A 141,918-nucleotide genomic window follows, 5' to 3' on the forward strand; every position below is an offset into this window, starting at 1 on the left:
CGTCCTTTTAAATCTCCTTGTAAACAAGCATACTTCCAAAAGTCAACTTTCTGCTTTCCTTCACTAACTCTCTCTTACATTCCCTATAACACTGGGTTCTTTACATACCAGTCTTTATTCAAAATAGCACAATTATCTATTCACAGCCTACAATATCCAGTCAATCCTAAAAAATTTCCTCAACTCTTCAGGTGTTACTTCTTTCATTAATTAAATGTCCTAAGTATTTTATCTCTCTTTCTACATATTGTAATTTCTAACTCATCTCTGTGATAATTCCTAAAAATGGCAGCAGTTTATGCTGTTGACAAAGAAACAAACAAATAAACAAACAACAGACAAAGAACAAACATGCCATCTGTTAAGTATGCAAAATGCACGTAGATATAAAAACATTAAGGAGTATTTTGAGTCAATACTCTGAAAAAGAATTGGGTATGAAAGTATTTGAAACGTCAAAAATTTCCAGAAGGAAAAAGAAGGTATTGCATTCTGAGCCATTCAGTGCTCTGCAAAGGCAGGTATCAGATATCACCCTATACCCCGCCCCTCTCTGGCTGGTTCTCTGAGAGAAAAAAAAATGGTTAAAAATACAAAGAAACAGTAGCCCCCCCCCTCTTTCGTGCCTCTCATCTCCCAGGGAAAAAAAGGAGGGGGTGAGGGAAAGGAAAATTTTTTTTAAACAGACCAAGCCTCCCTTCTCCTCGGAGGGCAGGGAGAGAAAAGAAAAAAGGTGCTTATACACAAAATTACATTTCATGCAATCCAATACACACCCATTCACATCTGTACTGCAATCAGACCTTTTGTATAATACATCCTTCATGCGAATCAGTCATTCAAATTATTTCAATGAACTAGTTTATTCCCAAAACAGTGAAAAAATTCAGGCAACAGTCATAATCACAAAAAGTGATATGGGCCCATAACCATTGCCCGGTTTTCCACAGTTTCAAGTTCAAACCCAGTCAATTTTTTGCTGGCCAGCCAAGCATATCAATTCCACACACTATCATTATAGATGTACATCAACAAAATATTTTTAAACAGAAATCACTTCAAGTTGATTAGTTCAAATTATCTGAGTCTTCCCATTTAGACAGGCTCTAATTTTATTTCCTACTAAACCCCGGGTGGGAAGAACAATAAACAATTTATTTATTTATTTATTTATTTATTCAGCCTGAGAAACATACTGAGAGTCAGAGATCAAATTAAAAGCTTGTTGAGAAAAAGTGTGAAAGCTAAGATAGTCGCAGACAATTAGTGTAAGATTCTTTCCAGATGTCGTCATGAGTATCCTTGTAAGCAATGGCTCCTCTGGAGAAAATCATTAAGCAAGTAAACCTAGGATCTTTAGGCAAATGATATGAAATACAGCCTACAAAGTCAGTTAGAGCACACTGAAGAGATGAATTATTCTGAAGATAAAAGTGAAAGTCAGATTTTGAGATAGAAAGAATAATATTTATTAGATCAGTTCCATTTCTTCGACAGTCTGGCATACGCCCCAAGGTTATAATTTCAGCAATAGCTTAAATAAAGGGTAAAACATTTTTAGATGGTAATGAGACAAATAAAGCAATGTACTTTTTGCTGTTCTAAAACAGAATTAAATCTCCTAGCTTTTTCTTTTAGTCAATAACTCAAATAATGGACTAAGTAAATGCATAGGTAAAGAGAAATATGAGCAGTCCCAATTAATAGTACCCAGTAATTGTTGCAAATTTAACTTTGGGTAACTTTAGCCGGAGCAGAAAGAGATTGCACATAGTTTATGCCCTATACAGATAAGAAGCGTACATCTGTATTTTTTCTGGGGTAATGTGCAATTCATTTACACATAAATCATTTTGTATTTTCAAAAAGCCAATTAGGTTGTATTTTTTGTGCTCCAATTAAAATGTCATCTATACGATGATAACCAGGGTTTTGAGGGCTAGATGTTACAGACATGCCCCCACTTTTTGGATTTTTACACTTTTCCTTGAGGTTTTGCTGCCTGGTGATGAGGCAATCTTTCAACAAAGTCTGAAAAGGAACTATTAACAGTGTCCTGAAGGCTTTTTCTTTTTCTTTTTTGCATCATTAAACACTCTATAACTAATCTCCAGAGTGCAAAAAATTTTTTCAGGGCTGGGGAGGTTTGTGGAGGCATGTTCCCATCTGCTTCCATTTTTTCACTTTTAAAGAGCCCTTTTATTGCCAAAAGTATTTTAGAAGGTAAATCAAATTCTTTCACGGGCAGCACTTTCCCGTTATCTTTTTAAAACAATGATTGAGGACTTGGCCAATTCTCTAAGTTCGTGGAGGTGCGTAACCTGAGGCTTAGAGAATTCTGCCCCCATACTCACGATTATGGGAGGGTGCTTCGTTCGCCGACGACCGGCCCTGGTTTGCAGAGGCTCTTCCAGCCGAATGAGTATGAGGGTGCCAAGAGACGTGCTCGATGAATCACGTCGGGGTCACCATATGTTGGAATCATCCTGGCGGGCTTCTCATGAGTCAGATTAGGAAAAACACAAGGACAGGTGTTTCTCGGGATGAGAGAGCCCAGAGCTGACTCCGTCACCCTCTTTTATTAGTTATCAAAATACAGCGTCATCAGAAGGCGTTATTATGGCTACACATCTCATATTACATACAAGAGATAGAAAAACATCCATATATTTTCCAATATAAGTTTCACATTCTTACCTATTACAGTAAATCACGTGATTTCTAGGAAAGCGATACTTAAGGTAAAAACAAAACTTAACTCTGGCTATTTGGTGCCAGTTACTACCAGGCGAGAGGCCCATCTCCTCGTCAGAGATTACCTCAGCCCTCAGGAATGTTTCGCAAAGAGATGTCTCTTATCTTTTCAAATACAGTCTATGTTAAAAACAAAGAGAGAACAAAATAGGGCCCTTCAGAGAGTATCCATATGAACCCGCTTTTCATAGTTTGATTATTTTGGTGCTAAGCTCCATACAAGTGTCCAACCAGTTAAACTGGTCTATACATGTACTATGGCCACTGCATTCCCACAATGGTTGAAAGAACAGGGGTTACTTGGAGGCTTTTCTAGCAGGATGTGGTCACAGGACACCCCCCCTTCCTTAGGATGAGGAGGCCAAAGCAAGGCACCCGTTGTTCAGCACAGGTAGTCCTCAACTTACGACCATGATTCCGTTGCTAAGCGAGAAATTTGTTCTGTGAGTTTTGCCCCGTTGTGTGACTTTCCTCGCCGCATTTGTTAAAGCGAAATCCCTGCCATTCTGCCAAATGAGTTACATGGCCATTAAGCGAATCTGGCTTCCTCCGTTGACTCTGCCGGTTAGCAGGTCACAAAAGGGGATCACGTGACGCCAGAACACTGGGACCGTCATAAATGTGAGTTGGTTGTCAAGCGTCTGGATGTAAATTGCGTGGCCGTGGGGATGTGGCAGAGGTCAAAAGTTTTTTCAGCGCCATTGTAACTTTGGTCACTAAATGAACTGTTATAAATTGAGGACTATATGTACAGTGGTTGGATTTTTATTTTATTTGCCACAATTCACTGGGTTCACAGCTGTTTTTCCCCATGTTCAGCTCAACCAGACATAGTCTGGTTTATGTGGTTTACATGTGGGGGAGGGGGGGCTAGCAAGTGACATCCCCCCCCCTACGATAACACAGCCCCCGCCATGCTGGGAGACGGAGGCCTGGTCCCCGTCCCAGCCTGAGACAGGGAAGGCGGCTTGGCGGGCCGGGGGTTCCCTCTCAACCTAACCCACTGTACCGGGGGGCGGGGGAGAGAGGTATCCTATGGAAAAAAGGCAGAACGGAAGTCAAATGAATAAGTATTCACGCTTAGGGCACAAGATGAGAAACAATGGATGGGAAACTAAGCAAGGAGAGAAGCAACCTGGAATTGAGGAGAGACTTCCTAACAGGGAGGGCAATTGACCAACCGAACAGTTTGTCACCAGAGGTTGTGGTTGCTTCATCACTGGAGGTTTTGAAGAAGAGACTGGACAGCCACTTGTCTCAAATTGTGTACGGTTTCCTGCTTGAGCAGGGGGTTGGATTAGATAGCCTCCAAGGTCCCTTCCAGCTCTATTCCGTTTCTGATTTTGCCTCAAAGCGAAGACATCTGCAAGGACAAAGCCACCGGTGCTCCTGGGGCTGCCAGGAGGGCCAAATCGGGCCAACCCCTAAAGATGGAAGTTATTTGAAGGCCCAAAACCAAAGGCCCAGGTCCAGTGGGTCTCACCAGGTAAGGGCGCCCTGCTGGAAAACTGCTTTCGGAGACTTTGGAGTGTGCAGTTGGGCCACTTTCGCAAAGGGATTAGGGCCCACTGATGGCGGAGAGCTGGCTCAGGCCTCAAGGGGGTCTTGAGGGCTCCACGGACCCCAAAGGGCGGCTGGGGGAAGGCTGTCCCTGCTTCCGAGGACCAAGCAAGGATGTTCCTGCTAGATACTCCTCAAAAGGTACCGGCTGTTGCAACCACTGGATGAGCTTGTGCACGTTTGGGGGCGCCCGGCCCTGTGGGCTGCATCAGAGGCCGATTATGGAGGGAGACCACCCCCCCAAAACCCCCGCAGCCATAGCGCCCAACATGAAAACGCAGATCCTCCTGGAAGCGGCCACTTCCGAAACCGGCCCTTCTCCATACGGAGGGCGAGCTCCCCTTTGCTCCCGGATGGAGCCCTCTTTATTTCAGGAAGAACTACTGGGTGAGGGGAGGCCACAAGGACCACACCAGGAGAGGTCCTCCCCAAGCTCTTCACCCCACTGCTGCCGACTGTAGACTTTTGAGGCCATCGGAGAAAGGGGGAAAAGGGCTGCTCCAACCCAACCCCAGTAGTGGTATTCACTTATTTCACTACCGGTTCAGAAACGTGAGCGTGCGCCACCTCTGCGCATGCGCAGAGCATCCGTGATGACGTCCAGGTGGGTGGACACAGCCTCCCGCCGCTGCTAGATTCACCCAAACCGGGTAGAACCGGTAGAATCCCACCACTGGCCCAACCTCAGCAATTTTTAAGATGGGTGGGCTTCAATTCCCCCATCACCGCCAGCAGCCCTTCCACACCCCCGTTCCTCCCATGGAGAACAAGGGGAACCATATGCCACCGCCCGCCGGGGTAGCCGCAGATCCCCTCACCGAGGAAACGGACCCACCCCGGTGGAAGGACAGACCAAATCTGGACTGCCAAAGCCCCACATTGCCCTGCCTGCCCCCCGCCCCACGCGAAGCAGGCAGAAGCGTGAAGCTTCCCTCTCTTTATTGGCTTCTCAGGCAGGAATGCAATTACACTAATAAATAATCATGAAAAAGAAACGGAGGCTCTGGAGTGGTGGATCTGAAGCAGAAAGCCAGGCTCTTGCGGTCCCTGCCAGGGTTGCAGGCAGCGGCAGGGGGAAGCCGAGGGGAGGCCGGTCACAGCCTGGGGGGGGGGGGGGAAGCCTTGCCCACGTTCCCTCGGGGAGGCTAGCACCAGGGTCCCAGGGGGGAGGAGGACCGGGCTGTCCCTAACTCCCTCCCGGGTGGGGGGGCTGCTCAAACGTCGTGCATCTTCTTGGTGAGCTGAGGCTCTTCATCCACCAGCATCTTGGACTTGAGATGCTCCTTGTAAGAAAGGATGTCGCCAGGCCACTTGGTGATGGTCTTCTTCTCACACACCCAGATCTCCTGGGCCACCTGGGGGAAAGAGGGGAGGAAGCCTCTGTGAGGGATGTGGGGGAGGAAGATGGGAAGGAGGAAGAGGGGGAGGAAAAAGAGGAAGCTGGCAGGAATAGCTAACACCCTAGATGATAGATGGATCGGGACAGACTTGAACACTGGGCCCTATCTAACAAAATGAAATTCAATGTAGAGAAAAGTCCTACACTTAGGTAAGAAAAACTAAAACTACGCATATAAACTGGGGGAAACCAGGCTTAATAGCAGTGACTGTGAGAGGGATCTTGGGAGTCTGAGTGGACAAGCAATGAAATATGAGCCAGCAGGGTGTAGTGGCAGCCAAAAAAGCCAATGCAATCCTAAACTGCATTAACAGAGGGATACAATCAAGATCAAGGGAGGTACTAATACCACTCTATAAAGCCCTAGTAGTACTGCATCCAGTTTTGGTCACCACACTTTAAAAAAGATGTTGAGACTCTAGAAAAAGTGCAGAGGAGAGCAACCAGGATGATGAGGGGACTGGAGGCTAAAACATAGGATGAACGGTTGCAGGAACTGGGCCTGGCTAGTCTAGTGAAGAGAAGGACCAGGAGAGACAGGATAGCTGTCTTCCAATACTTGAGGGGCTGCCACAGAGAGGAGGGGGTCAAGCTGTTTTCCCAAAGTACCTGAAGGCCAGACAAGGAATAATGGGTGGAAACTGACCAAGGAGAGATTCAACCAAGAAATGAGGAGGAATTTTCTGACAGTGAGAACAATCAATCTATGGAACAGAAGTTGCCTTTGGAAGTTGTGGGAGCTTCATCTCTTGAGACTTTCAAGAAAAGATTGGACTGCCATTTGTCAGAAATGGTGTAGGGTCTCCTGCTTCAGTCGGGGTGGGTGGGTGTTGGACTAGATGACCTATGAGGTCCCTTCCAACTCTGTTAATCTGTTAAAGGAGGAAGAGGGAGGGGAAACAGAAAGAGGGGGAGAGGAGGGGGAAAAGAGGAGGCAGAAGAGGAGGGGGGAAAGGGGGAGGAGATGCGGAACATCTCCTTCTGGCTCTGCCTGGCAAGGACGCCTCAAGGGCCCCACACACACACACACACACACACAGGTCTCCGTCCGTCAAAGCTGGACAAGCTGCCACCTCCAGCATGGGAGCGGTATTCACACCGAGGCTAAGCCAAGGTTTCCTTAACCAGGTTCAAACCAGGCTGGATTTGCACAACTGGCTATACAATCATGGTTGGCAAACCCGTTTTGTTGTGCGAAGGAGACACCTGCATTTATTGTCCTTGGCCACCTCCTACATTGGTGGGAAGGTATCCAGGGGCCCTTGGCCTTACCAGAAGCTCCCCAAATTTTCACTTCATGCACCAGGAATTCCAACTCCTTAAACCGTTACGCGGTGGGGGGGTTGGCCCCGCTTGAGCAATCACAAAGGGCAATTTGGTTAAGCGAAGGAGTTGCTAAACACGGTCAGAGTTTCTGATCTTACTTCAGACAGTCATAACTCAAAGGCAGTCACTACATGAGGACTATCCCTATTCTAAGCCGGGGTCCCCAACCTGTGGCGTAGCTACGGGCCAGGAGGGCATTGCAACCGGGCCAAGGCAACGGCTGGCAAACTTGCGCACATTAGCTGAACCATCCACAATTATGCTGATTATTTATTCCTGGAAACAGTTTGCTGGGATTGGCTTCTGGGACCCCCTCCCTGCGTCCCCCCCAAGGGCTGAATTCGCACCCAGGAGACCCCCCCCCCAACAACCCCCCCCCAGAACTGGCTTTGCCAATGACAGCACACCGGGGTGTGTGTGAGATGTGTCGCAGGAGGAGGGTCTCACACAACCACCCCCGCTCCCCGGGCAGTCCCCCCCCCCCCAGGGATGCACCTGCTGGATGAGGCGGAAGTCATGGCTGACCAGCATCATGCCCCCTTCGAAGTCGTTGATGGCGTCGGCCAGGGCGTCGATGGTCTCGATGTCCAGGTGGTTGGTGGGCTCATCCAGGAAGAGCATGTGGGGGTTCTGCCACGCCAGCCACGCGAAGCACACGCGGCACTTCTGACCGTCAGACAGGTTCCGGATGGGGCTGACCTGCCAAGGGGGACAAAGGCCCTGTCTGACCCACGCGGAGAAGACCCAGCTGGCCCCAGGAGGGAAAGGCCACCGATCGGGTTGGTCCGCTGGCCTGCCGGAGCTCACAGCCATCCTTCTCCAGCTGCCCATCAGGAAAAAAACATAAGGCGCTCCCCCCCATCTCCCCTGCTGAGCTTCCTCCCCAAGAACGGCTGCCTGGTGACCCTTAGAGCCCTTCCTCCCCCTTCCAAGATCCAGGCAGGAGAGGCCAAAGGAAAAATCCTGGGTTGGCCGGAGGAGCTTTGCCGAGAACCTGTCACTTCTGGGGGGGGGGAGGGGGGAGGGGGAGTCTTGCTGAGAGGGGCTGGGAAGGAACCCCGGGCTGTGACTTGCGATCCACAGGAACCGAGTTAAGTGGGGGGACCAAAGGGTAGGGGGTGGGGAAGGGGCCTGCCTCCCCCGAGTTGCCTTGTGGGAGAGAGAGGGAGATATAAATTGAATAAACCAACAAAATTGCTTGTTTTGGAGACTGCTATGGCTGCTGCCTCCGTCCCCAGATCCTGCCCCACCCCAAGAGGGTAGGATCTGCGGCTGGGAACCTGCCTGTCACCGATGGAGCCGCGTGGGACGTCCGGGGCTGCCCGGCACCTTCCCTCCAGGCTGAGCGAAAACCTTGCCTGGCATCCCCCCCACCTCCCTCCCTAGACAAAGCGGACGGAGCCCCCCCCCGCACCTGCTGCTTCCCGGTCAGCCCGTAGCGGCCGATGATCTTGCGCATCTCCTCCTTCTCCTTGATCTCGGGGTAACACCTCAGCATGTACTCCAGCGGAGAGAGGTCCAGGTCCAGCTGCTCTTGCAGGTGCTGGGGTGGGGTGGGAGACCTTGTTAGAATAAGAGGCTTCCCTCCCCCACAACCTCTGAATAGCCTATCCTGGCCTCTACATGAGGCCTGGCTACCAGGAACGGGAGTCCCCAACACCACCACCCAGAAGGGCCTCCCGGGAGTGCCCCCACCCAACTTCACCTGGTGGTAGCGGCCTATCTTGACGTGCGAGTGCTTCCGGATCATGCCGTCTGTCGGGAGCAGCTGGAAAGGAAGAGGCGGCTGAGGCGACTGCGGAAAGGAAGAGCTTGGCCACCCACCAGAAACACCACAGGGGTGTGTGTGTGCGCAGTAATTACCTCTCCGGTGAGGAGCTTGAGCAGCGTGGACTTCCCGGCCCCGTTGGGTCCCACCAGAGCCACCCGCGTGTCCAGGTCAATGCCAAATTCCAGGTTGTTGTAGATCCAGTGCTGGAGGGAAGCAATCAAGAGAGGCTCGCCATCCCGTCTTCCCTCCTCTTCCTCCTCCTCCCTCCCTTCCAGCTACTCACCCCATCTTTGCTGTAGCGGAAGCTCACGTTCTGTACCATGATGACGGGAGGCGGGATCTTTCCGCAGGAGGGGAAGTAGAAGGAGAGGGTCTGTGGAGACAGGAAAAGGGGTTAGGGTTAGGGGCCACCCGGGGCCCCATCCCGCCCACTAAATTCTAACCTTATCGTTGATGACGCGTTCGGTCAGCCCGGAGGCCATCATCTTTTGGAGGGTCTTTTCTTTGCTCTGAGCCTGGCGGGCTAACTTGGCGCTGCCGTGTCCGAAGCGGGCGATGTAATTCTACAAGGAGGCAAAAGTTTCTTTGAGGCGCCAGAAGCCACCGAGACAGAGCCCGGAGGAACCCCAAAAGTCCTGCGCCTCGGAAGAAGCCGGCCGGGTTACCTTCATGTGGGCGATCTGATCTTGCTCCCAGTGGAACCGTTTCATCTGGTTCTCCTCCAATTCCACGCGGGTCTTGACGTACTGATCATAGTTGCCCTGCAGGGAGGAAGAGGCAATGGGAGAGGGTGTCCTGCGACCGAAAACAGGCCCCTCCTCCCCACCCTTTCGGGAGGGCAATGCCTGGGATCAGGAAGAGCCAGCTAGGCACGAGTCTGTCCCCTGCCCCCCTTGCTTACCGTGTAGTACTTGAGTTTGCGGTTGTGCAGGTGGATGATGTTAGTGCAGACGCCGTTCAGGAAGTCCTGGGAATGCGAGATCAGGACGAGGATGCGCTTGAACCTGCAACAAAAAGGCCAGAGGTTACTTCCCCCTCCCGACCGAAGGACCCCACCCTCCTCCAAGATGCCAAATCCCACCCACCGGAATTCCCTGACTCACGTTTTCAGCTCCTCCTCCAGCCAGACGCAGGCATCCAGGTCGAGGTGGTTGGTGGGCTCGTCCAGCAGCAGCATGAAGGGCCGGATGAAGAGGGCCCTGTGGAGAAAGTTCTGTCAGGGAAATGGGAAAGAGGGAGAGGAAGGCCGGCAAGGGGTTCCCGGAGTGGAGCCCTGGCACCAAACCCACCTGGCAAGTGCCACCCGCATCCGCCAGCCGCCACTGAAGTCCTTCAGGCTCTTCCTCTGCATGGCGGGGGTGAAGCCCAGGCCGTGCAGGATGCGGGAGGCTCGCGCCTCCGCCTTGTCGGCGTCCAGCTCCTCCAGTCGCTCATACAGCTCCATCAGCTTCTCACATTCGGCTGTGGGGAGAGGAGGAGGAGGAAGGGCACTGTGAGTCAGAGTCCGGGGGTTCTGGCCCCTCCAAAGAGCCTGTCGACTGAGTCCCAAGCCTCACCGTCCTCGTGGGCTAGGCGCTCGGCCTCCCGCTCCAGCATGGCCCGCTCGGTGTCCACCTCCATCACGCACTGCAGCGGCGTCTTCTCACTGGGCGGCATCTCCCGCGTCAGGTGGTAGATGTCAATGTGCTCCGGGATGGGCACCTCCCGCTTCCCGATGGCCGACAGCAGCATGGACTTGCCTGCGGGCGCAGAGAAAGAGAGAGAGAGAGAGAGAGAGAGACGCGGGCACCGTTGCAGCAGCAGCCCGGGCCCCACCGCACCCTCGGTTGCCCGGCCAGGGAGACTCACCTGTGCCGTTGAGGCCGATGAGGCCGTAGCGGCGGCCGGAGTTGAGCTCCAAGCGGGTGTCGCTGAGCAGCTCCTGGCCGTGGAAGGTGAGCGAGAGGCTGATCACGTGGACGTCGGTGCTGTTGGGGTGCGAGGCCAGGGCCCCCGTCACCGCCCGGGCGGCCGCCTTCTTCAGCTCAAAGGCCTCCAGCGCTCGCGAAGCCTCGTCCAGCTCTGTCCGGGGGGGAGGGGGAAAGGGAGAGAGAAGCCACGGCTCAGCCCTCCCGTTGCCCCTCCGTCCCTCCCTCCCCCAATGCCTCCCCCATCCCTCTTCCTCTCCCATCTCCCCTCCTGTCCCTCCATGCCCATCCCAATCCTTCCTTCCTTCCCCCTCCACCCCTCCCTACCGGGCTCTTCCGGGCGTCCGTTGGCCTCCCCTCCTCCGCCTCCCTCGTCCTCCTCGTCGGGCCCCTTGCCGGGCCTCGGCCTGCCCTTGCCGGCCTCCTTCCTGCGGGCCGCCTCCTTCTTCTTGGCCGCCTTCTTCTTGGCCAGGTCGGACGGCATCGCGGCGGCGGCGGCGGCTTCTCCTTCCTCCGATCCAGCTTCCGGCCTGCCCTCCCTCCGCGGAACAGCTGCGGCCGCGTGCGCCAGCCCCGCCCATGCCGCCCCGCCGCCCAATCCCCGCGCGACACGTCACCCGACGCCGGGGGGGGGGGGAAGGGGACCGCTCTCGCGAGAACAAGGGAGAGAACGAGAGGAGGCCCCGGAGCAGGCCGGGAAATAGAGTCCGGGTGGGGCATGAGGGCTGCACGCTAGGGCTGCACGGCGCCTCTAGCCCTGCCCCGAGGGCGCCACCTCGCCGAGAGACACCCCCCCCGCCCGCCCGTCCAGGAAGCTGCTCGGGTAGTTGGGGCGGGTGGGGGGGGCTGGACACCCCCACTCGCCCCCCCCCCCCCCCAGCATCCCCGGCTCCTTCCTTCCCTTTGCTCCGGACTTCGAAGTAACAGTAACCGAGTTGGAAGGGACCTTTTAGGACAGGTCATCTACTCCAACACCCCCCTGCTCACGCAGGAGATTCGAACCTCTCATTCTGATAGACAAGCGCAGCGTCTTAGCCACCTCGGGGTTCTTTTGCAGCCCCCATCCCCGCCCTCCCTCCGTGCCCCTTTCAGCTCCTTTGCACTGGGGAGGGGGGCAGCGTAGGGTGTGTTTTCCTGAGCCCCCCCTCCGGCTGGCCAAAACCCGCCAAGCGTTTGTCCCCAAAACGTGAGGAAAGTGGGTGTAAAGTTTTTCGGGGGGGAGGGTGGGTGCAGAAGACGGCCGGGTCCCCCAATGTGTCCCCCCCCTCCGACTCCCATGGGTCACGGTCAGCCCTATTGGAGCCCCTTAATTCGCCTCCCGGACTGCTGGGGGACTCCGGCGCCCACTCTGCCCTGTGGCTTTGATCACCGGGGTCTCCTCTCCCTTGACAGTGTCTCTGCTGAACGTGGTGGTGGTGGGGCTTCCCTCGGTCACCTGCCTGGATTGCTAGACCCATTCCCAGGTTAATGGCGTGGCTCCTTCGTTGTATCGGTGCCTACATGCTCCCCTCCCAATGTCCAGATGCAGGTTCACAGGTGTATCCCTTCCCCTGCAGCCACAGCAAGAGGAGGCACCTCAGAGGTCATTTAGTCTCTTTGGGGGCAGGGTTCATCAAAGCCTGTCAGGCAGTTGGGGGGGAAGGGGTGGTGGTGTCTCTGTGAAGATCTTTGGGGAAAGGGAGCAAGTTCCCCTGCATTCCCACTCTTGCTATCTGGTCCTAATGTGTCATCTGAAACTGGTTTGGCCCCATCCGTGTTGGGTCAGGTTGAACTCCCTTGGCTTTCTTCTCTTTGCGTGAAAAAGGAGAAGGAGAACTGGGGGGGGGATATGAGAGCAGTCTTCCAGTATTTGAGGAGCTGCCACAAAGAGGAGGGGGTCCACTTCTTTTCCAAAGCACCAGAAGACAAGATAAGAAACAATGGATGGAAACTAACCAGAGAGAAGCAACCTGGAATGAAGGAGAAACTTCCTGACGGTGAAGACAATGAACCAGTGGAACGGCTTGCCACTAGAAGTTGTGGGTGCTCCATCACTGGAGGTTTAAGAGACTGGACAGCCATTTGCCTAAAATTGTATAGGGTGTCCTTGAACGGGGCTGGACTAGAAGGCCTCTAAATTCCCTTCCAGCTTGATTCCAATTCTGACTGAAGGAAGATGGTCCTATATTTTGGGAGCTTAAATCGCCTCCGATTCTTTGGTTGCTCCTCCTTGTCTCTGGTTCCTAATCCCACCATCTTGCTAGCTGCCTTTTAACCTTGCTTTGTTACTGTCCTTTTTAAATTCGTGGGATCCTGGTTCTCCCGATGGGAGCCTGACCAGGGGCCAATGGGGAGGAGGGTGCGCTTCCCAGGGTTGGTCTCAGGGCTCCAGTTCAGGTCCCCCAATCTAATTTTGACTGTCTTTAGCAGTTGTCGTGCTGTTCACCTTGTGGCCAGCAGTGGCACTCCTCTGTGCTCCTCACGTGCTCCTGCCAAGCCAGGTCTTCTCCACGCCTTTCTGTGTTAATTTCTGTCCTGTTTGGAGCAAAAGCACATTGGGCCCCGGGAATTGCCGTGTCACCCCCCCCACCCAAATGGTGCCATCTGTGAAGGGAGCTTGCCCAGCATAGATGGCGCACCGTGGAATGCCAGGTCTTCCCTTTTGAGGATGGGGGCTTCAGCCTCAAGCCCCTCAGCTGGGAATAACCGTCGTGCCAGGATTCCTTGTGGTCAGAGCTGTCACCCATCTGGGTCCGTCTCCTTGGTCCCTTCGGGGTTCCTTTCTCTCTTCCTGGGCCACGTCCTCCAAGCTGTCAGCATGATGGGGAGAGGGGCGAAGGGGGCGAAGGAGGAACGGATGCTTCCCTTGGGTCCCTGAGTAGCCCCTTTGGGCTTGCTCATCCCAGTGAAAGTAGCTGTGGGACTTGCTTCTCCCACCCCGACGGAAACTGCCACCCACAGCCGTGGGAGGGCATGGTGAACCCAGAGCGGGATGGAGCCCATTCGGCAGCTTGTTTGATGTGTTGTCGCGGCAGTGAGGGGCGGGGAGCTATTGTATTTTATTAATTTATTCTTTGATTATTTTATTCATTTTCTTTTTTTTTACATACGATGCTTTTATAGCCCTGTAAGCCGCCTTGAGTTGCCGTGTGCGAATAGAGGCGGCAATATCTAATTTTTTAATAAAAGAATAAATGAGGGGTGTGCCTGGACCAGGTCAGAGGGCAAGGCCAGACGTGCTAAGATGACCTCCCCTTCCCTCTGGGCTTCTCCCCAGACTGGGCGCCCTCTCCCCAGTGGCCTCCATCATCTCCATAGTCTTTGGGACTGGTCTTCTGCACCGCCTCTCTCAAAGGGCCTTCATTTGCCTTTGGGGACATGGGTTTCACTAGTGCCCACCTGGAATATTTCCAGGGCTTGTTCTGCCTAGCCCTGGTGGGCAAAACCTAGCCGAGGGTGAGACCCAACCGGGCATCGGGGAAGAGCGGGTGTCTGCTCATCTGGCAGAAAAGCCCCCGGTTCTTGGAGAATGGATGGCCGGGCAAGGCCTGCTGTCCTCTGCCTGACCCTTGGGGCCCCCATTGAGGTCTCTAGTGCAAGAAGCCTCTTCTGGGGGCCCTGGCCCTCCTTGCTTTGCCAAGGAGACATGGGGCAGTGGTTTGTGGGTGGTGAGGAGCAGGAGGGAGGTGGCATCCTGGCTGTGAAGTTTGAGGCTCAAAGCAGTGTCATCCTTTCTCCTGCCCCCACCTTCCTTACTTCAGTGGCAGCACAATGAACTTGCCAAGAGTACCGACCCAGAAAAGGAAACCGGAGACAAATTTAAGGGGGCAGCGATGGTGCCCCCTGTGGCTGTGGTCACTGGCACTCACGGCCCCACACACACGAATGTTGCGGGCGCTCGTGGTCCCACTCGCCTGAGGCCGCAAGAGTCCATGACGATGCTCGCGTGGCCTGGTGGCCACAGCCCGGTAGTGGGCCACAGCCCACAGGGTGGGAGGGGGAGGGGGGAGAGTAGTAGAGTCCAGAAGGCTTTCAGATCTACCCCTTTGGACCGGCTTCTGCCTGCTGGCGAGCACCTAGATGCTTCCTGGCCTGGTGCCCTTGCCTCCTTCCTAGGGCTGAGAGGATTGACTGTCTTAAGGCCGTACTAGAACTCACAACCTCCTAGATTTTGGCCTGCTGGCTTAATCTCTACTCCAAAGTGGCTCTCGGGGGCTTGGCTAAAAAAAAAAAAGATGGACCAAAGAGATTTTCCTCAATGGTTCTGAATCAGAGTGGAGAGGAGATCACGAGGTGAGTCCCCCAGATCAGTATTTCAATTTCTGGGGTTTTTTTGGGGGGGGGTGAGAACTGAGAATGTTTGCCTGACTGCCTGGTCAGGCAGAATGAGGCGGGACGGCCAATACCTAGGAGACAAAGAAATTATTTTGTTAGGTTAGCGAAATCGGGCTGGATGAAAGGAAACAAAATGGAGCAGTTGCAAATGCAGATTGACAGTAACAGAGTTGGAAGGGACCTTGGAGGACATCTAGTCCAACCCCCTGCTCACGCAGGAGACCTGTACTAGGGATTCGAACCGCCGACCTTTCTGATCAGTGTCTTAGCCACTGAGATACAAGGGCCAGAGTTCCCCACTTGGCTCGAGAATCATAACGCTTGTGAAATGGGTTTTGGGACAGATTGCCAAACTGAGCTAGCAACCTTGCGCGTCTGCGAAAGTAATTTTTAGAAAGTAATTCTAGCTTCATCCACAGAGTTATACATTTCAGATCAGAGTTACTGAGTTTTCCCTTTATATCCTGGTTTGGTCAGAGTCCACCTGGTGCCCCCCCAACCCCCCCTTCTCCTGAGTTTGAAAAGGACTGGGGGGGAGGGGCGCAGCTGAGATTGCCCAAGAATGGCTGGAGGGGCTGAATTCCTTCAGCCTTGGAGAAGACGACCGGGTTGGGATGGTGGGTGGTGAGACAGGATAACATTCTTAAACCTGGCATCCTTTGTGGCATCAAGAAAACCTGGCATCATGTGGTTTCAAAAATCGAAGCATAGGAGGGCAAGGCACCAGAATGGATTCTCTGGCTGGGTAGGGGCTGGGCCCTTCTTATAGGTGCCCGCTGCTAGGGGAGGCCAAGCCCAGATCTTTTCTGTTGGCATTCAGCCTCAAGATAGGGAAGGGGTCTCTTACTTCCCCTTCCCCCCTCTCTTCTCCTCTTTCTCGTTCAGCGCTGGCTTGTCAGGAGGGCCCTGGGCACCAGCCTCAAAGTGGGCTCTCTGCTTATTTCAGTGGGGTTGTTTGGGTTGCCCTCCGTGCATTCCCCAGCCAAGTGTGTGCCTGGTTTCCACACCCTCAGTGCCCTTACACGCTCGTCCCCGCCCCCCCACTCCACGCAAGGTCCCATTTGCTTCCTTCATCCCGGCTGGCCCTGGGGGAGGCGGATGCCAAGAGCGGCCGTCTTTCCAGCGCATCCTTTGCCACAGGGGCGCAGTGAGAATGACGGGCAGGCGTTTGTCTGTCGCTGTGTGTTTGTGTGTGTGCGGGCAGCTAGAGCTTGCAATGCCTCTCCCTCACTGCCCCCCTCCTCCTCCTGGGTTTTTGCGGGATCCTCCAAATTCAGAAGGCTCCGGCGGGCCGTGCGAGGCTGCATCTCCCTAGCAACAGGGATGGCATTATACGGTTCCCATGGAAACTCCGGCGGCGGCGGCGCAGCAACAGCAGCAGCAGCAGCATTGGGGAAGGCGGGCAAGGAGCGGTGGCGCTTGGCAGCCTGGCGGAACTGCGGAGCTCTTTGTCTGCCTGAACGGCCGGGGGAACCCGCCGCTGGCTGAAGGGCTCCAGCTTCCGGGGAGGCGCGTTGGCAACCTGGCGGCGGAGCCCACCTTCCCAGCGCCCGAGGACCGGTTGGCGGAATCGGGCGGGCGGCTGGCACTTCCGTGCCCTGCCTGAGAGGCACTCAAGAGCCGGAGGAGCGCTGGGCTGAGGCCGGGAGGGGGCTGCAGCAGCCCCGCCGCAGCCACAACAGCAGCAGCAACAGCCGCGGCAGGGTAAGTGAAGGGATGCTCCTTCCTGGGAAACCCCCGGAGTCGGCCGGGGGAGGGCGGGTGCCTCGCCCCCCGGGAGCTGGTGTCAGCCGAAGGGCCCGGAGAAGCCGGCACCGAGGGATGGGGCAGCCCCGGGCAGCGAGCGGCACCCTCGGGGTGAAAGCGCCGCCGCTCCCAGAGAGCCGCCTGGCGCTGCCCTGGGGCGCCCGGGAAGCCCTCCTGGCCAGCGCTACGGAACCCAGAGGGGACGGGGAGGTTCAAAGCCGGGGACCCTCCCAGGAGGAGAGCTCCGCCTTAGCCGTTTGGACCCCGCCTAGCTCGGGCCACAGCCAGAATCGCGCTTCCCTCCCGCCGAAACAAAAGGCCACGCACCTTTCCTCTTAGTTTAGCCCCGAAGCGGCCCCCCCCCCCCGCGAGACCTGAGACTGGGTGGGTGCACTGTGTGGGGACGGTTCACGGGGCTGCCTGGCCCTTTTCTGCCCGCTGCTCACGGGTGGGAGCGGGGCAAGGATGCTCTTGGTCAGAATCTGCAGCTGACCTGCCCCCCCCCCCCCCCGAAAAGGGCTGCGGCTGGGCCAGGTGGTCACGGGCTCTTCCACGCGGGGGTGGGGGGGGCGTGGTCCTGGCCTCCTCGACGGCAGCAGCAACAGGACCGGAGGACAGCCTTAGCCCACTGGCTGGCCTGGGGTGGGGGGCGACCTTGAAGGTGGCATCGAGCAGTCATTAATCCCCCTGGGTCATCAGTCCAGACACGGGAGGCTTCCATCTTCACATCTCATTATCATTTTCTGCTGATGTGAAAAAGGTCCTCCTTCTGTAAGGCCCGCGTTACCCACACCGGTGGGCTCTCTGCCGCTCATCAGAACTGCCCGGAGTCAGCTGGCCTCTTCCACAGGAGGAGCACCATCTCCCAAGACACACACACCCTCATCGGGTTTTCAGAGATTTCAGTGGGGCTCCTCTATCTCTGCCAGCCCCCAATGTTGCCTGGGTTTGGAAGAAAGAAGGACTCCAGCAGGCAGAGGGGCTGGGTGGGGGTGGGGTCTCCAAAGGGCATTGCCTGAGACTTTGCTAGAATGGACCGAAGCCCTCTGGGTTGGTGATCGGGTCCAGCTCTCAGCTTTGGTGTCCTTGGCAGCCGTCTGTGGGGCGGAGGGGGAGGGAGGGCGAACCAGTCCCCACAGATACTCTTGAGTCTATAAACTGGTCAGCCACTTTTAAAATCCTTGGTCCTCCCAACACAATTGACGGGGTAAAACGATGCAATTTAAGGTGGTAGCACAGCATGTGGTAGCGCACGTGGTATATCAAGTGCTGTGTCCACACTGGTCAGGGGCCTTTCTGAGACAGGAAGGCCCAGATGGACGGATGTCTGGCCACGTTATGCCTCAGGTCCCGAAGGGGTTAAACGCCGTGGGGAGGGGGCTTCTGCTGGCTTGTCCTCTGCAAATGGCCTCTTTAAAGCAGAGCTGTGTGTGTGTTGGGGGGGAGGGAAATGGCCCCTGCCTTCTCCCCCCCCCCCCTAAGGTTTACTCATCTAGCATTTCCTCCCCCTTCTCGACTCCCATCTTCCCCACCTGAACAGGATGGCACCTTTGAGGGACGGCCGGTGCAGCAGCTGCCCGATCCCTTCCTCCCCTCGAGAGTTTGTATGGCCTTTGCTGCCCCCTATTCAAAAGCCCCCCCCCCCTAGGCACAGGAAGAGGTGCGGTGGCATTCCCGGGTCTTCCCAGCAGCTGGGACAGGCGTGAGCACCCGAGGGACAATGCCTCCGAAGAGGAGGCTGGATGGGGGAAGAGAGGGATCCATGGCACTTGGGAGGAAAGCCGGAGCTCCGGGCTCCCTCCCCTCCCCCAGAGCTGGAGGCCAAGAAGGGACCCAGGGGGTTACCAAGGGTGAGGAGGGAGCCCTTGGCCATGCCTCCTGCTGGCCCTTTGTGTGGTGCCATCAGTAGCGAATGACCAGTCCTTTTGCGGTGGGCCCGGGTTTTTTTTTTTTAATCTTTATTGAAAAGTTTTACAAAAAGTTTACATATTTCCCCCCCCTTCCCTACCCCTACCCCAACCTCCCCCCTCCCCCCCCTCCTCTTCCCAGAACAAATTACAGGGTATAACCTTCAACAATCATAATCCTAGTCTAAATAATTATAACATTCCACATCTCTTGTTCCTTCAATTCCTTAATTACCCACCTAGCTTAATTACTTAAAGACACACCAAATATCTATATAATCATTCATAACCTATCTGCAATTTCTTATTCCGATATTTATTTTGAATATAATCTATCCATCTTCTCCAGTCTCTTAAATATCTTTCATTTGAATGATCCTTCAAGTTCCGCTAGGTTTGTAACTTTCATTGTCCACTCTTGGATTGTAGGTAAATCTTGCTTCTTCCAATATTGTGCCACCAACAGTCTTGCTGCAGTTATTAAGTTCAAAATCAATTTAGTCTCTATAACTGTACAATCCGTAACTATACCCAGCAGAAACAGCTGTGGTGTAAATTTCAACCTCTTTTTAAGAATATTAATTAATATTAATATGGTCTTTTCTCCATCTGGCTTGTAATTGTTCATATTGAAACCAAGTTTGAATTATTTTCTCCTCTTTCAATACATTCACAGGTTTTAATTTTAATATACCTCCCTCCATAATGAGAAAATCTTTATATGTAATTACATCCTGTCTACTTTCTATACTCGTATTCTCTATTGCGTGCCTGGGTGCTGTCCATATAGGTATCTTTTCATTTAACTTATATTGATATTTCTTCCAGACACGCAATAAAGCATTTCTCAATATATGACTCTTAAATGCTCTATCCACCCTTTTTTCATACACTAAATAAGCATGCCAACCATAGACCAGATCATGCCCTTCAATATTAAATATCCTTCCATTTGTTAGATTAATCCAATCACTAATTGCTGATAAAACAGCTGCTTCATAGTACAATTTTAAATTTGGCATTTTCAATCCTCCTCTTTCTCGTATGTCCTGCATTATTTTCAGTTTTATCCTTGGTTTCTTACCTTGCCATACGAACTTATTAATACCTTTCTGCCATTCTTCCAGGTTGGCATCCTTTTTTTAGTATTGGTATCATTTGAAAGAGGAATAAAAACCTAGGTAAAACATTCATTTTTATAACTGCTATTCTACCCAACAAGGACAGTTGTAATTTTTTCCATTTGTCCATTTCAACTTGTATTTTATGCCATATCAATTCATAATTATGCTTATACAATTTACCATTAGAAGATGCAATATAAACTCCTAAGTATTTAACTTTTTTAACTATTTCACATCCCGTTACCCACATCCCGTTACCCGTTACCTCGGGCCTCTGCCAGGGCCGGTCCTGCCTGCTTGGGGTATCCTCTTTTTGATTTGTTTTAATGACCGGTGCTGAGAGGGTCTGGGGGCTTTTGCTGTGGGGCCAAAATAAAAGGTTGGGGAACCTGGATCCCCTGCATGGGGGGGGGGGGGCGCGTCTCATGCTCTACTTGTTGTCTATTAGACGGCTGAAGCAATAGAGGGGGGCGGCTTGTTCAGGGACAGCATTTGCCTTACTTTCTCCCTTTCCTCTGAAATCTCCCTTAGAAAAGGGAGGGAGGTCCAATCTGGCTGGGGGAGTGAGGGGCAGAAGCCTGTCCATCCTTGGAACAGAGCCCCCTGGGCTCTCTGGGACTCGGTGGAGGGCTGGTTCTCCCCTCTTAACGTTTTCCTCCCCCCACCCGGCCTTTTGGAGGGTGGGTGGGTGGGCTGGGGGTAAAGGCCCTGTTGTAGGAGCTGGCGAAATTTCCTGCTAGGAGGCAGTTTGGGGTCAACCCAGCCGGCCTTCGCTCTGGGCAGCCTTTGCTTCTCTCCAGCAGAGAGAAAGGGAGGCTTGTCAGGAGGGGGCCTTCCCTTCCTTAAGCCCATCACCTGGGTGGGCTGGGGTGGGGGGGGGTCTGCATCTGGCCCCATTCTGCTCGCTCCCACTTTCAGGGTATAGCTCAGGAAAGCAGTGTGTGTGTGTGTGTGTGTGTGTGTGTGTGTGTGTGTGCGCGCGTGCGTGCGTGGGGAGGGGAGCTTCCAGGGTTCAAGGAAATCTATTTCTCCCCAACCCATCGGATTCTGCGCTGGTTCATTCTTGTGACACCTCCAAAGGCCCCTTTTCTGTTCCAGGACAAGCGAGGCAGAGTTCCTAATCCTGGGCCGACATGCCCCGCTCCTCCCCTCCCCCGAAATGTGAGGATAGACCCCATGATGGGAGACCGGCGTCTCCCCCTCCCACCACAAAGCAGGCCTGGGGTGGGGTGGGGCAGAGGGGTCCCTGATCCAGGGTCCCCTAAGCCCACAGTTCTCCAAGTGTGGTGGTCTCCCGGGGGTGGGTGGGTCCTAAGAACCTTTCAATGTGTCCACAAACAAAGTCAATTCAATATTTTAACCACGTTCACTTTTTAATGTGTAATACACATGAATAGAGGTGACCCCCCCCACCAACCAAAGACCCTCTGTCTTTTTTTTTTTAAAGAATGTGGGGGTCCTGAGACCCTAACCCCAATTGCTGCTCCAGGCCAAGCCCCCCTCCCCACTAGAGATGGAGGCGGGACTGGGTCAGCTCTTCCCCCTGTGCTGGGCTCGCAAACCTCTGGCCTCTGCCAGGGCCGGTCCTGCCTGCTTGGGGTATCAATCGGTGTGTGTGTGTGTGTGTGTGTAGGCACATGCTGAGAGTTTAACCCAGTTCCTGAGGGTGCTGGGGGGGGTTTCTGACCTGCCAAGGGTGGCATTTGGTCTTCACAGCTGGGGCCCACAGGCCAAAGTCCCTGACCTCCCCCTGCCCTTCCACCAGTTGGCTGACCCCCTGGACAAGTAATTTAGCCAGCCTTGTCCAGGTGTGTGTGTGTGTGTCCCAAGGAGCTCTCAAGCTGACCTTAGCAGCAATAGGTGTTCCCTCTGGACGGCTCCTCGGAAGCGGTGGGGTCAAGCCCCAACTGAGCCCCAAGGCATTCCTCCGCCTTTGAAGGGTCTTGCTCCTTGGTGCCAGGCTGCCCCCTTCCAAGGTTAAGGGTCTGGGCATAGGATCCCTGCTTCTCTTGGCCTTCAGAATGGGAGGCCCTCCTAAGCTCTGCTTTTGCAGTGTGGAGGACTTTCTGCCCCACAGCTGGAGGCCTTCTGTTGCTGTCCCGGGGCAACTGGCCGGCCCTAGACAAGACAGCAATCTCACCTAAGCTTTCCTTAGGAGGGATGGGCTTGATGACCTTTGCCTCTCCAGAGGTTGCTGTATTATAGCACCCAGATCCACAGGAAGCATGGCAAACTCTTGGCTGTTCGTCATTCCCTGCCCCCCCCCCCACACACCCCCTTTCAGGTGCCTGTCTTTTGTGACTCAGCATGGAAAGCAGGATTTGGGGCTCCCTTGCAGGACATCTCCTTGGTCTTCTGCATAGACCAGGATGCCTAGGTGGGTCTTTCTGGCTTTGGGGCTCTGCTCCGGCCACTGAGGACCCCGGGGGGGGGGGGGAGGAGTGGGCATCCATCGGTCCCATTCAACAGGTTTGTCCTGTCACCTGTTGAATTTCTGACCTTGCCCTTCGGTTCCAGGGTTCTCTAGGGGCCCTGAGAAACCGAGGCTCATGGGGCTTAAGCCTTGGGCCAGAACTGTAGTAACATCCATTCCCGAATTGGGTTGGTCTTGTCAAATTGGCTGGCATGAAAGCTTCTCTGACAGGGTTGTCCTTGGCAGATGGCAGGAGTTCTTGCTTGGCCAGGCCTGCCAGCCTGCCACTGGCTCAGCCGTTTGAAAGAGGCCCCTTGTCTTCGGCTGGGGTTGGTGGGTGGGGGTGGCCAGATGCTCCAACGGGCACCTCCCTGGCAGGAGGAAATCCCACCCACCCCTTTCTCTGCTCCCCTTTGCTGTTTAACTGCAGGTTGGAGCCTCCTGGGTTAAGCCCAGAGAGAGGGTAGGGGCTGCCCCACCCCCAAGCAAAGACTGCCATATATGCAGAAAGCAGGAGCTGTGGCCCACTTGGTCACCAATGTCTATGACATGAGATTCTCAGTCCTCCAGGTCATGGTTGTCCCAAAGGTGCTTTTTCAAGAGGCAACTAGACTTTCTGGTTTTTCTTTGAAGACTCATCCAAGCTCTGACTTGATGGGGAGGGAGTAGGAATGGAAGAGCTGAAGATGCTTCTTGGATGAGAAGCAAAACGTCTTCAAAGAAAAACCAGAAAGTCCAGTTGCCTCTTGAAAAAGCACCTTTGGGACAATTTGTCACCGATGCCACCCCCCCCTCCAACAGCCTTGGCATGGCTGGGCCCCAGAGCAACCCTAAGTGGGAATCCACCCGTCCTGTGGCCCCTGGACCCTAGATATTTTGGGGCTGCCCCACTGGAAAGGCCACCAGGGCTGGGAGCAAAATCCCTACTTCTCCGTTGGATTGAGTGGGTTACGCTTTCGGAGGGGAGGGCTACGGGAGGGGGGAGCCCCCACTAGAGAACACAGGCTTCCTCCTTCTCCACTGAAGACTCTTAACTAGGCGGGTGTGTGTGTGTGTGTGTGTGATTTTCTTGACCCAGGACACTTGGTGGAACCGGAACCTCTTTGACAGAGAGCCTTGCCCGAACGGACGGACGTCTTCGTCACATCTGGCGAAGACTTGGAAGCCCTCCGTTTTCTGCTCCTGCGGGCCGGCGGTGGGTGTGGGTGAGTTCTATGGGTCTATGCCAGGAGCATCTCTTCCCTTCCTTTCGGCTCTGCTCAGATGGGTGGCGGGGCGCGAGGGGCCACCTTTCCTGGCTTCCGTCTTCTAAGCGGCAACGCAGAACCGGAGGCGTCCGTGGACGGCGGAGGGAGCCAAAGGTGGCCCGCCATTTGGGGGGTTGAGGAGAGATGCCGCCTTCTCGGCGCATCCAGACCAACCGGCCGGCCCCCCAATAAGCGGGGACTGGCGCCGGGTGGCGCCGGTTCTTACGGAGACGGGAAGAGTGCGGTGGCGATACGTCCCACGAGTCTCGACCAGGACGGCCCCGAGGGTGGGCACCCACAGTGGCTGCAGCGGGCAGCGGAGGAGAGCGCTGGGGGGTGGTGGAACCGACGCCACGCTTCCATCAGTGGGAGTGGGCCGCCCTCCCCGCCCAGAGATGCGGCGATCGGGAACCGGGCAGTTGCCCCCCGGAGAGTCAGAGGGAGTGAGGGGGCGGGCTTGGGCAGAGCCCGCGGGGCTGGCATCGCCCCGCAGGGCAAAGTCGCGACAGGCAGCCCTGGTTGCCCGGAGGATGGGATGCCAATGGCCGCGCCTGGGCGAAGAGGAAGGGGCAAATTAAAACCAGCGCCGGCTACGAAAGAGTTACCGCCCGCCCCCTTTTCCCTTAGTCCTCTCTGCTGACCTTCAGAACAGTGGGGGGAAAGGGGGGGGGGGAGAAAGCGTCGGCGCTGCGCATGCGCTTGCTTCGCTCCCTCTCCACCGCGGGAGCCCGGTAACGGGGCGGGCCAATCAGAGGGGCGATGTCGGAAGAAGCCCAGTGGGTGGGGGTCAGCCCCCCCGCTCCCTCCCTCCGCTTGGTCCCTCCCCAACTGAGCTTGAGCCGGACGGGGGGGCGCGAGGGGGATTCCCTCCCTGGCCTCGGCCCTCCTGGGGTCCGTCCGCCCCGGCGGGAGAGGCCGCCCATCCCCATCCCCCACGCCGTCCGGCAAGAGGTAGCTCCCCGCCCGCTGTCCCGGGAGCTGATGGCGCCGAGAGTTCGCTGGCCTTGGGTACCCCGCCTGCCCGTTACCTGGCAACGCTGCTTCTGTTGCCAGGGCGATGCGCGCTGCGAGATGCCGGCGTACGTTGCCGCGCTCCGGCCACCGGCGGCAGGGCAGGTCCGGGAGCGGACGCAGAGGGCGCCTCCTCCTCCTCTTCCTCTCCCTCCTCTTCTTCCTCCTGGCTCCCGCAGGGCCACTGCCTGGGCTAGGGCGGGCGGGGGGGCGCGGGAGCCGCTGTTTCCTCCTCCCGCGGGACAGCGGGCTCTTCAGCGCCTCGCCTTCCGGGGATCATCGTCCCAGGACGCAGAGTGGAAGCTGCCCGGCCTCGCCGGGAGTCCGGGCGGCCAGCCAGTGTGCTGAAGGATGAGGCCCGGAAGCGGCGGAGGGAGGGGCGCGACTGCGGGCGGGCAGTCCTTGCGTGTCCGGGGAAGGACGGGCAGACGGAGTGGCCGGCGAGGCGGCGGCCAGGCGCGCGGTCGCCGTCTCCTCGTCTTCCTCGGGCCTCGCCCGCCCGCCGGACGGCCGCCCACCCTCCCTCCGCCCGCCGGACCCGCCTTAGTCCGCGGAGGAAGGCACTGGGCCGCCGCCGTGGGCCGTCGTGCCCGCCCTGCCGGGGCCCCTTTTCCCCGCTCGGCCGGCGGCGCTGTTAGAAGTGCGAGCGGAGCGCCCAGCTAGGGCTCGGCTGGAGCGAGAGGGGGAGAAACAGCTGAGGAGGAAACGGGGAAGAAAGGAAGGCGGCCCGGGGACGGCCGGGCGGGGAGAGGCGGAGCGGAGCGACCCCCATGGCCGCCGAGGAAGTCACCGGGGGCGCGCGGAAGGCCACCAAAAGCAAACTTTTCGAGTTTCTAGTCCATGGGGTGGTGAGTAGCGAAAGTTAAGGGACTCGGGCGGCGGGAAGCGGCCTGGGGAGGGGCGGGCGACCCGGCCGGAGGGGGGGCGGGGGGGAGGGTCACCGCCCCTCTGCCCCCCAGCATGGGCTTGGGGAGCAGGTGCCTAGCCTGGGGGGCGGCGTCCCGGGAAGGTTCTGCCCCCCTCCCCCCGCCGTCTGACTCCTTCCCGGATGGTGGGGAGGATGGTCGAGGTTTCCCACCCCACCGTTTCCCTGGGGGTCACCAGGTGCCAGTCGGGCACTTTCCCGCTGGAGTGGAGGGGAGGCCGGGTGGAAGGGAGACCATAGAGCGGAATTGTCCCAGGAGCCTTAAGCGAGAAGTCCAGCTGCACCCCGGGGAGCCCTTCCAAGGGTGGCCCTCCAGGCGACCCCTGCCTTCTGCCCAGTGCCTCAGCCCATGTGGCCCTGCCAAAACCTTCCCTCTCTTTGCCAAGCACCTGGTTCTTCTTGTCTGTGCCACTGTGGGGCCCCGGGTTCCGCTGCAGCTGCCAAAGGGGCAAATAGATGGGCACTCTGGAATCCAGGGTGCAGAGGACCCCAATGCAGCATGGATTGGCACCCGGAGGTGGGCATTAGTCTTGTCTTGGTGGCTGCCCAGTAGTCTGGCCACCAGCTGGTCCAGCAGCTGGTCAGTGCTGAAGGCTGGCTGACGTCCTGAAGGGTTTGTGGAGGCTCATGCCTGCTGCCCATGGCGTGGGGCCCTCCTCTGGGCAGGAAGGGGGCAGTTCTGATCACAAGGAGCAACTTAACAGAAGTGGGATGCGCAGGCCTGGCGCCTGGAGTAGGGTTTGCCCTGGGGCGGGGAGCAGAGGGGTGCTCTTTGCCCACCCCACTCCAACCCTCTCCTTCCCCCGCTGTAACCCCGGCTGGTGGACCCGGCTGGCAGCGGCTTCTTTAGGGCTTGGTGGTGCCGTTCCCTGAAGCCCTTCTGGGGCCAGGAGGGCCTGCAGAGCTGTATCTCTTAGCACAGAGTTCCCCAAGCAGCCCGGAGGGGAGTGGGAGGGGGGGAAAGAGGGGATGATTTTGTGGGAGAGGCAGGTGTGTGCGTGAGCCCCGTGCGAGAGTGGCCGCGAGCGTTCATGGGGTCCCGAGTGCCTGTGATACTCATGTGAGGCCCTGAACACCCATGACACTTGCACGAGGGGGGCTGTGCGTGTGAGCATTTGCCTGCGCCCCAGCTGGTCACTCAGGTGGCCCAGTTGTGAAAAGGCCGCGGCCCAGTAGTGGGCTCCGGATCACAGGTTGTAGGCCCCTGTGTTACATGGTATCCAGATGGGGAGACCTCCTGAGGCATTGAATCAAACCAAAGGGAGCCCTTTAACCTTGCAGGGCCTGGCTGGAACCTGTCTACCGGGTTCCAGCCTCCAAGTTGCTGCTTGGGCCAGGTGGCCGCTGGGAGCGACTGGGGCCCCCGTCCGCCCAGGCTGCTCTTACGTGATCTCCCATCTACCTTTAGCCAGGTGATTTCTAAAGATGCCGGTGTGGCCAGAGGGAAAGGTTGCCTGCCACCGCTCTCCCCGTGGATGAGTCAGTCGAGTGTCCTTTCATCAACCAGGGTGAACGTCCAGGGACTGCAGCCTCCTGTAGTCCGTGTTTTGCCTTCTGGCCAATCAAAGGATCATGGCTGGCCTTGGTGAAGCCGCGCTGAGATCACAGCATGTGCCACTTCCAGCCTTCCTCTGACCGGCCTGTAAAAAGGAGGAAGTTTAGGGCTGCTCTGGCCTATCGCAGGCTTTGTTTCCATGCATTACACCAGGGTCCCCAAGCCCCACCCCCCCGGGCTGTGGACAGACTCCGGTCCGCAGTGTGCCAGAAACCAGCCGGCGTAAACAAGCGAAGCCCCATCCAAGCACGCATGGGATGCAGGCAGCGCTCAAAACCACATCCCCTCTGGTCTGTGGGAAAAACCTCTTGTCACGGAACGGTTCCCCGGCCCCCAAAAGATTGGGGTCCGCTGACTTGAGACCCTTGTTCGCATCAATGATTTCTTTCAAACTGACAGGGAGGTCGGTAGGTTGCCTGCTTCGTCCCACTTCATGAAGCATCATTTGGTCTCCTGGAGCCCAGCCGGAGGGCAGAAAAGAGCCCCCCCCAAACACACACCCCCCGTGCAAACAGCATCCTAGGGGCTAAGGGTTTTTTCTGGTGAGACCGGTCTATCATAATTGGTCTACCCAATTATGGGACGGAGCGTCCTGCTTCTTCCGTTTTCCCCTTTCACCCCCAATCCAGGAGCCTTCACAGGCAGTTGCTTTCGCCACAAACTGTTTTGTGTGTTGAACATCCAGGAGCTGTTCCTTTTGCCCACTCAAGAGGAGCATCTCTTCAGGTAGCAGGTTCCCCGTCTGTCTCCTTGGTCACCCCACTTGCTGATTGCTTTTCTTGCTTACAATGCTGCCCCCACCCCCTCACCCATGCCCCAAGGAAGGGAAGAGCCAATCTGACGCTCTCGGAGATGCCTTGGCTTGGCCATTGCGTCCAGCGGCTCACCTGACCACTCAGGCCATGGATCCAGGTATCACCTCAGTCTGGTGAGGGATGATCATCCAGGCTTTGCTTGATCCCCATCCAGGCAGGAGAGCCACCAGACCGGCTGCCAGTGTGGGAATTTATCCTGGTGTCTGATACCGCAACTTAACCCGTCCTGCATGCTGGAATGATGGCCAAGAAGCGAAAAGGCCAGAGTGGAAAGTGGTTCGGCCAGTTCCTCCACTCTGCCTGGCATCCCATCTGTCGGAGGTCTGGTGCCCCCTGAAGGGGTTGCCCTCCTTTCCAGCTGGGGCCCATCTTCCTTCCCAGGGGGGGGGGGTGGGGGGGCAGTGGGAGGCGTTCCCTTTCCTCTCAGCTCACCAGCACCCCGATTCCCTCTCCTCCTTGTGGGCTTGGACCGCCCACCCTTGGGCAGCTCTTATTCCCAGGGACCCACAGAGCAGGGCAGAAACCAAGAGGCCATGTTTTGATCAGGCTCTGTCTGGCTGTGATTGATGGGAAGCAGCTGAGCTTCCTGGGAGGGAACAACAACAGGCAGCAACAGGCGGCCCCAAGTCGGCTGCATGCATGGCACCAGGGATGCTGCCAGGGACGTCCTGGGCCAGTTGGATGGGACATGTGGTCCCATTGCTAGCGGATGGGGAGGGGGGAAAGGGTTGGTAACAGCAGCAGGTGTGTGCTCTGGGAATAGGGTTGTGTTGGCTCCCCCAATGCTGTCTCCCCCCGCTCCTGGTCCGGTGGCCTCCTGCACAGCTGCCACCCAGCCATGGGGGTGGGGATGGGGGTGAAGTCCCGAGAGCACAGCCCAGCTTGGTTACCACCCCCACAGCTGCAGGCAGGGAGAGTGTGTGGGCAGGGGAGAGAAGGGGGGTAAAGGCTGCCTGTCACCTGCGTGACACCCACTTGGGCCCCAGAACGAGTTGGGGGTAGGGAAGAGGCTGGCCAAACCAAGTGGAGCTATGGGGCCCTTGGGGGGAGGGGCCCAGCCAGAGGCCCAAACGGGCTCTGGAATGGAACATGTGGGGTGGCTGGACCTGCTTCTTTGTTTGGGGTCTGGCCGCGGGGTTGTCCTGCCAGCTACCCATTGGGAGGGCAGGGGGCACTCTGCCTGCCCTCTGGGGGGGGGGTCCAGAGGCTTTTGTTCTCAGCATCCTGACAGCGAGGACAATTAACCAGTGGAACAGCTTGCCACCAGACGTTGTGGGTGCTCCATCACTGGTGGTTTTTAAGAAGAGACTGGATGGCCACTTGTCTGAAATGGTACAGGGTCTCCTCTTTGAGCAAGGGGCTGGACTAGAAGACCTCCAAGGTCCCTTCCAGCTCTATTCTGATTCATCAATTCATCAAAGGCCCCGTTCGCTGCTCTTTCCTCAGACAAAAGAGAAAAGCAAATCGGAGGATGACCGGGAGGTGGGGGGCTGAGGGACCCTTTTCAAAAGAAACCTTCTCCAAGAGGACTCAAAATATCCACCTCTGGTTTTGTGCGGTGCGTCTCGCCATCGGGAAGGAGCCATGAGGCTGTCCTGCTCCTTTGTTGTCACAGCTCCGTCTCGTGCTTGAACAAACTGTGGCCAAGTTCACAGTGAATTTTCAGGTGGTCAGCCATGCCTAAATACCTCACAACTGGACTGTGGCAATAGGCTGTCCCTGGGGCATCCCTGGAAGGGCTCCCGGCAGTTACGACTGGTACAAAATGTGCTTGAGAGCCGACACGGGGGTTTCTCGTGACGCCCTTGTGTCATCACTGCCACACAATCCACACTGGGATTCTAGTCGGCTTCGAGGGGTTGTTTCTGCCCCCTTCATGGCCTAAGGCCTGGTCATTGCGGGGACCAACTCTTTCTGGTCATTTTGGCTTGTTGGGGGCGTTCCTGGCCCGTTCCGTTAAACACCAAGTCTTGTTCTCTGACAGTTGGGGGATGCTGTTTTAGTCGAGGGTATCTGTGTTGTTTCCGTTGTGTGTTTTTCATTTAATGCATTGGATGCGTTGCAAGCCAGCCAGAATCTTTTTGATGTGGGGCACTATAAGCCCTCTGATAGATAAAGGCAGAAGAGCTGGGCCTTCTCCCGAGTGGCCTTCTTCAGGCATCCAAGGAACGCCAGGCTCCTATTCCTCCACCTATCTGTTTTCCTGTTTTCCACTTCATCCCTTCTTTTCTTCTCCTCCTCCTCCTTCCTCTTTTCTCCTCCTCCTCCTCCTCCTCCTCCTCCTCCTCCTCCTCCACCACCACCACCACAAACCCCAATCCTTTCTTGCACTGATGGTGTTACCTAGTTTGGTAATGAAACGTCTGCCAGGAAACCACCCAGCTCAGAAAGCACCCAGAACCCCACAGCCCTACCTCCTCCTCCTCCTCCTCCTCTTTCTTCTTTCTTTCTTCTTCTTCCTGTCTTGAAATGCAACTCCACAGAGATAATTCAGAGTTATGCTTCCCTCCTGGATGTCTCTTTGGCAGCCCCAGACGCTGCTGGGTCCTGCCCCGTTTTCATTCCCCTTCCAAACGCTGCCGTGGGATTTTTCAGAGCTGTGGGGCCGGCCCACTTGTCTGGCCCCTGTGCCCGTGTTTTCTCCGCTTCCTCAGCCAATATTTGTCTCTGTTAAAGTTCAAACAGGTGAAAGTGGGGAAGTGACGTTGGGCGAGGTGTGAAGAGATTTTTGCGCCATCCGTGCCCGAGGGCGAGAAAGGCGGTTCACATTCATGGATTTGAAAGCCCAGAGGTGCATAGGTGAGCCTTAACTCGGGAATCTTTTGTCCAGATGGGAAGGTGGGGCTGGCTGCTCAGGATAGCAAAGCCCCGACTGAGGAATGCATGGAGCCCCCCCCCGATTATTTAATGCATTTAGGGAGGGGGGCTTAAGGAATGCTCTGTAGAAAAGGAGAAAGTGTGGGGCTGAATGAGTGCCTTGTGTGCAGACAGAGCTCTGCAGTGCTGTTGCAGGGGTGAGCATCAGCGTGATGGGAAATCCATGAAGGAGAATATTTGTAAGAGTTGTGAAAAAGATGTGTGGGGGGAGGGGGGGCGAAAGAGAGGAGCAAGTAGGAGGCCTCTGTATGAACCACTGGGTGATGGATGGAGGAGAGCTAATAGGCACAGAGGCTCATGGGATCCTGGGCAATTTTGTGGCCTGTTGGGACGAAGGAGCAAAAAATGGTTGCACTTAAAAATACTGTACATTTTGGAGTATAAGACGCCCAGGGCCGGATTTAGATTGAAAGAGGCCCTAGGCTATTCCACTTATGAGGCCCTTTCACCAGTGGTGGGATTCAATTTTTTAACAACAGGTTCTGTGGGCGTGGCTTAGTTGTGTGGTGTGGCTTGGCAATCATGTGACTGGGTGGGCGTGGCTAGCTGGTCACGTGACTGTGTAGGCATGGGTAGCTCGTCATGTGACCGGGGTGGGCGTGGCTATGTGCATAGACTTTTTTCAGAGGGCTGAAAAAAGTCATTTCTGACTGGGCCTCGCACTTTTGACCGGTCCTCACACTTATGACCATCCTCACATTTATGCCCGTGCAGCTTTCTTAACAACCATGTCACTCATTTCACAACTGCTTCTCTTCACCATGGTGACAAGATAGGGCAAAAACGTAAAATGTGAGGACAGTCGTAAGTTCGAGGACTGATCAAAAGTGTGAGGACCAGTCAGAAATAACTTTTTCAGCCCTCTGAGTAGTCCATATGCATAAAAGGATACAGCAATAGAGAGGGATGAAGGAAGGGAAGGGAAATTAGAGTAGGAGAGAGAGGGAGGAAGAGAGGAGGAGAAGGAGAAAGGAAGAGGAAGTACGGAGGAGAAGAAGAGGGGGAGGAAGAGAAAGTAAGAAGGAAAGAAAAGAGAAGTGGTAGGTTTGAGGAGAAAGATTGCTGTACAATAAAAAAGATGAAAGGGAAGAAAGCCAACCCCAAACAAATATAAAGATATTAAGATAAAGAATGAATTGTTAAACTTTAAAGAATAAAAGAGAACAAATATGAATAAATAACAATAATTAGAAACACACATACAAACATACAATGTATTTTCTTGAACAGAGTATTTGGCCGGTTCACAAATTTAAACAGTGTTTAGTCATTTCAATTAAATTTACAATTTCTATATTTCCTTTTTGCCATATTTATTCCTCATCTATTTTTGTAAAAAACCAATATTACCCTCATCCTCATCTCTAATCTTAATCAAATTCAATTTTTCCCTTCTATTCTATATTATACCCCTTCCCATTGTCATCTATTTTTATATCCATCCTCACATTGGTTAATTATGTAATATTACAGTTGTTTAATATGAATTCAACATTTTAATATAAATCAATTAGTTATATAACTACCTTTTTTGTATATTAATCAATATGAACATGAATATTCCAATTATTTCCATGCATTCCAATTTCTTACAAATCCATTAATTATATTTACCAATAATAATAAACCAAATAATTTCCCCCATATATTCCTCCAAACCACAACTTAACCATTTCTGCTTTCAACACAATATACAATTAATAGTATCTCAATTATTACAATTCCCTAGTTAAATAGAGCTTTTTTTTCTTTTGTGTTTTAAAATCCTGAACTCTCCTCTTTTTCCCTAAATTTTCCATTGTTTGCACCTACCTTTTTTGGTGAGGAAAAAGAAAAGAATTCTGCCTGCCTAATTTTCCAACCTTGCAGCAACAGCAAAGCAGTTTCACTTTCGTTTCTCAGCATAGTTAGGGGGGAAAAAATCAACACTCTTTGCAAGGAAGCAGCTCCGTGGGCCAATAAAATTACAAAAAAAACACCGAACCCTTTGTTAAATTGCTGGCTCCCCCACCCCTCGCCCCTCGCCCCTCACCCTATTTATTGGCAATAAATAGTGGTGCGGAGGGGCGGGGCAAGCCAGCAATTTAACAAAGGGTTCGGCTGCAGCACTGGCTCTAGGGCGGCCCTTTGAAGCCCCGAGGCAAGAATTTGAAGTTTTTTTTTCCTCCAGCCATTGGAGGCAGCAATAGATGGGGAGTGGGCGGGGTAAGCGAACGGCAGGCGATCCAACAGAGCAGAGAGAGGGAGGGTGAGTGAAGGCGTGGAAGCTGCTTTCTCCATCCTGCTCTCTTGCATCCGGAGCCCACGTGGATCCCAGGCAGCGGAACTCAGGCTAGGGAAGGGGTGGGCAATTGTGGCTCTTTTACAACCTGTGGCCTTCAACTCCCAGAATTCCTCAGACAGCCAAGCTGTCTCAGGAATTCTGGAAGTTGAAGTCCACAGGTTGTAAAAGAGCCACAATTGCCTACCCCTGGCTACGGTAGGCTGGCGCCGCGCGGGTGGGAGGCGAGGGGCGGGCGAGCCAGCAATTTAACAAAGGGCTCGGCCGAACCCCCTAGAACCCTCAGAATCCCACCACTGTGTAGGCCCCTCTTGATCTTGAGGCCCTAGGCTGAAGCCTAGTTAGCCTATAGGAAAATCCGGCCCTGAAGACGCCCCTTTTTCCCCCCTAAAAGAGGGTGGAAACGTTAGTGCGTCTTATACACCAAATACAGCTATTTTTGGCCTCCCAAAGCCCTGCCCCGCACGCCCTGTTTTTGCAAAAAATAGGCCCATTTTTCGAAAAAACGCAGCACGTAGAGGGTTTGGGAGGCCTGCAGAGTGCTCCAGGAGGCCGGAGAGGGCAAAAAGTTTTTTTTCCTTGCTTACCTGTTCAAACTCTTGGTGCGTCTTATACACTGGTGCGTTTTATAGTCCGAAAAATACGGTAGGTTTCTGCCTACCATTTCGCACGGGAATGAAAGTCGGGCATGTTAAGGGGCTGAGGAATCCAGTGGGGACGGACTGCTGGCTAAATGCAGAGCAGAAGACTCGGGTAAAAGAAAGATTGGAGAACTAAGGCAGTCGGGCCGCCCCAGACCCAAAAGGGGTGTCCTTGAGCTGCTGTGGTCCTGGAGAGAGCCGGGACCCAGAACAGGCGGCAGGGCCAGAAGGCGGAGAAGGTTGTGCTCGGGTGGAAAGGAGGTGAAGTTCCTGGAAAAGGAAATGGCTGGAAGTGGAAAGAACCGATCCTGAAGCAATGGACAGACAGGCATGATAGGAGCAAGCCAGGCAGAGGAAAAAGCATCCCAGGGGTTGAGTTCAGAGTTTCTTTTTTTCCTCTGGATTGAGATTTCTTTGGCTTTCTCTACCTGACTGTTTTCTGTGCTTTTGAAAACCCTGGAAGGAAACAGCTGGCTTGTTCTCCACCTGAGGAAGGCCCTCTTCGGCAGCCGAAGTGGAAAAAAGATGCTTTGGGAGAGGCCTGGCGGTGCCCATGGTGCCTGCCCTTGCGTCCTTTACAGGATCCCAGAATGATAGCAGAGTTGGAAGGGGCCTTGGAGGTTTAATGAATTAAGCAGAATACAACTAGAAGGGACCTTAGAGGTCTTCTAGTCCAGCCCCCTCTTCAAGCAGGAGTCCCCTATAACAGACCCACATCATCACGGAGTTATCATGTGATGTATCAGGACTTCCCCCACTTCGCTAAACCTGGCGTGGGCGTGGCCAGTGCATGACTCATCTGGGCCGTGGGCTGTGAGTTTGAACTGCCCCCTGCCCTGTAGCATTCCAGACAAGCGGCCGTCCGGTCTCTTCTTGAAAAAGCCTCCAGTGATGGAGCCCCCACAACTCCTGGAGGGAAGCCATTCCACTGATTAACTGTTCTCACCGTCAAGAAATTTCTGTTTAATTCTAGGTTGGCAGAGTTCTTACGGCAGCAAGCCAGTCCCAGGGTGATGCGTGTCCGGATGAAGGAAAAGCCCAGTGTGCCACTCCCAGTCCTGTCGGTGTCTCCTTGATTTCCACACGCGTTTTCCTGGGGTTGCCTGGCTGCCTTGCCAGCCCACAAAGCGATGGCCCAGCTCCCTTGTGGGCCCTTTGATGGCTTTGGACTCTGGACACCGGGTGCCATCGTCTTCTGTGCTTTTCCCATTAGCTTCGGACTTGTCAGTCACTCATCAAAATGTGGATGAGCAGAAGTTGGTCTGGAGGGAACCAGGCATTGAGCTGCAGTTAACTCTCTCGCTGCGGGGTGCGTGTGTGTGTTTTGTCAAAGGCTTGGCTGAAATGAAACCCTTTTGTGTGTCTAGCGGTTCTCGACTAATTCCCGCCAGTGGATTTGGGTGAATTGCTTTATGAAAGGAAACGAAGGGCTTTACAATCTCCATGGGGTCCTCAGTGCTCTTCCTGCGGATGTTTCCATGCCTGACTAGGTAACATCATCAGTCCTAGCACTGCTGATGTTACCTAGTTTGATAATGAAACATCAGCTAGAAAACCGCCAAGGAAGCTATGGCTCAACCCAAATATTTCCTTTTTATGGCCTCCACTAGGATTGTCCCGAGGGGGGACGGCAAGTGAGGGGCCTGCCCTGTAACGCCTGGACCCTCGTCCCACCGGCAGGGGCTTCCTTTGTTCTCAAAAAAGGGGGGGAGCTTCAGTCTGGGGCCAGGAAGCAGAAGTCCCCCAGCCCAGAGGATTTCAATTCCTTCGGAAGCAGCAGGGGGTTCCTGCCCTGGCTCCTGTTGGGGGTCTCCGCATCCATCCTGCCTCTGCCGCCGACTTTTGCACCCAGCAGACACCTCTTCTGGGGAGTCCACTTCCGCCCTTCCCACCTTCCCTGGTGGCACTGAACGGCTGCCCTGGCTGCCCTCCAGGCTTTTTTAACAGATGTATCCAGAGAAGCCACATCAGGATGCCCTGCGTCTTTGCCCAGCTCAGCTTGGGGCCTTTCCTGCCACCCAATCTCTCCTCCTCTTCCTCCTCCTCCTTTCTGCTTGCTGTGCCCCTCCCTCCAGGCCTTTGGGGGTGCAATGGCAGATTCCCAATAAAAGGGGGCCCAGGAGGGGCTGCCAGGGGTCTCTGGGCTTTGCTGGGTGAAGGGAAAGGTCTGGCGCCGTCCTGTTGCTTCTTGCTGACCAAATCTTCGGCCCCATGGGGTCAGCTGGCCGGCCTCCCCTCTTGCTTGCAGACCTCCTGTCTCCCCCTTCAGCCCTGGGTTAGAGAGGTCACGCACGGGGGGAGGGGCTTTTGGCCACTTTTTCTGGGCCTCTCACAAAATGGCTGCCCCAGAAAAGGACTTTACATTCCCAAAATGGCTGCCAGGGACCACTTGACCCCTTCCCCCCGGCAAACTCATGAGGTTCCTCCTTGCCATCCGTTCAGCTTCTAGGGCTGCGATCTGCAGCCTCAGATAATCCCGTCCTTGTCTCTGGCAAGGTGGGATCCGTTTTCCAAGACATCCCTGGGCTGCAGCCAGGCTCCATTGTCTTTTTCGCTGATGGAAAGGAAGATTGTTCTTAGATTGTTCTTCTCCAGGGCTTTTGCTTGCGCCAGGCTGGCTTCCGAGCCCCCCATTTTGGAGCATTACCAAAAATCTGCAGATGCCCCCCCCCAAACTCCCCCCTCCACCTGCTCTGGCCCGAGGTTCTCTTGCCAGCTGCCCCTTGCTGGACTGCCTGTTGGTTTTCTCCTCAGGTCTCTGGCTTTGGGGAGGGGGTCTCCTCCTTGTGCTCCTGGGGTGAGGGGCTTGGGCTTGGGAGAAGCTAGGCTCCCTGGGGCTGCCTGCCATAAAAGAGTCTTGCAAGAGGGAGGGGGGATGCTGAGGAAGCCTGGGGAGGGGGCAGCAGGAGGGAGGTGGAGAGTTTCTGGAAGAGGCTGCTGAAGAAAAACTGGAGTGGGAATGTTTGTGCCTCATGATGCTTTCACTTTGCCTCTGGCCTTTTGCACTTTGGGGGCTAAGCAGGAGCGTTCAGGTGCCTCCTTCCTGCAAGGCTCCCCTCCTAGGTGTGTGGGTGTGTTCTTCCTTCCTCCCTTCCTCCCTGCCTCTTTTCTTTCCTTCCTTCCTCCCTCCCTCCCTCCCTCCCTCCTTCCCATCCATCCATCCTTTCCTTCTTTCCTCCCTCCCTCCCTCCTTCCTTCCCTCTGCCACATGCAAATTCTCTCCTTACGTTTAATATACCAGAAAATGGGCTAAATCTCCCAAAGAGGGTCCCAGGCCAGTCTGCCCTTCCGGCTGGCTCTGAAGAAACCCCAGTGGGAAGGAGGTCCCAGCGATGAAGGAAGGTCAGCCCCTCCCCCGCCAGCTCCTGCCAGTCCATCTTAGTGGCAATGATGGCCACATCCCTTGAAGGTGTCCAGGTTCGGCCCTTCGGCCAGGGGCCTGGTGAGGCTTGCTGGGAGCTTGGCCTGATGGGGACCCGTTTCCTGCCTGCCAAGCCGCAGAGGGGAGATCGGAGCTCTTCCTTAGTAAATTCAGTCCTGATTGTTTTGGTCGTTCTAAAATAAATACTACGTCGTCCGCAAATGCTTGTAACTTATACTCCTGTTTTTTTGTTCTTAATCCTTTTATTTCATTGTCATTCCTAATTTCATTCAACAGTGGTTCCAATGCTAATATATATAATATAGGAGAGAGGGGACATCCTTGTCTCACTCCCTTGGATATTTTAAATTGGTCTGTTGTCTCTCCGTTTATCCATATTTTTGCGATTTGGTCTGAATATATTGTTTTGATCATATTTAAAAATTTATCACCGGTTCCCATTTTTTCTAATTGCAATATTAAGAATCCCCAATTAAGATTGTCGAACGCCTTCTGTGCGTCAAGGAAGAGTAAGGCCATCTTCTCGTCCGATTTTTGCTCATAATATTCCAGTATATTGATTATTGTTCTTGTGTTCTTATTGATTTGCCTATTTGGAATGAATCCATTTTGGTCTGGATGGATATAATTCACGATAATTCTCTTCATTCTCTGGGCCATAATTGATGTAAATAATTTATAATCTGCGTTTAGAAGTGATATGGGTCTGTAGTTTTTGGTTTGGGTGAGATCTGAGTCTTCTTTAGGTATCAGTGTAATGATTGTTTCTATCCATGATTTAGGAATTTTGGCTTCTAAGATTGCTTCATTCAGGACTTGTAATAAAATATCATCTATTGGCTGGTATTCAATTTTGTAAAATTCCGCCGGGATGCCGTCCGGACCTGGTGTTTTATTGTTATTCTGCTTTTTCTTTGCTTCAATTAATTCTGACATCGATATTGGTCTGTTCAAGAGTTCTCTTTGAGTTTCCTTTATTTCTTGAATGTTGGATTTATTTATATACTCTTTTACTTTTTCCAATTGGATTTCTTCCTGTGCATATAGTTCCTGATAAAAATTTCTTACAATTCGCTTTTTTTCTTCATCCATATGCTGCAATTGCCCTTGTTCGTCTTGTAGTTGGTGTATTAATTTTTTTTCCTTTTCTTTCTTTAGTTTATAGGCCAACCAACGTCCTGTTTTATTTGCAAATTCAAATTGGTTTTGTTTTGCCATTTTGATTTTCCTAGCTATTTCTGTTGTTGTTATTAGGTTTATTTCATGTTTAATAAGGTTTATTTTTCCCTTAATCTCTTTCTTGTCGGGTCTGTTCTGTAATTCTGCTTCCTGTTTTCCGAGCTCAATCAATAAATTGTTTCTTTTTTGCTGTTTCTCTCTGTTTTTCTTCGCCTTGAATGAAATTGTTAGTCCTCTTATATATGCTTTTGTAGTGTCCCATAGGACTTGCAATGATGTTTGTTCCCTATTGTTTATTTGAAAGAATATCTCCATCTCTTTCTTTATCATCTCTATGTATTCTTTATCCTTAATGATCTCTCTATCCATCATCCATCGTCCTCTTTTTGGCTGGCCTTTCCAGACTATTGTTATAGGACTGTGGTCTGCCCATACGTTCGGTGTGATTTCAATTTCTTTTATGCTTTCTCTTAGTTCTGCAGTCATCCAGGCCATGTCTAGTCTGGACCAGGACTGATGGGGATTTGAGTAATATGTATACTGTTTTTTGGTTTTATTCAGTTCTCTCCAGGCATCTTTCAATTGTAACTCTTGAATCATATCCTTAAAGGTATCAGGTAGTGTCTTTTTCCTAGATTTATTTTTTTTGTTACTTTGGTAGTCATAGTCCATATCTACGATTGCATTGTAGTCCCCTATTATACATATATGTTCGTAGTCTAGTTCTTTAATTTTATCGTGTATCTTTTTGAAGTATTCTTTTTGGTTCCCATTCGGGGCATATATTGATGTCAATAACATATTTCGGGTCTCCATCTTAATATCTATCATTAGTATCCTGCCATCTTCATCTGTGTAAATTTGTTTTGCCTGAATATGGCTTTTAATGTATATTGCGATACCTCTTTTTTTTTGATCTGATAGTGAGGTGAATAATGTTCCAAGTTTGCTGTTTTCTAGTAACTGTTGATGTTGTTTTTTGATATGTACTTCTTGTAAGTTGATAATATCTGTATCTAATTTTTGAAGTTTTCTGAAAGTGTGTGTTCTTTTGGTTGGTAGATTAAGGCCGTTTATATTGATTGAAATTAATTTCAACTCTCGTCCCATTTCCTTTAGTTTTTCTTTGTTAGTCTAAGTCTACTTGTGTTTCTTGTTACCATTTGTGTCTTCCCCCTAGCCCCTTCTCTCTCCATCTTCTCCCTTTCCCTAGACTCCTTCTCTTCCTTTTCTTTTTTTGTTTCCCCCATGGAGTGTTCCTGGTTTGCATTTTCTGAATCACGTCTAGTTTCCTGTTCTTCTTCTATTATAAAGTGAGTGTCAAGAAATTCTTGTGCCTTCTCTATCGTGTCGATTTTATATTTTTTGTCGTCCCAAGATATTAGAATTCCCTCCGGCACCAGCCAGCGGAACATTATTTTATGTTGATTCAGTAGGGTTGTCAAGAAATTATAGTTTTTTCTGTATTCTCTTATTCTTCTTGGAACTTGTTTTAGGGTTATTATTTCTTTTCCTTTGTAGCAGGGTTTTCCCTCTCTCATTGATGTGTAAATCTCTTCTTTTACAGTTTTACGTGCGAATCTAACATGTATTTCTTTAGGTAGTTTGTTCCTACGAGCATAGTTCGTATGAACTTTATATATTTTGTCAATTTCCCTACTAATATCGCTTTTTTCCTTCTGGGTAGCCTCTACTAATATATCTGTCATCAGGTCTCTTAGGTCTTCTCCTTTTGTTTCTGCAATATTTTGAAATCGTAAAAAGAATGATGCCTTTTCTAATTCTAAATGGGTAATTGACTCTTCGAGTTCTCTATTTAACTCCATTTGATTTTGTTCAATATTATCCATCTTTTTCTCCGTTAGGACCATTTTAGCTTCCATGTTTTGAATTCGTTCTTCGTTTTTAACTATGTTTTGCTGTATTCTCTCGATCTTATCGTCCATTTTTTTAATATTATCATTTATTTGTCCTACTTCTAATTTCAGTTCCTCGTGGTTCTTTTTTGTTTCTTCATGGTTATTCGCAATTGTTTCTTGGGTCTTGTTCATCCCCTCCTGAATCATAGCTAATATAGACTGTATATTCTGTATATTGTGTGCAGTGGCAGCTTCTTCTTTGTCTGTAGTTAGCATCGTGTCTATGGTTTTTTGTTGTGCAGGTGAAGATTGTGTAGGTATTGGGTTTGTTGTTAATTTTTTCCCTGTTTTAGTTATTGTTATTGAGGATGTTGCCATCGTTGTCTTTTGTGTTATTTTTCCTCAAATTTTCATATACTAATTTGGTTGGGGGTAGATGAAATGTCGTTATATAAGGATCAGGTTAATTAATTCAGAGGAGTTAGGGGGAAAATGCAGTATTTTAACAATTCATTCTTCTATTCTTATTCTTAAACAATATAATGCAATTAATGTTTAAATACCAAGTTATCACAGTACTTAAATTCACTTTAAGACTAAACAATTTCTATATAACCTTTATGTAATAAATCAATTGAATTTAAGATTCTCTATAAATCATCTAAAGTATTCTATTAAGTTATATCACAATTACCAGTACATGCTACTTATATTAATTATCACAATTATTATTCCTTACTAATATCTATAACTATCTCTATACAATGTCTATGTTAATATCTAGCTTTCTAATCAATACACAGTATAATTCCACTTAATCAATGTATTATTGTACAATCTATATAGTTATTTCAACAAGGTGGGAAACAATAAGACAATAAAAGAAAAAATAATATTAAGTCAGTTCCTTAGTGTATATTATAATAACTTCAAATTTGATATTAGTGTTCTTTAAGCAAAATTAATCAAGTTTTAAGTTTGGATTTTATAAAGTAGATGAAATTTAATAATTTAATGTTTAAAGTTCTCCACTGTATCACTCTCAGACCAATTGGGGTTGCTTCCTTCTCCTTCTCCTTCTCCTTCTTCCTTCGTTCTTCAGTTCACCTTCTTTTCACCCAGCTATCACAATTCTATTTCAATAGCCTCTATTAAATCCGTAAGTAAGTCAATTGTTCCAATTTTCCTGTGTAGCAAGTTGTATCTCCTTTGCCAACAGTGTCAATGTATCTAATGTCTCATTACGAATCTCGTGTCTGTAGCTGAATTTGCTGTTGTCGCTGGACACAAAGTGAAAGTTTTCTTCTCCAAATCCTCAGTCCGCCATTCGCTACTGTTCAGCTAGTTTCCTTCCGCTCACAATCACAACAATCTTAAATAGTCTCAGTTCTTTAAGTTCAGTTTCTACAATCTCTCTCTTAAATAATCCTTTTTTCCCTCTGTTAAGTCAAGATGTATTATTGTAAAGTTATAATCCACCGCTTACTTGTAATCCTCTTTGTCTGTCACTCGTTCCTTTCGCCAGTCAAATCTGCATTGTCACTGTGTGTATTGAGCTTCGCTCCGATCACTGTCTCTCGCCGCTTGCCTGACGATCTTGCCGCCGCTTTTTGGAGTCCTATTTCTCGCCAATGTATTTAGGTCCTCATGATTATACCTTTATATTTCGATTTACTTAGTCCTTACCGATGTTTCTCTTTGAATCTTCGCTTCCACACTTATCGGTTGACAGCGCTCCGGCCAGCCAAAATGGCTGGTTTTTTCCCGGCTGGAGTTAGGAGGGTTTCCTCTGAACCTTCGGGGTGATTGCTGTCACACCGAGGTCCTAGAGAATCCTCCTTTTTCTATCGACCTCTCCGTGGTCGATAGTGCCAAAAACGGCTTCCAATCAAGAAATTTGGAACTTCGGGGACGGAGCCTCGTTCCCCTCGTTCCTTACACGCTGACGTCACCGCCGGAAGTCGGGTCTGGTCCAACTACTAATGTATAACAGTGACCCAATGACTGAACGATAAAGTGTTTGATCCTCGAACTCAGGACTTGCTTCTTGTGTCAAGTTCTGAAAATCTGTTTGCATGGGTGTCTTTGTTGTGTTAGCATCTTTCATGTTGCAATGATGCAAAATTTGTTCAATTTTATCTTCTTGTGAAAGACTAAACCCCTTCTGTGTTTTTTCAATCTGAACACCTAAATAAGTGCTAATATGACCCAATGATATCAATGTGAAGTATCTCTGCAAAGCTTTGGCAAAAATCTCACTCATTTGCTTATTTGGACCAATATAAACAATATCATCAACATAAACAAGAACTATCTCATATGCATCGTTAGATCTTTTTGTGAACACGCACTCATCAGTTTCGGACTTAATAAAGCCCATTGAATTTAGTTTGTCAGTAAGACATAAATACCACATTAAACCAGATTGTTTCAGACCATAAAGACTTTTGTTTAGGAACCAGGTATCCCCTTCTTGCTGTCGGAATCCTGGAGGACTTCTCACGTAGATCTCTTCATCTAGGTCTGCATGTAGATAAGCCGTGTCAACATCAAACTGGAAAACTTCTAAACCAAGGATAGTTACAGTTGCTAAAGCAATTTTTACACTCTCAGTTCTGACTGTTGGTGAGTAAGTATTTGTGTAGTCCTCAGGATAACGTTGAGCGAAACCCTGAGCTACAAGTCTGGCTTTGTACAATGACTCACCATTTGGTTTCTTTTTGATTCTGTAGACCCATCGAGTGCCAATGACCTTTTTGTTTGCTGGAGGTTTTGCAGGTGTAAATACTTTAAGTTTCTTTAGACTGTCCATTTCAACCTGCATTGCTTCATACCATTTGTCTTGCTCTGAATCAGGGAGCTGCTTGATTTGTGTGAAATTATCAGGTGGAAGTGTAACATTGCAAATCAAAGGTAAGGGTGCTTTTGTCAGTTGCCAAGAATATCGTTGTGGAGGGATTCCTTTTGTGACCCTCTTGGAACGTCTCGGGACAACAGTCCAGTCTTCTTCTGCTTCGTCCTCGTCCTCACTTTCGTCGCTAGCGTCAGCATCTGCGGCTTGCGAAGACGGAACATCAGGTTGAGAAGAATCAGTGGAATCTTGGTCATCAATCTGCATAGCATCAGCAGTATCATCTCTGGGAAAATAAACTCCAGGATCATTGGAATGAATCCTGGACCAGTCAATATCTTCCTCAAAATTAGCAGATTGGGAAATCACAATTGCATGTTTAGAGTCAATAAATCTGCTCCATTTTGAGTTATCATCAATACCCATAAATCTCAGTCTCTTTGCTGCTGGACTTCCTTTTCTTCTTTGAGCTAAGGGACTGTTCACCATAGCATATGAACCAAAAATATGGATGTTTTTAAGATCGGGCTTGTAGCCATACAACATGAAGAAAGGAGTCTGATTTGTTACACTGCTCCAAGTACGGTTGACAATGTAATTTGCATATTTTATAGCTTCACCCCAGTATATCTTATCAAGGTTGGCGTCTTCTAGGAGACAACGCATCATGGTTTGCAGTACCTCTCCGTTATGAGCCGATGTGTCAGGGGCCGAAGTCTGATGAATAATTCCATTCTTACGCATCCAGTCCTGGAAACGCTGAGACATGAACTCGGCACCACGATCACTCTGGATTCTGGCGATGCGAACTTGGTGTTGGGTAGAAACAAGGGCTGCAAAGTCTTTAAAGATCTGAAAGGTCTCTGATTTTTCTTTCATAGGATATACATATCCATATCTAGAGTAATTATCAACAATTGTTAGGAAATATTTTCTACCACCAAATGATGGCGGGAATGGACCAACTATGTCAGTGTGAACCAAATCAAAAATGCGTGTTGACAGGCGTGTAGCGTGTTTGGGAATGGCTGCTGCTTTGGATTTGGCCTTTTTGCAGACAGCACAATCCAAAAACACCTTACACCCCTTTAGATCCAAACCTTTTGCGAACTCCGGCATCTTCCTAAGAACACGGAAACTGGCATGCCCTAATCTTCTATGCCATTTGTGGATACACCTGGAATGCAAAGGTTTACCAGTTAGTGAATTCTCAACATTAACATTTTTATGCGGAACCTCAGGCTTGCTCTGAGCAACCTGTTTACCAACTCTCTTTTTGTTGGCTTTAGGACCCTTTGGAATAGCAACAGGATCTCTCTCTGGAGCATCTCTCTCTGGGCCTGTGCTCTCCTTTTTTGGAGTTTTTATACTTTTTTTTTTTTTATTTGATTTATACGCCGCCCTTCTCCGAAGACTCAGGGCGGCTTACAATGTGCTCAGCAATACTTGCCTGTGTTTGTGTTTTAGGCTTTGGCTTTAAGTAATAAACACCACCAATTAATATGGTTTCAGCAACAATATCTCCATCTTTAACTATGTAACTTGCATTTTCAAGGTGGTGAACCTGGAATTTTAACATTCTAGACAAGTGACTCTGACTAAGCAAATTACTGGTTGCTGTTGGTATGTAATAAACATCAGGAATGAATGCATCGAGCTCTTCAACATAAACAGTTCCTTTTCCTTTGACCTGACAAGGATGATTGGAAAAAGAATAAAGTTCACGTAGTTCTGGTTCAGGCTCGTGCATTTCTGTGAAAAGTTCCTTTCTGTAGGTAACATGCAATGCTGCACCACTGTCCAAAGTCCACAGGAGTCGTCTGTCATACTCTGGTTGAGGTTGTGGATCATTGGTTAAAGCCAATGTGGTGAGTGGAGTTTGTGGATCACGCTGAGGACCACGACGACCTTGTCTTCCGCCTCTGCCTCTGCCTCTGGAGTCTGTTCCTCTGGGCTGGTACGTGACGGGAGCTGGAACTCGTTGGGGACAATCCCGGGTGGCATGTCCCACATGATTGCAGGTGTTGCATCTTGGCATCCTTGGGGCGTAGGTCCTTCCTCGGAAGGGGCGCCTAGCTGGAGCTCTTGATGCGGGTGGTCCTCTCAAATGTGGCGTGGCCAACATGAATGCCTCTTCTTCAATTAAAAGCCTACAGACATTGTCCACTGTGCGTTGAGCAATTGGGACTTGGTTAATTTTTGTAACAGCATCTTTCCATTCATAATTCAAAGAGTTAATAGTGATGCTGATCATTTGAATATCTTCAATGTTATGGCCTCTTTCTCTCAATTCTGTTCTCAGTCCTTTCAGTTTGGTCAAATGTCCTCCAATTTGTTCATCGGGTTTCAATCTCGAACCGTGGAGTTCAGACATGAGTAAACATGAAGATTCAATTGAGACAGGTCTGTAGCAATTTTCCAATTCAGCCCAAATTTGTCGGGCTGTTGTATTTGGTGGAAAAGTGACCTGCAGTTCAGTATCCATGGACATCAATAATGTTGTGCGAGCTCTTATCTCTAAATCTCTTATTGCAAAATCCCATGGTTGTGCAGGAGGGTTAAAAACCATGCAGTGAGTGCCTTCTCTAAGAAGCAATAGTGTAATCTCACTGATCCAGGCTTTGTAATTATGTCCTGACATTTTTAGTTTTGACTCACCAGTTAGTGGAGAGACAGAAAATGCCTGGTAAGGAGCCTGCACTTGATATGCTGGCTGTGCTGGCAGAAATGCCTGTGGTATTTGCTGTGCCTGTTGTGGACCTAAAAATGGTCTTGGTTGTGCCATTGGAGGTGGGCCAGGAGCTGGCCTTATTTGCACTTGTGGCTGGGGCACATATGCAGGCATTTGTGCTTGATCTGCAATATTGGCATGACCTGCTGGGGATGCAGTCATTTGCCTTTGCTGCACTAAGCGTGGCTGTGTTCCATCTAAAAAGACACCAACACCACCAGGGGGTGTTTGAGTTTGGGCCTGTGGAAACACTTGTGGCATTTCAGCTTCCTGTAGTAAATTACTTTCGCCAGCAGATGGTGCTGCACCTTTAGCTTTGGGCAGCTTTGCAGTTACAAGAAATGGCTGTGTGGCAGGTTTATATGTAACTTGATCAGGGAGACTTTCATGTGACGTATGCAGTGCTCTTTGCCTTAATTGGCCTGACACAGAATCCACCAGGGGGAGTGTCTTTGGCTCTGAGGAAGAAGACAATATGGCGCTTTTTGAAAATCTTAAGTTATCTCCCTTATCTTGCTCAAGCATAGATATAGCCATTTTTGCCTGGGATAGCTCCTGTTCATAGAGTTTTATACGGTCACGATAGGCTTTCATAGCCAGCTCATCCAGGGTGAGCTTAGAGCTTCGAGGAGAATAATGAATTGTTTCTCTCTCTGCGTGGGAGTAATTTTGCTCGGCAGTTTGCTTTGGCCTTGCACCGAGCGTTACAAATTCAGAAGGTTCTAGGAGGACTTTTTGAGAGCATGCATATTCAGAAGACGTCACTGACCTCAGTTCCAGTACGTTATCTTCAAAAGCAATTTCTTTGTTATCTCCCTTCGTTCCTTCTCCCACGGCTTCTTCTTGTTCCAGGCGTGTGGCTTTAGCAAGGGGCTGGAAATCTGAAAACCGCCTTTCTGCCACCTTCTCAGCAAAATACATTTTGTATTTGTTTTTCTTCTGTTTCGGCATCTTAGCAAAATAATTAGCGTACCTCAGTAGCTAAAAACTAATTGCCTATGCGCTCTTATCAGAAATAACAAAACAAGGAAAAAGCCATAAATCAACCGTCCGAGCTACCAGATGTCAGGGCGTTGATTAATCCCATTTTTGGCTCTGGGAAAAATCACCCTGGTTTAGAGGATGGATCGTGGCTTATTCCTTGTTGCAATATTCTGAAAAGAAACGCGAAGAAAAGTTCTCTAATAAAACTCATTTATTTGTTATAAAGAAAATAAAACACCTCACTAACTAAGAAAGTTAAAGTTAATAATTAGCTCAGCTGGTAAATAAAATAACGCGGTGACACAGCCCTCTGCCAAGGCTGCGGGGGGGGGGAGGACAAGAAGGTGGTCGAAACCACCACCCACATCTGGTGCCCAGGAGCTGCCCTCCCACCGCTTCTCCCCAGCATGCAGAGCCATTCACGATCCTCCCACTGCCCTCCAGTTCATCCCAGGCTCCGGCCATGGACTGACTTGTCTGGCGTTAGCTTTGTGGCCCTTGGGCCCTTGGTAACTTCCTTCCCTCTGCTGAATCCAGCAGGAGGCCTCTGCTCCCTGGCACTGGGGGGGGGCTCTGAGCACCCTGGTTGCGTGGCTCGTGTGAAAGACATGGGCCACCCTGGGGAAGAGCGTTTGGATGCTCTCCAGCTCTGGCCTCACCGGCTCCTCAGCCATCCGGATCTGAGGGTGAGCTCTTGGCCGGGTTCAAGGCATTGCCCTCAGCTGCGTGGCTCCCCTCTGGCCCCTGACCAGCTCAACTGGTCACACGCTGTACTGAGGGCACAAAAGGGGCCATCCTCCTACCTGTGGGCATCTGTGCCGCCCTGTCAGGTCAAGAGGCTGGCCAGGTAGGGGGTTGCATCAGTGCGGCCAGTGTGGCTGTAGGGCCTGTTTCATTAGCCCCCCTTCCCATGCGTGCCGCTCCCCCTTCCCCTGTGCCCGACCATCCCCTTTGTACCCCCTGACGCCCCTCTGCCTCTCCCTTCCAGCGTCCTGGGATGCCCTCCGGTGCTCGCATGCCCCACCAGGGGGCCCCGATGGGTCCCCCGGGCCCGCCATATGTTGGAAGCCCCTCGGTGCGCCCCGGGATGCCGCAGGCGGTGATGGAGCCCACGCGCAAGAGGGCAGCCCCCCAGCCCCAGCCGCAGCAGCCACCACAGGCACAGACGCAGACGCAGCAACAACAGCCACAACAGTCACAACAGCAGCAGACGCAGACGCAGGGAGCTGCCCCGCAGAACCGGTCCCGGAGGTGAGTGGGTAGCCACAGGGGTGACGGGCCGAAGGCAGATCCAGCCCCCTCTTCACCCTTCAGTCCTTTCCTCTCAGCCAAGCTGCCTTTGCCCAGAGCCGGGAAGGAAGGAGCTGCCCTGGCATGGCTGGGGGGGGCGGGCAGATGGGGGCCACGCAGGAACCCTCCCTATTCCCAAGTGGTTTCCCTGGGGATGGAAAGGGTCCTGAAGGGGAGGGCAGCCTTGCAAGCCTCAGTGGAGGCCGGGTGCTCCATCTTCTTTGCATGGCACATGGCTTGAGGTGGGCTGCCCGGAGCCCAGAACAGGAAGGAAGTGGGTACATACTCTGCAGGCCAAATTCGTGAAAGCCATTCAGGTGGCCGAAGTGTGAGGTGGGGCGCGTGTTTCTCAACCTCTGTGACCAGTTACTAGGCGTGTGCCAGCTGGCACCCAGCTGCTGAACATAGTGAACCTTGGGGGTCAGCCAGGTGGACCCACCGGGAGCGTGTCCTTGCCCCATCTGTGGGAATCTGAGTGAAAGCTTGGGGGGGGGGGAGTATGAGAAGGAGAGACCCCAGAGACCCTCCCGGGACCAAGCCCTCCCCCCCCCCCGGTGGCGGCTACTGTAAGGCAAAGTCATGGGAGGCCTCCTTCTGAGGCCAGGCTCAGCAGCCAGGGAGAGGGGGCTCCTTCCTCTGCCCGCCGGGCACCATGGCCATCTGTCTCTGTTTTCTCACGCAGTGCCAAGAGGAGGAAGATGGCAGACAAAATCCTCCCTCAAAGGGTGAGTGGCTCTTTCTGGCTTGCTTCCCCCTGATTTGGGGGGTCCCCAGGAGCTCCAGGGTTGAGGGGAGGAGGAGGAAGAGGGGGAGAGGAGGAGGGGGGAGAACTGTAGGTCCTTGGTGCTCCCTGATCTTAGGTTGTTTTCTTGCAAACATTTCATTACCAAACTAGGTAACATCATCAGTGCTAGAAGGGAGTGGGGTTTGTGGGGGGGAAGGAGGAGGAGGCAGAGGAGCTGGGCTGAGGCTGCCATTTCCTTCTTGCCCACCCACCCACCTGGGTGTAGCTGTGATAATGCAGCATTCCTTGGGAGGAGGAAGGTGGGTGGTCCTGGGGGAAGAGCTGGACAGGAGGAGGGCTGTCTCCCCCCCCCACAGGCCACCGCTTTCCTTCTGGCAGAGGAAGGAAGGGCCCTGCTGGGCACGGTGGCAACTTTGGGGTTGGGGAGGCCCTGTGCAAAAATGTCATCTCTGGGGTGGGCAGGACACCTGCGGCTCCTGGAGGGGCCTTGCCCAGCTGCTAATGGTATCTGGGGGATGAGGTGGGGGAGGCTGAGAGGTCAGCAAGACAAAAGCTGAAGCCCTCTGGGTGGGGAATGCAGAGCTGCTGGCCCCAAATGGTTCCCGCTGCCCTGTGGTGCCTGGAGGGAGCCCTTTGCCTCCCTTGGGGTGCCCACTTCCCCCAGCGCCCGCTCCAGGGAACTCAGCTGTGGGTCCTCCCTTTGCCACGGTAGAAGTGTGTGTGCGGGGGGAGGGAATCCCTTCCCAGCAAATCTAAAGGCTGAGGTTGGGAACTTTTCCAAACAAGGTGGGGAGGTCTCCTGCCCCCTCCTCCCGTGTGGCAGCCACTCTGTCCCCCATCCCCCAGATCCGAGAGCTGGTGCCCGAGTCTCAAGCCTACATGGACCTGCTGGCCTTTGAGCGGAAGCTGGACCAGACCATCATGCGGAAGCGGGTGGACATCCAGGAGGCCCTGAAGAGGCCCATGAAGGTGGGAGCGGATGGATCCCTCCCCGGGTGGGGAGCTGAGCAGCAGCCCCTGCACTCCTCCTCCCCCCCCCCCAATCGGGGGAGTTACTCTTTCTAGAAGCTTCTGGCCGCTCAGTGCCAGAGTTTGTGGGGAGGGTCGCTCCGGGTCCCCGAGGCAGCCTGGGAAGGCTGGGAAACAAGTGAGCCCCTGGGAGGGGCTCTCACTGGGATCTCTCTTGGCCCACAGCAAAAGCGGAAGCTGCGCCTCTACATCTCTAACACCTTCAACCCAGCCAAGTCGGATGCCGACGACTCGGATGGCAGCATCGCCTCCTGGGAGCTGCGGGTGGAAGGAAAGCTGCTGGACGACGTAAGACAGGGCCGGGGGTGGGGTAGGGTGGGGTGGTGGGGGACTTGCCCCCAAAGGTGGCTGGCGCAAGGGAGGGGCTCTGTGAAGGGCTGCTGGCTGTGGGGCAGCCGGGAGGGGAAGGAGCCGAGGCCATGGAGGTTCCTTGTCTGCTGATGGGGATCTTCCCCCACCTCTTCTCCCCACCCCCCCACAGCTCAGCAAACAGAAGCGGAAGTTTTCCTCTTTTTTCAAGAGTTTGGTCATTGAACTGGACAAGGACCTCTACGGACCGGACAATCACCTGGTCGAGGTAACCAGCTTGCCCCTCCCCCACCTTCCCAGGCAGAAACGGGGGGGGGGGGCGCTGCCCTCCTTCTTCAGCCTGCTGGGCGTTTCTTGGGCTGGTGGTGGTGGGGATTCAGTGGAGCCCGACTTGGGAGAGCAGTCTGCCCTTGCATTGCTTCATCCCTTTCCCTGAGACACCCCGGAGAGATCACTGACCTGCTCTGGGTCTGCTTGTTGCAACCTCGCTGCCCCCCATGCAGGACTCCCCCTGCCTTTCTCAGACCCTCTGTTGCAGGGAAGCTGCCCTCCCCCTGCCATCTTCTAAAATATAAGGCAACCCACTCTTTTCTTTTGTGCCCAAAAAGCCTTCCTTCATACCCCCAAAAGTGCTGCTCTGGCACAAGGAATGACCAAGGGGAGGTGGAGAGTACCTCCTCATAAGGACCCTCTGCCAGGAGCAAAAGCCCAGCAGAAAGCAGCAGGAGGGGAAGTGGGCGGCCAGGGCCATCATGGACACAGGGAGGGGGAGGCAGCCAAGGGTGCAGAGGAGGCATCCTGTGGGTGCCTATGAGGGAGTGGGGGGGATGCTGGGGTTTTGGAGGGACCCGTGCAGTTCAGTATTGGTGGACGAGGTGACAGGTCGAAGAGGTGCCATTTATCTGGTTTAAAGTGGGGGGGCACCCCCTCTTTCCCCCTCTCCCTGGGCTGCCACCCCGGAAAGTTTTGAGGAACTCTGCTCTTAAGAACTGCCCTCTCGCCTCTTCCTGGCAGTGGCACCGGACTCCCACCACCCAGGAGACGGACGGCTTCCAGGTGAAGAGGCCGGGAGACGTCAGCGTGCGCTGCACCCTGCTGCTCATGCTGGATTACCAGGTGGGGAGGGGGCTTTGGGAGCAGGGGAGTCTGGGGCTGGGCTTTGGGGGTGCTGAGTTGGGGGGGAATATGGGGAAGGGAAGTTTGTGGTGACCCCGACTCCAGCTGAGCTCCATGCTAGTCAGACGTCTCTGCTCTCTGCTGTGGTGCCCTCCCTCTCCCAAAAGCCAAGCCTTCCCCGGGCATCCGGGGGAGAGGAAGGACTGGGCATGTCCCAGAAGCGGCAGCTGTTCTCCGCAGCCGACTCCGGATTCCTGCCTCTATTCCTGTGTCATCAGAGAGAAGCCGGGGAACTGAGCTGTGTGGTGCCTGGTGGGATGGGGTGGGGTGTCACCGGACCCCATTTGGCAAACATGGGTGGGCTCTGGGAGTGGGCAGTGCAAGATACCCAACCTTTTTAGGGAAGGCTGTGGAGAGGGGCTCCTATTGCCGATTCAGAGAGCCCTGGAAGACATGGTTCAGCTGGACTCCCCACTACCCTTGGTCTGGATTCAGGCCTGGGAGCCTTGGTTGCGTTCGCGAGAGACCCCCGCCCCCTGCCAGGAGCTCTGGGTAGGCCCTCCGTTCTCCTCCCCCCATGAAACCGCTGGGCAAGCTCCTTCACGGCTGCTCTCGGCCACAGCCTGTTGGGGGTCTTTCTTGGTGCCCAGCCCCCAGCAGAAAAGTGGGTGATGTGAGTCCCTCTCCCCGAATTCAAAGCTCCTGTCTGGAGAAAGGGAGACAGGAGTAGGGCAGCAGTAACTACAAGGACCTTTTGCACAAGTGCGTCTTGTTTGCTGTTTGGGCCGTTTGGGAGGCTCCTGGTTGCTGCCCAAGCGGCTGCCTGCAGTGTGCTGCCATGGATGGGACTGGCCTTGGGGCCCCCTTGACAGCTCCAGAATGCATGGGTGGGCTAGGGATGGGCAGTGCCCCTGTTGCATAATATGATGCTGCCGCTCTGTGAGCAACTGGGCTTCTGGAGACGATTCAAGGTCGCCCCCCCTGGAAGCCCCTTTCCACTCAGGTTGTTTCCTCTGGCAGTTTCTGCCCATCTTCCCAGTAGACACAACAGGGTGGATGGGTGGGGTTGCTGGTTGCCCCTTAACCAGCAGTGCCCCCTCTCAAGCGGTCCCTCTGGGGCAGACTCTCCCCAAAACGAGGGAGACCCCAACACTGTTACTGGAGGGCTGGGGAGTCCTGCAAGGCTGTCTGTCCCCCTCAGGCCTGGGGAGGGAGGTGGGCTGAGCCTGGCCTTATGTTTGTTTGTTTGTTAGGGGTGTGTGTGTGTTTGCAGCCAGCGTTGCTCTTGATGTCTTTTGAGTGGTTGTAACTGTCAAACGCCGCCCAGAATTACAATGGAAACATGGGTGGCTACAACCTCTGACACAGCATTTATTTATATATTTATCCAACTTATATGCTGTCCATCTGGCGGTCCCGAATATAATAAATGAAAACGCCAATAAATCATTGCTGCCTGCAACAGGGGTGGGGGTGGAGCAAATTCCCATGGGCTGCTTTTCTGGAGGGCCCTTTGCAGCCGGACCAGAATGCCAAAGGACTTTGTTTGTAATAACACCCGATTTTATTTGTCACAACAAGTACGTGGAAGCCTTGAGCAGATCCAGGAAAGCCACCGCGAGGAAGGCCGGGAGCGAGTGCAGACGGGCCGTTGGGGCTGAGGGGTCCCGGGGTCCCCGTTGGGAAGACCGGCGAGAGAGGCTGGCCCTGCTGGATGGGCCGGCCGGAGGGGGGCCCGTTGCCCCAAAGCCCTCCGGCCTTCTGGAGTTCAAGGAGACCCTCAGTTGCCCAAGGGGACCCTTGGGGTCGGCTCTCTGTCCGCAGCCTCCCCAGTTCAAGCTGGACCCTCGCCTGGCCCGTCTGCTGGGCATCCACACCCAGACCCGCTCGGCCATCATCCAGGCCCTCTGGCAGTACATCAAGACCAACAAGCTGCAGGACTCCCATGACAAGGAGTACATCAACTGCGACAAGTACTTCCAGCAGGTCAGTGGGAAACGGGGCGGGGGGCACGATTTGGAGATGGTGGCATTCATCTGGCCCTCCCGCTGGATCGCTGAGCCGGGGTTTTAGGGTGGATGGGTGGGGGAGAGAGAGAGAGGGAGGGAGGGAGGCAGGGGGAGAAAGTTTAAGCCCCATCTTCCAGCCAGGGGCAGTTGGGATACCACTTTCCCTCCCCCCACATGGACCAGGCCACAATAGCTCTGGAACCGGACACTCTGGGCAACCAGACCCCATGGGCGCTTCCTGGCAGAGCAGGGACTAACCATGGCCAGGTTAACCTGGAAGCCCAGAGAAGTGTGAGGAGGGTGAGAAGTCGAGGCCAGTAACCCTCCTGGGCCTGGTCTTGTCCCTTCTGCCCTAGGAATTTCTGTCCCTGCTCCACTTGGCCTACCTGACTTGCCTAGCGACGATGCCCAGCGAGGCCCCTGCAGCTGGTGCTGAGCGTGGGTGGCCCTTCTAGGGGGCTGGAACCGATGCCCCCTTCCCCCCCTTCTTGGGGTGAACGCCGCTGCCAATTTTCTTGTCCGTTTGCCGTTCCAGATCTTTGACTGCTCCCGGCTCAAGTTCTCCGAGATCCCACAGAGGCTGACCAACCTGCTGCTGCCCCCGGATCCCATCGTGATCAATCACATCATCAGGTCAGCACCTTTGCTGGGTGAGGGCAGCTCCGCCCTGAATGTTGACCCCCCCCGAAAGAAAGCAGCATTCAGGGCACCCCTTCTGTCCGTCCCCCCTGTGAGGTTGCCCCCCACCCCCTCTCCCCAGGTGAGCTGAGCAAGAGAGGAGGGGAGGCTGTGGTGGGGACCCAAGAGGCTGCCTGATGGATCCTGGGGGGTGGTGCTGGCTGTGTTCTTCATTGCTCTAGAGAGGGAGGAGCCCGGGGCACGAGAATCCCTCCTCCTTGGGATCTCCCTCCTGGTGGGCAGAAGAGCCGCAGGAGCTTTATCAAATCATTTATCATTTCCCTTCAAATGGGGAGGGGGGGTTCGCTCTGTCTCGGCCAGCAGGTCCTCTCGGCACCCCCAAAGATGCATCCGGGAGTCAGGTGGCGGAGGGAATTGGCAGCCCTGAAGCCTGGCTTGCTCAGGGGAAGGATGGAGGGTCCCATTCAGTTCACGCCCCTCGTGAGCAGACAGGGTGTCAGATCTGGGCAGTGGGTGGTGGGGAGGGAGGGAGGGAGGGAGGCTCCCCAGGATGGGGGCTGATGCTTCAGGCTCCCTCCCTCCTTCAGCGTGGACCCCAACGACCAGAAGAAGACGGCCTGCTATGACATTGACGTGGAGGTGGAAGACCCCCTAAAAGGGCAGATGAGCAGCTTCCTGCTCTCCACCGCCAACCAGCAGGAGATCACCGCCTTGGACAACAAGGTACTGCTGGTGGGGTGGGCTGCCCGGGCACAAAGCTGAGACAGGCCAGCAATGTCTGGTTTATAAAATTATATTAGGCTAGGTTTCTATCGGGCCATTATGACTTTATAAATCTCTAAAGGCCACCAATATACCTAATACTCCTTCCTCCTCCCATGTCCCCCACAACAACAGTGAGGTGGGTGGGCTGAGAGGGAGGGACTGGCCCAAAATCACCCAGCCGACTTTCATGCCTTGGGCGGGACTAGAACTCCCTGTTTCTAGGCCAGCATCTTCACCATCCAAAGTGGGGGGGGGGGGACCCCGAAGAAGGCAAGTTAGTGTGGCCACAATCTGAGGCCAAACCTTGTAGGAGGGTCAGGAGAAGGGCTTCCCTTTGCCCTCTGGGGGCTGCCAAATCCCTAAGAGCCCAGAAGCGAATTGAGGCCCTCCTTCGTCTGGCCCACCTGGGCCAAGCGCCTTCTCCCTCTGTAGCCCTTTTATCTAAGCAACCACTTCCAGGGGAGAGGGGGCAGCAGCAGGTTGAGGGGATGCTTCACACCTGGCCTTTGGGGCCTGCCCAGAGATTGCCTGATCACGGGGCAAGCCTTACTTTTCATCAACATTTTTCATCTAAATGAAATACCAGCAGTTTCCCCTTGACCTAAGACATCCCGGACATGCCCCCACTGTCCAGAGACAGGATCGCTGATCCTGGCATCTGCCAAGAGGCGCCTCCTGTCTCTTTTCTCCAGTGATGGGCTGCTCCCACTGCTTAGGCCAGCCGCTTTCTTGGGGAAACCGAGAAGCAGAGGAGGATGCTTCTGATTGGTTAAGAAACTGATCTCTGCTTCCTTCCTTCAGATCCATGAGACCATCGAGTCCATCAACCAGCTGAAGATACAACGAGACTTCATGCTGAGCTTCTCCAAAGACCCCAAGGGCTACATCCAGGACCTTCTCCGCTCCCAGAGCAGGGATCTCAAGGTCGGTGGCTCTGGGCGTTTGAGGCTCCAGAGCAGGGATGGGACCACGAGAGCTGCTGCCTGGCGCTGTGGTCTGACTTTCAGCCTCTGGGGCTGGGCTGCCTCTCCGGAGACCCCTTTTTCCTCTTCCTTTGCTCTGGGTGCAGCATGAGGACAGGAGGAGGTGGCTTTGCCCTTCCACATCTGGAGGGCCAAGTGGGACAAGCGGGGGGGGGACACTTTACCGTGTTTTCCCAAAAATACAACCTACCCCGAAAGTAAGCCCTAGTTTAATTTTTACACAGGTATGTCGAATATAAGCCCTACTCCCAAAATAAGCCCTAATTAAGACCCCTCCCATTCCAGGGTGCATGGGTAAAATTAAGATAGGGTGGGGATGGGGAGTGGTGGAGCTCCCCTACTACTTATCTTCGGACAGTTTCAGCCAGACCTTGCACACCCCGACAATCCAGAGCTCTGTTATCGGCTGTAGAGGCCTTCAGGAAAGCCTTGCCGGCCGTAGAAGTTCCTGAAGGCCGCTGACAGCAAAAAGGAAACCGGGGCGATGCGTGCAAGTGAGGTGAGTCAGTGGAAGACATCCCACTGAAAATAAGACCTGGTGCCTTTTTTGGTGGCCAAAAAAAAACATAAGACAGGGTCTTATTTTCGGGGAAACACGGTAGATGCGCCAGTGCCTGCTTAATCATATCAAAGGTTTGAATGGTGCTGCTTGTGGTGACAAGGCCCACGGTGTCAGAGCCCCTCCCTCCCTCCCTTCTTCTTCCGGCACTTGAATTCATAGGCAAGCAAAGGCAGAACATGGGAATATTTCGCCACTGAAATGCCTTCGGTGCATCTCAGCGAGCTGCGTGCCTCCCCTAATGCCGCCCAGGCCCTGTTTGAGACCCTGCTTGAAAATCCCACCTCTCCCCAAATCGGTTCAAGCCTTGTCATGAATGGGCGCTGCCTGCCTTATAGTCAGCGGTTGTTCGACATGGCCAAGGCCTCCACTTCACGCCAGGAAGACTTGCGGCCCGATGTCTGCTCAGGAGCTTTGGGGGAAGCGATTTTTCCACTGAGACCGGAAGGGAGCCGCCTTTGGGCTTTGCTTACGGGGGACATGTTTGTCTCGCTCGGCAGGTCATGACCGATGTGGTGGGGAACCCGGAAGAGGAGCGGAGAGCAGACTTCTACCAGCAGCCGTGGTCCCAGGAGGCCGTGAGCAGATACTTCTACTGCAAGGCAAGGCGGCTGGGGAGGGGGCTGGCTCTCCAACCCCCTTCTGCTTGGACCCAGCGGTTCCTTCAGCCTAACCCACTGCTTCCCCCCCTTTCAGATCCAGCAGCGCCGGCAAGAGTTGGAACAGTCTCTGGGGGTGCGCAACACATAAACGTCTCCTGGTCCAGGTTCCCCCCCATTCCCTGTCTCCCCCCCCCCCGCAATTCCATCAAGCATGGACTTTTCTGTGTTCCATCATCTGACCCTCCCGCTGAGAACAGACCGGCTCCGGGACTCTCACCACAGCACCAGCATCACCAGCTTTAGAGTCTGCCTTGTCCCCCCCCATCCTCCCTCCCCCTCCTCCATCTCAAGATGAGGAGAGATCTCGGCCCCATCACATAACCCCATCGCGGAAGCCGGTGCGTGGACTGCACAGAGGGAGGAAGCAAGGAGCCACGGCCCACAGCTGGAGGCTCCCAGGCCTTCCTCTTGCTCTCATGATGGCTCTGTCCTGTGGCCAGCCTGCCCCTTTGTGCATCGCTGCTGAGGCTTCTGGGTCAGGTATTCCTGGGACCCATTTGCTGCAAATGGTCTCAGCAATAACCACCAGGAGGAGGAGATCCGATATGCATCCTGTTGGGGGTTGCATGAATCCAGTGAATCACGCACAAAACTGGGGGAGATCCTGACATGGCCTCAGAAGATGGGCCAAGAGCAGCTTCTTCCTCCTGAACTGGACCGGCTTCGACGGCGGTGGGGAAGCCGGGGAAGAGGAAGGGGGTCTCTTTCTGGTGGGTGCTGAGAGACCCTCTTCATAGCAGGAGCGTTGGGCCGATCCTTCCAACCAGCAGGTCCAGGAGGACTGATTTGCTGGAGGTCGGCCGTAGACCTCTGCTGGCCAGCCACAGGTGGGCCCTGCCCAGCTCCCATCCACCACAACGCCTCCCGAGGCATGAGGGGAAGGCTGGCTGTCCCGGACTTTCCAGCCAGAATCCATAGGAACCCTCAGGGAGCAGCTGGCCTGGAGGAAGCCCATCCTGATCAGCCCTGGGCTCACCTTGGAGTGGTTGTGCCATGCAGGCCTTGGGGCGCCAGGCTGGCTGCTGTCAAGGAAGGCGGAGGCTACCAACTGGGGCCCCAGAGAAGATGGGCAGAAAAGGGCAGGAAACCAGGTTGGCAGAAAGGGGCCAGGCTGTGTGGAAGACAAGATGGGAGGGGGGTGAGCCAGTGTCTCTCTGTCTCTTAACCATCGTCCACCTCACGAAGGCAAGAAAGGAAAGCGGTGGCCAGACTCTGAGTCCCTGTGGGTGGGTGGGCCTTGGATAGTTCCTCCCAGCAGAAGGCGATCAGAATTGGGCCTGCCCTCCTAGCTGGCTGGCAGAGCATAGAACCTGACATGGGGCAGCATGTCTGCAGTGAAGTCCCCAAAAGAGGGGGGTGGGGTGGGGGGCAGCATTGAAAAGCAAGGAAAAGCTGCTCCCCCCACCTTCTCCTCCCCCGCCTTCCCCCTCCTCCACTGCCTACCTGGCCTCTTTAAGAAAAAGGGCAAGATTTTTTTTGACTTGTGTGCCCCTGGCCCCCTCCTCCCCAGAGGGTTGGGACTGGGAACATGAAAGGCTGGGGGAAAGCTGTCCCCACGACCGACCGACCGGCTGTGCTGTTGTTTCACGGTGCCCCTTTTGAGCTCATGGTTTTCTCATTGGCGGCGCGATTGCCCTGCTGGTCCCTGCATTGAGAGGGAATCACAAGTCCCATGTTCCTCCCCACTGTGGCTGCCGTTTCTTTGTCGTTTGGTGCCAAGTGATTTGTAGAAGAGCGTTCAATAAAGAGCCTCATTGCTTTGTATCTCTTTCATCAAAGGGCCACTTTATTGGACTGGTGGGTCCATACTAGTGGTGAAATCCTCCACTGGTTGCCACCGGTTCGCTGCCCATGCATGTGCACTGTGTGTCAAACGCATGCTGTGTGTGCCAAACGCACGCTGTATCCACATGCACAGTACGCACCAAAGATGTGCTTTGTGCAGAAAAAGGAGCTGTTTGAAGGTAAGAAGAACAGCGGGGAGGGGGAACAGCTGTGCCGCGTGATTTAGATTAGCTATAAAGCAGGATTTCCTGCTTTGTAGCAAATCTAAATCGTGCGGCAAAGCTGATTGTCAGAAATACTGGTTCGGATGAACCGGTAGCTTTTTTTTACTACCAGTTCGCCCAACTGGTAGCTTTTATTACTACCGGTTCACCTGAACTGGCGCGAACTGATAGCATTTCACCCCTGGTCCCCACACCCGGCCGAGAGAGCCAGACTGGAGCAGCCTGGAGAGAAATGATGAAAGCAGGAAGAATCAAGAGGGCTGCATTTGGGAGGGTCTCTGCCTTGGCCGGCGGGCAGGGAAGAGTGGTCCTGTTTGCTCAAGGCGCTTAAACCCATCAGCTGCATCTTTCTCCTGGCGGTCTTGGAAGCGTATGGTTGTCCCCGGGGTGGGGGCTGGGGAAACACTCTTCTTTGGGGAGGGTCTGATTCTTAACCCTCTTTTCCAGAAAGTGCCAGATATCCCAGCAGGAAGTGGGGCAGAAGTTGGGAGAGGCTGCCTGGCTGTGCCCTTGGTCTTCCGCCTCTGGGACAGCCACGGGGGGGGGGGGGGGCAGAGGCTATTGGGTAAGGGTCCTCAAAGCCACCCTGCCTCTTTTTGTGAAATGGCCCCTGGAAAGGGAAGGGCTCCCTTTTACGGACAAGAAAAGCCACGGAGGGTTAGCTCTCCAGGTGAAGAGGCAGGGGAAGCCCCTGCCAAATAATTCAGGCCTGATTCAGGGTGGTGGGCTGCAGACGGGAAGCCCTGAACCACTGGAGGCTCTGCACCAGAAGACTTGAGTTGGGGTGACTGCTCCACCCTGGATGGGGTCAGGGCATTCATTTTAACTGCCAAGGAAGAAATGGCTGCCATGATCCCACCAGTGACTAGCTTCGGATCTCGGATTCCTGACCCGGTTATGAGGCTCATGTGAAACCAGCCATCTAGGGCAATGCCCCCCCAACCTTTTGGGCACCAGGGACTGGTTCTGTGGAGAGAGGTTTTTCCCATGGACTGGAGGGGGCCTGGTTTCATGTGCTGCCTGCATCCCATGGATGGAGCATCCCTTGTTTGCGCTGCCCAGTTTCTGGCATGCTGTGTGCAGGTGCCAGTCCACGGACCGGGGTTTGAGGGGGCCCTTATCTAAGGAATCTCCTGGCACGGGACTCTGAAATAGGAGATAGCTGGGATCCTGTCATTCCGGGAGTCCCTTCCCTCCCCAAGCAAGGAGGGGCAGGTCTGAGGCTGCCCCTGCCTCTTGCAGAGACCCTGTTAGGCACAAGCTGAAGGGCTGCTGCTGCTGCCAGGCAAGGAGACCTCGGCTTGGCTGCCCGCCTGCACCCTTCCGCTCGGCCTCCCAGTGCCGTCTTTTTGCGGGGGAGCCCCTGGCACAAAGTTGGCCTCAGAGTGATCTGCGTGTTTGGTTGATGATGAAACGGTTTCACCTCCCCCCCCACCCCACCCAAGGGCCGGCTGGATGTGCAGCCCCTTTGCCTGGACCCAGAGTGAATGGGAGGCTGGGTTTGGGGCTCATCCGCCGGTCATGGGGCCTGACATTTCACTGCTGGTGGGATGGAGGTAGTCATCCAAAGCAGGGATTTTTCTGATTGCCTTCATGAAGAGGGGGGGAGCTGAGAGAGGTCTTCTTCCAGCATCTTCCCCGTAGCCAGGTCACCAGATTATCCAGAAGATGAAGGCAGCCTTCAGGATTGCAAGCGCTGAGCGGGGCAGGCTGGTTCCTGGGACATAAAAGCCAAGGCCATCAGCAGAGAAGCTGCAGGAGAGGATTCCTTTACTGAGCAAGGGGGGGGGGGGGCTGGGCTAGATGACCCCTGGGTATCTTGCAAGGCATAATTGCCTTATTGCCAATACCAGAACTAGGCGTGGGGAATCGACTACAGATGGTTGGGATCGCTCTCAGTCAAGATGGAGCTGGAATGGGTTGCTTAGGCTTCATCGTGACCCGGACGGTCTCGGTCTCACCAGGCCTCTTGATGGGGGTATACGGGGGTTGCTAATTGGGAGTCGGGGTATTTCTCCCCCCCCCAAGAGGCTCTGGGCCCATGAGCAATGCATAAGCCCTTCCTTGGCAGCCTTCAAAAACCTCAAGGGGGGGGCGGAAGCCGCCCCTCCTCCATACATGGGGAGCTGGAGGCTGTGATGAAGCGAAGCAAATTCAGATTGTAGCCAGTCCTTGACTTATGACCAGGGCTGGGACTGGAATCTTGCTCGCAGGTTGATGCACCGTGTGACTGGCCCCAATTTTACGACCGTTTTTACAGCGGCCATTAAACAATCCTGTGTTTTCTTAAGTGAATCCAGCTTCTCCCCCCCAGATTGAATTTTATCTTGTGAATCTTTGGGATCTCCTGGAATCTCTTCTCCCCCCCCGACCCCCCTGATTGCCTTGCTTCACCCCCGCCCCCCAATTCTCTCCCAGAAAAAGTGAAGCAAGGAAGTCAGGCTGTTGCCCCCACCCGTTCCTTTCCTTGAGCCGGGGCCTCGCAAGGAGGGTTGTGTTGGCACCCGTCTTAAAGTGGGCCATCCCATTGCAGGTATATAGCCAAGGAGGGGAGGATGCGTCATAAAGTCACAATGGGGCTTCTTTCCCGGTGAAGCCAGAGGTGAGACATGATACCTTGAGGGCTGCTAGCAGCTTCTCTTAGTTGTGCAGCCCCCTTTACTGGCACAAGACCCCCGCCCCCTTCTCCCTGCTCCCCTTGGTCCAGCATGCAAGCTCAGATCCATAGTGTGTTGGGGGGCGAGGGGAGAGAATCGTTTAAAGGTCTTACCTGCGTTGGGGAGACAGCTGGTGGGTCGTCCCGACCAGGTCCCATCCTCCTGGCATCTCCTGGTTACCGAGCCCACCAGGCTGTAGCCGGGATGGCAGCGGAAGTGGAGCATAGACCCTGCTAGGTATTTGGTCCCTTCCTTCTCCCAATTGGAGGGGGGAGCCAGCCAGCTGCATGAAACCACTGGAGGGGGGGGGAAACACACCAGGAGGGTTTTCAGTGGGGCCCCTCCAATGGGCCAGGCAAGTTGCAGATACGAAGCCTAGAGATAAAAGCCTCCTTTCCCCCCAGCACCACCCCGCCCTCCCTGAAGGGAGCCGTTGAGGCTTGGGCAGCCTCCCAAGTGGGGTCTGTGGCTGTTTCAGGAGTGACCAGGTGGCAGGGCTGAGCTGGGCCTGTAGCTGGACCCTTGCCCTTTTCTTCCTTTCTCCTCTAGAGCACACATGGGGAGGGGGGGATCAGAGTCACTGGTGCCCTTCACAAGGCAACTCCACCCACCTGGTATCTAAGCTGGGTTGGCTGTTCCTTGTCTGCATCTTGGCATCTGTCTAAAATCTGGCCGTCCACCCATGGCCTCACCTATTGTGGCTGCTTATAATTCCCCTCTGGTTGCTTCAACCCCCCCCCCCAAGAGATTGGGACAGCCATTTATCTGTTCATCCCGGTTTAATCAATCGACTCCAACCGACTGGGGCTTCCAGGACCCGAGTTGGCATCCCCACACAGCCGGGATGACTCGGAGGCGCTCAGTGGCTGCAGGAAGCCTCCCCTATTGCTATGGGACTGAGCTGAAGGCTGGATTGGCAGAGGGACATGAACATCATTGGGGGTGCCGGGTGTAAAATGCCACCGACCGCAGGCAGCAGACTCCGAGGTGAAGCCTCCGTGCTGCTGAGGATTTCAGGGGACGGGGGGGGGGGGGGTTACCTGGTTTTAAGCTCTCCTGGAGTTTCCTGAAGCGCTGGTGGGATGACCGAGTGATGTTTCCCACGGCAAAGTCTCTGGTCGTCAGGACGTCGAACCGGCAGAAGGGATCGGCTTGGCAGACGGAAGCCACCTGCTGCGTGAGGGTCTCGTTGGCGTCTTGGGGAGGAGAAAAGAAGGGCACGAAAGACGAGTGGTGCTTTGGTCCATAGACGAAGTTGTCCAGGAGGGATTGGGTGTCATAGGTGAAAAGGGACGTTTCGTTTCTAATTGCCCCTAAAAAGAAGAAAGGAAAACGGTCCCTCCAAGTCTTGAAGAAGGAGGATCGGAAACTTCCAAGATAGCACACAATCTCTCAGCTTCCTTGGGCGGCTTCTAAACCAGCTTTCGCTGCTCTCCCAAAGTGGCTTTCGCGGGGCGGGGGGAAGGGAAAGGTGCTCATTTAGTTTGGCTATTGATGTTCGTTGTTTGGCTCCTTGATAGATTTGTTAAAAACAAGGAGTCTCTAGGAGCCAATGATAGACACGGGCAGCCTGCATGCGAAACGAGTGCGGATGCAGCGTGAAGCGGCCTTTGAAGGGCCACAGAGCACGCCTGTCAGTGCTCAGGGGCTACTTAAGACAGAGTCTGGGTTGGCGTCCTGGATCAGGGAGGCGAGGGGCGAAAGGGGGGTGGTGGTTTTGCGCGCGTGTGCATGCACAAGCACCTGTTGTTCGTGTGAGTAGAGCCATGAGTCAGTGGTGAAATCAAAAAAATTTTTCCTACCGGTTCTGTGGGCGTGGCTTGGTGGGGTCATGTGACTGGGGGTGTCAAAGGACAGAAACTCACTTTAACAATGTCCTGCTGGAGCAGGGGGTTGGGCTAGATGACCTCCAGGTCCCTTCCAGGCCTGGATTGCTGTGCTCTTTCAAGGTATCCTCTGAAGCTGTGTCTAGTGCCAGGTTTGTGGTCCTTCCTTCCTCTCCTTTTTCCCTCCCTCCTTTCTTTCTTTCTTTCTTTCTTTCTTTCTTTCTTTCTTTCTTTCTTTCTTTCTTTCTTTCTTTCTTTCTTTCTTTCTTTCTTTCTTTCTTTCTTCTTTCGTAGCACCTCACCACCCCATTTTTGGCCTAGCAGGTTTCATGGAAGCCTCCTGGGAGCAAAAACGGACCCCCAATAGGTAGTATAAAAATGCTTTAAAAAGTAAAAAAAAAGTTCCAAGGATCGCGTGGCACAGCTGATTGTCACAGCTGATCGTCAGAACTTTTTTTTTTTTACTTTTTAAAGCATTTTTTTCACCCCTGCCGTGAATGTCCATGATGCTCGTGTGAGACTCACACGGCCCAGTTGCGAAAAAGCCACAGCCACAGAGACATCCAAAGGGTAGATTGGCATTTAAAATTTAAAATGGCTCCCAACCAGCAGTCTCTCCTGGGTGGGGCAAAAGGGTAGCAACCCTTCCCGCTTGGACTTCTGACAGGTGAGGGCAGACGTCACTCCTTGAGACGGAGGGATCTTCGGGCACTTAACAGCTGAAGGAATCATATGGGATAAAATTTAACGAAGCTGCTTCTTTTAATTGTCTGAGAAATTTGGGGGAGACCCCAGGCATTCTTTTACTTCCAAGCAGCCCACGATCCACACACCACTTTTTTCTTCCTCCTCTAGGAGGGCCGTACTCACAGTCTGCTCTGAAGGTGAAATGCTCCCGGGGGCCGCTGCTGGCCACATCCAGGGCCGTTCCATTGGGAAGGGTCAGGTCGTCCTGCGGTCTGCTGTTCATTAGCCCAAAGAGCCCTTCCGTCTGGTTCTGGAAAGTCTCTGGCAGCAGAATGGTCAGGCTCAGCACTTTCCCTCCGTGGCCATCGACTTCCATGCTGGCTCCGGATGAGAACATCACCGTCACGTTCTGCCCAGGGCTGCTATAGAGGAAGAGGCCTGGGAGGGGGAGACACGGAGAGACCCCGGCAATCACAAGGCACCCACCCTGGCCTGAGTGACTGGTGGGAATGCAGAGCTACTCCCCAAGGGGGGGTCTGAGACCCCCTTCCACCCAGGGGTGAAATGCACTGAGGTCTGCTACCGGTTTGCTTCGATACTGGTTCGCTGCACGCGTCCATGCGTGGTCCGCACCAAATGTGTGCTTTGCGCGCAGGTGCACCACAGGCGCTACCGCGCAGTGCTGAAAAAGGAGGATTAAGAAGCCTTTTCTAAGGTAAGTAGAACAGCGAGGGCTGTGCGATTTAGATTCACTAGAATTCGAAGTTGGAGGCCTTGCAAGCTCCGGGTCACCCCCTTCAGCAGGGATGGGCGTCCTTCTGCAGGGTCCTTCCGACCAGGAGCCCTCCGGGGTTCTAGCTCAGACTCATCTGGAACCATGTGACGGTTCCTAATTTCAGGAATGAAATTTTGCAGCTCAAAGCAGCTCACAGTCAGAGCAGAGCCGTCCTTCAGTTTGATGGGCCAAGGGGAGCTGGGGAAGGGGACCCTTCCTCAGAAGGTCCTCCAGGGAGACCTTGTGCCAGGGATGCCAGGGAAGAGACCAATTCCACACCACAAACCCTGAGCCTTGGCCGTGGAGTGGAAGTGAGGGCGGCTGGTTGCTCCTCCTGTGGTTTCCTTGGGCCAAGGACTGGGAAGGGAGGAAAGTCTTGCCTGGGAGCCATCCTGCTCTGGCCACCAGGTGGCGCTGCTCCGTGTCATCATTTAGAATAGAACAGAATAGAATAGAAAGGGCCCTTGGAGGTCTTCTGGTCCAGCCCACTGTTCAAGCAGAACCTATACCATCTCAGACAAGTGACTGTCCAGAGTTGGGACAGCCAGCAGAAACTGAAAGAGTCCTGCAGCCTCTTTGCCAGCGGAAGACCCCTCCCACCTTTTAAAGGGGTCCACCCTGAGGAAGCTCCACAGAGCCCCCTGTTACAATCTGATGAGCGGCCGCCCAGCAACGGGAGGCTTCCTGATAGGCTCAGCTGATAGCTCGGCCGGCGGGAGGTGTGAATGTTTTAAAGTGTTTTATTGGCCGCGCGAGCCCAGCTATAATATAAATAGCGGCTGCGCGCGACCGATGTTAGGTTACATATTTTAACCCTTGTGTTGTTGCTGTGAATAAACCGTGTTGCTTATCTTGGTCTCTTATCCGCCGTTCTCAATTCAGAACACTGGCGACGACGATGGGATGACTCCCACTGAGTATGGCCACGAGAGAAGAATTGTTCTGTTGTTGGCATTTCGGAAGGTAACTACGTGAGGCAAACATTTTTTTTCTCTCTTCTCTCTCGTTCCTTGTGGGCCTGCAACTCTTTCTAATGAGTAATCTGGCTATCTTTGCGCCTTTTGTGCCCAGCGCAGAAACTTGGGACGCTTATATTGAGCGTTTCGAGTGTTTTTTGCAGGCAAATGACTATACTGACTTTTCCAATGACCGGAAACGAGCCCATTTTCTCAACGCGTGTGGGCCGCAGATTTTTGCAACGGCGCAGGCGCTTGTAGCGCCCCAACAGCTGTCCACCGTTTCTTGGCCTACTTTGCTGGCTAAATTGAAGGGCCATTATGCACCCGCACCCTCCCGCATTTTTCGCCGTTTCATGTTTTGACAACGGGTGCAAAAGGAAGGGGAGTCCATTAATGACTATCTCGCCGCCCTTTGGACTGAGGTGATAAATTGTGAGTTTGAAAATCTTGATGACTCCCTCCTCGAGCAACTAGTTTGCGGCGTGCGCGATTTGCGGTTGCAGCGCCACCTTTTGGCCAAATCTGTCATCAATTTGGAGACTGCTGTTGAGGAAGTGGCTGCGTTTGAGATGTCTGACCGGTCTGCGGTGGAAATTCGAAACTTCCCGCACGTTCTACTGGCCTCTCGTTGTGCAGCCATACAGCTAGGGGAGTCCTACGAACGCTCTGATACCATTGCTGATAGCGAAGAGGAGGTGGACCGCCTCAAGGCGTCGGTCTTCAATCAACGCCCACCCTCCAAAGGACAGGCTCCAGAGTTTTGTTTGGGTTGTGGGGATTCACATCCTCGTGCCTTTTGCCGTTTTCGAAATGCCATTTGCCGCCACTGTGGAAAGAAAGGTCACCTGGCAAAGGTTTGCCGTTCGAGATCCTCCGCGGACGTCATGGGCGTACCATCTTCCATTAAATTAGGCCGGGAAGGGTTCAACGGTCCTCAGGACTCCTGTTTCGCTATTTCCCGCTGTGATCTTCTCTCGTCTGGCAGCCATGCTGTCTCGGGTCACAAGAAGATCTTTCTGACTGTTCGTATCGAAGGAAAACCGTGTAGGATGGAAGTGGATACTGGTTCATCTAAGTCCATCATCGCCTGGCAGACCCTTAAAGAGCTGGTGCCGTCCTTCGCTTGTGACCGTTTGCAACCCTGTTCTACTCGTCTTCATGACTACCAGGGAAATGGCATTCCCATTTTGGGTTGCAGACAGTTTATGGTGGAGTGGGGGGAGTTTGCAGGTCCCCTCCCACTTTTGGTAGTCAAGGGCAGGCTCCCTAGCCTTTTGGGTTTAGACTGGTTCGGGGCGTTGGGGCTTTCCATTGCCGGCATCCATACCACGTCTAGTGATGACTTCGAAACCTTGACGACAGAGTTCGCTGAGGTTTTCGACGGCACCTTGGGTAAATATAAGGGTACCCCCATATCTCTCAATTTAGACCCCCAGGTGCCACCTATACACCTTAAGCCCCGACGGGTCCCTTTTGCCCTTCGCCCTAAGGTGGATGTTGAGATAGATAAGTTGCTGGCTCAGGGTGTACTTGAGCCTACGGATCATTCTCGATGGGAGACCCCTATTGTTATCCCCACTAAGGCGGATGGTTCCATCCGTATTTGTGGGGACTTTAAGTGTACCCTTAATCGGGCCTTGCAGGCCCACCCGTATCCGGTCCCGGTAGTTCAGCACCTCTTACATTCTTTGGGTCAAGGGTCTATTTTTGCTAAATTGGATATGTCCCAGGCGTATCAACAGCTTCCTGTTGATGACGCCACGGCTGCCACCCAAACAATCGTCACGCATTGGGGCGCTTTTAAGTGCCGCCGATTACAATTTGGGGTCCGCGTAGCTCCTGGCATTTTTCAGAGCCTTATGGAGCGGTTGCTCCAGGGAATCCCTGGTGTCGTTCCTTACTTCGATGATGTTTTGATTTCGGCTACCACCAAACACGACCTCGTCAAACGTGTTCGCCAGGTGCTACGCAGATTTCAACAAAAGGGCCTGAAACTTAAAAAATCTAAGTGTAAGTTTGGCGTTCCCCAGGTCGAATTTTTAGGGTTCCTTGTAGATAAGTTTGGCATTCATCCTACACCTTCTAAGGTCGATGCCATAAAGAATGCTCCAACGCCATCATGTAGGGCCGAGCTTCAGGCTTTTCTGGGCCTGCTTAATTTCTATAGTATATTTTTTCCGCATAAGGCGTCTGTGGCGGAACCACTCCATCGGCTATTGGACAGAACGGCCCCCTGGAAGTGGGGGCAAGCCCAAGCTACTGCTTTCAGGGCTGTTAAAGATCTACTTACTTCTGATGCCGTGTTGGTCCAGTATAGTGACCATATACCCCTCACCGTGGTTTGCGATGCCTCCCCATATGGCATCGGCGCTGTGCTGAATCATGTTTTGCCCAACGGGTCCGAAGCTCCAGTTGCCTATTATTCCAGAACTGTCAATGACAGAGAGGAATTATAGTCAACTGGGTAAAGAAGCGTTGGCACTCGTGGCCGCCGTAAAGCGGTTCCACGATTATATTTACGGCCATTCCTTTCAATTGGTTATGGACCACAAGCCACTTTTGGGTTTGTTGGCCGGAGATAAGCCTACTCCCCAGATTATCTCCCCGCATTTGGCGCGGTGGTCTGTTTTCTTGGCCGCCTATAACTATCAGTTAATTTATCGCCCCGGGAGCGCCTTGGGAAATGCGGACGGCCTTAGCCGCTGCCCCCTTCCTTTGGCCGTAGAGGATCCCGTTCCGGACCAGCTGGTTCTTTTTTTTTTTTTTTTTTTATTACAAAAGTTTTACAATTACATTTTCACCCCTTTTTTTTCACCCCCCCACCTCCCTCCCCAAACTTCCCGTCCTCCCTAACCCTCCCTAATCCTCCCCCCCCAGACTTCCCTATTATGTACTCATAACTAATAACACTGATATATAAACCTGAACCCATCCCTCCCCCTATATAATTTTTCCTCTTTGTCTCTTTACATTAAGATATTTCTAATACATTATTTTCAAATAAAAGCTATTTGATACTTTCTAGTTTGGTATTTGTTCTGAACGTATTCTATCCACCTTTTCCATTCCCATTCATAAGTCTCTTGTGAACAATCCTTTAAATATGCTGAAATCTTCGCCATCTCTGCAAAACTAGCCATCTTCAAAGTCCATTCCTCGATAGTAGGCAAAGCTTCATTCTTCCAATATTTACCTATCAACAATCTTGCTGCTGTTATCATATACAATATTAGTTTTATTTCACCCCGTGTAAAACCCTTAACTATACCCAATAAAAACAATTGTGGAGAGAATTGAATTTTTTTCTTCAAAACATTCTGCATAACCCACCATATTTTTATCCAAAAAGCCTTAACTTTCCTACAGGTCCACCAAACATGATAATACGTAGCATCCAAACATTCACATCTCCAACATTTTGGCTGAACATTAGGGTACATACATGACAACTTTTTAGGATCTAAATGCCATCTATAAAACATTTTATAAAAATTTTCCCTCAGGTTCTGCGACTGTGTAAATTTAACATTCTGAACCCAAATTTTTTCCCATGTTTCCAACATCACTGGTTCTTCAAAATTTTGTGCCCACTTAATCATACAATCTTTAACTAATTCAGTTTCTGAATCCCTTTCTAGCAAAACATTATAAAGCCTTTTAATATGCATTGGACCTTTCTCTCTTATATGTCTAACCAATTCTTCCTCATGCAACATAATACCAGTTTTTTGGTCCTCTTTCCATCTCAATTGTAGTTGATTATATTGTAACCAAGTTAAATTAATTCCTTCATCCAACAGTGTCTGTAATGTCTTCAACTGCCATCTGCCCGCATCTGTAAAAAGAACCTCTTTATATAAAACCCCCCCGAGTGACATTATATTTGTATTCCACATAGTATGACCAAGATCCAGCCATAACGGTATTTTGTAATCCCATTTGAGTCGGTGCTTCTTCCAAACTCTCATCAAAGATTCTCTAAGTATATGACTTTTAAATACTTTATCTACTTTGTCGTCATAAAATAAATAAGCATGCCATCCAAATTCAAGATCAAAACTTTCTGCATTCAGTATTCCAGTCTTTTTACTTCCAAACCAATCACTTGTTAAAGTTAAAGCTGCTGCATCATAATATAACTGTAGGTTTGGGAGTTTAAGGCCTCCTCTTTCTGGAACATCTTGCATAATTTTCAATTTCACTCTCGGCTTCTTCTCATTCCAGACAAACTTATTCACACCAGACTGCCAAACTTTCAGTTGTTTATCACTTTTAAGCACCGGAATCATTTGAAACAAAAACAGAAATCTTGGCAAAATGTTCATCTTAACTGCTGCTATTCTTCCAAGTAAAGACAGTTGCAGCTTTTTCCAAGTCTCCATGTCTTTCTGGACCTCTCGCCACAACACCTCATAATTATTTTGAAACAATTTCATGTTTGATTCTGCAACCTGAACTCCAAGATATTTTACCTTAGGTACAATTTCAAAACCTGCCCTCCTTTCAAGCTCATGTTTACGATCTTGTGTCATATTTTTAACTATCATTTTAGTCTTTTTTGAATTTTGTCTAAAACCTGAAACTCTACCATAGTCTTGTATAATGTCGTTCATCAGGATTGTTGATTCCATTGGTTGTGATAGGGTAACAACCAGATCATCTGCAAATGCCTTTATTCTATAATCCTCTTGCCTTATCATTATGCCCTTCAAAATTTTAGAGTCCCGTATTGTATTTAGCAAGACTTCCAATATTAAAATAAATAAAAGTGGGGACAACGGACATCCCTGTCTTGTTCCTTTTTCAATTTTAAACTCTGTCGTCAGACTTCCATTAATAATAATCTGTGCTTTTTGCTCTTGATAAATTGCTGAGATCGCCTGTATAAATTGGTCCCCAAAGCCCATCTTTTTTAAAGTCTTTAGTAGAAAATTCCAATCCACTCTATCAAAGGCCTTCTCTGCATCCAAAAAAACCAGCACTGCAGGAATCTGTTTATTCTTATCAAGATATTCCAATAAGTCTATTACTTGCCTTACATTGTCCTTCATATATCTGCCCTCAATAAATCCCGCTTGGTCCTCATGAATCACCTTTTGGATTACTGGCATCAACCTGTTGGCTAATACCTTCGCATAAATTTTATAGTCTGTGTTCAAAAGAGATATTGGTCTGTAATTCTCTGGTTTTTTAGGACCAACTTGTTCTTTTGGTATCAAAGATATATAAGCAGTTGTCCAAGATGGGGGTATTTTACCCCCTTGTTGAATATTGCAAAATAAATCTCTAAGTTGTCCCACCATTTCAGCTTGTAAAGTTTTGTAATACACTGCAGTCAAACCATCCGTGCCAGGAGCTTTGGCTGTTTTTAACTGTTTAATTGCTGCTGTTATCTCCTCCTCTGTTATAGGATAATTCATTCTTTCCTTTTGTTGATCAGTAATTTTTGTAACTCTCTTATCATTTAAATATTTTTCTATAAGTCCATTCTGCACCTCTTCTTTGGCATATAGTTTAGTATAATAGTCCACAAAAGCTTCTTTAATTAATTTTTGTTGAAAAATTTCTTTCCCTCCAATATCAATACTATCAATAGTCCGTGTACTTTGTTTTTTCCTCAATGTGTAAGCCAACCATCTGCCCGGTTTGTTAGCGTTGCAAAATGTATTATGCTTCGCGTATTGTAGGCTTGTTGCAACTTGTTCCGCCATAAGCATTTGAAATTGGTCTTTCAAAAGTTTTATAGCACTTCGTATTCTTTCATCTGTTGGGTTTTTAATAAGTAACTGTTCTTTATTCTTTATTTCCATTTCCAACTCAGATCTTTTCTTTTGTCGGAACAGTCTATGTTTAGAATTCATGTAGATAAGTACCCCTCTCATATAAGCTTTACTTGCGTCCCAAACAATTTCAATTGGGGTACCTTTATTCAAATTTATTTCAAAAAATTCTTTCAAATGCTTTTTAAGTTCTATTGTATTTTTTTCATATCTAAACAAGTTCTCATTTAATCTCCAAGAACGTCTCTCAACCTTATCCATCTCAATTTCTATCCATACAGGGCTATGGTCAGTCAAAGTTCTTGGAAAAATCTTTGTTCTTTTTGTTTTAACAAGTAGATCATTTGACAACAGGATAAAATCAATCCTAGAAAAGGATCTGTGTCTATCAGAAAAGAAAGTGTAATCCAATTCATTTGAATTATGTATTCTCCAAACATCTTTTAGTTCCATATCTTCTTTCATATCAAAAAAAGTCTGTGGTAGTCTAATTCTAGACTTTGCCAAGCTCTTTTTATCTAGTTTAGAATCAGTTACTCCATTCCAGTCTCCCATAATTAAAATAGATCTATAGTCCCATTGCAATATTTTAGTATGTAACATCTTATAAAAATAGTCCTGTTGTTGGTTGGGAGCATAAATTCCAATCAAAAGAATTTGGCCATTTGCTGTGAGCAATTCAATTGCTACAAACCTACCATCTTGATCTGCTTCTATAACTTTCGCTGTTAATTTTTTATTTACATAAATAACCACACCATTCCTTTTCTGCGAAGTTGAAGATATATAATGTGCTCCTAATTTTGAGTTTATCAAATATTTTTGATCTTGAGTTGTAATATGCGTTTCTTGTAAACATATTATATCATTATTAAATTGTTTCAAATATGTAAATAATTTCTTCCTTTTCTGTGCTGAATTCAACCCATTGACATTCCAAGATAGACACTTAAAGGTCATCAGCCTCTTTCTGGAGCGCAGAGCAAAATATTTGAAGTTCATCCGAAAGCTTCGATCTCGCTCCTCCCATAGCGCCACTCTCTTGTACGGTACTCTTAACTGCCTTCTTGTCTTGTCTTTCCTGTTGTTGTTGTTGCTTTTGTTTAAGTAGCTTGGATTGAGCTCTAGTTATACATTGATCTTTAACTTCAGTCAACTGAATCAAATCCAAAATTGGAGAAGAATCCAACAAGGGCTCACTCAGAAAACCTCCTTCTGCACCTTGCACTATTTCTAATTCCTGCTTAGACTGTTCTTTCAATTGCCTCTCTTCACTCTCCTTAATCTCCAAAACTGTAGATGTACGTGGAGATGGTGTTCTTTCCTTAAGAATAGTACTGTAAAAGTGTTGTGCCTTCTCCACGGTATTCAACCGATATCCTTCTCCCTTATATCTAAAAATTATCCCAGCTGGTGCGTCCCACCGGAAGGGTATCTGTAAATTTTTCAATTCCTTAACAAGAAAACCAAATTCTTTTCTGGCTTTCAGCATTTTAGGAGGTAATTCTTTAAAAATTTCAAGTCGTGAACCCCCCACTTGTACAGAAGTGTGAAAAGATTTTTGCAGGATATCATTTCTAATTTCTCTATCAGTAAAGTATATGACCACATCTCTGGGCAGTTGTCTTTGTCTGGCCACCCAAGAGTTCACTCTGTAAATTTTATCTATTTTATGAAATACCAAATCAGGATTAGCTTGTAAAATCTTAGCCAAGGCTTCAGAGCAAACTTGTCTCAAATCCTGTCTCTCCTCCTCTCGAATTCCCCGAAGCCGTATGGCGAATTCCATCGCCCGGAATTGTATCATAACAATCTCATCTTCGATTCTCTGCATTTTATTGTCAACTTCATCAATTTTATAATCATTGTCTTTCATCTTAACATTAACTTCTGATTTAAATTCTTCAACTTTAAAATCAACTGTCCCAATAAATTCTGCCAGGCCAGACGCCACTTCTGATATTTTTTTGGTCACCTTATTTTGATTCTGTTTCACCATGTCTTTAACTTCATTAATTTCCTGCATAAATTCCTGATGTGATTTTTGAAGTTTATCATCTATCTCCTGTTGAGATTTTTGAAATTTATCATCCAAAGTTTTAGAAATAAATTCTTTTAAATCTCCCACATCAAATTCTTTTTTCTGAGTTTGTAGCTGTTGAGCAGGGGGAAGTTGCGTTTCATGTTTGTGTGTGGGGGATCCCCCCCCTAATGCCTTCCCTTCCTGCTTCTTTGAAGCCATCCTGGCTCGTGATCTAGTTTTTCTAAAGAGGGAAGTTCCTTTTCCTTTCCCTCCTGCACAAAGACTTCTAAAAAAGTCCCCCAGATTTGATCAAATAAGGGTTAAAATAAAGCAAAGTCCAATATTAGAAAGGGAAAAATTTCCCAGTTGTTTCTCTTATAACAAGCAAGGCAACTTTGTAGCAACTTGGAAACTTTGTAACAAAGCAAAGTAACTTCACCAATCCACACTCGCTGGCTCGTTAACTCTGAGGCTAGGCGCCATGTTTTTTCAAAGCACTTTCACTCACTCGCATTTTCTCAGATTGAAAAGTCAACAAAGTGCTAATACTTGCGTTTCCAAATTTCGGGATTCAGTAGTTTCGCTGTTTATTAAAGCTGGTTCTTTCGCTTTAAGTTTCCTGCAGCCAGCTTGTTCTGCAAAAGCAGAATCGTCCCACGTCGCCCGGAGTTTCAGCAGGTTGGGAGGGAGCCACACCTGTTCTCTCCCCAGAAGCTTCCCTGGGGGGTTACAGGGGCTCAACCTGTGCCCTGCGCTCTCTCCTTCTTCAATCCTGTGGATTTAGAAGTTTTCGAGCCGCTTCTTCGCCTCGAAGCGGCTCTACAGGTGGCGGGGCTGGCGGAGCTTCAAAGAGCGCCGCCGTCGCCGAAGACAAGGAAACCGGAAGTCCGGACCAGCTGGTTCTTTTGATAGATGATGTTCCTTCCCTTGTGACAGCTGCGGATGTAGCTAAACACTCCGCTAAGGACCCTACCCTTGTACAGGTCATGGATTGGGTGCGTAGGGGATGGCCGCGTGGGCCGTTACCCATGGAGGTTAAGCCATATTCCATCCACCAACACGAGCTTTCTATTTCCCGGGGGTGCCTTTTGTGGGGCTGCCGAGTGGTGGTTCCTCCTGTATTGCGGCCAACTATTCTGAAACAGCTGCACGATAGCCATCCCGGTATCGAGAGAATGAAGGCCTTAGGCCGTAGTTATGTTTGGTGGCCTAAGCTTGATCAGGCCATCATAGATTGGGTAGCAAGGTGTCAAGTTTGTCAGTCATCCCGGCCAGGGCCCCCGGCTGCCACACCTAGGGAATGGGAGATACTGAGGAATCTGTGGTCCAGGCTACGTATAGATCTAGCAGGGCCGGTTCAGGGCCAGACTTTTCTAATCGTGGTTGATGCTTATTCTAAATGGGTGGAGGTTGTTCGTATGGCATCAACCACGTCGGACGCTGTGAGTAAGGCTCTCCGTAACATATTTGCCACACATGGACTTCCCGATGTAATTGTCTCGGACAATGGACCCCAATTTGTTTCAGCAGCGTTTCAGATGTTTTTGATGGGGTTGGGTATTCGTCATGCCTTAGTGGCACCTTATCATCCGTCCAGTAACGGCCGGGCGGAGAGGGCCGTCTGCTTGGCCAAGGACGCTTTGGCCCGTTTCGGCCCCGGTGATTGGCAAGAGAAGGTGGAGCGGTACCTTTTGGCGCAGCACTCGACCCCGTGCCCGGTATCCAATCGTAGCCCGGCCAAACTTCTTATGGGCCGGCGCCTAAGGACTGTGTTAGATAGGCTACATCCGGACTATACACCTGAGGCACCCGTGGATTCTTCTAGCCGGCCCCGGGTGTTCGGGGTTGGTGATGGCGTTTATGCCAGGAATTATGGGGGTGATCCTTTGTGGCTTCCTGGACGTATCATTTTAGTCACGGGACCCTGTTCTTACAGGGTTGAACTTGAGGATGGCCAGACATGGCGGCGCCATATAGACCAGCTAAGGAGTCGCATTACGGCTCGGACCCGGGGTAACGAGGAGCCAGATATGTTTGGTGCACTTCCGATGGCTGATCCGGTGGACGATAGTACCTTAGAGGCTCCGTCGTTGGGGTCTTCACGTTCACCTGTTGTAATTACAACTCCTTCATTGCCAGAGGTACCCGTAGATGTTCTTGCATGATCATCATATATTCCACCGTCTTCAGACCAGCTACCTCCGTCTACGACATCTCAGGAAGTACCGGAGACGGCGTCACCCCCTGATCGCTTGGACGGTGATTTGCGCCGGTCTGGGCGTACATAATAATAATAATAATAATAATAATAATAATAATAATAATAATAATAATAATTTTATTTCTATACCGCCCTTCTCCCGAAGGACTCAGGGCGGTGTACAGCCTATTTAAAAACACAAAAAACACGACAACAATTAAAATTTAAAATCATTAAATAATTAGGCTCCAATTAAGATCCCAGAAATTTAAAATACCCCAATTTAAAACATTATGTTAATAGCCCTGCCTGGCGGAACAACAGGGTCTTCAGAGCGCAGCGAAACACCCGGAGGTCGGAAATCTTTCATATTTCGGGGGGCAATTCATTCCACAGGGATGAAGGTGCCCGGGTTATCTGGACGATTATTGTACCATCTAAAGGGGGAGGAGTGTTACAATCTGATGAGCGGCCGCCCAGCAACGGGAGGCTTCCTGATCGGTTGAGCTGATAGCTCTGCCGGCGGGAGGTGTGAATGTTTTAAAGTGTTTTATTGGCCGCGCGAACCCAGCTATAATATAAATAGCGGCTGCGCGCGACCGATGTTAGGTTACATATTTTAACCCTTGTGTTGTTGCTGTGAATAAACCGTGTTGCATATCTTGGTCTCTTATCCGCCGTTCTCAATTCAGAACACACACCCCTCCCCGGAAAAACGCCAGAAGGAAATCATGCTTGACCTGATGACCTCTTAGGTCGTTTCCAACTCTATGATTCTGTGATTCTCTCGAGCACATGGCCGCCTGTGGCCTTGACAGGAAAGGTTTCTCACTATGCCCCTCCTTAACCCCTGTCTTCCTCCTCCTCCTCCTCCTCCTCCTCTCACCATTTAAGTCCATCCAGGTTTGCTCAGAAAAATTGAGGGCCTTTTGATTCAGCAGGACCTCCAACTCGGGGGAGTTTTCTCGAATGCGAACCTTGATCACGTCCGAGTTCTTCTCCCGCATGGCGATCGCTGACAGGCCGGTCACGTTGGCTTCGAATCCTGCCGGGCAGCACAGTCACAAACAGGTATGGGTCCTCCCAACCCCCCCAAGGTCTTGAACTGGCCCATTTGCACCAACCCCCCATCCCTGGCTTAGGATAACTCACAATAAGATTATAGCGGAAGACATTTAAAAAACCAACATGGACTGGGCTGGGCAGTCCTGTGCTTTGATTCCATGGCAATTGGTGTCAGCAGTGGGATTCAGAACTTTTGAGCTGCAACCAGGGATGCTAGCAGGGCACCCTACTGGATGAGGTGATCTTGATCCCACTTCCCTTCCCTTGGCCACCTTAGGACGCCCCTGGGGAGTGTGTGTAAGGTAGCAGTTGGTGTGTAAGCGTCTTTTGGCTAGGGAGATTTGTTGAGAGCGCCTGGCCCCTTTCTCTTCCAACTCTCCACCTCCCCCCCCCCCCAGCACTACTCTGAGCTCACCTGAGCTACGGCAGAAAGCAAGGGTGAATTGATCTTTGGGGTGTGGGACCCTTTTGTGTTGAGCAGAAACCGATCCCAAATTTCTGTTCAAAGCCCCTTTCCTGTGGTCTCCTTGGATGAAGTTTTTAGGGAAATTGTAAACTGGTGCTCAGGACAGGAGTGGCCCTTTTAAGGTGTGTGTGTGTGTGTGTTGTGGCCCACCAGTGGCCAGCAGAGCTGGTAACAGTGAGGAGGTTGGGGAGGAACTTGGGCCAGTCCTGGGGGCTGGGGAAAACTCAGACGAGGGCTCTGCGTCGGAGGCAGAGAGGGAGATAGACAGCAGCGAGGCAGAGGAACAGCTGGAGCCTGTTCCCAGTGTGCACATGCGCAGAGCTGCCGGAAGACAAGAACAACGAAGAAAGCAGGGTCAACTTGGGAGTAAGGTCACACCTTGGAGATAATTGGCCCTTCCCATAGGAAATAAAAGAGGAGCAAACAGGGAGTGGGCTTTTGCAGGAAAGAATTTGTTCATTCCATGACTCTGACAGAGACTGTTCCAAGTTTTGCCTTGTACTGCGGTTGGAAACAATCCATGTGGCAGCTTGCCAAACGAGATAAGGTGTGTTGAGAAATATTCTTTTGAGAAACTGTTTGGACAAACCTTGCTGACTGTGAATGAACATAATTCACAGTCGTGTAAATAAAAAAGGTTTTGCCAGTAATTCCTGCCTCCTGTTTGTTAAGGGAGCCTAGGTCAGAACTGTGTGTGTGTGTGTGTGTGTGTGTAAGTGGGAGGGATCACCAACAGCTCCTCCTCCCTCGTAGAGAAGATGTGTCAATCCCAGGACCAAGTGATGAATGCCGGGATGGAGGGAAAGAAGAAAAGAAAAGAAAAGAAAAGAAAAGAAAAGAAAAGAAAAGAAAAGAAAAGAAAAGAAAAGAGAGGACACCCTCCCTGTCTTGGATGCAGACAGGGACAGACAAATATATCCGAGTGGGAATGAAGAGTTCCTGGGAGTGGTTGAGGGTTTAGGACCTCACATTTGTCCTGGGTTTATCCTTTCCCCTTCACCCTTCTAGCCCTGAGGCTGGTCGGCCTTTGCCTGGCTGACCGAAGCCCCTCTACGTGCCCCCGCCTGTTGCGAGGGAAGCCCTTGGCTGGGAGCTAAAGCCCCTTTGACCAATACTTGTTCCATAGGCTGAGGGAGAGTGGTTGGGGCTCTTGGCCCTCCCGGCAGGTCATGCTGTTGGGGGGGGGAGAAGGGGACGCCAGGGAATCCACCCACCCCAATGCTGAAGGTGTCCCGGTTAGAACCGTTAGGATATCGGCCTCTATGCGGGGCAGAACACGGACATGAGCCCCCCCCCACGGTTCTCCTTTGCGGACTCAAGGGCTGGTGATAGCTTAATGCACCCATGAATCCTCCGGGTGGCGGGGAGGCTAAAAACAAAGAGAACTGCACCTGGCTCTCCGTTCAGCAGCTGAGCCCGACGAGTTCTCCCTTGGATGCTCAGGGAGGACTGTTTGGATCCCAGCACCAAATATTCACCCACGCCCTTGAAGGTGAAATTGAGGCCATCGAAAGTGATGAAGTGGGGGTCTCCAAAAGCCGAAGCTGTGGGAAAAAAAAGACAAAGCGAAACAAAGAGTAGGAAGACAGGGTCTCTTCCCAGAGGGCAGCTCTGCGTTTGTGGGAGCTCCCCCCCACACCACCACCCTCCCTTGCTAGGGACCAACGCTGCGTGCCTGGGCTGCGGGCTCTGCCCCCGACTGGGGACCGGTGGAGAAAAGGCTCTGCCCAGCTGAATGCCTTCCCTCCTTCCCAGTGGTGAAATCCTCTGAGGTCTGCTACCAGTTCGCTGCGTGTGCGCATCCATGGTGCACACCAAATGTGCGCTTTGTGTGCATGCACACTGCAGGCGCAACCACACAGTGCTGAAAAAGGAGGCTTAACACTTCCGGTTGGAGCCGTTGTCGCCGATAGACGGTCTTTCTTAAGACTGCCAGCCCCGTTGCTCATAAAGAGCCACTTCTACGCTGAGAGGTGGCTTGGAAAACTCCACGATCCTGAGGAATCGGGAGAAGAGCCGGCGCGACAAGGTAGAGTCCCCTTTGAAGCCCCCAGACTGTTTTTTTTAAGCATCTGGGGAGGAAGTAGGGTGAGGCTCCCTTTACAGTGCGCTGAGGCTCCGGGCTCCGAGGACGTCTCTGCCATTGCAGAGCCAGGCGACATGACCAACGAAACAAGAGAAAGCCAAGAAATTTGTTAAAAATAAGCAGGGTGGAATCTGGACTTCAAATTTAAACCGCAAGTATTTTTCTTAGCCCTGTGATTGAATGTAGTAACTGACAAGAAGTGAAAGTACTTTTAAAATGGCGCTCGGCTTCAGCAATAAGGAAAGCTGAAAGAGAAAGTGATTTGTCTGAGCCTATTTCTGCTACAAAGTAACAAAAAGTAACAACGCTGGCCTGAGTAAAGAGTAGTTTTTTATAAAAGTGATTTGACTTGTTCTCTCTCCCTTGGACTGGACTAAAGCTGGGGAAATTCCTGAAAGGTTTTTGTGCTGGAGAGGGAGAGAGGATATCCTTTTTAGAAAGAGTCAGGCTGCGTGGAAAAATGGCTTCAAAACAAAAGCCAGCTAAAGCTGAAGGGGGGGGGGCTCCCCCACTCATAAATCTAAAGAGCAGCCTCTGAGCTCACAGACACAGACTCAAACACAAGAATCTGGATTTAATGACTTGAAAGAATTTATTGCTGGTGCTCTAGATCAGAAATTTGAAAAATCACAGCAGGAATTTAAGGAGATGGTCCAAGAAAAATATGATAAGATGAAACGGGAAATACTGGCAGCTGTAACTGGTTTGTCAGAAGTAGTGCTCCAAGTTGATAAGAAAGTGGAACATCTTGGATCAGAAATGGAGTCTAAAATGAAGGAAGCTGATCAAAAAATTTCTAATGTTGATAATAAAACACAAAGGCTTGAAAATGAAGTTACAATGATGCAATTTAGATTTATGGAGTTTGCTGTGAGACTCAGAGGTATAAAAGAGAGCAACAGAGAAGATTTGAGAAGGGTTTGTGCTGATGCTCTGGCTGTTATGTTAAAGGTTGATCCTGAGGAGATCTTCTGCAAAATTGCCAAGGTCTATAGAGTGAATTCTTGGGTGGCAAGACAAAGGCAATTGCCTAGAGATGTGGTGATCTATTTTACAGATAGAAGAATAAGAAATGATATTTTGCAAAAATCTTTTGTTTCTACTATTCAAGTGGATGGAAGAGAAATTGGGATCTACAAAGAATTGCCACCTAAGATGTTGAGAGATAGAAAAGATTTTGGATTCTTGGTGACTGAATTAAAGAAACAACAAATTCCATTCAGATGGGACACCCCAGTGGGTATAATATTGAGGTATCAAGGAGAAAGATATCGATTAAATACTCTTCAAAAAGCAGAAGAATTTTACTTCAGTGTTTTTAAACCTGGTACAGCATCTCCACGTACTTCCTTGGTGTTAGCCATAGTAGAGGGTGAGAAGGATATGCAATTTGAACAAGAGCTTGAAGAGCAGAGGAAACAGACGGAGAGGGAGGCACTAGAGTTTCAAGGAGCGGCAGGGGGCTTACCCCTGTTGGATTCTCCTTTAGAGCTTCCAGTTGAACCCCCTAAAAATACAAGAGAAGTGGCAGCGGAGCTCTATTTGATGTTGCATACTGCTAAAGATCAGCGTATTACTCGAGCAGCTTACAAACAACTTTTAGAGAAACAACAACACCAGAGCTCTAAGTTATCACAAGATGAACAGGGAGCCAATGGTAAAGCACAAAAATCCGAAGCTATGGGAGGAGCCAAGCCGAAGACTATTAGTGTGGAACAGAAACTTCAGCAAATGCTCTTATCGCTTCAAGGGCCCGCAGATGACAATTAAGTTTTTATCTTGGAATGTGAACGGATTAAACTCACCACAGAAAAGGAGGAAGATATTTCACTATTTGAGACAATTTAATAATGATGTTATTTGCTTACAGGAAACTCATATTAGAACACAAGATCAAAAATATTTGATAAATTCTAGATTAGGAACACAGTTTATAGCTTCAAACTCAGAAAAAAAGAATGGTGTAGTGATTTATACAAATAAAAGATTGCTAACAAAAATCATAGAAGCAGATGATTGTGGAAGATATATAGCAATAGAACTTCTTGCAGATAATGGTCCAATTTTGGTGATTGGAATTTATGCTCCTAATCAGCAACAAGAAATTTTTTATAAATTATTGCATTCCAAAATATTACAATGGGATTACAGATCTATTTTGCTTATGGGAGATTGGAATGGAGTAATAGATTCTAAAATAGACAAGAAGAGCTTGGCAAAATCATGTATCAAACTACCACAGTCTTTTTTCGATTTGAAAGAAGATTTGGAATTGAAAGATATATGGAGAGTGCATAACCCAAAAGAACTGGACTTTACTTTTTTCTCAGATAGACATAGATCCTTTTCTAGGATTGATTTTATTTTACTTACAGTTGATTTGCTTTTAAAAACTAAGAAAACAAAGATATTTCCGAGGGCTTTATCTGACCACAGCCCAGTATGGATAGAAATAGAAATGGGAAAGAAAGAGAGAAGATCTTGGAGACTAAATGAAAATTTATTTAGATATGAAAAAAATGTAAATGAACTTAAAAAACAAATGAAGGAATTTTTTGAACTGAATTTGAATAAGGGTACCCCTATTGAAACTGTTTGGGATGCGAGCAAGGCTTATATGTGGGGGGTACTGATTTACATGAACTCTAAACATAAATCAAACCGACAAAGAAAAAGCTTAGAATTGGAAGGGGAGATAAAGAAAAAAGAGCAGTTACTTATAAAAAATCCAACAGATGAAAAATTACAAGGAGTTATAAAACTTTTGAAAGATCAATTCCATATGCTTACAGCGGAACAAGCAGCAACTAATTTACAATTTGCGAAACACAATACATTTTGTAATGCCAATAAACCGGGCAGGTGGTTGGCTTACACATTGAGGAAACAGCAGAGTACTCGGACTATTGGGAGTATTGAGTATAAAGGGAAGGAAGTATGTCAACAAAAGCTAATTAAACAAGCCTTTTTAGATTATTATACCAAATTATATGTTAAAGATGATATACAGAATGAACTTATAAATAAATATCTAGAAGAAAAGAGAGTTATAAAAATTTCTAATGTTCAAAAGGAAAGAACGAGTTTACCAATAACAGTAGAGGAGATTATTATTGCTATTAAACAACTGAAAACAGCTAAAGCTCCAGGACCGGATGGTTTAACTGCGGTGTATTATAAAAATTTACAAGCAGAAATGATTGAACATCTTAAAGACTTATTTTGTAGCATACAACAAGGGGGAAAAATACCCCCTTAATGGAAAGCAGCTTTTGTTTCTTTGATACCGAAAGAGGAGGCAGGTTCTACAAAACCGGAAAATTTTAGACCAATATCTCTCCTGAATACGGATTATAAAATTTTTGCAAAAGTATTAGCCAACAGATTAATGCCAGTTATTCAAGAGGTGATTCATCATGATCAAGCTGGATTTATAGAAGGCAGATACATGAAGGATAATGTGAGGCAAATTATAGACTTATTGGAATATCTTGAGAAGAATAAACAGACTTCTGCAGTGCTGGCGTTTCTGGATGCGGAGAAGACCTTTGATCGAGTGAATTGGAACTTTCTATTAAAGACTTTAAAAAAGATGGACTTTGGGGACCAGTTTGTATACGCGGTTGCAGCAATTTATCAAGAACAAACAGCACAAATTATTATCAATGGAAGCTTAACTAAAAATTTTAGTATAGAAAAAGGTACAAGACAAGGTTGTCCGTTATCCCCGTTGTTGTTTATTTTAACTTTAGAAGTCTTGTTGAATACAATTCGGGACTCTAGCACTCTGAAGGGAATAGTGATAAGGCAAGAGGACTACAGAATAAGGGCATTTGCAGACGATCTGGTTGTTACCCTAACACAGCCGATGGAATCAATAATTCAGATGAAAGACATTATAGAAGAATATGGTATGGTATCAGGATTTAGATTGAATCAGAAAAAAACCAAGATGCTAGTTAAAAATATGACAGTTGATCAAAAGAAGGAACTGGAAAGGAAGGCAGGCTTTGAAATAGTATCAAAAGTGAGATATCTAGGAGTTCAAGTTGCAGATTCAAATATAAAACTGTTTCAAAATAATTATGAGGTGTTGTGGCGAAAGGTACAAAAGGATATGGAAACCTGGAAAAAACTGCAGCTGTCTTTACTTGGAAGAATAGCAGCAGTTAAAATGAATGTTCTACCTAGATTTTTATTTTTGTTCCAAATGATTCCGGTGCTTAAAAGTGATAAATATTTGACCGAATGGCAAAAAGGAGTGAACAAGTTTGTTTGGAATGAGAAAAAGCCAAGAGTGAAATTGAAAATTATGCAAGATGTTCGTGAAAGTGGTGGTCTTAAACTCCCAAACCTGAGATTATATTATGAGGCTGCAGCATTTACATAAGCAAGTGATTGGTTTGGAAGGACAAAGACTGGAATATTGAATATAGAAAGCCACGATCTTGAATTTGGTTGGCATGCATATTTATTTTATGAAAACAAGGTTGACAAAGTATTTAATAGTCATATACTTAGAAGCTCCTTGATGAGAGTATGGAAGAAGCACCGATTCAAATGGGATTATAAAATACCGTTGTGGTTGGATCTTGGTCATATTATACGGAATATAAATATAAAGTCACTCAGGGGGGGGGTTATATAAAGAAGTACTTATTAATGATGGGGGCAGATGGCAACTAAAGACATTGAACACACTGTTGGAAGAAGGGATTAATTTAACTTGGTTACAGTATAATCAACTTCAACTGAGATGGAGAGAAGATCAAAAAACTGGTTTAATGCTGCATGAAGAAGAATTGGTTAGACAGATAAAAGAGAAGGGCCCAATGCATATTAAGAGGATTTATAATGTTTTGTTAGAGAGAGATTCAGAAAATGAATTGGTTAAAGATTGTATGATAAAATGGGCGCAAAATTTTGGAGAACCAGTTATGATGGAAACATGGGAAAAAATATGGGTTCAGAATGTTAAATTTACACAGTCGCAGAATTTAAGGGAAAATTTTTATAAAATGTTTTATAGGTAGCATTTAGATCCTAAGAAATTGTCATGTATGTATCCTAATGCTCAACCGAAGTGTTGGAGATGTGATTGTTTAGATGCTACATATTATCATATATGGTGGACATGCAAGAAAGTGAAGGCTTTTTGGATAAAAATTTGGTGGGTTATGCAAAATGTTTTAAAGAAAATAATCCAATTTTCTCCTCATTTGTTCTTATTGGGTATAGTCAAGGGTTTTTCAGTGGGTGAAACAAAATTGATATTGCATATGGTGACAGCAGCCAGGTTATTGATTGGTCAATATTGGAAAAGGGTTGATGTGCCTACAATTCAAGAATGGACTTTGAAGATGGCCAGTTTCGCAGAAATGGCGAAGATATCAGCATACTTAAAAGACCGGACTCAAGAGAGTTATGTATGGGAGTGGAAGAATTGGATAGATTATGTGCAGAATAAATACCAAACTAGGAAGTATCAGATAGTTTTTAGCTAAATGTTGTGTAGAAATGTATAGTCTATAAGGGGCGAAATAGTTTATTGTGATGTAAAAATTTATAGTGCACAGGGAGGGGAATAGAGGGGTGGTAAAGTATGACATAATATAATGTGGATGGATTTCACCTTGGGGAAGTCATGGGGAGGGAGGGTTTGGGGGGGTTGGGGAGGGATGGGGGGGAAATGGGGGAAAAATTTGTTGTTTGTAAAACTTTTCCAATAAAAAAAAAAAAAGAAAAAGAAAAAGGAGGCTTAAGAAACCTTTTCTAAGGTAAGTAAAACAGTGAGGGGGGGGGAAACAGCTGTGCCGTGCAATTTAGATTCGCTAGAAAGCAGGATTTCCTGCTTTCTAGCTAATATAAATCGTACGGCACAGCTGATAGTCGGAAATACCAGTTCCTCCGAACAGGTAGCATTTTTTTACTACTAGTTTGCCCGAACTGGTAGCTTTTATTACTACCGGTTTGCGCGAAGCGGTCCAAACCGGTAGCATTTCACCCCTGCTCCTTTCTCTCATCCAATTTGAGTCCCCCCCTGCCTGATATAGGATATATAGGCAACGGCTGGGCTTTCTTCAGGATTGCCTGCGCTACGTTTCCCCCCCCCAAACTCCGGTGTCCACCCCTGTCTCTCCGGACATGGCTCTAGGATTGCCAGCCCTCTTCAGGGAACAGACATCCCCAAGGACTGCAGGGATTCAGGCAGTGGCGGATTAAGGCTCACTGGTGCCCTAAGCACTGACAAATCTTGGTGCCCCCCTCCTTTGTACATACTGTACAAATCTTCATTGGTTTTTTGTTCTGTCTCAATTTTGTGGTACCCCCTTTGGACCTGGTGCCCTAAGCATGTGCCTAGTCTGCTTAATGGTTAATACACCACTGGATTCGGGGCTGCCAGGACTGGGAACAGGATCTGGGCAGACTGACTGGCGGGGCTCCCCTCAGTCGCCTCTTTCTTAGAAGAGAAGAAGCTCTGTTCCTTTCCACGTCTCTCCTCCCCCCCCCCAGGGGCCTTCCTTCCCCAAGGCTTCTAGTCCTCCTGTTCTTGCTCTCCTCCTTCAAGGCAAACTCAAGTCTATTAAATCTGAGGCTGGGGGATTAATTTTATGCCAGGCGCCCCTGGCATAAGAATCATCCCCAAAGGGTCGAAGGATGCTGAGGAGTAGAGGCAGCAAACACCAGCTGAAAAGGAACCCCAGGCAGTATTGCTGGGTGTGTGTGTGAAATGGGGGGGAGGGTTTCCCCTTACTCAGTTGGTCCCAGTCCGAGTGTCAGCTTGGTATCTGTCGGAACCAGGGATGAAATTTAGCAGGTTCTGACAGGTTCTGGAGAACCGATAGCGGAAATTTTGAGTAGTTTGGAGAACTGGCAAATATCACCTCTGGCTGGCCCCAGAGTGGGGAGGGAATGGACATTTTGCAGTATCCTTCCCCTGCCATGCCCACCAAGCCACGCCCACAGAACCGGTAGTAAAAAAAATTGAATTCCACCACTGGCACTCAGAAACCTGACACCAAGTGCAAACCCAGGAGAGGTGAACTGCTTGAATCAAGATCCGTATGGACCAAGGGAGCAGCCCAAAGCAGGGAACCTACTGGCTCAGGGCGGCCGGTATCTCTGGCAGCCACTGGAGGGCCGGTGCTTGAAATAAATGGTGCAGTGGTTGGACCAGAGGCAGCAATAGTAGAAGCTGAGGACATCGTACAACCAGTGGGAGAAGCCTGGGATGCAGGGGGGCTTCTTGTAGGGAGGGGCTCCCCAGTCGTGGCCTCGGTCCGGGGTGCTGCCCCCCAGGGAGTCCCCTGTCAGCACCTGGGCGCCCAAATCGCTGTAGCAGCACTGCTGCCCCACGCCATATCGGGGGCTGTGGGAGAACATTTAACATTTTTTATGGGATTGTTCGCATTGTTTTATTTTTTTATTTATTTTATTTATTTTATTAAATTTCTATACCGCCCTTCCTCCTGAAGGACTCAGGGCGGTGAACAGCCACAAGATAAAACACATAAATACAAAAATTTAAAATAAATTAAAAACGAATTAAATAATTTGGCTGAATTTAAAATACCCCATAATTTAAAACAAATTAAAATTTACATTTAAAAAGGGGAGAAGATTTAGGCCAGGCCAGCTTGATGAAATAAAAAAGTCTTAAGCGTGCGACGGAAGGTGCGCAGATCCGGGATCCTCTGTATCTCCGGGGGGAGCTCGTTCCAGATTGTAGGTGCCCCCACAGAGAAGGCTCTCCCCCTAGGGGCCGCCAGTCGACATTGTTTGGCCGACGGCACCCGGAGGAGCCCCTCTCTATGGGAGCATACTGGCCGGTGGGAGGCTATTGGTGGTAGCAGGCGGTCCCGTAGATAACCAGGTTCTAAGCCATGGAGCGCTTTAAAGGTGATAACCAGAACCTTGAAGCGCACTCGGAAGACCACCAGGAGCCAGTGCAGCTCGCGCAGGAGAGGTGTTACATGGGAACTCCACATCGCTTCCATAGCCACCCGTGCGACTGCACTCTGCGCCAGTTGGAGCCTCCGAGTGCACCTCAAGGGGAGCCCCATGTAGAGAGCGTTACAATAGTCCAGACGAGAGGTGACGAGGGCATGAGTGACTGTGTGTAGAGAGTCCCGATCTAGAAAGGGACGCAACTGGCGGATCAGGCAAACCTGATGAAAAATCCTCCCGGTCACGGCCGTCAAGTGCTCTTCTAAAGACAGCCGTGAATCCAGGAGGACGCCCAAGTTGCGCGCCCTTTCCGTGGGGGCCAATGATTCGCCCCCAATAGTCAGCGATGGTACCAGCTGACTATATCGGGACGTCGGAAACCACAGCCACTCAGTCTTGGATGGGTTAAGCCTGAGCCTGTTTCTCCCCATCCAGATCCGTACGGCCTCCAGGCACTGGGACATCACTTCAAGGGCATCGTTGGGGTGGTCCGGGGTGGAGATGTACAGCTGGGTGTCGTCAGCGTACTGATGGTACTTCACCCCGAAACCACAGGTGATCTCGCCCAGCGGCTTTACATAAATGTTGAACAAAAGGGGCAAGAGGACCGATCCCTGCGGCACCCCACATATGAGGGGCCTCGGGGTCGACCTCTGCCCCCCTGTCAACACAGACTGCGACCGGTCGGAGAGAAAGGAGGAGAACCACCGTAGTATGGTGCCTCCCACCCCCAACTCTTCCAACCGGTGCAGCATGATACCATGGTCGATGGTATCAAAAGCCGCTGAGAGATCTAACAGGACCAGGACAGAGGAGCAACCCCTGTCCCGAGCCCTCCAGAGATCATCAACCAATGCGACCAATGCCGTTTTCGTGCTGTACCCAGGCCTGAAACCCGACTGGAACAGATCCAGAGGTAATTAGCCCCATTACCTTTTCTGGGCCTGTGCTCTCCCTTTTTGGAGTTTGTATACTTGCCTATACTTTATTCTTTGTTGTAAGCCACCCAGAGTCCCTTGGGAGTTGGGCGGCATAGAAATGTGACAAAATAAATAAATAAATAAATAAATAAATAAATAAATAAATAAATAAACAAACAGGAGGGGGAAAGGGTCAGAACTTGTCTGGAGAAAGCCTGAAGGCCTTTGGAGGACGAGGATGGCTGCCCCCCCGCCCCCAAGTGATCCAGGTCCACAGAGATCCAGTTTTCCTGAGTGCAGGCCTCGCATCCAGAGAGTTCCATTTTTTTCCCCAATACTTTTTGGGCCATGGATTGTTTTCAATTTTTGTGTGTGCCCCGCCCTAAATCCCAGGTGAATTTGGGGGTGTGATGTAGGTTGGTTTCCTGGCTGAGGGCAGAAGAGCCTTACCTGGCCTGAACGCTCCTGACACAGTGAACGGCCCCGGGGTGATAGGTGCAGATGCTGCCTTTATGTCACACCCATAATCCGTCTGAAATGGGAAGAGGCCGAGCTTGGTCAAAATCTCTGGGAAAATGGCTCTGTGGGTTGGTCTGGTTTCGTTCAAGGGATTAAACACTAAAAATATGTAAAACTTACATTTTATTAGTTATTCACAGTAGACTATTGCAACATAAGAAAAGCACAAAGTGTAAAGAATCCATCTTTAGCCAGGTTCTTCCTGCGTAAACCAAGATTTTTCTGCAGCCCTAGTTCAGTGAAATCCCAATCCACTAGTTTCTAGGCTTTTTTTCTCCAGCAGCCAGCAAGCTCCCTGCTGCCCATTGGGAGACTAAGGAGACTAAGATAGATCTATTTCTATAAAATAGAAAGAGAAATACACATAAAGACCTACGAAAAGAAAAGAAAACAAATACTGTACCTTTACAGGGAGGATACATGGGACAAACGTGTGGCTAACTGATGAGGCCTTATAAGCCCAAAATAGATCTATCTTAGACGCCTTAAGAGGTAGAAATAGCTATCTGGGTCTCCCAGGAAGCAACACAGAGTTGCAGTTTGTCAGCAGAAAAAGGGCCCAAGAACTTGTGAATGAGATTTCACAGAACCTAGGGCTGAAGAACAACTAAGTTTACATAGGTAAAACCTGGCTAGAAAGAATATGCACATAAAAGCCTATGAAAAAAGAAAAAAGATACATTATGCCTTTTACAGGGAGGATAATTGGGAAGTGGGTGTGGCCCACTGATGACGCCTTAAGAGGTAGAAATAGCTATCTGGGTCTCCCAGGAAGCAACACAGAGTTGCAGTTTGTCAGCAGAAAAAGGGCCCAAGAACTTGTGAATGAGATTTCACAGAACCTAGGGCTGAAGAACAACTAAGTTTACATAGGTAAAACCTGGCTAGAAAGAATATGCACATAAAAGCCTATGAAAAAAGAAAAAAGATACATTATGCCTTTTACAGGGAGGATAATTGGGAAGTGGGTGTGGCCCACTGATGACGCCTTAAGAGGTAGAAATAGCTATCTGGGTCTCCCAGGAAGCAACACAGAGTTGCAGTTTGTCAGCAGAAAAAGGGCCCAAGAACTTGTGAATGAGATTTCACAGAACCTAGGGCTGAAGAACAACTAAGTTTACATAGGTAAAACCTGGCTAGAAAGAATATGCATATATATATATATATATATATATATATATATATAGATAGATAGATAGATAGATAGATAGATATATATATATATATATGTCTTTGGTTATTCGGGTCTTCTCCCACGTAAAATTGGAAGTGTCTTGGCGATGTTTCGACGAAGTCTCATTCGTCATCTTCAGGCTGGTGTTCTCGGCTTCGTGCTTCCAGGAGCAATGTGAGATCGCAGCTGTCTCTTCCTTTTAACTGCTAGTGGAGGTGTGAGCTGATTGGGTGGGAACTTGGCTGTGTTCTGATTGGGTGGAGGTGTGTTCTGATTGGTTAGGGGCTTGGCTGTGCTCTGATTGGCTGGGGTTGTGTTCTTTTTGGGTGGGGGCTTGGTTGTGCTCAGCTTAGTCTGAGTTGCAGGGGGATTTGAGCTGGTGAGCTGCGTTGTTGTTGTTTGGCTTCGTGTTTGTGGCCGTGCGAGCTCTTCATGGTGGGTGTCAGTCTGCTTCATGTATGGATTGGAGGGGTTTAAAGTGGCTAATGATGCAGAACCCCACTTAGACCCATAGTCAGCTCCATAGGCTCACCTCTACAAAACCTAGCCAAATTTCTCGCCAAACAACTACAGTCCTATGCAGAATCCATCACCTCATACGTAAAAAAACTCATTCCAGTTCATAGACATCATAAAGCAACAAAACTTACAGCCCAGTGACCTACTCGTGAGCTTTGATGTCATATCCCTCTTCACCCAAGTACCAATCAAAGAAGCCTTGACAGTTATCCAAAACAAATATAACCCCCCCAAGCACATCTTAGATCTGACCAACCACTGCCTATCCAACACATACTTCATCTATAATGGACAGAAATACAAACAAACAGAAGGAGCACCCATGGGATCACCTCTCTCACCTGTCATTGCCAACCTCTATATGGAATACTTTGAAACCCAAGCTCTAGAAAAATCCGATCACAAACCCAAACTCTGGCTCAGATATGTGGACGACACCTTCATAATCTGGCCACATGGGAAAGAAAAACTGGACAACTTCCTCACACACCTCAACAGCCTACACCCCAAAATACAGTTCACCATGGAAACAGAAGTGAACAACCAACTTCCCTTCCTGGATGTCTTAGTCTACAGAAAATCCAATGGCTCCCTAGGACACACTATATACCAGAAGAAAACACACACAAACCGCTATCTGCACGCACTCTCACACCACCACCCTGCCCAGATCAACTCTGTAGCCAAGACACTCATTTCCAGAACAAAACGCTTAGCTGACGAACAACACCTAAAAACCGAACTACACACCCTCACTAACGTACTCACATCCAATGGATTCCAAAGAAATAAGATCACCAACCTAATCCAAAAAGAAACCCCCACTAAAATCCAAGACAGAGAACAAGAAAACGGCAAGGCCCTCCTCCCATACATAAAAGGCACCACAGACAGAATAAGCAAAATCCTCCACAAACATAACATCAAGACAGCATTCTGCACAAACCGAAAAATATCCACCATCCTAAGGAACCCCAAAGACAAAATTGAGTTAGAAAATCAAGGAGTATATGAAATCCCATGCACCGCCTGCCCCACCACATACATCGGACAAACCAACAGACGAATAAGTGCACGCATAGAAGAACACAAGAACTCAGTCAGAAAAGAGGAACCAACTTCTTCCCTGGTCCAACACCTTAAAGCCACAGGACATGATATTGACTTTAAAAAGACCAGAACTATCGCCAAAACTGAACACTTTAACAACAGAATAATCAGAGAAGCCATCGAGATAGAAAAACGCCCACACAGCATGAACAAACGAGACGATACCTCCCGCCTACCAGCCATTTGGAAACCCGCCCTTATTGACAAACGAGTCCCTAACACGACGAATGACACCAGACCCACACTCACAAGTGCCACACCTGATGTCACCACCACACATCCACGCAGAAAGCAGACTCAAACCCACACTGATAATGAGCCACGACCAAGGACCAGAAGCCAGACCGCAGCTGCATCATTAGCCACTTTAAACCCCTCCAATCCATACATGAAGCAGACTGACACCCACCATGAAGAGCTCGCACGGCCACAAACACGAAGCCAAACAACAACAACGCAGCTCACCAGCTCAAATCCCCCTGCAACTCAGACTAAGCTGAGCACAACCAAGCCCCCACCCAAAAAGAACACAACCCCAGCCAATCAGAGCACAGCCAAGCCCCTAACCAATCAGAACACACCTCCACCCAATCAGAACACAGCCAAGTTCCCACCCAATCAGCTCACACCTCCACTAGCAGTTAAAAGGAAGAGACAGCTGCGATCTCACATTGCTCCTGGAAGCACGAAGCCGAGAACACCAGCCTGAAGATGACGAATGAGACTTCGTCGAAACGTCGCCAAGACACTTCCAATTTTACGTGGGAGAAGACCCGAATAACCAAAGACCTACATACAAACACCCGCGAAAACCTGAGAAAACATATATATATATATATATATATGGAAATTGGGATCGTAGAAACACCCAGGAGCATAGAAGAGTCCAAAGGCAGATGCATGAATAAATGTGATAAATGTATTTATTCATATAACAAAACATATTAACTATATACAAAGGCTGTCTTAATATCCATTAGGATAGGGGGCACACAGCGTGTGTGACTACCCTTATCAAAGATCATGTCTCATGGAGAACAAACGTAAAAGAGAGCATGGTGGAAAGGTTAGAGGGGGTTTTATACTCAGTGTAAGCCCCTCCTCTCCACATAGGGGTGGGGGCACTTTCTGCCTCCACTAGTGTCTGTATGATATATGTGCCAATGGCTTGCAAATACTTGACAGTTCCCCTCCTTGCGAGCCGATGGCATGCAAACATACAAATGCAATGCACAACAAATTTTACCCTGTGAGACATAACTTTTTACACAGATCTTTGTGCCTATCTGCTGGTAGGGGTTTTGTGAAAATATCAGCTGTTTGATATTTGGTCTGACAATTTGATAAAGATATAAACCCCATCTCTACTAGTTGCCTAACATTTTGATAGCGGATATCAATATGTCTGGACCTTTTTCCCACCGCATAGGCTTTGGCAATGCCTATGGCCCCAGTGTTGTCTTCTATAATTTGGATGGGCAAAGTCGGTGGTGTCCAGATGCTAGAAATTAAGGCATCAAACCATATCAGATCGTTCCCTGCCTCTGATAAGCATGCATATTCGGCCTCAGCGGTGGAGCACGAAACAAATTTCTGTTGCCCCACATGCCAATGGATGGGTGCCTCATTTAATAGTACCAAGAAGCCCGAAGTACTCCTACGTGTCTTGGTATCTCCGGCCCAGTCCGCATCCGCGAAGCATTTTAATTGGGCCTTGTCTCTATTCTCAGGTTCCAAGCGAAGCACGTAATCTGCTGTGGTCTTGAGATACCTTAATAGCTTTTTAATGGCCAACCAGTGGAACTGGGTAGGATGTTCCACTTGTCTAGATAGCAGGTTTACGGCCAGGGCAATATCTGGACGGCTCCAGTTACTTATATATAGTAATGAGCCGATCACTGACCTAAATAGAGTATTATTTTGGAACTCTGGGCTATCCTTGTGTGCCAATCCATAATAGTCGGTCTGCATTGGGATAGCCGTTGGCTTGCTATCTTCCATTTTACATTTCACCAAGAGTTCCTCTATCTTTTCCTTTTGGGAGAGAGCAAAACCTTTTGGTGTAGTGATGATTTGTACGCCTAGGTACTTGTCCACATATCCTAAAGACTTTAGAGTGAACTTTTTTTGTAGGGTCCTGGCAAATATAATACTTCCCCCCTTGTCAGGCCCTATATATAAAAGGTCATCGACATACACTAGGACTTTCTCCAGCCCCCCTTTGGTATCTCTTGTGAAGGTACATTTATCAGCTGGAGATGGATGGAAACCCAGTGATTTGAGAGTTTTAGTTAGGCATTTGTACCACAGTCTGCCTGATTGTTTGAGGCCGTACAAACTTTTCTTCAGAAGCCAGGTGTGGCCTTCCTGCCGTTGAAATCCGGGGGCACCTCTGATGTAAATTTCTTGTTTTAGATGTGCGTGTAAATAAGCAGTTTGCACATCAAATTGAAAAATGTGTTCCCCATGTGCTGCTGCAGTGACCAAAGCAGCCCTCACACTTTCCGCTCTCACGGTGGGGGAGTATGTTTCATCAAAGTCCTGCAAGTAGCGCTGTGCGTAGCCTTGTGCTACCAGCCGGGCCTTATAGAGGAATCAAGAAGCCACAGCCCCTCAGCATCCTTTACCTGGGAGGTGTGATTGTCACTAGTGACACTACAGAATTGGTATCCTTTATGACCACCTCCCCTTCTTCCACGGCCTCTTTTATTTTTATTGTGCTTAAGTCCAGCTGTGTTGGCCCTAGAGCGAGGGCACTCCCTTTTAAAGTGACCTTGTATGCCACAGTCAAAACAGGTGGGAAGGGTATTAATCCTTTCACATGTGTCCTGGCGCCTCCTCTGAGGTCTAGGTCTGTGATATGCCTCCTTCATTTCTTGTTGTTCCTCATCTCTGCGCCTTAAATCTTCCTCAATAAAGCGGCCAGAAAAGTATTCTATATTTCTTTGTTCCCTAGAAACCCCTTCTAGAGAAATAATAAAGGGACTCCAGGATTTGTCTAGGGAGTTCAACATCACACTAATTAAAGTGGATTCAGAAACAGGCTCCCCCCTCTGTATAAGCTCATCCCTCATGGCTTTAAGCGTTGCCAAATGTTCCCCCATTTTGACACCAGGTTTGAGTTTATAGTTGTGGAAAATTCTTGACAATCTGCTGGTTGCAGCCATATTGTCACTATGGAACAAATTATATAGGGCAGTCCAAACTTCCTGAGCTGTGAGGCCATCTGAAAGACTGGCATACAGGGCTGTGTCTATAGAATTTAACAGGGTTGTGTAAGCTCTTTTATGCAGGAACTCAATTTCAGGGCTCCAAGGTAAAGGGGGTGGTCTTTTGATCATGTCCAGAGTATTTTCTCTTAAGAGAATTATCTGAATCTCTTTACACCATTTTTTAAAATTCTGACCACTTAAATGTAATTTTTCAAAATTATTTGGCAAAGTTACAAAATTATTGCCATTAAACTGCATGGGGAGTTGTTCAAATGGCTGAAAAGAGCCTGTTGTGAATGGCATTGGGATCCCTAAGCCTGGGATCGATTGCTTAGGTCTGGCTCCTTTTTGTAGTCCTTCTGTAGTTTGAAGCAACTGGGCACGTGCAGGAAATGGAGCATGCTCCAAAGCCTTTTCTTGTTGGAGCTCCAATCTCCCTTTCTGAGCTCTGAAGTCAGGTCTGGCTGGAGCTTCAGGGTAGGCCCGGACATCAGCGATGTGGCGGGGAAACCTTGGAGGAGTGGGAAGAAGGCCTGGAGATCTTTCTGGAGACTGGAGGCCCATCAGATGAGGTCCATGGGCTGGGTAGGCCTGGAAATGTCTCTGGATCTCCTCTTCTCCATCAGAGGAGCAGGATTGCAGCTCCGGATCATCCCAGCAGGGCCGGAAAGGTGCGGAGGCCTCAGCCTGGGCCTCCCTGGAGCATTCAGTGAATGGTGAGCGCCTCTGCAGTGGGGGGTGGGAGGCTGCAGGTCCATCTGGGTTCCTCCGGGGGTGGGAGGTTGGATTTGGGGCCCTCTTTGAGTGGGCAGCTGGGTCTGGGACCTCGGGGGGGCCAGTGGGTGGTTGCTCCATAAGTTGCAGGGCAGCGACCAGGGCCTCTATGGCCTCTTTGATGTTTGCCATGGCAGGCGGGGCCTGGCAAGGGGCTTGTGGGTTCGGAGTGGTCCTCTGGGCTGCTGGAATGCTGAACTGACTGGCTGGCGTTGTAGGCCTGGGCTGTGGAGCTGGGGAGGGCCTGGCTCGTGGTGCTGGCAAAGTGCCCAGGGGAGCAGCCATCTTGGAGGAAGTTGCCTCCGGAAGTGGCCTGGTGGCCATTTTGTTTGGCGGGAAACTGGGTGGGGGGGGGAGTCTCTCTGGCGGCAGGCGCCATCTTGGAGAGATCAGGCAGGGGAGTCCTTACCGGGATGGCAGGCATCTCTGGTGCTGCCTCCTCAGGCCTCTCTCTGGCTGCTGCCCTTGTCTTCAGGAGGGAGGCGAGCGCTGCTCTGCACTCCTCTTCTGACATCTCAGCCACTTGCCTGTCCAGGCTTTCATCTGGTCCTTCTGCCCCCTCTTCGTCAGTGCTGAAGAAGCCTTCTCCAGCATCGCTTGGCTCGGCCCCTCGGATCTCTTGCTGCATCTGGGTGGCCTCTGGCTGCCAGGGTGTAGCAGGATGGAAATCCCCTTCAATGTTTTCCATCGTTGATTCAGTCTGGGGCTGCTGTGAAGTTCTCCTCCGTTGAAGGCCTCTGGTCACAACAGGGGAGCTTCTCTCACAGGTTATTTTGGAGGGCATCTCGCCTTTTCAACAGCTCCTGGAGTCGAGTTCTGCTACCATTCCCTCTGCTACCATTCTGTGGAAATTGGGATCGTAGAAACACCCAGGAGCATAGAAGAGTCCAAAGGCAGATGCATGAATAAATGTGATAAATGTATTTATTCATATAACAAAACATATTAACTATATACAAAGGCTGTCTTAATATCCATTAGGATAGGGGGCACACAGCGTGTGTGACTACCCTTATCAAAGATCATGTCTCATGGAGAACAAACGTAAAAGAGAGCATGGTGGAAAGGTTAGAGGGGGTTTTATACTCAGTGTAAGCCCCTCCTCTCCACATAGGGGTGGGGGCACTTTCTGCCTCCACTAGTGTCTGTATGATATATGTGCCAATGGCTTGCAAATACTTGACAATATATGTTTGTTTTTTGAGGTTTTTGCGGGTGTTTGTATGTAGGTCTTTGGTTATTTGGGTTTTTTCCCACGTAAAATTGGAAGTGTCTTGGCGACGTTTCGACGAAGTCTCATTCGTCATCTTCAGGCTGGTGTTTTCAGCTTCGTGCTATTTGCTCCTAGAAGCATGAAGCCGAAAACACCAGCCTGAAGATGACGAATGAGACTTCGTCGAAACGTCGCCAAGACACTTCCAATTTTATGCGGGAGAAAACCCGAATAACCAAAGACGTACATACAAACACCCGCGAAAACCTCAGAAAACAAATATATATATATATGTGGAGAGCTTCCACTTTTCTTTCTGTCAAGGGGTTACCATCATACTGCCCCCTTGTTTCCTTACCTTGAAATTCCCTTTTCCTTCCCTTTTAATCCTTTTACTCCCCAAATCTGTGAATCATCAATGCATTCTTTTCTTCTTTATACAAACAGGGACCTGGGGCCGCGAAACAAACTATTCCAACACATACAAACTATCAGAGTGCCAAAAGAAGGGGGGAGGGAAGGAGGGAAGGAGAAAAGGAGAGAGAGAAAGAGAAGAGGGGGAGAGGGAGACACAGAGAGAGAGAAAGAGGGAGGGAGGGAGAAAAGGAGAGAGAGAGAGAGAAGGAGGGAGGGAGAAAAGGAGAGAGAGAGAAAGAGAGGGAGGGAGGGAGGGAGACACAAAAAGAGAGAGAGAAAGAAAGACTGCTCCTTTTCTGGTTATGACATGACAAAAAAAAGAAAGAAAACCTGCCATCGAGACATAAGTTTAGACGTTTGTATTTTGTATTTTTTATCTCTTGTGCTTTTATCAATTTGTGCTATGAATGTCCGCCAAATGTCCATACAAGGTTTCCAGCCTTTGGAAACGTCTTCATCTTTTCTCTCTCTCTCTCTCTTTCTCTTCCTCTCAATCTCTCTCTGACCAAACCAGTCAGCTTTGCCATTTCCACAACTTCCATCCAAACAGCGTAAGATTCAGCAGCTAAAACCTTGGAAGCTTCTATCACCAGCGCCAAAGCTTTGCCAAAGGGAGCCCAGAGGGTGCTTGGCAGGGCCAGGGGGGGTCCGTGTAGTTTGGAGGCCTTTCGGGAGTTGCTTGGTCTCCAGACTGCCCGTGTGTGTGTGGGCTTCCCAGAGGCCGGAGCAGGGAAGGAACCAACAGGGCAGCTGAGGAGCAGAGGGGCACCTGGCGCTGAAGCTGAGGATGGGATCTGTTGGCTTCCGCCGGCCTTTTGTTAGAGGTTTGGCAACAGGGCGGCCTGAACCATATTGAATCTAAACAGCAACAGAGTTGGAAGGGATCTTGGAGGTCATCTAGTCCAACCCCCTGCTCAACACAGGAGACCTATACTAGGGATTCGAACCGGACCAACCTTTCTGATTGACAAAGCTCAGCGTCTTAGCTGGCACAAGGAAGAGGAAGAAAATCCTGGATGGGCCGTCAAAAAGATTAAGCTGTTGAAGTTAAAACGAACATTTTGATTGGCACATAGAAATGGCAGAAAACCCTCCCCCTTCCCCTCCTCCAAGAAAGGCCCTTTCCTGCTTTGGTAGAGTATCTGGGTAATCCCTCCCCACAGGGTGAAACTGGCACAACCTGCCTTAAGTGACCTCTCCAGAGCGACCCGCCCTGTGGCCAGGGAGGAGAGAGAGCAGTTCCTCCTCCACCCTTTTCCAGAAGTGGCATTGCTCAATCCTTCTGCCAGGAATTGCCACCTAACCCTAACCCAGGGGTCAGCAACCCGTGGCTCTGGAGCCGCATGTGGCTCTTTCATCCCTCTGCTGCGGCTCCCTGTTGCTCAAAACTGTTAGATCAGGCGCAGGAAATGAAGACGTGACCAGCTCGATACATTTAGTAACTTTATTAGCTACAAAAGTAACAAGACAAGACTGAGGGCGCGCTGCCGGAGCTCTCCTTATATTCGCTCCGGCAGTCGCACCGCCCCTGACAGAGATTCAAATTTTCCCGCCCGATGGCTGGCAGCCAATCCGGGCGGATGTCCTTATAAGGACATAACACTCCTCCCCTCTTAGTCCGGGAACTGTCAATCCTCGTCAATAAAAGTCACGTAATCACGCAGGTACGTAGGACGCCTCGGCACCCTAGTTGACCTGCGCAGTCTCACTTCTTCCTCGTCCCCGACCTGGACGGACGGGGCTCCTGTGTCTCCTGGTTCCCTCCCCGGAACTGGGCTCGGTTCGGCTGGCAAGTGTAAGGGGTCACCCTCAGCGCCTCCGGCCGGACCGCAAACCTTGGATGGCTGGTTCTGGTGGTCTTCCTCCTGGCCTGTGGATCTACAGTCTCGTAGCGGTTGCTCGGTTCCGACCCGGGAAGAGTGTCTGAGTCTCGGTAAGTCTGTCGCTTGCTCCTCCCTGGTCTCCCGGGCGCTGCGGTTCGGTTGCAGTCCAGCTTGCTGCTGTCTGGGTGGTGGTTCCGCTCGGTGCCCTCGGGTCCGGTCCGCCGGCTGCGGGTGGTGCTGGCTTGCGTTGTGCAGTTCGACCTCGCAGGGGTGGCGTCGGTCCCCTCGGTTGGGCTGGCGTTGGTGTACCCCGTCGGGTTGGCGGTGGTCGACCTGGTCGGGATGTTGTTGCGGGACTACCTCTGCGGGGCGGCAGAGGTCTCCCCTGCCGGGGTGGTGCAGGTCTCCCTGGCCGGGTTGTTGTCGGCTTTCCCTTCCCCCTAGTCCCTGGTCTACCGCCGGTTGGTGCCTGGGGTCATCCGGGTCGGGTTGTTGTTTCCTGGCTGTCTTCTGAGATGGGCGGGGGTCCCCCTCGCCGGGGAGTCATGTGCCACCCTCGCCCATGGGTAGTGGGGTGCCCGTCTTGGCTGGGTCCCGGTCTACTCGCCTGGAACTGCGGTCTCCCTGGCCGGGCTGGCGTAGGCTGCCGTCACTGGTGGGGTGCGCTGCTCCTCCTCTGCGCAGGTCCCGGTCTACTTGTGGGCTGGGTTGGTGGTCCCTGGCCCTGTTGTGCCGGGTGCCCACCTGGCTGGGTTGGTGTTGCCATCCCCCGTGCGGCTGGCCCCGGTCTACCTCGCTGGACTGCTGACGTGACAGTACCTGGTAGTGTGCTGGGCCGACCTTGTCGGGATGGCGTTGCTCTGCCTCGCAGGGGTGTGGTAGGCCTACCTCGCAGGGGTGTGGTAGGCCTACCTCGCAGGGGTGTGGTAGGCCTACCTCGTCTGGGTGTGGTAGGCCCACCTTGCCAGGGTGTTGGAGGCCTACCTCGTCTGGGTGTTGTAGGCCTCCCTCGTCAGGCTGGTTTTCGTGTGTTCTCCCCCACCTTTTCCGGAGTTGGTCGATGTGACGTCTACAGACCTGTCCATCTTCCAACTCGACGGTGTAGGATTTGGGGCCGGTTGTGCTGTCGATCTTCCCCTTCAGCCACTTAGGAGAGCCGTTGAAATTCAGCGTGAAAACTGAATCTCCCTTGCTGAAGGCGCGAAGCGGGCGGTTGGCGGTTGCGGTCACTTCAGGGCTGTATTGGGGGTGCAGCCGGTCCAAGGGTGACCTCAACCTTCTGCCCATCAGCATTTCGGCCGGGCTCTTGTGGGTGGTGGCATGCGGCGTGATGTGCTGGGTGAGGAGGAAGTTGTCTATCCGTTCCTGCCAGTCTCCCGGGCCCATCTTGGTGAGTGCCTCCTTGGTGAGCCTCACCATGCGTTCAGCTTGTCCGTTTCCGGCCGGCCTGTACGGGGCGGACAGGGCGTGGCGGATGCCCAGTCCTGCCAGGAAAGACTCCATGGCCAGGGACGTGAGCTGGGGGCCGTTGTCGGAGACCAGCACGTCCGGTAGTCCATGTGTGGCGAAAAGACGGCGCAGGGCTCGGATCGTCGCTTCTGTTGTGGTAGATGCCATGGGTACCACCTCGAGCCACTTGGAGAAGGCATCTACCACGATGAGGAGGTGTCGCCCTTGCATCGGGCCCGCGAAGTCGATGTGTATCCTCGACCAGGGGTTGCTGGGGGTCTCCCACTTCGCGACTTCGGCTTGCGGCGGCGCTGGGCGAACTTCTTGGCACGGGTTACATCTGGAGACCCATTGTTCAATGTCTCTGTCCAGGGAGGGCCACCAGACGTAACTCCGTGCCAGGGCCTTCATGCGGACGATGCCCGGATGCCCTTTGTGCAGAGTCTCTAACGTCCGCCGTTGCAGAGTGCTTGGAATCAGCACCCTGTCTCCCCATAGCAGACAGCCCTTTATGGTGGACAGCTCCTTCTGCTTCCTGGCGAACGGGCTGAACCTCTCTTCCGTCTTTTCCGATGGCCACCCTCTGAGGATCCAAGACTTCACTTGGCGGAGTGTGGGATCCTTTTGGGTGTGGACGGCCACATCTGCAGATGAGACTGGACAGCTGGCGTCGTCATCTATGTGGAATAGGTGGAGCGTGGGGGCTGGGTCTTCAACCGGATTCTTCGATGGGCATCTGCTGAGTGCGTCTGCGTTTCCTATGGCTGTGCCTGGCTGGTGCACGAGCCTATAGGAGTAGCCGGCTAGGAAGATGGCCCATCTCGTCATCCGCGGGGACATGAAGGTCGGGGTGGGTTGGTCGCCTGCGAGGAGTCCCAGGAGTGGCTTGTGATCGGTGATTATGGTGAAACGTCTTCCGTAGAGGTATTCATGGAAGCGCTTCACTCCTGCCACGATGGCCAGGGCTTCTTTGTCCAGCTGACTGTAGTTCCTTTCTGCGCCGGACATGGTCTTCGAGAAGTAAGCAATCGGGGCTTCCGTGCCGTTGGGCAGTTCGTGGCTGAGAACTGCCCCCACCCCGTAAGGCGACGCATCACAGGTCAGCTTGATGGGGAGCATCTCGCTGTATTGGATGAGGACTCTCTTGGACGTCAATAGTCCTTTTATGGCCCGGAATGCTGCTTCCTCTTCCTGGCCCCACTTCCAGGAAGCCGATTTCCCCAGCAGGCGGTGGAGTGGCTCAGCAACTGTGGCTTTCTGTTTTAGAAAAATTGCGTAGAAGTTGAGCAACCCAAGGAATGCCTGAAGCTCCGTTTTGTTTTTTGGGCTTGGAGCTTCATGGATTGCTTCCACTTTTGATTTGGTGGGGTGGATGCCAGTGCTATCAATGAGATAGCCCAGGAACTTGACTTCCTGTACTCCTATGATGCACTTGTCCCGCCTGACCCTCAAACCCTTGGCCTTGAAACCAGTGCTGTGGAGTCGGAGTCGGAGTCGGAGTCGAGGAGTCGGAGTCGGAGGAAATTTTGGGTACCTGGAGTCGGAGTCGGAGTCGGCAAACAATGCACCGACTCCGACTCCGACTCCTACTAAATTTAGATTGGAATTTTAAAAAAAGCAAGTTTAAATGTCCCAATTCACAAAAAGTTATAATTAATGACTTCTCTACTGTAAGAATAAAGACCAATGCATGCAGTGCCTCACGTAACCGCAAAATGAACACGTTAAGTGACCGTGAAGAAGCATGCTTTTCATGTGCTTCACTATAAGGCACGCAACGCACAATTAGGAGTGGCAATACTTATACTTTTCATAGTGTTGTGTTCTGCTGTTACAGGGAACGCAGCGTCCATGGGTAACCTAGCCTCTCACTGATAAGGGATTAAGTAAATATGTTTTTTGCAGGACTAGAGACACTTGCATAAGTGAAGGGAATGGAGGGTCAATAGTTCAAGACTGAAGCTGTAAACCATTGGAAAAACTGCTGTCATTCAGCTAAGGCTATAAAAACTTGTAACTCTGATTGTTAGCTTAAACTTTAAACATGACTAAACACTGTTTAAATTTATGAACCGGCCAAATACTCTGTTCAAAGAAAATACATTGTATGTTTGTATGTGTGTTTCTAATTATTGTTATTTATTCATATTTGTTCTCTTTTATTCTTTAAAGTTTAACAATTCATTCTTTATCTTAATATCTTTATATTTGTTTGGGGTTGGCTTTCTTCCCTTTCATCTTTTTTATTGTACAGCAATCTTTCTCCTCAAACCTACCACCTCTCTCTTTTCTTTCCTTCTTACTTTCTCTTCCTCACCCTCTTCTTCTCCTCCCTACTTCCTCTTCCTTTCTCCTTCTCCTCCTCTCTTCCTCCCTCTCTTACCCTCACTCCTACTCTAATTTCCCTTCCCTTCCTTCATCCCTCTCTATTGCTGTATCCTTTTATGTATATGGACTACTCAGAGGGCTGAAAAAGTTATTTCTGACTGGTCCTCTCCCTTTTGACCAGTCCTCGAACTTACGACTGTCCTCACATTTTACGTTTTTGCCCTATCTTGTCACCATGGTGAAGAGAAGCAGTTGTGAAATGAGTGACATGGTTGTTAAAAATGCTGCACGGGCATAAATGTGAGGATGGTCATAAGTGTGAGGACCAGTCAAAAGTGCGAGGACCTGTCAGAAATGACTTTTTTCAGCCCTCTATACACATAGCCATGGCCACCCGGTCACATGACCAGCTAGCCACACCCACCCAGTCACATAACCTCCAAGCCATGCCCACAAAATAAGCCACGCCCACAGAACCGGTAGTAAAAAAATTTAGAACCCACCCCTGGTTGGGGGTCACCACAACATGAGGAACTGTATTAAAGGGTCGCGGCATTAGGAAGGTTGAGAACCACTGGCTTAGAAGAACTTGGTGGAACAGCTTCTTGGATTCAACTGTAAGTGTTTATATTGTATAGGACAAATCATGTCTAGGTTTAGTGCTGGGATATATAGCTTATTTGTTTGTATAAAGCCATGTACGTACAACTTACAAGACTGTGTATGTTGATATTAAAAATCTAATTATATGCCAGTTAGTATAACATATTTTATATTTTAGGGAAAGAGGCATCCTAAACAATGGCAAAAAGACTGCTAACAACAAACACAACAAAGTCTACTGTTTATGAGCACTTTGCATTATCAAGTGATGGAAAACATTACGTGTGCCAATGTATTAGAAAAGATGATGATGGTGAAAAACAATGTGATGCAAAAATTAGCAGTTTCAGTGGGCCTGATAAAAATGCACCTACAAGAGCATCAAATTTGAAAAGACACTTACAGCGTTTTCATCCCAAAGTGTTAGAAGCCGTGAATGAGAAAGATAGCAATGAAAACATTGCATCTACTTCTGTGACAAAAAACGTTCAGAAATCTACTGGAGAACAATCACAAATAAGAAAATTCTTTATATCTGACAAAGTTACCATAAGGATGACACCAGAAAAATTCAAACACCACATTATTGAAATGGTAGTAAAGAATAGTGTACCACTATCCTTCTTTTCACAGACAGCCTTTTTAGGCCTAAATGGAGAAATGGCAAAAAAACTTGGTGTTTCTCTGGAAAGAGAAAGTATAAGGAAACTTATAATTGAGGAGGCCAAATGTAAAAAGGAAGAACTACAGAAAGTTATGAAAGGACGTTTTGTCTTCCTTAAAATGGATGCATGCACACGTCACAGAGTCAATTATTTCGCTATTAATGTTAGATTTGTGGATGAAAATAACAAAACAATAACACGGACCCTCGGAGTAAAGGACACTCAGGCACATCACACCAGTGATTACCTTCAGAAGTTAGTGGAGGGTGTTCTAGAAGATTTTGAAATTAAAAAGGAACAGATTTTATGTGTTGTGACAGATAACGCTTCTAACATGTTGAGCACAATTGAGAAGATGAAGGCAGATGAAGAAGGTATCAAACAGATATTAGACTTAGAGGAAGACAGCTCTGCAAGTATTAGAGAAAGTTTAGAAACTGAAGAGAATGCTGACATTTTTTTAGACAACTTTGTTGAAGAAGCATTGAAGCTTGCTACTATTCATCATATGCGATGTGCTGTTCATACACTGCAACTTGCCATAAGAGATGGATTAAAAGATCGCCATGCAGCTACATTAATTGGCAAATTACGGCAAGTAACTGTTGCAGCCAGGGCCCCAAAAACAGATGCAATTTTGAAAAGACGTGCAGGAAAAGGAGCCATTTTGGATCAAACAACTCGCTGGGGAAGCACTTATTTAATGGTGAAGCGTTTGCTTGAACTTAAAGACTTCATAGAAGAAATGGACAATGAAAATCTTGCATTAACTGCAAGCCAGTGGACACAAACAAAAGAGCTGGAGAACCTTCTTTCTCACCCCTTCACTGTCACCAAGAGGTTGCAATGTGATGATCTAACCCCGGGTAAATTCCTCTTGGAATGGAAGAGCCTGTTATATCGCCTGAACAAAAATGGAGGGTTAATAGCTGAGGGCATTGCATCTTCAATGATGAAAAGAGAGAGTCTTTTGCTGGAAAATGAAATCTTGTTAGCGGCTATTTATGTCGACCCAATGAGCCGACTTTTATTGAACAGTAAACAGATTGCTACTGGGAAAAAGGCCCTCTATGATGTAGCAGTTCGCATGAAGGGATTACGACCTGAAATACCTCCACAGGAGGATGGAGTTCTTTTAAGCAATAGTGGTAACTCAGAATCATCTTCTTCAAACGAAGAATTAGACTTTGATTCCTTCTTAGACAAAATGGAAGTTGCTAAAGGAAAGCGACGTCGCATAAGCATTACAGAACCAGTAAATGTCCAAATAAAAAAATTCCAACAGGAGTTTTATAAAGCACTAAAAGAAGTTGAAAAGTATGATCGCTCATCAAAACTTACTGTTGAAGAAGCCATCCTTGTTTATCCAGAGATCGTTAGTGATGTGGCCAGAATAGTTACTGCAATGCCACCCACCCAAGTCAGTGTCGAAAGATTATTTTCAGCCCTAAAAATAATAAAGTCTGACTTAAGAGCCTCTATGAAAGAGGATCTGGCAGAGGCAATTCTCTTCCTTAGAACTCTACATTGAATTGATTTGCATTTGCTAAGCCTATAACTACATTTCAAGATTAATATAAACCATTTCTAGGTTTTACAGATTTTGTTTTTGGTTCATATAGATAAGCTTTGTTTTTGTTCTAAAACAACCAAATAATGTGGTTTGTATTTTTGAACTGGTAAAGTTCCTGTTCCTGATGTTTATGCCTGCTGCTACTATCCAGCAACTTGATTAATTAAATTAATAAAAAAAAATTAATAAAACTTTGTTGTTTTCATTGTGTTTGTCTTTTGCTTAAACTGTTCAATACAGTAGACTGTTGGCTTCCCAGCCAGTAGTCCTGTGGTAATGACATGTATGTTGCCTTTCTTTCCTTCAAGGAATGTATAAAATACATTCGCATATTAATACAGAGGAGTCGGAGTCGGGGAGTCGGAGTCGGAGTCGGAGTCGGAAGTACAAAAAACTGAGGAGTCGGAGTCGGAGTCGGAACATTTATCTCCCGACTCCACAGCTCTGCTTGAAACGCTGCAGGACAAGCCTGAGTCTTTCAAGGAGTTGAGCTCGAGAGTCACCGGAGATTAGCACATCGTCGAAGTAAGGCACCACCCCTGGAACGCCTTGGAGAAGGCGTTCCATCATAGATTGGAAAATGCCTGGGGCAGCGCTGACTCCAAATTGGAGGCGGTTACATTTGAATGCCCCCCTGTGCGTGACAATTGTTTGTGCCTCCGCCGTTGTTTCATCCACTGGCAGTTGCTGGTAAGCCTGGGCCAGGTCCAGTTTCGCGAAAATTGAGCCCGTTCCCAGGGAATGCAACAGATGTTGCACGACTGGGACTGGGTATGCGCTCTGTGCCAATGCCTTGTTGATGTACAACGGTAGTCGGCGCAGATGCGCACAGACCCATCATGCTTCAGTGGGGTCACAATGGGGGTCTCCCATGAGGCATGATCGATCGGTTCCAGAACGCCCTGGGCGATCAGCTTATCCAGCTGTTCGTCTACTTTCGGCCGCAGGGCAAACGGAACTCGGCGGGGCTTAAGCCTGATTGGGGTGATTCCCTTGTCCAGATTAAAGGAAATTGGCCTCCCCACAAATTTCCCCAGTTTACCATCGAAGACTTCTTTGAACTCTTCGAGGATGGTGTCGAGTTCGTCCCTATGGATTTCGTGGATGCCCTCGATGGAAAGCCCCAGCGGCTTAAACCACTCCACTCCTAACAGGTTCGGTCGGCTGTTCTCCACGATGGTGATGGGCAGCTCTCCGTTAAAGTCCTTGTATTTGATGTGGATGGTGGTTCTGCCCAGGATTCCAATGGGGTTTCTGTTGAAGTCCACAAGCCTCGACTTCGGGGTTTTCAGCTGGGTCTTCTTGCAGGATGGCTTCAGCTGCTGTAGGTGCTGCCAGTCCATGATGGAGTAGGCGGATCCGGAATCTACCTCCATCTTGCACGGTGACCCCTCTGCCAGCAGCGTCACGTGGAACTTGGTGGTCCCCTCGTCGCTTGTGTGTGCGATGGTGGTCTGGTGCACAGTCCTGTTACGGGGATATTCCTCCTCCCCGTGCCTGGGCTGGTTCGAGGACCGTTTGGATGTCCTCTGGTTATCTTTGCGATTCTCGCGGAATCGTGGTCTGGGCGGTTCCGGGGCTGGATCTGCTGCTCTGCAGGCCTCGGCGATGTGCCCCCTCTTCAGGCATCGGCGGCAGGTTGCGTCCCTCCATCTGCAGGTTGCCCTGGGGTGGTCGCCTTTGCAGCTGCCGCATCGTTCTCCCCGGTCGCCATGCTGTGGGTTTTCCCGCCTGGGGGGGCGGGAAACCTTGTGGACGGCCCTTTCCTCATCAGACTCGGATTGCGTGGTTGAGTCGTCTGATGAGGTCAGGCCCGACTTGTGGATCTTGTGGATCCCTCTAGCTTTTACCATCGCGGCGGCTGCCTTCTCGGATGTTTCAGCCGCTGTTGCTTCGTCGAGGACGTCTTTGAGTGGGATCCTCTTTTGGCTGAGGAACTTCTTCTGCAGACCCACATCTCTCATTCCAAAAACAACGCGGTCTCGGATGGCATTGTCCACGTTGTCGAACTCGCAGTTGGCAGCGATTTGGCGAAGCGCTGCCACGAATTCCTTGATGGATTCACCTTCCCGCTGGTTTCTCTGTTGGAAGGTGAACCTGTTGGCGATTGGGGTGCCTGTGGGTGCGTAGTGCTCCTGTAGGACTTCCTGCAGGTCGTTCCAGGACATCTCCTCAATGTCCCTGGGTGCCACGAGGTCAATCGCCATCTCCAGGATGTCCGATCCGCAGTGAGCCAGGAAGAGGGCTCTTTTCCGCTCATCGTCGAGGTTCTGGTAGCCATTGCCTCGCAGGAACTGCTGGAATCGGACCATGTACGACCTCCACTTCTCTCGGGATGGGTCGAATGGGTTCAGTGCGGCAATCGGAGCTTGCGGAGTTGCCATTCTGAGGGTCGCTGTGGTTTAGTGACTTCAGCTCGGTGGGCGATCGTGCCACGAGTCTTGCTCAGGTTCTCTTCTCTAGTCCTTCGTCGCCAGTGTTAGATCAGGCGCAGGAAATGAAGACGTGACCAGCTCGATACATTTAGTAACTTTATTAGCTACAAAAGTAACAAGACAAGACTGAGGGCGCGCTGCCGGAGCTCTCCTTATATTCGCTCCGGCAGTCGCACCGCCCCTGACAGAGATTCAAATTTTCCCGCCCGATGGCTGGCAGCCAATCCGGGCGGATGTCCTTATAAGGACATAACAAAAACATGCGTCACAACCGCCAATGTGCAACACCTGCCGGCACGTGATTCATTGAGCTTTTCGACTCATTTTTTTTTCAGAGTTCAAAATGTTTTTGTTGCATGCAGAAACAAAAATGTGTTTTCTCTATAGCAGTTCATTGATTACAGAAATGCAACACAGTATAGTTTTTTGTACATAGCATAAAGGTAAAAAATCGATATATGCAGCATTATCTTCATTTTAGATGTCAAAAGGCTTTTGTGGCTCCTGGTGGTTTCTTTTCTGTGGGAAACAGGTCCAAATGGCTCTGAGTGTTTAAGGTTTAAGGTTGCCGACTCCTGCCCTGCCTTAACCCTAACTCTCTTTCCAAGGCAGGCAGGCAGGCAGGCAGGCAGGCAGGCAGGCAGGCAGGGAGGGATTGGGGCGGGCTCCAGGCTAAGGCAGTGTCCAGCGTACCACCAGGAGGGTGCTGAGCCAGCCAGGGTGCCCCCTTGTCTCCCGCCCCAGAGAAGGGTTTTCAGATGAGGCTTCAGCTGGTCCCTCTGACCCGAGGCAGCTTCACCCGACCAATGCAATGCTCCCCACCCCACCCCCTTTATGCAGCCTAGGGCTGGTTATCATTGGATGTGGGTGGGTCATAATGGATCCCTCTGTGGCTGGAGCAATCCATAGGAATCGGCCCTGGGCCTCTCGACCCCTCCCAGCTGATGTGGGGTGACCCCTCCCCTTTGGCCTCCTGGCTCTGTCTTCCGGTCTTGGAGATGATTTTAGAGTAATAGTTTATTTTTTTATTGGATTTTGATCCCACTTTTCTTACTTCGTAAGTTGCTCAAGGCAACAAACACACTTAACACTCCTTCCTCCTCCTCCTCCACCATAACCATGAAGTGGATTGGGCCCAGAGAGGGTGACTGGCCCAGGGTCACACACACAGAGCAGCTTTGATGCCCGAGGTGGGACTGGAACTCCCAGACTCCCGGGTTCTAGTCTGGTGCCTTGATCCCTAGGCCAGGCTGGGGTACCCGTGCGTTGCCTTTCGGACCTAAATCCTGGGATGCAAAGGAGGAGTTTCGACAGCCTGCGAAACCTGTTGGTTTAGTGATCTACAAAACACGCCTCCTGCCCGAATGTTCTTCTCTTGGAGCTGATTCGGTTTGGTGCCAGGGGAGAGGAATGCAGGGAGGAGCCCCTGTCAAGCTTCCTCGTGTGCCAAGGTGGTAGTGCCCTTTGCCAGCCTCTGGTCTATGGCAGGATAGGGGTTATTATTTATTGTACTGATTAGATTTCTGTGTCGCTTGTCTCATCGAGAGGCTGGGGCAGGCGGCAACCCCCATGCCAGTCGGGTGAGGCTACATAAACATGGTGAACAAATAAATGGTGAGAGATACGTGAACTTGCCGTCTGTCCCGAAAACTTCTCGTGACTCGGTCTGAAGAAGAGAGGAACGGGAGCCTCTGGTGGCCACATGCCCAACCTTCTGGAGGCGTCGCTCTCTGTACCATTTCCTCTCAGTTCATTGGCTGCCCAGGCTGCCGGTTGGTTGGCAGCATTGAGAGCTGCCCATGTTTTGCCTGGCTTGCACGTAAAACCGGCTTCCCTTGAGGAGGGTCAATGAGTCAAAGAGAGGCAGGAAAAGCCATCCAATTAGATTAGCGACCCTCCTTCGTTTTGCTCCCATTGAGAGGGGGGAAGATCAGACAGTTCTAGTGCGCACTCTGCCCTTCTGGACCACCCTGCACTCTTATGCCACACTCTGGAGTGGGTGCAGGTGGGCAAAGGGAGCTGCAGGGACTGGTGCCAAGAGGAAACTGATGCTCGGCCAGCCTCACCATCCAGGTCCCTGTCCTGCCGCTGCCTAACGTGACCCAAGGAGCAGAAGAGCAGAGGGTCTTTTCTGCCTTCCCAGATTGGGGGGGGGGCAGGTGTAGGAGAGCCCCTGAGAGTCTGGCCCCTTCCCCCTCCAGCCCGAAGAGGACCCTTTGCAGGACTTCTCCATCTCTGCTTTTGCCAGGATGCCCCACCATTAGGAAGCCTCCCTTCCCTTCCCTCCCCCCCCAACAGTTCTCAGGGTTTGAGCACCGGGGGACGATCATCCCATCAAATTTCTGCTTTGACCAGGAGCCCTTCAAAGGCATCAGTTCATTTCGGGGCCTGTGAGACCAGAATAACCACGTGCCACCTTAACAGCCAGCCTGGAACACCCCTGTCTTAAGCAGCCTCTCTGGGCCAGGCAACCGGGACTTACGTGAAAGCGGCTGGAGTCAGCTCGGGCTTGGGCCGAAGTGCAGGGACAGTCGGGAATCTCCTCCAGGAACCTGGGCAGGTCCGCCTCCTTCCTGTCCCACTGCTGGCACTTGGCTGCAGCCCAGGCAGTGGAGTCCTTCCGGAAGGCCTCCTCCAGGTGCCAGGCCATGGCGTGCTCCGTGCTCCAGATGGCAGCCACGTTTCTGATGTCGGGGAGAACCAGAGGGAGAAGACTCAAACAGGCTGGCAAAGTTACCAGGACACGAGGTGGGCAGCCAAATCTGGTCTGGGTTGCACTCGTGGGAGCAGCTCATTTCTAAGGAATGACTTTTTTACTTCGCCCGATCCATTTTGTGTTGGAAAACAGTGCAAGTCATAGCTCCTTTGAGTCGGGTTCATTTTGTGGAACCGTCAGAGTCGTCCCTGTAATTCTCTGGAGAAGACGACGGGATTTGCCAGGGGTGCCGTCTTTTTCCAAGATCCTTTAAAGTTCCCAGTCTAGGGACAGCTCTGCCATTTCCTGGAGGTCTCAAAACCAAATATTAATTGGGCCTGACCCAGTTGGGGATTGATCCAGACCAGGAAGCCATTAAAACGAGGCCCCTATTCAGTGAAACAAGGATGGGGAGCCACAGGTGGCAAGCGGCGTGAAAGAAGCTGAGTTGCTTCACCAGGAGGAACTGGGAATCTTAGTGGGATCAGCTGATCTCACTGGGGAAAGCTGCTTGAGAGAAAGTGGACCTTTTGTGCCAGAAGCCTGTTGCAACCAGCTGCATGTAGCCACCCTCCCTGTTTTCCCACGCTTGCCGGTCGGGGTCAAGAGGGCCTTGACGCACCTTCCCAGAAGCACCTGGGATACTCACTGCTGGCCTTCAGAAGAGGCATTGGCAGAAATCCTCAGCGCACCCATTTCCCAGCCCCCGTACTGAGCAGAGGGAGTAGGCAGGAACCTGAAGTGTCCTGTATTTGGGTAGTTCCGCTCCAGAGAGTAGAGGTACTTCCACTCAGCTGTCCAGTTGTCAGAATAAGGCTTGCCTGGACAAGGGAGGGAGGGAGGGAGGGAGGGAGGGAGGGAGGGAAGGAAGGAAGGAAGGAAGGAAGGAAGGAAGGAAGGAAGGAAGGAAGGAAGGAAGGAAGGAAGGAAGAGACTTGAAACATCCCGCCAGCTGCACCTCAAGCCACCGCAGGAGGATGCTGCTGGATCCAGCCCCCCTCCCTCCAATGTCCTTCTGGGCGAAACAAAAGCTGCAGCTGGGACAGTGGGAGCTCCTGGAAACCCAAGCCCGGCAGCTGCACTTTCCACACAGGCAGGCCACTGTCTCTAAGACTGTCACACTTGGGTCTGCCTGGCAATAGCCCTGTGCTCCTCTGCCACAGGAGGGCTTCTTCCAGCCCAGCTGGGGCCAGTGGCCAGAGAGGGGATGCCTGCAGGCCAATGCAGCAGTTGGCACCTGGGATGGAGAGAGTCTTGACAGGATGGGTCTTGTGGCCAAACAGCAGCTTTTCCATCCATTGTGGATGCCATTTTGCAGCCGTTTAAGGCAGAGCCACCACTGGTGGTGAAGAATTGTGTTGTTGCTGTGCCAGGTGGTGCTAGTGTGTGCGTTGGAGGTCCTATTGGACTCACGGCTCCTGCTTGCCGAGCGGATGGGTTGAGGCCCAGAAGCCTTTGGATGGCTCCCTCTTGGAGTGCCCATTCCTTCTTCCCTTCCCTCTTGGCCTACCGCAATGTGCTTTACGTGGGGCAGCTGTCGGAGGCCATCTGGGGGACCATAATTGGCTTAGAATGCAGCAGAGCAGAGACAGTTTTGGGGGTACCACGTAAAGTAACCCCACCAGATCAGAAGCTGCCACTGGCTTCCTAGAGGCTTCGCGGTACAATTCAGTGTGTTAGTTATACTTCTGAAGCCTTTCATGACATGGGCTGGCTGCAGGGGTGGGATTCAGCTGGTTTGGACTGGTTCAGGAGAACGGGATGTTAATTTTAATCTGGTAGTTGCCGCTAACCGGTAGTTGCAAGGACTGGCTGACCCCGCCCACCACGCCCTGCCTCTCCCAGGAGTCTCCATGCAGCCCGTTTTGAATGCCAGGTAAGTGCAGGGCCCACACGGATGCTCTGGGAGGGTGAAATATGGGCCTACCAGAAGTTCTGGAAGTCCAAAAACCGGCCTATTTCCGGCCTCTGGAGGGCCTCTGGAGCCCGGGGTAGGCTGTTTTCGCCCTCCCGGAGGCTCGAGAAAACCCTCCAGAGCCTGGGGAGTGTGAAAATGCCCCCTACCGTGGTGCAGGAGGCCGAGTAGGCCACACCCACCATGGCCATGCCCACTCAGTAACCGAACAAAGAACCAGTTGCTAAAATTTCTGAATCTCACCCCTGGCTGGCTGATTGGTGGAATTGCCTGTCTGTGATTGGAGCTTCCCGCCCCATGAGACTTGAGAGAGTAGATGTAGAACAGGGCAGAGGTGGCACACTTCCTCTACGGTGGTGCCTCAACTTTGGATAAGGAAACTTGGGGATTTGGAGGACTCCAGCCATGCCAGTCTTTAAAACTTTGCTTTTTCTCTGAAGCCCAAGTTAGAGTTTGGGATAGCCCATCTGAAGCCATCCTTTGCTATATGGATGCCAGTCATGGGCCACAGTGGTGGGATTCTACCAGTTTGGACTGGTTTGGGCGAACTGTTAGCTCCGACTATCAGCTGTGATTGAACCGGTTCGCTCTGATTTTGAAGTGGGCCCGCCCACCTGTCCCTGTGTTATACTCACCTATATTTCCGTTTCTGAACCCAGCTGATCGGTACGGCAGAGTGGATTGCCGCATCTCAGCTGTTTTCCTTGCCGGCAGCAATGTGGAAGGTGAGTTTTCTCCAAACTCTGTATGCATCTGGTGCACTTAATGAACTGGTTGTTAAACCGGTAGGCTCCCACCCCTGCCACGGGGGTGCCACAAAGGGGCCATGCAAGCCATCCTTTCTCTGGCCGGGGAGGCATTGCGTTCCCACAACCATCTGACCTGCATTTCCCTTTCCCACCTTGTTCCCTCATCTTCCCATGGCATTTTCCTTTCCTTTCCCTTCTCTATGGAGCTGTTTCCTGGGACTCTGCTGGGTTTATTCTGTTCCTTGAAATGTTTGGCTTGTGGCCTATTTATCCTTCCTTTTCTTTATGCCTTATTTCTAAATGTATCAACCATTTCAGACAACTAAATGGTGTAGAGGAACAGCAGCCAAAGCCAACACAACGATACAATGTAATAATACACAATAGAAACAAGACTGATACATTTCAACTTTATTTCTGGCCAGGAGAGCAATACAGTTCTCCTAAAACCCCTTGGGGGGTGGGCAGCGCACTCCAAAGGAGCCCCCCCTCTAAGGACAGCTGCTTTTTTCACACCTGTCTGTAGTGTTTTCACACCTACCCTTTAGTTTTCCTTCTCAAAGACTCCCGACTCCCAGCTGGCAAGGAAACTCGGATGCCACCGTGATGTGGTCTTTCCCTACAAAGATGGGAGTCGTGCCAGCCATGGGGGTCCCCGGGACCCTCAAGGAAGCTTTTTCCCCACCAAGAGCCCCAATTTTCTCCACTTCCCCTGGAGATGGCAAACCCTGACATGGAAAGGCCTGTTTAGCACGAGCTCTTGGTCACATCATCATCATCATCATTATTATTATTTACTTTATTCATTAAACATGAAACTCAGTCAACTGGACATTCAAAAATGCATCACAAATACCATTGACTGGTGCTAATGGTTGATACGGGTTGCTGCCAGCGTCCTAGGTATCAACCAAGTACCTTCTTAAGATGTATGTTGTTCCAGAAGTCACAGGGGGGGATGGGTGGTGAGGGGGGGTTAGGGAAGAAGGGAGGAAAAGGGGGAAAAACTTGTATTTGAAAAACTTTTTCAATAAAAAAAAAAAAGATGTATGTTGTTCCAAGTAGCACAGTTTTTTGCAGTTCCGCTGGTGTTATTGCAGGAAGCTGCAATTTGTTGATGTATCTTATAAAATTCTTGGACATGGTACCAAGCGCCCCGATGACAATGGGTATCAGTTTACATGTTTTATCCATATCCGTGTAGTTTCGATGGCCAGGTCGCGATATTTCATGATTTTTTCCAGTTCTTTTTCTTCAACTCTGCCGTCTCCTGGTACTGCGATATCAATAAACTGTACACTTTGGTCCTCAACAACCGTGATATCTGAATTATTATTATTATTATTATTATTATTATTATTATTATTATTATTATTATTATAAATTAATATAAAATATATGATTATGTTAATAGAAATTATTATATTATTATAAAATATTATTATATTATAAATTATTATAATATTATATTATAATAAATTATTATATTATATCTCCTGGTACCGCAATGTCAATAAATTTACTTATTTATTTATTTATTGGATTTGTATGCCGCCCTTCTCCCAAAGGACTCAGGGCGGCTCACAACAATAAGAAACAGAAAATACATTCAAGGAAGATATATTGCAATTGAATTTTTTTTTTTTTTAAATGTTTTATTGTAAGAAATTATAATAATACAATTTTATCCATCCGGTTATATAGTATGGAAAAAGAAATAAATACAAATTGTACATATTATACATAAGTAGGTAATCTTTGCAAACCAGTTACATGGTAAAAAACAAAAAAAAATTGTGTTCACATATCATTTTTAGTGCATGTATATATGATAATCTTTAACAATAAATTAGTAAATACATAAGTTATGTCTTTTGCTTACCCATGTAACCTTTCCTTGCCTTATTATATTTCCTACCATCCACAGTACATCTTCTCTTACTATTTCATTTTTCTATTTCTTGTACTTGCTCTGGTCTCTTTCCTTTTTATTTCAATTTCCTCTTCTCTAACCACCCGTACCACTTATCCCATACGCTGTAATAATCCGAGTCTTCTCTGTCATTAATTTCTAATGTTAATTTATTCATCTCGGCACATTCCATTATTTTGCCGATTACTTGTCCCTTAGTTGGTATATTTTTCTCTTTCCATTGTTGAGCGAAAGCGATTCTTGCTGCTGTTATTATATGCACTGCCAAGTATTTCTTCTTTTTTGCCATTTCCGTCTTAAGGATTCCCAGGAGAAGTGTTTTAGGGTCTAATTCAAAGGTTTCACCTATTATTTCTGAAAGCCAATTGCAAATCATCTTCCAATATTTTTTTGCTTGAGAGCAGGTCCACCAGCAGTGGTAAAAGGTACCTTGCTGGTGTCCACACTTCCAACACTTTGGGTTTGAGTTAGGGTAAATCTTGGCAATCCTAGCTGGTGCTAGGTGCCACCTATAAATCATCTTATACTGGTTCTCCTTGTAAGTAGTTGCCTTGGTAAGTTTTATATTGTTGTTCCATATTTGATCCCATTCTTCCAGATTTATGTTTTTCCCAATGTTTTTGGCCCATGCTAGCATTGGGCCTTTAACCACTTCTTCCATCAGGTCATATTCTACTAAATAGTTATATATTTTAGCTAATAATTTATTATCTGTACCCATCCAAATTTTATCAAACTCTTTGCTTCCCATTTCTATACCGTATTGTTCTTTATCTTTTTTGTATCTTGATTTTATCTGTGCGTATGTCCACCATTCAACAAAAGTGCCCTGTTCTTTTAATTGTTCTAATGTTTTGAGGTTCCCTGCCTCATCTAGGATTTCTTTATATTTTACAGTTTTACCACGGTCCAGGACATTTGGGTAAATTATCGCCTCCATGGTTGAAAGCCAGCTGGGAATTTTAGTGTAGTGTTTTCGTCTTATTTCTTCCCACGTTGACTTCAATATGTCCCTCAATTTATGTTTGTTGAAATGTGTTTTGGTTTTTTTCCCGGTTTCCCATAAATAGGCATGCCAACCCATCTGGAGATCATGCCCTTCTAGCGTTAGAATTCTTTTGTTCGCTAACGTCGCCCATTCTTTTAACCAAACAAGAATTGCTGCTTTGTGATATGTTTCCCATATTGGTAATCCAAGCCCTCCTCTATAGCTCCTAATTGCTATTCTTGGTTTTTTTCCTCCCCAAATAAACTTCCTAATAGTAGTATTAAGTTCACTAAAATTTTTTTTATCAAATTTAATTGGCGCTGTTTGGAACAGGTACAACAATTTGGGTAAAATGTTCATTTTAATTGTCGCTATCCTCCCAAGGAAGGAAATTTGTAACTTCCCCCACTTCTCTAAATCTTGTTTTATGCTTTTTACCAAGGGGACATAATTGTCCTCTTTGAGGGCCAGGTACTTTGTTGAGATCCATACTCCCAAATATTTAACTTTTTTCACAATTTGGATTCCCATAGATTCCTCCAGGGCTTCTTTCTGGTTTTTCGTCATATTTTTGGTGAGCATTTTGGTTTTAGATTTATTTAATTTGAGTCCTGCTACTTCTCCATATTTATCGAGTGTTTCCAATATTTGTATGCCTGTTTCCACCGGTTCTTCCATAATTAGGACAACGTCGTCCGCAAACGCTTGAACTTTATATGTTTCCTTCCTGATTTTAAGCCCTTTGATTTGATCACTCTCTCTAATCTTCTTCAATAACACTTCTAATGCCAATATGTACAAAAGTGGTGACATTGGGCATCCCTGTCTTATTCCTTTGCTGATCTGAAATGTTTTGGTAAGCTCACCGTTTACTAAAATATTGGCCTTTTGCTTCTCATAAATCGTATTTATTGTATTTGTAAAATTTTGTCCAAATCCCATTATGTTCAGTTGTTGCTTTATAAACTCCCAGTTCAAATTGTCGAAAGCCTTCTGTGCATCTAAAAAAACTAATGCCACCTCTTTTTCCGGGTGTTCCTCATAATATTCTATCACATCCAGAATCGTCCTTGTGTTATTCCTAATTTGCCTCCCTGGGAGGAATCCATTCTGATCGCTATGTATTATCTTATTGAGAATTCTTTTTAATCTTTCCGCTAATATATTCATGTATATTTTATAATCAGTATTGAGAAGTGAAATTGGCCTATAATTCTGTATCAATTTGGTATCCGATCCTTCTTTTGGTAAAAGTGTAATATAGGCCTCTCTCCAAGATTCTGGTATTTTGTTTTTCATTAAGGCCTCATTAAAAATTTGGAGCATTCTTAGGAGTAGAATGTCTTCTAGTTCTAAATTTTTGTATAATTCCCCTGGGAATCCATCCGGGCCCGGAGATTTGTTCTTTTTCAATTTGGCAATTGCAGTCTTTAACTCTGTTAATGTGATCTCTTTGTTCAACATCTCTTTTTCCTCCTCTCCAATCTGTGGCATTCCCTGCTCCAATAAATATTGTTTTACTTTCTCTTTGGGTATATCTTCTTCTTTATATAAAGACGCATAGAATTCGCGTGCTATTTCCAATTTTTCTTCTTCTTTAGTTGTGATATGGCCTTCGGTGTCTTCTAGTTGGAGAATAATTCCTTTCTCTCTCTCTTTTTTGATTCTGTAGGATAACCACCTTCCTGGCTTGTTGGCATTCTCGAAGTAATATTGTTTTGTTCTCTTAATATTATATGCTAGTTTTTCTTGATCTATTATATTTAATTTATGACGAATGTTCATCCAGTTTTCTTTTGTTGTTTCATTGTCAGGGTTTTGTTGCGCCTCTTTCTCTGCCTTTGCCAGTTCTTCTAGCAATATTCTTTGAGTTTCTCTCCTCTCTTTATTTCTGTATGCTCCGTATGATATCATTAGGCCTCTTAAATAGGCCTTCATCGTATCCCAAATTATCCCCCGGTCCATTGGTTCTTTTTCATTTTCTTCAAAAAAGATTTCTAACTCCCTCTTGACTTTATCAATATTTTTTTTATCTCGCAAAAATTGTGTATTCATTCTCCATCTTGTGTTTTTTCTCTTATATCTACTTTTCCATCTGATTTCCAGTGGATTGTGGTCTGCCCAGGTATTGGGTAAGATTTCCGCTGACGCAATGTCCATGCCCAAGTTCCTGCTTACCCACATCATGTCTATTCTAGACCATGATTTATTGGGGTTAGAATAAAAGGTGTATTGTCTCTTATTGGGGTGTAGTGTTCGCCAGATATCTACAAGGTTTAATTCATCCACTAAGTCGAAGAAAGTTTTTGGTAAATTTTTCCTTATTTTCTTTTGACCTCTGGGTCTTTTGTGATCTTTGTACGCATCTGCCACTCCGTTGAAATCCCCAATGATGCAGATATTGTTGTTATCCAATCCTCTTATTATTTCTCTTGTTTTGTTATAAAACTCTTTCAAATTTTTGTTTGGGGCATAGATCGCTGCTATTAATATTGCCGAATTGCCTCTCTCAATTTCAACAATTAGTAATCTACCTTTGGGATCTGCATATTTCAATTCTGTCTTCATCTCTTTTCTAATATATAGTGCCACCCCTCTCTTTTTCTTCATGGCTAAAGAGGTATAAAGATTCCCCAATTTTTTATGTTCCAAATATTTTATGTGTTCTTGTTTAATGTGTACCTCCTGAAGACAGACTATGTCTGCATTTTGTATAACTAATTTATTAAAGAAGGTTTTTCTTTTTTTATGATCGTTAAGTCCATTTACATTAATCGATAGGATTTTCCAATCGTCCATCCTTGTTGCCTTGTATTGATTTACTTAAATTTGAGGTTTGTATTAGCTCGAACTGCTCTTTGAGGTCTTTGTTTCTTCCCTGCTTCGCTACTTTCTTTCTCTTCCTTTTCTTTCTCCTCTGTGCTCTCTTTCCCCGTCGGGACCTCTTCTTGGGATCTTCTTTGGGTGAGTTCTTCTTCTGTAGTAGCAGCTTCCAGTTCCTCTTTGCTACTTTGTTCGTCTTCTGACCCTCTCAGTTGGTCAAGGAATTCTTGAGCCTCCACCAGACTATTTATTTTAATTCTCCTCCCTTGCCAGGTAATCAGCATACCCTCCGGCAAGGTCCATCTAAAAAGTATATTCCTTTTATTCAGCTGTGTGGCCAGGAATCTGTAGTCTCTTCGTTGTTCTCTCACCCTCCTCGGCACTTGCTTCAGAACAATCACCTCCTTTTCCTTATAATTAATCGGTTCTTCTTTTACCATTTTATAAAAGATATCCTTAACTTTCTTTCGTGCGAACCTTATATGTACCTCTCTGGGTAGTTTGTTCCGTCTAGCGTAATTCGTCTGTACTCTGTACACCTCGTCCAATTCTTTTATTATGTCATTTGGATCCTGTTGGAGCACCTCCGCTATTAATTCCGCCATTACTTGTCCTAAATTTTCGTCCTTCTGTAACGTTTTGGAAACGCAGATAGAAAGAGGCCTTGTCCATTTCCAACTGCGTAATCGATTCCTCCAGATCCCTATTCTGGGCCATTAATTTTTGATCTACTGTCTCTAAATCTTTCTCTTGTTGTTCCACCTTAGATTCTATTTTTTGTATTCTCTGTTCGTTCTTTAGAATGGCTTGTTGTATGTCACCCATTTTCTGGTCAATGCCTTGTATGTCTGTTTTCATTTCCTGATGATTATTAGACATTTTCTCTTGCATTAAGAGCATTGTCTCTTGAATCATTGCTAATGATGCCTGCATCGCTTGCATTGTTGGGATCACTGATGTTTTCTCAATTTTTGGTAGCCCTTCCATCGATTTTTGGGTTGCAGGGGATGACATAATTGTGGGACTTGAGACGCTGGAGGTTACTTTCTTTCCTGTTTTTGCCACAGTGGATGCAAAACTTGTCATCTCCCTAAGCACTTTCGCCTGTTCTTTGACTATCCTTTCTATGTTCCTCCAAACCGTCATCCACTAATTGACTTCCCTTGCTTAGTTTAACAGTACTAAAGAAAAGAATTTTTTTTTATAAGATATTCCCAATTTACAAGACAAGTAGAAATGGTATAATCGACCTTTTCTCCACTATGCTGCCCACTACTTAGCTTTGTTGACTAATCATTATTTGAAAGCTGTGTTTCTAATTTAACTCAACTCCTAATTATCAATTAATTAGATTCTCAATTCTTAGAAAGAAAATACCAATATATATTATCAATAAATTAATACTCAATGTCCAATCAGTAGACCCTTAATTAATTGATGTTATAAATTAAATCACTATTTTATAAAGTTAATCCTTAATAATATTAAACACAATAGTCAATCAATAGTCAATCAATAGCCACTCTATGCTCACAGCAATGAAAAATAGAAAAACAAGACACAAAGAGTAGCTGATAAATAAATGATAGATATATAAATAAGTAAATAGTTAAATATATATATATATATAAATAGGTATATAGATAGGTATATAAATAGATAAATAAATAGAAGATAATAGGTTCTAATATGTCTATACAGGTATTTAGATATATTAATTAGCTATGTTGTATTACTGCTTTTAATACTTTGAATATATAAATACTTTGAATAATTTAAATACTTATATAAATATTTTGAATACTTTAAATGTGTAGAAAGAGAAAAAAAAAAGAAGAATAAATATGTATATATTATAGTCTTAGACTATTTTTAAAGTAATAACAATATGTATTAATACAGATTTAAATTCAGGTCTTCTTAGTCCCTTCAAGTACCACACTTATTAGAGTCTATGCAAGAAAGTACATTGATTTAATATCACCCTTCTACTTCTCGCTTCTTCAGGATCTCCAACACCTTGTAAAAAATAAGTTTAATTATTCCGTTGTTCTCTTCCTGGTGCTCCTTCCTTCCTCTCTGGCTCTTCGTTATTCCTCTCGTTGGTATCAAGTATGGTTGCACTTCCGGTCCTAAATTTCCGGTCGTTCTCCTCTCCAGTCAGCAGAATCTCTTCCCCACGTCCTTAGAGCTCGATCTATGCAGCAAATTAAATCCAAAAAGGTAGTGCCGCTGGTCCGCTTGCCGATCTTTCCTCCTTCTTTCTTGCCAGCCTGTCTGCGATCTTTTTAGCTGTTAATCCTCCTCCTTTCTTTCAGTCGCCGCTTTTCTCCTCTTTTGAGCCCTTCCACTCCGACCCGGCCAGCGAGGCTTTATCCGATCTCCCGATCTCAAGCGCGCTCTGGAGAAAGTGGTTGCTGGTGTACTCGCCTCTCTTTCCCGGAATCTTTGCTTCCCCTCTTGTTGGCTATCGTGGCTTCAGGTCTGCCATTAAGAGGCAGACGCGCCCCGTTAGCTTGACAGTGGAAATCGGTCGCGCCGGGTGGGTTTGCGCTGCGCCACTCGACTCACCGAAGCCCCACTATTATCCGTGAAGCCCTCCAGGCTTCCACGCCTCGAACGGTCCCCAAAACGTTGCGTTAAGTGGCAGTGGGAGAGAGCGATCACTCTCACCACGCCATAATACCACGAGTCACCAACCGGAAGTCGATATATTGCAATTGAATTATTAACACAGACTGGAAAAATGCTTTTAATTGGAATATATGCCCCTAATCAGCAACAAGACAAGTTTTATAAATTTTTACGTACTAAAATAATACAATGGGATTATAAATCTTTTATATTAATGGGTGACTGGAATGGAGTAATAGATACACAGAAAGATAAAAAAAGTTTATCCAAGATCTCAACATGTGCGAAATTACCTAAATCCTTTTTTGATATGATGGAAGATATAGAACTGAGAGATATTTGGAGAGAACGTAATGTGGAGGAGAGAGACTTTACTTTTTTTTCTGATAGACATCAATCCTTCTCCAGGATTGATTTTATACTAATCACAAATGATTTTATTTCTAGGGTGAAGAAGACGAAGATATGTCCAAGAACACTAACTGATCATAGTCCGGTTTGGGTGGAATTGGAACAGGAGAGGGGAGAAAGGAGGTCCTGGAGGCTAAATGAAAATTTATTTAGATATGAAGAAAATGTGAATGAGCTTAAAAAACAAATGAAAGAATTTTTTGCTATTAATATGCATAAGGGTACTTCTATGGAAATGGTTTGGGATGCTAGTAAGGCTTATATGAGGGGTACTTTAATATACATGAATAATAAACATAGATTAAAACAACAAAAGAAGCGGAAGATAGAGGAAGAAATAAAAAAGAAAGAACAATTACTTATACTCAATCCAGGAGACAAGAAAGTAAAAGAAACAATAAATATACTAGGAGAGCAATTTAATATGTTAATGGCTGATCAGGTGGCAACTAGTTTACAATATGCTAAACATAATACATTTTGTAATGCCGATAAACCAGGTAGGTGGTTGGCCTATATGCTGAGGAAAAAACAGAAATCATGAGTCATTGGTAAGATAGAATTTAGAGGTAAGGAAGTTTACCAACAGAATATGATCAAAAAGGCTTTTTTAGAATTTTATACAAAGTTATATGCTAGTGACTCAATACAAGGGATAGATATAGATAGATATTTAAAGGAAGAGAATATTCCTGAATTAATGTTAGAACAGAGGGAAGGATTGAATCAGCCAATAACTTCTGAGGAGATTATTGCTGTTATGTATGTATCTATTTTGTGCGGGAAATTCAAATGTACAGTGAATTCTGATTGGTTCTTGGTCGCCCCTGAAAAGTATATAAAGAGGGCTGTTGCCTGTGTTCCTTTGCTGAAGACTCACCCTGAATTAAAGAGCTGTTGTTACTAGCCTGCTTGTGCCTCTCGTTATTCCCGCGCTACAACAATTGCAGCAATTAAGCAGTTAAAAATAGGGAAAGCTCCGGGAACAGATGGATTAACAGCTGTTTATTATAAGAATTTACAGTCTGAAATGGTAGAACCGCTTAGAGCTTTATTTTGTAAAATTCAATTAGGGGGAGGAGTTCCACCCTCTTGGAGAACAGCTTTTGTTTCACTGATCCTGAAGGAAGATCAAAATTGTACCAAACCTGAAAATTTTAGGCCAATATCACTTTTGAACACTGACTATAAAGTTTTTGCCAAGATATTAGCGAATAGACTAATGCCAGTTATGCAGCAAACAATTCATAATGATCAATCAGGTTTTATAAAAGGGAGGCAAATGAAATATAATGTTAGACAAATTATAAATTTATTGGAATACTTGGAAAAAAACAACCAGGTCCCTGCAGCGTTCATATTTTTGGATGCAGAGAAAGCATTTGATCGATTAAATTCGCAATTTTTGTTTAAGATAATAGAAAAAATGCATTTTGGAGAGTATTTTATACAATCAATTAGAGCAATATATCAGGAACAAACAGCACAAATAATAGTTAATGGAGGCTTAACAGACGTTTTTAAAATTAAGAAAGGTACAAGACAGGGCTGTCCTTTGTCTCCATTGTTGTTTATTTTAACTTTAGAAGTTTTGTTGAATAAGATACGTAACTCTGATAAAATAAAAGGAATTGCAATTAGACAGCAGGATTATAGATTAAGAGCGTTTGCAGATGACCTTAATGTAATGAAGCGGGCTCTGATGGATGACCACTGGATAACTTTCTATTCACTCTATTCTAAAAAGCAATGCATCCGGTTGGAAAAAGTACAAACTCAGCCAAAATCCTTTTGGTTCCTCTAGGAGGCCTCTAAGTTGTCAGAAGAAAGGAACATTCTAATGACATACATCTTAAGGGTTGGTTAGGTCAAGGGGATCCACATGAGTTAAAAGTTGTCCATCGTCAAAAGATAAAAGAGATGCTTCAGTAATCTACAAAAAGAATTATGACTGTTTTGCAAAGGAAATGTCAACTAAAATTGATAAATGTATAGGACCATATGAACTGCTAACTTCAAAGAATCCTTTGTCTAGAAGGGTATAAAACCAGTGTACCTAATTCCTGTCTTTGTTCAACGCTTCATGTACAGAGCCTTGAACCTATTGCGCAATATATAAAATCTGTCTCTGATCAACCCAAAAGTTGTGTTTGTCTTATTAAATCCACAACAACCTGGTTGTTACTTTATCTCAACCTATAGAAGCGGCTCCACATATGTTGGACATAATAGGCCAATATGGTAAGGTATCTGGATTTAAAGTAAATCAACACAAGACAAAGATGATAACTAAAAATATGTCCATATCTCAAAGAGAAGATTTAAGGAGAATAACGGGGTTTGAAATAGTTAAAAAGGTTAAGGTTTAGGAGTATATATTGCAGCCTCAAATACGAAATTATTTAAAAACAATTATGAAGTTCTTTGGCAAAAAGTTCAGAAAGAAATGGAAAATTGGAAAAAGCTACAATTATCTCTACTGGGAAGGATAGCAGTAATAAAAATGAATGTATTACCTAGGTTCTTATTTTTGTTTCAAATGATACCAGTGCTTAAGAAAGATGGAAACTTGAGGGAATGGCAGAAAGGGGTTAATACCTTTATTTGGGGCAGGAAGAAACCAAGAGTGAAACTGAAAATTATACAGGATGTACGTGAGATAGGAGGTCTTAAAATGCCTAATTTAAGATTGTACTATGAAGCAGCTGTTTTATCACAAATTAGCGATTGGTTTAACTTAACTGAAGAGAGAATGTTAAATATAGAAGGTTATGATTTGTTATATGGATGGCATGCTTATCTGTTATATGAAAAAAAAGTGGATAAAGTGTTTAAGGGTCATATACTTAGAAATGCGTTATTAAGGGTTTGGAAAAAGTATCAATATAAGCTAAATTATAAGATACCCATATGGGCAAATCCTAGACATGCAATAGAAAATATAAGTATAGAACAAAAAACAGAGGTGATTACTTATAAAGAGCTTCTTTTTATGGAAAGGGGTAAGCTGCAATTGAAATCTTTAGATGTATTAAAAGAAGAAGGGATAATTTATACTTGGTTTCAGTATGGTCAGCTTCAAGCTAGATGGAGGGAAGATCAAAAAATTGGTGTCATGCAAAATGAGGAAAATCTGGTGAAACAGATTAGAGATCAAAGTCAGATGCATATTAAAAGGTTGTATAACACTTTATTGGAAATAGATTCAGAAACGGAATTGGTTAAAGATTGTATGATAAAATGGGCACAAAATTTTCAGGAACCAGTGATGATGAAAACGTGGGAAAAGATTTGGGTTAGAAATGTTAAATTTACGCAAGCACAAAATTTGAGAGAGAATTTTTATAAAATGTTTTATAGATGGCACTTAGATCCTAAAAAATTATCATGTATGCATTCGAATTTGCAAGCTAAATGTTGGAGATGTGGATGTGTTGATGCAACTTATTATCATATATGGTGGACCTGTAAGAAAATCAAGGCATTTTGGATAAAAATTTGGTGGGTGATGCAGAACATTTTGAAAAGAAGGTTGAAATTTACTCCTCAATTGTTTCTATTGGGTATAACGACAGATTGTACAGTATTAGAGACTAAATTGATTTTGAACTTAATATCAGCAGCTAGGCTGTTGGTAGCGCAATACTGGAAGAAAGATTCTTTGCCTACTATTGAAGAGTGGATACTGAAAGTAATGAACTTAGCAGAAATGGCGAAAATTTCAGCGTATTTGAAGGACTATACACAAGAAAGATACGTATTGGAATGGAGAAGATGGATTGATTATATTCAAAATAAGTATCAGACAAGAAAATATCAAATAGTTTATGAATGAATGTTAAGTATTAGAAGTATTATGTTATCTATAGTGGAGTTAAGGTTTCAGGGGGGGATTTAGTAGTCTAAGGATAGATAGGTAAATTTAGCTTATGATTGTTAACTGAAATACCTTGTATTTTGTTGGACCAGGGAAGACACCTTAAAGCCACAGGACATGATATTGACTTTAAAAAGACCAGAACTATCGCCAAAACTGAACACTTTAACAACAGAATAATCAGAGAAGCCATTGAGATAGAAAAACGCCCACACAGCATGAACAAACGAGACGATACCTCCCGCCTACCAGCCATTTGGAAACCCGCCCTTATTGACAAACGAGTCCCTAACACGACGAATGACACCAGACCCACACTCACGAGTGCCACACCTGATGTCACCACCACACATCCACGCAGAAAGCAGACTCAAACCCACACTGATAATGAGCCACGACCAAGGACCAGAAGCCAGACCGCAGCTGCATCATTAGCCACTTTAAACCCCTCCAATCCATACATGAAGCAGACTGACACCCACCATGAAGAGCTCGCACGGCCACAAACACGAAGCCAAACAACAACAACGCAGCTCACCAGCTCAAATCCCCCTGCAACTCAGACTAAGCTGAGCACAACCAAGCCCCCACCCAAACAGAACACAACCCCAGCCAATCAGAGCACAGCCAAGCCCCTAACCAATCAGAACACACCTCCACCCAATCAGAACACAGCCAAGTTCCCACCCAATCAGCTCACACCTCCACTAGCAGTTAAAAGGAAGAGACAGCTGCGATCTCACATTGCTCCTGGAAGCACGAAGCCGAGAACACCAGCCTGAAGATGACGAATGAGACTTCGTCGAAACGTCGCCAAGACACTTCCAATTTTACGTGGGAGAAGACCCGAATAACCAAAGACCTACATACAAACACCCGCGAAAACCTGAGAAAACATATATATATATATATATGTATATAAAGAAACAGAAAATACAAAAGTTAAAAGACAAATTAAAGCAGAATATCCAATAAATAAGGTTAAACGTGGAAATACAAATTCAAATTTAAGATTTAAGAATTTAAAAAGCTACAAAATCAGTTTAGAGTCAACCCAGGCCTGCCCGTTGGAAGAGCCAGGTCTTCAAGGCCCGGCGGAAAGTTTGGAGGTCGGGGATTATCCGGACCTCCAGGGGTAACGTATTCCAGAGGGTAGGAGCTCCCACAGAGAAGGGTCTCCCCCTAGGGGTCACCAGTCGACATTGTCTAGCCGAAGGTACCCTGAGGAGGCCAACTCTGTGGGAGCGAACCGGGCGATGGAAGGCTACCGGTGGCAGGAGGTGGTCTTGCAAGTACTCTGGTCCTAGGTCACGTAGGGCTTTAAATGTGATGACCAGCACCTTGAATTGCACTCGGAAGACAACCGAGAGTCAATGCAGACCGCGAAGGAGTGGTGTGACATGGGAGTACCGAGGTACCCCCATGACAACCCGCGCGGCCGCATTCTGCACCAGTTGAAGTCTCCGAGTGCTCCTCAAGGGCAGTCCCATGTAAAGGGCATTGCAGTAGTCCAAACGAGAGGTGATGAGGGCATGAGCAACTGTGAGTAAGGCATCTCGGTCCAGAAAGGGGCTCAATTGGCGAACCAGGTGCACCTGGACAAAGGTCCTCCTGGCTACGGCAGTCAAATGATCTTCCAAGCTAAGCCGTGGGTCTAGGAGGACTCCCAAATTGCGTACCTTCTCTGAGGGGGTCAACACCTCCCCCCCAGGGATAGCGATGGAACATAGTGGACAAAATGGGGTGCCGGTAACCACAGCCACTCGGTCTTGTCGGGGTTGAGTCTAAGTCTGTTCGTCCCCATCCAGACCCGTACGGCCTCCAAGCACCGGGACATCACCGGGCATATTGATGATACCGCACCCCGAATCCCCGGATGATCTCACCCAGTGGCTTCATGTATATGTTGAACAGGAGAGGCGAGAGAACCGACCCCTGCAACACCCCACAGGTAGGGGCCTAATGGTTGACCTCTGCTCCCCTGCCAGCACAAACTGCATATGACCCAAGAGGTAGGAGGAGAACCACTGAAAAACAGTGCCTCCCACTCCCAACCCCCTTAGCTATCGCAGTAAGATACCATGGTCGATGGTATCAAAAGCTGCTGAGAGGTCAAGTAAGACCAGGACAGAGGAGTAACCCCTATCCCGGGCATGCCAGAGATCATCTATCAACGTGACCAATGCCGTTTCCATGCTGTGACCGGGCCTGAAGCCAGACTGAAACGGGTCCAGGTAATCCGCTTCATCCAGGAATTGTGGGAGCTGACGCACCACCACGCTTTCAACTGCCTTTGCCATAAGGCGAAGGTTAGAAACTGGGCGATAGTTCTTAAAGAGAGCCAGATCCAAGGCAGGCTTCTTGAGGAGGGGTCTCACCACCGCCTCCTTCAAGGCAGAGGGGAAGATTCCCTCTCAGAGTGAAGCATTAATTACTGCCTGGAGCCAGCCTCATGTAACCTCTCGGGAGGTCGAGACCAACCAGGAGGGACACGGGTCCAGCAGACACGTGGCGGTGCTCAATCTACCCACAATCCGGTCCACATCATCAGGAGTCACAGGCTCAATGTGATCGACAGGAAAACCCCATTACCGTTTTAAAGAGACAGAGACTAAAATAATCATGGGACAGAGTTTATTCTTTGCAAAGGGCCTTTCTCTCTGGAGTAGAGGAAAGACGAAAAAACAACAGATTACATGAGTTTTTATAGTCTTCAGGAACATCAGAATACACGTCAATAAAGTCCCTTGGGAATCAGTTTCAGATCTTTCATAACATCTTATATAACATATGTAGTACATGATCCACCCTGGAAATTCCCCAATTCCCAACAGAAATACCCCTCAAAAACATCAATTGCGTACTTCCTTTAATTAATGAGGGCAAATTGACCTAAGAGCATATTTCCTGCAAGATAAACATATTCTCAAAAACACAGGAATTACACAGTTCCTTTCTCATGTTCTTAAATGTCAGCTAAATTATATAATCAGGTTATACAAGGTAAAATAAAGCCTTAACATGATTTTTAAAATGGCGTAACTCAGGTTATACTTTTACAGGAATAATTCTTATATTTCTCACACTCAAACTCATCCCAGATAACATACTCATGACCAGTCCCCATCAACTCAACAGACCCTGCCCAGTCAGAGTCCAGGCCCTCCCAAATCCGAGCGATTTTATCCTGTAAATATTGAGCAAATTCCTCAGCCTTACCCTGCAAAGGATCATCCCTCACTCCCACATTAAGAAGGGAGCAAGTCACCCTAAACAGGGCAGCCGGGCGATTGTCCGTGGATGCAATAAGAGTGGAAAAGTGTGAGCATTTTGCCACTTTTATCGCCACTAGGTAGGACTGAATATGAGTTGTATGACCAAAATTGTATGTTTTGGTTTTCGACAACTGTGATATCTGGCGTGTTGTGTTCCAAATGACGATTTGTCTCTATTCGAAAGTCCCACAAGATCTTCACCTTCTCATTTTCTATAACTTTTTCCAATTCGTGCTCCCATGACTTTTTGGATACAGGTAAATTGTATTTTTTACATAATGACCAGTGGATTAATTTAGCAACTCAGTCGTGTCTAGCTTTGTAATCAGTTTGTGCAATTTTGCTGCATTCACATATTAAATGTGAAACAGTTTCGACTTTGTTGTTTCATAGTTGGCAGTTTGAATTGTCAGTGGATTTTTGTATCTTTGCTTTCATGACATTAGTTTGTAGTGCTTGTTCTTGAGCAGCAAGTATTAAACCTTCCGTTTCTTTCTTGATGGTTCCCATTTTAAGCCATGTCATCACATTTTCCTTCAATGTTTTTCAAGTATTGTCCATACAAAGCTTTGTTTTTCCATCTATTTAATTTGTCATCCAGCTGTTTTTCCTTATATTCTGCCTTTTTTCTGTTGTTTTTATAATGTTCTCCGTTTTCACAGCCTGCAGCAATTTTTCTGTACTTTGGTTCACATAATCATTCAAACTTTGTTTTTCTTCTTCTACAGTTTGATGAATTTGTAATAGCCCTCTGCCTCCTATTTTTCTTGGCAGGTACAACCTGTCGGTGTCACTTTGTGGATGTGACAGTAACAGAGTTGGAAGGGACCTTGGAGGTCATCTAGTCCAACCCCCTGCTCATGCAGGAGACTTGTACTAGGGATTCAAACCACCGAACTGCCGACCTTTCTGATCAACAAGCTCAGTGTCTTAGCCACTTGAGCTACCTAGTCAGTTGTTTACTATTATCATCATCATCATCATCATCATCATCATCATCATCATCATCATCATCATCATCTATTTTATGGTCCTACCAGCATCTGCAGAGGCCCATTGGGCAGCTCAGTCGATTTCTTATCCAGCTCTTCAGACAGAAAAACTTTCCATGTTGTAATTTCTGTTCCTTGAGGTCCAGAGCTCGGGAAGTCTTGTTTCTGCAACAAAACAAAAGAGCGGAGGAGGCTGCGTAGGGCCCTCAAGGCCATCTCCATGGTGGTTGGGGGAAGTTGTGGTCTCTAGTTTTGGATTCTGCCAGTGCATCCCTTGTTCCCAGCCACCCAGTGGAAGGAGGAAATCTCCGGGACTGGTTTCAGCTGGAGGTGGCTGCCCCTGGTGGGCGCTGCACGAGAGTTTAGTCTGCGGGCCTTCATTTCCTTCCTGTCTTTTTCCCCTTTTTTTGGAGGGTTCAGCTCAAATGCACTAGCTAGGATTTTTGGTAGGGCATCTAGTAATTGAGAATGTTCATGCAAAGGGGTGTCACATCAAGTTCATTTCTTATTTTTGTTGGTCATGGCATCGCAAAGTTTGAGAATTCCTGCCTTGTGGTATTTGAAACACCCGCAGTCTTCCAGATTGAATTCTCTCTGGTGCTTATTTATTTATTTATTTATTTATTTATTTATTTATTTATTTATTTATTTATTTATCAAATTTCTATACCGCCCTACTCCCGGAGGACTCAGGGCGGTGAACAGCCAAGATAAAATACACATAATACAAACAATAAAAGTCCATTAAAATTATTAAATATTTTAGCCGAAAATTTAAAACACCCAATTTATAAAACAAATTAAACGATTTAAAAATTTAAAAGGGAGAGTTAGGCCAGGCCAGCCTGCTGAAATAAAAATGTTTTGAGAGCACGACGAAACGTGCGCAGATCCGGGATCCTTCGTATCTCCGGGGGGAGCTCGTTCCAGATGGTAGGTGCACCCACAGAGAAAGCTCTCCCCCTGGGGGCCGCCAGTCGACACTGTTTGGCCGACGGCACCCTGAGAAGCCCCTCTCTATGAGAGCGTACTGGTCGGTGAGAGGCTATTGGTAGCAGAAGGCGGTCTCGTAAATACCCCGGTCTGATGCCATGGAGCGCTCTAAAGGTGGTAACCAAAACCTTGAAGCGCACCCGGAAGACCACCGGGAGCCAGTGCAGCTCGCGCAGGAGGGGGGTCACATGGGAGTGCCACGCTGCTCCCATAACCACCCGCGCGGCCGCATTCTGGACCAGCTGGAGCCTCCGGGTGCTCCTCAAGGGGAGCCCCATGTAGAGAGCATTGCAGTAGTCCAGGCGGGAAGTAACGAGAGCATGAGTGACCGTATTTAACGAGTCCTGATCTAGAAAGGGACGCAACTGGCGAATCAGGTGAACCTGATAAAAAGTCCCCCTGGCCACAGCCGTCAAGTGCTCTTCCAAAGACAGCCCTGAGTCCAGGAGGACACCCAAGTTGCGAGCCCTCTCCATGGGGGCCAATGACTCGCTCCCAATAGTCAGTGATGACACCAACTGACTATATCGGGATGTCGGAAACCACAGCCACTCAGTCTTGGATGGGTTGAGCCTGAGTCTGTTTCTCCCCATCCAGATCTGCACAGCCTCCAGGCACTGGGACATCACTTCAAGGGCATCATTGGGGTGGTCCGGGGTGGAGATGTACAGCTGAGTGTCGTCAGTGTACTGATGGTACTTCACCCCGAAACCACGGATGATCTCACCCAGCGGCTTTACATAAATGTTGAATAGAAGGGGCGAGAGGACCGACCCTTGTGGCACCCCACATACAAGGGGCCTCGGGGTCGACCTCTGCCCCCCTGTCAACACGGACTGCAACCGGTCAGAGAGAAAGGAGGAGAACCACCGTAGGACGGTGCCCCCCACCCCTAACTCCTCTAGCCGGTGCAGCATGATACCATGGTCGATGGTATCAAAAGCCGCTAAGAGGTCTAATAGGAATAGGACAGAGGAACAACTCCTGTCCCGAGCCCTCCAGAGATCATCAACCAACGCGACCAATGCCGTTTCCATGCTGTACCCAGGCCTGAAGCCCGACTGGAACGGATCCAGATACGATGATTCATCCAGGTACTGAGGGGGCTGTTGTGCTACCACACTCTCAACAACCTTCGCAACGAAGTGAAGGTTGGAGACTGGACGGCAATTTGCCAACACTGCCGGGTCCAGGGAAGGCTTCTTGAGGAGAGGCCTCACCACCGCCTCTTTCAAGGCGGTGGGGAAGACACCCTCACTCAGAGAAGCATTTATAATCCCCTGGAGCCAGCCTCGTGTAACCTCCCGAGAGGCCAGCACCAGCCAGGAGGGACACGGGTCCAGTAAACATGTGGCTGCGCTCAGTCTGCCCAGTATCCTGTCCACGTCTTCGGGTGTCACAGAATCAAACTCTTCCCAGATAATACTCACAAGACCTGCCTCTGTCCTCCCCCCTGAATCTACCCAGTCAGAGTCCAGGTGTTCCCGAATCTGAGCGATTTTGTCATACAGATACTGTACAAAATCCTTGGCTCTACCTTCCAAGGGGTCCTCCCGCGCTTCCTGGTGGAGCAGGGAGCGGGTCACTCTAAACAGGGCGGCCGGGTGATTATCTGATGATGCAATAAGAGCGGCAAAATAGTTATATTTCGCCGCTTTTATCGCCACCAGGTAGGTCTTAATATGAGACCTTACCAGTGTTCGGTCAGATTCAGAATGGCTGGCCCTCCAACCGCTCTCCAGGCGTCTTTTCCGGCGCTTCATCTCCCTCAGCTCCTCAGTGAACCAAGGAGCCAGGCGAGATCGGCGCCGGGTCAGAGGCGTCAAAGGCACGACCCGATCTAGAGCTCCAGCGGCCGCCCTAACCCAGGCGGCCACCAGGTCCTCAGTCGAGCCTTGTGCCAGAGCCTCAGGAAATGGCCCAAACTCCGTCTGGAACCTATCTGGATCCATCAGGCGCCTGGGGTGGAACCACCTCAATGGTTCCGCCTCCCTGCGGCGGGGTGTGGCGGTTTGAAGGTCAAAGCGAAGGAGGGAGTGATCCGACCATGACAAGGGCTCAATCACTATATCCCCTATCTCAAGATTACTCAACCACTGACCAGAGACAAAAACCAGGTCCAGCGTGTTTCCCCCCATGTGAGTAGGGCCATGAACTAACTGGGTCAGGTCCATGGCCGTCATGGAAGCCATGAACTCCCGAGCCACCTCAGACGCCTCACCAGCGGATGGCAGGTTAAAATCCCCCATGACCATAAGCCTGGGGGTATCAACCGCCACCGCAGCTATAACGTTGAGCAGCTCGGGCAGGGCTGCCGCTACGTGGCAGGGACCCAGGTATGTAACCAGCAGGCCCATCTGCACCCCATGACCCCACTTCACAAGGAGGGACTCACATCCAGCCGTCTGAGGAACAGTGGCCTCCCTCGGACCAAGACCTTTTCTAATGACAACCGCCACCCCCCTCCCCTCCCCTGTGCCCTCGGCTGATGAAATGCACGAAAACCAGGTGGGCACATCTCAACGAGGGGGACCCGCCCCTCCTGGCCCAACCAGGTCTCCGTAATACCCACCAGGTCCGCTCCCCCCTCCTGAACAAGATCACAAATGAGGGGGGCTTTATTCACCACAGACTGGGCGTTGCAAAGCATCAGCCGAAGGCCCAGGGCCTGAGGGTCTGTGCAACCTGGGGAACGAGAGGAGCATTGGAGGCCGGAGCGCGCCACCGCTTGGAGCCAGCGAGCGCGCGCTCCCACAACCTGATGTGGCCCCCTGCTCCCGCCATATCTGCCCCTCCCACCCACAGTACTGATATAATGTCCATCCACAACACAAGCTCTAACCCCCTCCTTGACCCCGGTTCCTGCACCTCTTGTGCCGCACTCTTCAGCCAGCTCTGGCCTCCTCCACAACAGGTTCTCCCCCAAACCCACAGAGCCCACCCCTCTCCCAGAACCCTTTAAAACCTTATCTAAAAATTTCCCCAAAAAACCCCACAACCCCCTCCTCGCCGCATGCCACCTCTCGGGATTCCAAAATCCGTCATCAAGGTAGGCCCTCGATAGTGAGGAGGGCCAAACCTGTGAGAGGGGGGAGTCTCGCAGCGCAAGCAGGTCAGCAGCCGTAAACATCACAAAAAACAGAGGTGGAGAGTCAACTGGTCAGGGCTTCACCAGATCGTCCAATAATACTGGGTCAAAGTAGATCTTCATACCAGGAGCTGGTTCATTGCCCTCTCACGGCAGTGGGAGGGGCCAGTGTCATCCTCCCACGTCCAGAGGATAATTATCCCAGTCGCCCTCTCACAGTGACTGGGCCAGATGACACCGACAATAGAGTCACAATAGTCCATCCTTTCATCCGGCGGATGACAACAGCCCCCTCAGCACCTGCACACCATTTTGCCCAGTTCTCCTCCAGTTTGGGGTCGCATAAGAAGCCAGCAGTTCGTAAAGTTATTAAGGGCAATGATGATAATCCCACAGGCACAAGCTCTTCCCTGAGGCGAAAGTAGGGATAGTAGGGATAGCAGACAGAAAACCCAGTCCAAGGGTGGGTGGCCATCAAAGGCCAACACCCACCCATACCTGGGGGGAAAGGGGGGGAGGAGAAGCCACTCGAGGTGACCAAGAAACCAACCCTGGTCAGCCTCCCACCTCTCCTGCCCCAAATCTCCCCAAATCCCCAGTCTCAGCTCTGATGACAAAAAAACCCAGATAGTAGGGGTCACAATCCAAAAAAGAGCAGATAGTAATCCTGAGGGCAAGGCTGTCCATGTTTTCCCCAACCACCTACTGCTAGCTATTTCCTTAGCCGGATGGTCCGTCGCCGGCTCGTAACCGGCACCCTAGGCTCACCAAGCACCCCTAGGGCTCAACTGAAAAGCTGCTCTGCCTCGTATTTTGAAGTTTTGCCCCAGCAGCCTCTTGGTGCCAGGTGGACCCATCTCCTTCTGGCAGGTTTGGCTTGTCCCAGAACGTCCTCCGGAGCGCCGTAAGAGAGAGAAGCCCCTTTTCTCCAAACCGCCCCTCCATCCCCACCATGTCCAGAGCCCTCCCGCTCTGTCTGCCTTTGGGAGAGGGAGCATTTCTACAGCTTTGGACATCCTGGGTTTCTGCTACCTGGCAGCCTATGTTATGTATAAATGCCCACCATTCACCATCCCAGGTATGATAAGGGTTAACTCTACATCCACCTAGATCCTCCCCTGACCCCTCCTTACCTTAGCTCCGCCTCCGAGGTACTTAAGACATGGTCCAGGAGTCCAGGGGCCACTTCCAGCTAAATACCTGTAATAGAAACATTGATCAATAAAGAGCATTGGTTCACTGCATCCTGTGTTTGGAGTTATTGGGTAAGATCCTAGAAATCAGTAACAGGTTGGTAGCAGAGGACGGTTTACCCACAACTCACAGAGATGGCAGAATCAAGAACCCAGACAGAAGCAGAGAAAAGAATGGCCACAAGAGCCTACATCAAACAGATGAAAGAACTGCAGGCTCTCGAAGGTGCCACAGCAAGGACCACCACAACTGAAGGTGATGGAGACTACAACCCGAGTCCACAACCCAGGGACGAAGGGCCAAAGAAGGGATCCACTACTGCGAAAGAGCAGAGCCACCAAGCAATGAAGAATTCCGATCCACCATCCTGGGGATGATGGAAGCGACTGCCAGCAAAGAGGAGCTCATCGCGAAACTCCAAAGCCTACTCGAAAGCAATGGAGCAGCGATGAGCACCCAGCAACAGAGAGAAGAAATCCTCAGCCCGGCAAGAGGAAGGTATCCCCAAGCTGAAGCTCCGGACGTAGAGGATTTCATTTCCGCGCCATGCTCTCGGCGGCCATCTTGGAATGGCCAACAGCCAATGGGAGGCCGAGATTTAAATTGAATGGCGGGAAACAGCGAGAACCCCAACTTTGCTGGGGAAGACCCCCAAAACAGCACCCAAGCAAGATCACAAGCCTGCGGGGGCTCACCCATCGAGCCCGAAGCAGACGAAACGATAGAAAACCTGGCTGCAGCACTCGGCTCATCACTCAAGCTCCCAGGAGCCAGGAAGAAACAAACCGACGCTCAGCACCCCCAAAAGAGCAGCAGGGTAGCCACCGGAACCCTTGCAGCACACCAGCAGACACCACGCGGGACAACGCACCCCAAAAACTACACCCAAGACCCGGCCGCCTGCAGGACTGAATACCCGCAGGATTCGCACTCGCCACCCACCGCACCAACTTCCCTAGGCCGCGGAATGAGGAGAAGAAACAACGACTCACCAACCATGCGGCCTCCACCAGGCTTCCTGGCCCATCTGGAGGTCCTCCAGCGTCGCCCAGGATCCACCGCCGCTGCTGCGCCGCCGAATCTGGGAGATCCTCGACTTACGACCGCCGCCGCCGCCGCCGTCTCCAGGGATCCTCGACCTGCAACTGCCTCACCTCCTCGCCTTCTTCCAGCCTTCGCCCAAGATGCAGGGGCCCAGCCATGGCATCCGACGCCCAGGGAGGGCTACGGGCCCGCCAGGAGCGAGCCCAGCCCCCCACCAGCAGGCCTAGGCCTAGGCCTGAGAGCAGCAACAAGGAGCTCCTCACCAGACGACCTCCGGCGCGAAATGAGCCTCGCACATGCCCAGTCGCCACCTACAGGAAGAGAGAGGAACATAGAGATAAGTACAAGGAACATAGAGATAAGTACAAGGAACATAGAGATAAGTACAAGGAACATAGAGATAAGTACAAGGAACATAGAGATAAGTCAGTTCAGACTGGCAACAAGCATTCCCCCAGCATATTGCGAGTTCACTCACATAAAGAACCATGGACAGCACCAGACTGTAAGTAACATAACTTTTACTGCTGACAATCACAAATTGAAATTAGATGGGACCAATCTTTTGGAGTGGTACCGCCAACTACAAATTGCTTTTCTGAAAGAAAATATGTTGTACTTATTTGATGACCCACCCAAGAAGCCATGGACTTTTGAGATTGACTGTTTGCACCACAGGGCTTACTATCTGTTAATGTCTAGCTTGTCACCCAGCATTTACCCCAGTCTTGGCCGCCACTTAACCGTGGCAGAGATATTACAAAAAATATTTAATTTGTTTTACAGTAAGAGTGCAGCCACTACAACCAAAATATCCAGGGAATTTTACTCAGCCAGGCATAAGGCAGGGACACCCATGGGGGAGCATATACTCAAGCTAAACGCCACCAGAGCAGAACTCATACAAAGGGGGGAAACCATTTCTGATGATAGCATGAAAAGCATCATCATAAACTCCCTAAACCCCAGTTGGGAGAACTTTATCATGCAACTGGATAGTCTCAACATAGAGCACCTCCCTTTAGAGACATTATCCAACAGGCTGATTGCGGAGGACAGCCTGAGAAGGGAACGCTCATCAAGCCTCAGGGAGAGCAGACCAACAAAAAGGGTAGACTTCCAGACCAGGGACCAAGAAGGCCTCCCGCACCACCAACTCAATATTCCAATTAGTTCACATGGACGTGGTGGGACCCATGAGACCCTCTATTAAATACAAGAAGAGGTTCTTCCTAACCATAGTCGATGACTATAGCCGTTACGGATTTGTATACACCCTCAGCCACAAAAGTGAGGTGTTCCAAAAATTTAAAGAGTTCTACAAAAGGGTAGAAACTCAACATAACGTAAAAATAAAACAAATCATGACAGATAGGGGCTCAGAGTTCCTATCTAGGGACTTCTCCAATTGGACAAAGAAGCACGGGATACTACACTTCTCCTCTTCTCCGTTTTCGCCATTCCAAAACGGAGTATCAGAACGCAAAAATGGCGTACTCCAAACAATGGTAAGGTGCGTCTTAGAAGACGCCGGACTAGGGCAACACTTCTGGGCAGAGGCACTCACATATTCAAACTACACACTGAACAGAATATGGTCAAGCGTAGTGAACAAAACTCCCTACGAGGTCATGTACAATAGGAAGCCTCAGATCAGTGCTGTGGAGTCGGAGTCGGAGTCGAGGAGTCGGAGTCGGAGGAAATTTTGGGTACCTGGAGTCGGAGTCGGAGTCGGCAAACAATGCACCGACTCCGACTCCTACTAAATTTAGATTGGAATTTTAAAAAAAGCAAGTTTAAATGTCCCAATTCACAAAAAGTTATAATTAATGACTTCTCTACTGTAAGAATAAAGACCAATGCATGCAGTGCCTCACGTAACCGCAAAATGAACACGTTAAGTGACCGTGAAGAAGCATGCTTTTCATGTGCTTCACTATAAGGCACGCAACGCACAATTAGGAGTGGCAATACTTATACTTTCCATAGTGTTGTGTTCTGCTGTTACAGGGAACGCAGCGCCCATGGGTAACCTAGCCTCTCACTGATAAGGGATTAAGTAAATATGTTTTTTGCAGGACTAGAGACACTTGCATAAGTGAAGGGAATGGAGGGTCAATAGTTCAAGACTGAAGCTGTAAACCATTGGAAAAACTGCTGTCATTCAGCTAAGGCTATAAAAACTTGTAACTCTGATTGTTAGCTTAAACTTTAAACATGACTAAACACTGTTTAAATTTATGAACCGGCCAAATACTCTGTTCAAAGAAAATACATTGTATGTTTGTATGTGTGTTTCTAATTATTGTTATTTATTCATATTTGTTCTCTTTTATTCTTTAAAGTTTAACAATTCATTCTTTATCTTAATATCTTTATATTTGTTTGGGGTTGGCTTTCTTCCCTTTCATCTTTTTTATTGTACAGCAATCTTTCTCCTCAAACCTACCACCTCTCTCTTTTCTTTCCTTCTTACTTTCTCTTCCTCACCCTCTTCTTCTCCTCCCTACTTCCTCTTCCTTTCTCCTTCTCCTCCTCTCTTCCTCCCTCTCTTACCCTCACTCCTACTCTAATTTCCCTTCCCTTCCTTCATCCCTCTCTATTGCTGTATCCTTTTATGTATATGGACTACTCAGAGGGCTGAAAAAGTTATTTCTGACTGGTCCTCTCCCTTTTGACCAGTCCTCGAACTTACGACTGTCCTCACATTTTACGTTTTTGCCCTATCTTGTCACCATGGTGAAGAGAAGCAGTTGTGAAATGAGTGACATGGTTGTTAAAAATGCTGCACGGGCATAAATGTGAGGATGGTCATAAGTGTGAGGACCAGTCAAAAGTGCGAGGACCTGTCAGAAATGACTTTTTTCAGCCCTCTATACACATAGCCATGGCCACCCGGTCACATGACCAGCTAGCCACACCCACCCAGTCACATAACCTCCAAGCCATGCCCACAAAATAAGCCACGCCCACAGAACCGGTAGTAAAAAAATTTAGAACCCACCCCTGGTTGGGGGTCACCACAACATGAGGAACTGTATTAAAGGGTCGCGGCATTAGGAAGGTTGAGAACCACTGGCTTAGAAGAACTTGGTGGAACAGCTTCTTGGATTCAACTGTAAGTGTTTATATTGTATAGGACAAATCATGTCTAGGTTTAGTGCTGGGATATATAGCTTATTTGTTTGTATAAAGCCATGTACGTACAACTTACAAGACTGTGTATGTTGATATTAAAAATCTAATTATATGCCAGTTAGTATAACATATTTTATATTTTAGGGAAAGAGGCATCCTAAACAATGGCAAAAAGACTGCTAACAACAAACACAACAAAGTCTACTGTTTATGAGCACTTTGCATTATCAAGTGATGGAAAACATTACGTGTGCCAATGTATTAGAAAAGATGATGATGGTGAAAAACAATGTGATGCAAAAATTAGCAGTTTCAGTGGGCCTGATAAAAATGCACCTACAAGAGCATCAAATTTGAAAAGACACTTACAGCGTTTTCATCCCAAAGTGTTAGAAGCCGTGAATGAGAAAGATAGCAATGAAAACATTGCATCTACTTCTGTGACAAAAAACGTTCAGAAATCTACTGGAGAACAATCACAAATAAGAAAATTCTTTATATCTGACAAAGTTACCATAAGGATGACACCAGAAAAATTCAAACACCACATTATTGAAATGGTAGTAAAGAATAGTGTACCACTATCCTTCTTTTCACAGACAGCCTTTTTAGGCCTAAATGGAGAAATGGCAAAAAAACTTGGTGTTTCTCTGGAAAGAGAAAGTATAAGGAAACTTATAATTGAGGAGGCCAAATGTAAAAAGGAAGAACTACAGAAAGTTATGAAAGGACGTTTTGTCTTCCTTAAAATGGATGCATGCACACGTCACAGAGTCAATTATTTCGCTATTAATGTTAGATTTGTGGATGAAAATAACAAAACAATAACACGGACCCTCGGAGTAAAGGACACTCAGGCACATCACACCAGTGATTACCTTCAGAAGTTAGTGGAGGGTGTTCTAGAAGATTTTGAAATTAAAAAGGAACAGATTTTATGTGTTGTGACAGATAACGCTTCTAACATGTTGAGCACAATTGAGAAGATGAAGGCAGATGAAGAAGGTATCAAACAGATATTAGACTTAGAGGAAGACAGCTCTGCAAGTATTAGAGAAAGTTTAGAAACTGAAGAGAATGCTGACATTTTTTTAGACAACTTTGTTGAAGAAGCATTGAAGCTTGCTACTATTCATCATATGCGATGTGCTGTTCATACACTGCAACTTGCCATAAGAGATGGATTAAAAGATCGCCATGCAGCTACATTAATTGGCAAATTACGGCAAGTAACTGTTGCAGCCAGGGCCCCAAAAACAGATGCAATTTTGAAAAGACGTGCAGGAAAAGGAGCCATTTTGGATCAAACAACTCGCTGGGGAAGCACTTATTTAATGGTGAAGCGTTTGCTTGAACTTAAAGACTTCATAGAAGAAATGGACAATGAAAATCTTGCATTAACTGCAAGCCAGTGGACACAAACAAAAGAGCTGGAGAACCTTCTTTCTCACCCCTTCACTGTCACCAAGAGGTTGCAATGTGATGATCTAACCCCGGGTAAATTCCTCTTGGAATGGAAGAGCCTGTTATATCGCCTGAACAAAAATGGAGGGTTAATAGCTGAGGGCATTGCATCTTCAATGATGAAAAGAGAGAGTCTTTTGCTGGAAAATGAAATCTTGTTAGCGGCTATTTATGTCGACCCAATGAGCCGACTTTTATTGAACAGTAAACAGATTGCTACTGGGAAAAAGGCCCTCTATGATGTAGCAGTTCGCATGAAGGGATTACGACCTGAAATACCTCCACAGGAGGATGGAGTTCTTTTAAGCAATAGTGGTAACTCAGAATCATCTTCTTCAAACGAAGAATTAGACTTTGATTCCTTCTTAGACAAAATGGAAGTTGCTAAAGGAAAGCGACGTCGCATAAGCGTTACAGAACCAGTAAATGTCCAAATAAAAAAATTCCAACAGGAGTTTTATAAAGCACTAAAAGAAGTTGAAAAGTATGATCGCTCATCAAAACTTACTGTTGAAGAAGCCATCCTTGTTTATCCAGAGATCGTTAGTGATGTGGCCAGAATAGTTACTGCAATGCCACCCACCCAAGTCAGTGTCGAAAGATTATTTTCAGCCCTAAAAATAATAAAGTCTGACTTAAGAGCCTCTATGAAAGAGGATCTGGCAGAGGCAATTCTCTTCCTTAGAACTCTACATTGAATTGATTTGCATTTGCTAAGCCTATAACTACATTTCAAGATTAATATAAACCATTTCTAGGTTTTACAGATTTTGTTTTTGGTTCATATAGATAAGCTTTGTTTTTGTTCTAAAACAACCAAATAATG

At 49.0% G+C, this 141,918-nt stretch overlaps 3 protein-coding genes across 5 annotated transcripts; 1 reads left to right on the forward strand and 2 right to left on the reverse strand.

The window, feature by feature from the left end:
- Nucleotides 1–5,236: 5,236 nt before the first annotated feature.
- ABCF2 (ATP binding cassette subfamily F member 2) lies at nt 5,237–11,253 on the reverse strand. Its single transcript, XM_070944462.1, has 14 exons — nt 11,045–11,253; nt 10,659–10,871; nt 10,367–10,549; nt 10,100–10,271; nt 9,914–10,009; nt 9,712–9,814; nt 9,476–9,571; nt 9,254–9,373; nt 9,094–9,183; nt 8,903–9,013; nt 8,745–8,807; nt 8,454–8,582; nt 7,535–7,738; nt 5,237–5,669 (listed from the first exon to the last, which is right to left on the reverse strand). Exons 1-14 carry the CDS (start codon nt 11,199–11,201, stop codon nt 5,529–5,531), a joined length of 1,878 nt encoding a protein of 625 aa, XP_070800563.1. The 5' UTR covers nt 11,202–11,253; the 3' UTR covers nt 5,237–5,528.
- Nucleotides 11,254–25,082: 13,829 nt separating this feature from the next.
- SMARCD3 (SWI/SNF related BAF chromatin remodeling complex subunit D3) lies at nt 25,083–58,401 on the forward strand. Of its 3 annotated transcripts, none has more exons than XM_070944437.1 (13): nt 25,083–25,327; nt 47,548–47,810; nt 48,532–48,574; nt 49,441–49,563; nt 49,789–49,911; nt 50,105–50,200; nt 50,947–51,048; nt 52,630–53,034; nt 53,593–53,690; nt 54,284–54,419; nt 55,263–55,385; nt 56,504–56,605; nt 56,700–58,401. In XM_070944437.1, exons 1-13 carry the CDS (start codon nt 25,250–25,252, stop codon nt 56,751–56,753), a joined length of 1,746 nt encoding a protein of 581 aa, XP_070800538.1. In that variant the 5' UTR covers nt 25,083–25,249; the 3' UTR covers nt 56,754–58,401. The 3 variants fall into 3 exon arrangements, with proteins under 3 accessions (XP_070800538.1, XP_070800540.1, XP_070800539.1); XM_070944439.1 differs by having other exon boundaries at nt 52,873–53,034; XM_070944438.1 differs by having other exon boundaries at nt 50,144–50,200.
- Nucleotides 57,246–113,179, reverse strand: LOC139317562 (sushi domain-containing protein 2-like). The gene is given in 14 exon segments (XM_070944657.1): nt 57,246–57,713; nt 58,824–58,896; nt 60,328–60,391; nt 61,445–61,627; nt 62,372–62,644; nt 64,028–64,282; nt 76,468–76,626; nt 78,504–78,656; nt 86,299–86,567; nt 88,516–88,579; nt 88,582–88,597; nt 110,362–110,563; nt 111,224–111,395; nt 113,125–113,179. Coding segments are annotated over 14 exon segments (2,406 nt in total).
- Nucleotides 113,180–141,918: the final 28,739 nt, after the last annotated feature.

The sequence above is a fragment of the Pituophis catenifer genome, unplaced genomic scaffold (genome assembly GCF_029215685.1).
Source record: "Pituophis catenifer annectens isolate HBS135680 unplaced genomic scaffold, rPitCat1.0.hap2 SCAF_5, whole genome shotgun sequence".
NCBI lineage: Eukaryota > Metazoa > Chordata > Lepidosauria > Squamata > Colubridae > Pituophis > Pituophis catenifer.

Bases quoted from the DNA above. Each gene is read 5' to 3' on its own strand.
- ABCF2 (XM_070944462.1), bottom strand. From the start codon at position 11,201: ATGCCGTCCGACCTGGCCAAGAAGAAGGCGGCCAAGAAGAAGGAGGCG. The intron at 10,010-10,099 runs GTGGGTTTGGTG...CTTTCTCCACAG, and splicing joins ATGCGGGTGGCACTTGCCAG to GGCCCTCTTCATCCGGCCCT. The intron at 9,572-9,711 runs GTAAGCAAGGGG...TCCTCCCTGCAG, and splicing joins GCAAACTCAAGTACTACACG to GGCAACTATGATCAGTACGT.
- SMARCD3 (XM_070944437.1), top strand. From the start codon at position 25,250: ATGGCCGCCGAGGAAGTCACCGGGGGCGCGCGGAAGGCCACCAAAAGC. The intron at 53,691-54,283 runs GTCAGCACCTTT...TCCCTCCTTCAG, and splicing joins GTGATCAATCACATCATCAG to CGTGGACCCCAACGACCAGA. The intron at 54,420-55,262 runs GTACTGCTGGTG...TCCTTCCTTCAG, and splicing joins TCACCGCCTTGGACAACAAG to ATCCATGAGACCATCGAGTC.